Raw genomic sequence first — 117,987 nt, forward strand, 5'->3', positions numbered from 1 at the left:
AACACAGTTCACAAGGCAGGATCTGAGCTGAATCTTTCTCAGATTTTACCTCAAGATTTATATTTATCTATTCAATTTGAGAAAAATGTCCAGATTTGCTTTACTGAACCGTGCGACATTTTTTCTGTTTGAGGTCTGTCGCCTCATGGAAATATACCAGAGTATATAGTATGTTGGGCATTTTTTTTTTCATTCTGCTTTTCCATCTAATATTTTCTGAAGTCTACAGGATCACTCAAAAGGTCTGCTGTTGCATTGCATCCTCTCTAGATATTGTCTTTGTCCTTTTTTGTTGTTGTATTTCCTCTCCAATTGCGTTTCTCTAAGTTTTTTTGATGAGCCTGGTATTAAAAGTTTCATACCAGATTGCAGAAATCTTCACTTCTTAGCACGAGTTTTAAGAAAAAAAAGAAAGAAAGAAAGAAAGAAATGTGCTAAATTAAAGAAACCAGCTCCCACTGATGTGAGTTCTACTTGCCTCAGAGTTTTTATGCAAATGGAAACATCCTCTTGCTCTCTTCTCTTGCTCTTGCTCTCTTCAAAGCGTACTCATGAGTACGCTTTGAAGTTTAGGTCATATTGTGGCTGAGAGCTCTTCCCCCACATTTGTTTTTCTCTGAAGTCCTTCTGCCCCCCCTCCCCCCGGGACGCACTCACCAGAATTTACAAGGTGTGTAATTCATCCTGCATTGGTTTCTAATCTTTTGAATTGCTAAGATCAAACATTGCTGCAGTCCTGGGAGCGTCTTGTGTTATTCACGTGTTCCTCTTTGTGTCAGATAACAGCAGGTCACAGCTGTGTGTAAGAACGCCTGAAGGGGTTGTAAAGCAATACCCCAACCCCTCCAACCAATGAGAGGTTTCACCAGAAGATGGACATTTACTGCGAAGCTTAAATCCTGAAAATATCAAAGCTCACTATTTAGTAGAGGATATTTGGGGAATTAGAGAATTATTCTAGTTTTTACAAGTCAAAGGTAAAGTAGAAAGTAAGTAATTAATGTGTTTAAAAATTTTCTTACTAATGATATCCCCTCTAAGTCAATAATCCGTAGAACCATGTTTTACTGCAAAAATGCAGCGAAATGTCACGGTTTTCTAAAAATATGATTTGACTGGGCCATGAAGACAGTTTCGTCTAAACTCATCCTTTACAACCCTGGCTGTACGTTTCTTTTGCAGCTACTAACAGGATTTTCTTCTTGAACTGTATTGTATTTACATCCATCTTTACACCAGCTGAGCTCAAACATCCCCACAGCAGGATGCTGCCATCACCGTGCTTCTCAGTCACAGTGCTGTGTTTTCCACCATGCACAGTTTTTACCTAAACGTCAAAATATTAGCATGACCAGAGCAATTTCTTCCACATGTTTGTGTATGGTTTTCTATTTACAATTACAAATTTAAATTGTTGAGATTAAATTGCACACAGTTGAACTATATTTATTAAATTGGTGACTTCATGGATAAGGTGGTTAAATACAAGTTCATAGTAAAAGTTTCACAGTTTTTTGGGGCGGCTGAGGGTAAAAATGTCGAAAATCCTGCATTATACACGTTCAACACCTGCGTTCCTTTGCTTTGTTTTAATCTGCTACATCATATCAATGGAAATTTTGTCCTGTAGCTGTAACTTGACAAAACATAAAAAGTAAGAATACTAAAAGGGCATTAAACATTGTGCAGTGCAGAACACTGAAGGATCTTCCACAGACTTGTGAAATCATTTGCAGCTACCTAACAAGAAAGTATGGCTGTAAGTAAAAGAGTCAAGGGTTTTCCAGTATTTTCATTGTGCACTTTAAAACAAATAGTCTATCTTCAATTTAGATCCGAGCACTTCCGGCAGGTACGCATTCAACAATTTACAAGAATAAGACATCCTGTGCTGTTAAAAGTTGATGAGATCGGAGTCCTTTCACCGAATCTCAGTGATGCAGCCAATCACGGAGCCCGGCTGAAAGCTGAGGAGATGGGAGGAGAAAAGTCCAGTCAAGAGTCCCTGGTGGAGTTTTTCCCCCTTTGCCTCATCTGTTGCAAAGCTGCAGGAGAGAGAAAGCTGCAAACGTACATCCCGCAGCCCGAGACAGAGAGAACTCTGTTGCCACTTATTCCGCGGAGGAACGAGCTGGAAGAAACTAATGCCTTCTCTGTGTTTTCCCTGGATTACATCTACGGATTTTACGCATCTGGAAGTCGCTATTTTGTGCGTGAAAACAAACTTTACAGGCCCATGACGGAGAGACGGAACCAGCGCGTTCATGTTTTTTAGTTACATTTTGTGCTGTGGAGGTTTCTGGCTGTTTTAAGCCGTTCATTGAGCGCCGTAGGCCGAAACGAGCACTGTTACGAGGGGTAGACGCCCCGCGGTGATCGGAGTGAAAGAGAGCTGTGGAGACTGGAAACATGAGATTGATTGTCATCTCTGCGGTTCTGCTGTTGAAAGTAAGCAAAAGATCAAATATATTTGCCCGTTTTTCTTCTTTCACAAATATTTTGTGTGTATGTGTGTGTCTCTTCTATTTCGTATTGAGAATGTTATCCTAATATAAACCTCAGGGGTTTTTGTAAACCTATCCCACCGAGATTGGAGCACACTATTGTTCCCAGAGGATTTCTGTTTCACACCGCAGAGCCATATGGATGGCACAGGCTCTGTATGTTGTGTTACTGCGTTATTGTTGCCAAATGGTAATAGAAAGATGAAAGTCATATGGTGTGTTTGGTTCCCCAGGGTTCAAGTACGCAGAGCCGGTCCAAGATTCTTTAAGGCCCAAAACAAAATTTGAATTCGGCTGTTCTCCTAACTTCACCACAGCTTAGCTAAAGTCTTTATTAACATCACCCATGTTTATATGTTTATGCATTGTGCATCTTGTTTAACAATCTCTAGAAGTTGTTCTTTTCTTCTGGATTACAGGTAATGGTAGTTCTAGCATGTACAAGTATAAAAATACTGTCCAAATTTCTCCTGACCACATTCATTGGTTGGAAAACCACACTCTCTTGGCAGACTAATGTGATAATTCAAAAGTACACAATCGTGAAAGAGACAAAGTTAGCACCCACCTTTGATCTATGCTACTCCTAAAACAATTATGCCTTTGTAAAGCTGACTTTTGCTCTTGGATGCCCCCTAAAGGTTTTAAGGTATTAAGCAGCTGCTTTTATTTTCTTAATTTTTACCCTTATCTGAGAGGCTAGTTACCAAAATCATTTAGGACTGCAGGAAGAATTTGATTTTGGGCTCTTCCAGCTACCACAGCTCAACTAAAATCTCCTTTTGCATTATACATCTTTAAATGTTAATGCATAATACTTCTGCAGAAGCAATTTCTCCTCAGCAATCTAGATATATGTAGTACATTGTAGAGAGGTACAAACTGGGATACTTCTAAAATATTTATTTATTCTAAAAGAAAAAATATTTAGCAGAAAAAAATCCTTACAGGCTGGCTGCACTGTTGATTTTGCATGATAACAGCTGATGGTTGCAAGTCAGTTTTCCCTATTGTAATATCGTTCCTCTATTTTGTACCTATCATTTGTTTGCTCTTATTTGCATTTGTATTAAGCAAATCATACCAATGAATTCAAACCATTGCATATCAGTTTTATGTTTGTTTTTTTGTTGAATAATTTTATAAAAATGTGGAGATATGCATAAAATCTAATTTAATGCAATATTATTTTCTGAAAACTTTGTATTTCCTTTCATTTCTTCTCTAATTTCCTTGTGGCTCTTATAGCATGTGACAGATTATGAGTACTGATCAAACCAAACTACTGTAACCCTGAGCAACCGCCTTGCTGGTAGATGTGATTTGTGAGTCTGAAAACCACATTTCCTTTACCAGACTATGAGCAGATTATATAAAGTTACTTTAAATCGTTGGTTGTCAAAGCATGTCTGAAATGTACACTCGGTCTGTAGGAAATGACTCATGGCAGATGGCTCCATGTTGTACCCAGAAACATCTGGTTGGAAACCAAATAAAATGGGAAAAGTTCAAATTAGAGAAGGGTAGAAAGAAAAGAACCCTCTGCTGATTTTTCACTTGGGATAAAACAAAATCTAAAATTCTGCTGCTCTAGAGCTCCCTCTGTAGGTTTCCAGGCTTTACGCTCCTGCTTAGTTTGCTAATGCAACGCCTCAGAATCTGGAAAGCTCTATGATTAGAGATCGTCCTGCAAACGGGTGAAAATCGTTTTATCGATGTTGTGTGTTTGAATTGGGACAATGGTTGTCATTTCCAACTCACACTCATAGGCCACCATTATGGGCTGAGGCACTAAAAGCCAAAACACAAGGGCACTTTTCCAAGATTATCCACCACATACAAAGTAAATGATCTGTTTTATGAAGAAATTATAGTTTGGGTGTTGTTTTGATTAAAAAGCCAGGATCATGGTGAATAGAAAGCCCCTTCCTTAGCTCCAACAGACTATAGTCTGACTCTCATTTTCATCCAAGGATCACAGCGATGGAGTTCCTGTCTAGACTTGCTCTTCACAGTCACAGCACTTTTGTTAGATCTATGTATTTAGATAACACCTCACCTTTTTTAGAAGATGGATATCTCTTTGTGATGTGAGGGGAAGATGTCAACAAAGATCATGTGTGAAATCTAAGATGTTGCTTCTCATCTGGAAAATGCACATCTTGTCACATGATTCTCACTTTTCTTCTTAGACGACTTAGCGCAGATGCAGAAAGTTGTCGTATTAAATCTGTTCATTCTCAGGATTGTATTTATTGTCTCACTGCATCAGCTGAATGCAGCTATTCCCAGTGAAACTGTGAAAGAAAAAGCAGGAAATGCAAATCTTATTCTCCAGTGTCGACGTGGGCGACGTTGCAGCTGAAGGGAATCAACATAATTTTAAATCACTGATAGTCTCTCAACGATATAGTTGAAGCTAGTAATTAACAGTCATGTTTGTTATCGATGCTATCTTTGGTCATCGGTGATTTCTTTTCCCAGAAAAAAAGATTTAAATCCATGTGCTTTAGTTTGAGAGAAACCCGTGTAGATGGGTTGTGGAGCTGAAGTCTGCCTCGGCCCACGCTGTCTTGGCTCCCAAACCTTCAGTCGGATTTTAAATTCTCATGGAGCAACATTTTCACGAGGGGGAGAGCATCCTTTTGTGAGTCTATTTTTCCGCGGATCAGATTGGGTGTTGAAACTCCGGCCCTTCACACTTCAGAGAGGGGCAGAAAATGTTCAATGCGCTAAGAAGGCGTTGTGTGTGTGTGTGTGTGTGTGTGTGTGTCTGATCCGCGTTGACTGAGTGACTCGGGCAGCCGTGGAGTTGAGAGGCCCATTGAAAGCAGCTCTCCATGGTGGTCCGCCTGGTCTCACTGGGGAATCCCTTCAGATTGAAGCTCACTACCTTAATGGCAAAAGCAACTGCGGCTCCCTTTCCCTCAGACTTTAGAGCCCAGATTCAACAGATAAGAGAAAAATACTCTGAGGGGTCGTGACCAGTTAATTTATGAGGATAATGACAAAGTTTTTTAGCAATATAGTAAGCCTGTCCCCTAAAAGTAAGTTGCTTTCAGGGGACAAATCGCTTGTTGCCACCAGAGCCAACCCCAGGGCTCATGCTTGATCATAAAGCAAAAATTTTTGTCCTTGTTTATTGAGAATGACAATATTATAAAAGTGTAAATAAAATGAAAGATTTTTAGTTGTTTAAAATGCTAAATATTAAGGATTTGTTGGTTTTACATTGCAATAGTACAGAGAATAATATTTGTTTGATCGCTTGTGTTAACATAGTTACAATCGGATTCCACAAGTTTAGTATTTTCTTTGTGTCAGCTTGTTCACAAATATATCTCAGCAGAAAATTAATTGTCTGATAGCCTTTAAACTCCCCCACATCTCCACCAAATCTGCATTGAAACATTGTTAGTTAGTGGTGTGAGTGGAGGGGATATTCCTAACAGGAAGAGGGGCCCCTAATCAAATTCAGCTCAAGACTCCTTTATGCCCTGGTTGCAACACTAACTACTCAACAATCTTTTAAAGTGTTCTTGTATTCATTTTAGATTCAGTCATTGGATTTTTGTAAGTCTATTTGGCTATAATTCCCCAAATGCAGATATTAAAAATACTTTGAGAAAGAGTTCCTCTAAGAGTTTTTGCTACTTTTTCTCCATGTCATTTTTGCAAATATTTTGTGCCTGACCAGGAAGACATGTGGTTGAAAAATGATAAAGGGAACATGTGAAGAAGAGTCACAGTTAAAACAAACTGAATAGATAAACAGTATCTGCAAATCTTGTCATGAAGAAATATGACAAATAATCCACTTTTGGTACAATTTAAAATAGGTTCCTTAATTTGAAATGCCTGTTTGAAAATAACCTCATCCTCCAATACTTTTAAATATTAAGAAAAAGGATAGAATTTGAAAAATTGAGAAGACATGAAAGTTGTCTAAAACAACATAACCAGCTGATTTTGTACTTTGACAAGTGTTAACATCCATTTTTACTGATTTTCATTAAGCATCCACTGCTCTGTTTTACTAGTTAGATCTGGGAAACCTGAGAAACAAGGGAAAAAATATTCCTGTGAAAGTTTTGTTTGGATTTTGGACTGAAAATGAGTGAAAAGGCCACTGAGAGACTTTGAAAGACCTTCAGAAGCTTTGAATATTACTAGAAACTCTGATACTCTTAAAGGAAATCAGGAGTTGAAGGTTTTAGCACAATGTAGTATGACGCATGAAAAATATTTTTCTCACATATTCATATCTTTTAATTATTAAGACTACTATTTAATGTCTATATTTTTAGTTCTTTATTTGCTTGTCTGTCTGGAAATTTGCTTTGAGTTTCAAAAAATGTTACTTTTTTAGTATCTAAAACTAATATTTTCTGACAATTGCAAAAGAAACTGTAAGTTGTTCATTTGACAGGAATTATATTTGCAGCTCTGTAATAGGAGCTTTAGTCATCAGTGCCTCATTAAGTGTGAATATTGAAGCTGGAAGCTGTGATTACGTGCCAGAGAACATGACTGCATGCTCTAATATTTCATGTCACCAGTAGATCCCTTCAGACTCCTCACATGACTGACATATCCTGTTATTGCCATCATGCTCATACCCAGCAGTCCATGTTGCTGGATTCATAAATGGAGGATAATTGACTGGTGTCCAAGTGGCTTCCTGGTTTATGGTGAAATGTTGGAACTTCTCTCGGCATCCAGCGATAATTTATTAAAGAAAAACAAAACAGATAGAGCTTCATATTCCTGCAAGGACATGAATTCAGGGCTGTTTTTGTTGCCCTTTTAGGGTCATTTTGCAGGAATTTTTAAAGCAAGCCTGAACAAGGTTTTTGTGACTGCCAGTTTTAATGCAGGCCTTTCTGATAATTTCTCACATAACTTAAATGTTGTTCCTATTCAGTAATGCTTAGCCTTGTGAATATGACAGATTCTGTCACTCCCCTCCAGTGTGTCATGGATTAAATCTGCCATTGCACTCAGGGCCGCTCTTTGAGAAGTGTCAAACTTTCCTGTTTTCGGCCGAGTTGCTGTCCCATTTTCCAGCCCCAGCTGGCAGAGGTGAACCAGCTCAGGTTCACGCCGACCGTAAAATCAAAAATCCAAGCTGTAGGTAAAAATAAAACAGGGCCACCATCGTCAAATATTTATCAAGGCAAAGTTTAGCATCTAAAGAGGTTGACTAGTGTTTGGAGAAGAACCTCATCTGTCACATAAAAGAGGACCAGCTGGGATGCTTTTTTTGGCTTGCTGTAAGTCCACTCTGTGTGCTAACTCCAGACTGGTTTACTCCTGCTGGGTCCAACCGCCCTGATACCATAGTTCCTCTGATCTGGGCCCTGCGGCTGGCGTTCAGATATCATCGGCTCCACCGTAAAGCATCTCAGTCAGACTGACTGTTGTTGGAACGACTTGAGCCCAGTTTCAAAGCTGTAGTATCAGCATGGAACATTTTAGTGTTTTCTGCCTGGGAGCATAGCACTCTCTGTGTGTGTGAGTGTGTGTGTTGCTGGTGGGGTTTTAATGGAGGCCCTACAGGTCCACACATGCTCCCTTAAGCTTCTTGGCAGACTTCAGAGACAAAGAAAGAAATCATCATCGGGCTGTTTAGATGTTGCTTTTCCCCCTAGCAGGAGGTTAGTTGTTAGACATCTGTTTGCTCGGTTTGTTCTTGTCAGGCCCCTGGGCGGAGAAGGCCAGTCGCCTTGTGCATATTTAAGATGCCGTTGCATTGAGGCTGCCGAGGCGGGGGTTACTGGTGAAATACTGATCTTCACAGACACACCTGGAGGGCTTGGCGACTTCAAAGGTGCCTCTTCATCTGAACACTCTCATGCTGTGTGGCTTTGGTTAACTGACACCCTTGGCATAGGCTGGGCCCGTCCCCCACTCCCCCTTTTCACATGCGCTGGCTGTGAAAAGTGTCCTTCACTTTGGATTTGGATTGAGTGGAAACAGAATAGAAGCTCCTCTTGATTTGTTAGCTACTGTTACCTTCAGTGGCTTGCAAAGGTATTGATGTAATAGATTTTGTGAAGTTATGACCCCACACTGCAATGTATTAAGACATAACTCACTACCTAGTAATGGCCAGCACTGCAAAAGCACAAAATTCCACCAGGTATTTTGGTCTAGTTTCTGGGGCGAATATCTTAGTACATTTGAAATAAGACGAAACTCATTTACACGTAACTTTTCAGCAAGATATAGGAGCTTGTTGTAAGTCAATAATTCTGTAGTACTGATTTAAAAAGTACTACTTCCACTGGCAGATTGCTTAATTAGTTGCTTTGAAAACAGCTGCTATGCTTTATTTGTAAATAACGTGTAAGTTAGTTTTGTCTTATTTCAAGTCTATTAAGATATTTGCACTAGAAAGACAAAAGTGGTTGGTAGGATTTTGTATGAGGGGAGTATTAGAAAAGCCTGGAGGATCATAACTATGGAGGAACTGCAGAAATCCACAGCTCAGACTGCAGTGAGTGTCAATAAGAAATACCTTGTTGAAAAGAAGCATTGCGAAGTTCTGCTTAGTTTATCACAAGCCACCAGGGGACACAGGAAATGTGTGGAGGAAGGTGACCAGAGCTCTAGTAGCCTACATGCAAAAGTGGCAATTTCCATGTAGGACAATTGAATTGAATATCTGTGCCAGGAAAGGGAAAATCCTTATTGACAGATTTTTGCCATTCTGTTTGAGCTTTGGATAATTTGCAAGAGGTTTGTGAAGTTTTCAGCTGTAATTGCAGATTAATTTGGTTTGCCAAAGTATTGCCTCAGTCTGGCTGAATAGAAATGTGTAACACACTGTTTTGATTTTTGTTCACAAAACATTGTGAAAACCTTGTACTCATTTTCTTTATTTTCACAATTCACCAACTTTGCGTTGGTATGTTACATAAACACACTCAAGTAAAACACAGAAGTTTGACTTTATAACATTGAAACGTTTCAAAGTGTGACTACTTTGACAGGGCACCGTAATATCTCTGTTTGTCTCGTTTTTTTTTCTTCAATAACGCCAAAGCCAATAATCCTCTCAGATGCAATCTCCCCTGTGAAAGCTGTGAAGAACATCTAAACTGTTGTGTTTGTGTCATATCACAAGCCGGGCCTCTCCAGTACCCACTTACAGATAAGAAGTCAGAGCACTTGGAAAGTAAACCGAGTCAGATGGAAAGATTGCAAAAAAGAAAAAAGAAAAGGAAGAGGGCTTGCCGTTTTCCACGTGTCTTTGACCACAAATGGGTGGGAAGTGTGGGATCTGCTTCCAAAAAGATGATGAAATCGTGTTTTCCTGTAAAGGAAAGACTTATTCTGGGTTTCTGTGATTTGATCAAAAGTAAATAGGCAAAAACATGTAATGAAACAAGCCCTTTTTTATTTGTTGCTCTTTCCTAAAGAGCAGTGAGTTTATCTTTACACTTCATGTTTTCTCTAGGTTACTCTTGGAAAGGGTTGTGCTAGTGGGAAGTACACCGACTCGGGACATTGTTGCAATTTGTGTCCAGCTGGTTATGGAGTGGAGGAAACGTGTGGAAAGGAAAATACCAAATGTCTACCATGTCTGCCAGGTAAGCACTGACAATTTGTTTCTGTTTACAACAGGATGCTTCTTATTTATTACCTGATACTGACATTTTTTTTTCCTTCCTAAAATGTTACATATTATTAATTTGCACCAGGCAGAGATATTTTGAGATATGTGCTGGAAACATAACATTTTTGTGTAACTAAGGAGAGAAAAGAAGCTTTTTCAGGACTTCAAACAAAAAGCAAAAAATGATTAGAATCAGTAATGCTGTCCTGCTCGGATATTATCTCTCCCAAACATCTGCATGTACAGTACTTAATGAGAGTAGGCAAATTAACTTATTTTGTATTATATAATAACATTTCAGCATTTACAATTTGAATGCACTAATTATTCATTTAAACCTTTTTTTCCCAGGAACATTTTCACCATCCGAAGGCCTGGACTCTTGCCTTCCATGTAGCACCTGTCCGTCCGGTGTGCCCATGCTGGCGTCCTGTTCGGCAAGCCAGGACACGCAATGCGAGTGTGACACTGGCTTCTTCTTTCTGAGAAGCTATGGTCTATGCGCACCCTGTTCCAAGTGCAGGACAGGTCACGGGGTTGTCCAGGAGTGCGGTCCTCAAGGAGACGCGCAGTGCCAGAAGTGTGGCCCGGGAACCTTCTCAGAGGAGGATTTGAGCAGCAAACCCTGCCAGGCTTGCAGTCAGTGCTCTGATGAAGAAGTGGAGATCCAACCCTGTATGCACAACTTTGACACACTCTGCATGGGTGAGTGCTTTCACACAAATTGACTATCCTTATTGAAACACAAATCTAATTTATTTGGTATTTTTTGCAAACAGCTCTTGAAGGAGGAAGCTGGGTATAATGTTATTCTCTCAGTAAAATCACAGGTTGCATGTTTGAGAAAATCTTGAATCTTCCCTGGTAGCCATTTGGAGGTGCCTAAACGCTTGGCCATGCAAAGCGTTTTACATACAGCTCCTCCTCAGAGCTGCAGAGGGGATAGCTTTCCTTTGTGAGCCACTCCCCCTCACACTTTCCCCAAACACCTGGTGGAACTGTGAGGCTTGTGAGCTCATCATTCAAACTATTTCCAAGTCCAACGCTCCTAAGAACAATTGAAAATTCCATAATGGAGAAACATTGTTGTGATGACGTGCTGGAGGCAGAGTGTCAGAAAGAGTAGGAGCTTCTTAAAGAGACTTTCAACGTCAAATTTATTTTATGTAATGATTGATATCTGGAAGCGAATGATCAAATCACGAGATGAAATCCACTTTTTTCTATTTGACATGAAATCCCAAAAAACAGACCAGATTATGAAAGGACAAAGGGATTCAGTGGAGGCAATTTGAGCTATTGTTATGTTACCTAAAACAGAAGACTCCATCCATCCATCCATTTTCTAACACCCTTGTCCCTTAGAGTGGTAGGGAGGGTTGCTGGTGCCAATCTCCAGCTAACGTTCCGTGCGAGAGGCGGGGTAAACCCTGGACAGTCTGTCGCAGAAAACAGAAGACTCTAAACTCTATATGACTATATAGTAGTGTGAGATTATGCTACTCCATTAAAAAATTATTTACTTACTATCCATACTTAACGGGGTTACCATTAGTTGTGCAAGTTCCCTAAAATTGAATTTGCATGAACTACAACATCTTGAAAACTGGAGTTGTTTTAATGTTATTGAAATCTGCCTTGGCTATTAGCTCACCACTGTTCTACGGACTATTTTTTGTTGACTAAGATGGTTAAATAAACTATCATCTTCAACATCCCTCTAGGTTTGTGTAGTACTGGCTAAAACCTGTGGCATTGTCTTGTTTAGTTTACTTTTTATTACATCAACCTCTTTCAAAGATTTATGGTGCTGAGAAGTTCTGTAAAACCCAATACCAGCACTACGAAAGAGTGCCAGTTTCATCTTTCAACATGTGATGCTGGAAGACACAGCAATAGTAGATAAAAGATAAACAATAAATGAAATGAAGGAAGGACCGGGGTCTCTGAACATGTGGGCAGCAGCTGATTCCACAGTTTCTCAACACAAAGAACCATGAGAAGTCCAAAAGCTCACTTTAGTGTTGTCGTCCAATTGATAAAAGGTTGACAGGTCTTTAGGTTAACTGCTGCTGAAGGCAAAGAGAGGCAGCTGACCCTGACAGCTAGTGATCTTGCCCTCAAATGGCTACACTTGCTCCCTAAGACAAGGGTCATCTGTACTCACCGAGAGTCCATGTGTCATGACCCTTTTGACCCTGCACAGGTCGGTGCCGTATCTTGTGCTGTTTGATGCCAAAAAGGCAAGACTGCAGGCGGCTAAAAAATAGGGGCAGTGGGAGGTTAAAATCCCCAGGGGACCAGGGTGACAGAAGTTATCTTCACATCTGGTCTAAATATGTTCTGATGAGCATGTGTGCAGCTCTGTCTTGAGATGTCTTTATGTCTAATAGATAAGAAGCTGCACATTGGCCCTGCTGGTGCCGATGGGGCCTTGAATATTCCTAATGGGGCGGTGATGGAGGAAAATGAGGAGGAAGACGGCAGCCCCGCACCAGGATCGTCCAAGTTTACACCGCAGGATGAGGGTGGCAGCAACAACATTCTCGTCTACGTGTCTGTTCTGGCTGCTGTGGTGCTGGGCTTGTTGGTTTATGTGGCTTATAAATGGTGAGTTTGTACTGCATCCATGTCCTGTAATAACTTGAGCATATTGGGCATGTGCAAACTTAAACTGCTTTCATGGACTCTTCCCAGTTGGAGGTCGTGCAAACAGAAGAAGGCCCTCTCCAAGGCACGTGTGGCAGAGCTGGCAACATCTCCAGAAGGAGAAAAGCTCCAAAGTGACAGCGGTGTTTTTCTGGACTCTTACAGCCTGCAGGACAACCAGCCCAATAAAGGTAAGGAAGACACACAGACTTTAATTCTACAATTGAAAATGCTTAATTTTTTAATACACTTCCTTCTGAGCTCTTACTAAAAAGTCCTAGTGGGATACACTTCAAAGCTACACTTCAAAGAGCTGACAATAGCTCTTTCCTTAAAAACTTGCAGTATCAAATGCCACACGAGTCTTCTGCCCTCTGGTGGTTAATGGAGGTACGACAAGAGGCAAGTGCTAATGTGCCATATTTATTCCAAGTCCAAGATAGCTGCTCACACTAAAGTTTTCATGGAGAACGAAATTTTATTGGAACAATGTCAAACAGCAAAATATATTTTAAAAAATTAGTAAATATAATCAGAATTTCTGACCATGTAATGCCAATACATTATTTTTGATAAGTGAGTCTATGAAACTAACTTTTAAACAACATTGGTGCTTTGCTGAACAACCTGTTGTGTTAAATCCTACGAAAGCTGTGCTGAATTTGTGTATGTCAGCTGTAATCCTTTAGGTTCATGCAGGTTTATTTTATAGGTCACCACTTAAGTTGTTGTTTAGTGGAATTCCAGGTTTAATTTGCACTTTAAATACCAAATTCAAATATGTTATACATTTAAAACTTCTTTTAAATCTAAATATCGCAGATTAACTGTTAAACCATTATCTATTTAGATATTTTGTCTATGCAATAATGCCTTTGTTAAAGTATAACATTATCTATTATGTTTTCCATTAGACTAAAGAGTTATAGTTTGGTTTTTCATTGATCAGAATATATTAGATCAGTTTGAGGTCTTTTTTTCTTTGGCAAACTAAACAAAACTTTCACTCTTCTACCCTCTATAAAGTTTGTCAGTTTTATGGATGGGTCTGGACTGTAAACACCATTCCAGTAATGATTGCTGGAGTATTCAGTGGTTGACTGGGTCATGTGTTAAAGAGGATGTACTGGTGAGGAAACGATTATCAGATTTCTCTTTACGCTGTTAGCATCACATTCCTTAGCTAAGTTGGGCCATTGTCTCAGGCGTCCAACTCCCTCTGAGAGAAATGTGTCACTGTTGTCCCATGTTGAACAGGATCTACCACACATCCTGTAATTACAGCTGTAAAGTAACACATTATTGGCCTTTTTTCCCATACCAATTCTCATGTAACTATTGAAAGAAACAAATGTAATAATAGCTTAGTGGAATTTTAGTAAGATACGTTCTAATAAACACAAAGCAGAAATGACAACTGCAGACATTTTTAAGTCTAGGCTGAATTACAGTCAGAGACCATGAAGAAATGTGACCCTAGGCCTGTATGAGTCATGTTGTTCCTCTCTGCTTCTCTGCTTCTCACTTATTTAAGTGGCATGTTTTTGGGTATTTCCCATTTTGAACAGTGGAATAGAGTTTTATGGATGAGCTCTGTGAATCCATAGCTCAGATGAAAAATTTAGATCAGCTTAGAAGACTACTTAAACATAATATTTAAAAAAAAAAAAAAATTTGCTTCAATTTAAATTTTATTGATACCAATTGCTAGTTGTCACCCACAAAAAATATATATGTTTCTTCAGGTGAGACTTGTTTTTAATAGTTTGAAGTTATGGTACTTTATTAAAAGTAAAGATTATCTTTACTTTTTTGTTTGTTTTACAAGGGCTGCCAATAAATGCAGTCCTCAGGACCAAGGTCTGTCATGGTGCTGATTAAACAATGTGACCTCTCTCAAAACTCACTAAGAAGTAATGAGTTCTGGAACAAAATCCAACCAAAGTGTAGCTAAACAACCAGAAATCAGGGAAACATCAGCAGACAGACTGCCGTAAACAAGCAGGAATGACATTACTTTCTGCCCAAGAATAAACACTGGTGGGCAGGAAAAGAATACAGCCGTGGGTTAAAGCATGGCTCTCAATGATATACGTTTCAAAGTGAAATCTAAACATGAAACAAACATCATGACATCAGCCAGCTCTTGAGTCCCGCCAAGCCTTGAGCTCATTAAGCTTGTTTTTCAAACAGGTACCAAGAGAGACAGCAAGCTCGACAATCGTCTGTACGTCAACTTGCCGCCGCACAAACAGGAGGAGGTGGAGCGCCTCCTGCAGGAGGGAAGTGGCCGTGGATGGAGGCAGCTTGGTGCGGCGCTGGGCTACGACCCCGAACAGCTGGACCTGTTCGGACGCGGCGAGGCCCCGGCGCACACGCTCCTGTCTAACTGGGCCCAGAGAGAGGGCTCCGCTCTGGGACTGCTGAGCTCGGCGCTAAACCGCATCGAGAGACCCGATGTGGTGACGGCCCTTAACAGCACACAGCAGGGTGTTTCTGTGGTGTGACCAACTGGCCGGACCCTCGAGCGACAATCACAGACTCAAGTGAGGGATAAGCGAGGCGCTCAGCTTTCAGCTCTTCTGTTATGGTTGAAGGAGTCATTCTTAAATTACTTTGTTTATAGACCTTTTTTTCCACTAAAATACCATCAATACTCTAAAAATATATAACTTGTGGCTTATTTGAACTGTGTGAAAGATTATGATGCTGTATGGTAACCAATTTGTCTGTGGCAGTGCAGGGATTACTGGACTGAATATACAGAGCCTATAAAGTATTTCCCCTGGAAGATTTCTAGTGTTTTTTGTTGTTTTTTACGTCACATTTACATGTTTCAGATCAAAAAGAAAATGTTTATATCAGAGAATGGCAACCTAAGTAACTACAAGAAGCCCTTTTAAAAAGATGATTTTATTAATTAGGAGGAAATATTTTTAGTCTAACCTGACCCTTTGAGAAAATGCAATTGGCACCATAAATTTATGGTTATGGTTTTCACTATCTTGGCTGCAACAACCCCAAGTATATGCTGCAGCTTTAAGTTTTTGGGGGTTTTTTTTCAATGTGGAGGAATTTTTTGATTCTTTTGCAGAATTCAGCTACACTGGAGTGTGTTTGAGCACAACTAGCTTAGGATCGAGCAGATTTTTCGCCATTCCAACACATTTTGCTCATAGATGGGGCTACTTATTGGCTCTATTCATTTCTGCAAGTCGTCTAGGGCAAAGTAGGCCCAGACTATCACACTATCGACTCCATGTCTGACTAATGTCTGTCAGAAATGCTGAGCTAATTTACACCAGAAGTAGCAGGATACACAACTTTCAAAAATGTCCCTTTTTTTTCTCATAAGACCACAGAATATTTTTCCATTTGGTGCTGAAACTCTTCCGTTGAGGTTAGAAGGTGAAGCCTGAAGTGCTTGAGAAACTGTTTAGAGCAGAGGTGTCAAACTCCAGTCCTGGAGGGCCGCTCGTCCTGCAACTTCTAGATGTGCCTCTGCTGCGCCACACCTGAATAGAATAATTAGGTCATTAGCAGGACTCTGGAGAACTGATCTACACAAGGAGGAGGTAATGAAGCCATTTCAGTCCAGCTGCTTTGTAAGTGTGGCACATCTAAAAACTGCAGGACAGCTGTCCTTGATGACTGGAGTTTGACACCTGTGGTTTTCCGTTGGATGAGTCAGAGATGTTTTCTCTGAAGAATAATGGCCGGTCAGCCACTCCTGTGAAGGTTCATTACTGTTCAGTTTGGTTCACTCACTGAAGTTTCAATGCCTTAAAATGACTTTATGGTTTTAAATGGTTTTACGACTGAAATATGTTGCACAATATGTTCCTCATCTGTTCTTAAATGTTCTTTCAATCGACTGTTTGTGTGTTTGTTTTCGATCTTTTGGCCCACTTCATGGTGTCAGGTTCCTTTTTAGTAATCTCATGATTCTACAGGTCTGTCAGAAATCAGACCTTTGTGTTTCTACTGAAATTGACTCAAAAATGTTTCTAGTCATACTTAATTCAATTGGGAAATCATACATTTTCATAGAGTCATGTTGTGTCAGACGGATTTGTTCCCATTAATAGCTGCTTCCACCCACAGTGCAGAGTCAAAGGAATTCAATCCTTTCATATTTAAGAACAATGTCACCTCTAAACTTTATATGTTAAGAACAAAACCATTTAGAATAGACACACAAATACTGTAAATATTCATTTCACAAGCAAATTGATGTGCAGTATGTAATATTATGAGCAGAAATTTGTATTTTTGAACAAAAATCAAATCTCACCTTTTACATAAAAAGGAACATTTCTATGTAAAGTTGTTCCGTAGCTCAACATATTTCTTCTTTGGATACTTTTTTTAAATAAAGTACATTTTAAATAATCATGTCTGTACTGCTGTTGACTGCCAAAAGGTTTTGTGACAAAGAAATACTCTCTTTACCTGTTCGGATCACGTCTGCATTGTATACACTATTTATTAGACAACAAGCTCTTCTTTTTTTTTGCATATTTTGCTTTCTTCCTGCCACAGATGCATGTCTCTGAATATCTTTATTCTTTTTCCTTTGTTTTTTTTTTTTTTTTTTTTTTTTTAGCTTATTTCAAGAATATTGTGCAGCAGTAATGTAGGTTTATCAAAGCCTTTTCTTTTCTGCACTTTACTCAGAGCAAGGTTCACTTTATCCAACAATTTTAATGCCAAGCTAAACTCTTTCCACACACAACCCCCCCTTCCTCCCAAAGAAACATAGGGAACCTTTATAGTCTCTAATTTGCCTCCAAGAAACTTCTAAATGTTTATGTATTATGGGTAAATTTAGGTGTTTTTCATGGTTTTTCCAGTGTGCTGGATTTCCTGTGGTTGCTTACATTAATCCTGTGATAGACTTGCCATTTGGATTTTACCTTATAAAAGCTTTAAGATGTGATGGTTTCAGCACCACCTCCCACCACTGAGCACCAATGAAGCCAGCATAGAAAATAAATGAAGTGTAACAAAAATGTGCTACTAACATTGAATTTTTTTTCTTACAAATAATTAAGTGATAAAAAATTTTTTTGGTTTGTTGACGTTTTAGCAGATGGGTCTTTTTTATATTTTGTCGAATTAGAAGCACAGACTTCAGTGTATTTTATTTGGATTTGATCTAATTATAAAGTGGAGGGGGGCGGGGGAGAAAAATATAGATTTTTTTTCAACTTTTAGCAAACAAAGATCTGAAATATGCTGCGTGTAAAAGGGAATTTAATACATATGTATACAATTACATTTCATAATTCTAATGTTATACATTGCCCTGAATACATCATCTTCACTTTGAAACATGGTTGTGGCAGCAAATACGTAGCGTCCAAGCTACCTTAGCAGACAGTTTATCTGGTATAGTAAGCAAATTATTAAAACTGCTTCAAAATCTACTGAGTGATATAGCTTTAATTAATATTCATAGTAGTTTATTTAAAAGCCCATATCATAATCAAGAAAGGTAGTTCTTAAACCTCTCCTGAGTTACAACAATTTGCCCATGTAATGTTATTTTAGGTACTTGTTAAAGCCTTAATTACACAGGCTCGGTTTGGCGGGTTTACTGATGACATCAACCTGCTGTTGTTTGGCACCGAATACAATATTACTTTTTGTAACTTTATTTTGAACTCATGGGCCTCCCTTCTGCTTTGAACTGCGATTGTTTACCAATTCCTGTTTCCCACTTGCTGGGTTTGGCTGAGGAAGTTTGGACCTGCTTGGAACGCAATACGTCTTTATCAAAGGGATTTACAGTATTAAAACACTTCCTGTCCAAAACCCTGAGGGAAATGCTTACCTTTTTAATCATTTGAGTGTGAACTCAAAATAACAGCTTCGGTCAAACCCTCATCGAGGAGAGCCTCCCATTTCTCACCGAGGCTCAGTCTCGCTGAACTCAGATCTGTTAATGATCTCTCTGCCTTCAGTTCTAAGTGGGAGCAGGCATCTCGCGTGGCCCGAGGCAGCGTTACATGCCATCACACACTCCAGAAGGGACTGCTTAACTGCGGTCTGGAGCACACAGGCGTGCGGAATGTGCACACACTTTAAAAAAAAGATAAATAAATAAATAAAAAAAGAGGGGGATGGGATTGAGGAAGAGAAGTAAAGCACTGCAAGCAACTCTCTCCACTCATCAACAGGTCTCCATGTTTAGAGCAAGCAGATATCTCTAATGAAGGCACTTGATCACTTTGTTTCCCTTTGCAGGGGCCAAACATCTGGCTAAAGACTGTGCAAAATGTGCCAGAGTTGTATTCATGCCATGTGCACCACAGGCCTTATGGCAATTTAAAGCAGGAGTGGGTGAGCACTGAGATGTTAATCATGCAGCAAGTTAAGGTACTAAAAAAAAAAAAAGTAACTTTTATGCAACTTGATACTTAGCGGAAATACCTTGTAAAAATATTTATAGCTGCTGAAGCCTTAAACAAAAACAACCACAAACGTGTTTTTGTTTTACTGGGATTTTGTGCAACAGAGCAACACAAAATAGCAGAAGATTGTGTCAACATCCAGCGCGAACAAATTACTTCAGGGCTCACCTAGCGCTACCATCCTGCAACTTTTAGACGCATCCTTACTCCAACCGGATCAAATGGCTGAATTTCCTCACCAGCGGTCATTCATCTCTAAACAGGCCAGGTAACCAGCCATCCAGGTATGTTGGAGAAGGAATGCTTCTCAAAGTTGCAGGACGGTGGCGGGCTTGACTTCAGCACTCCTGCTCTCCACAGTTTGCAGCAAACCATGTAAGGCAGTGTGGGCGATGGCGGTAGGGGTTCATCGGTGTGATTCTCGGTCCGCCCACCATCGCTGTTTGTCTCCTTGGGCAAGTCACTTCACCCACCTTGCTTGCTGGTGTTGGTCAGAAGGGCTGATGGCACAAGACTGCAATCTCACTGTAGCTACAATCCTGTAGCTTGCCATCATCAGTGTGTGAATGTACAATTTGATATTTAAATGGCATAATAAACAAAATTATCATTTGTTCCCAACCCTTTTCCTTGGGTACCCCTGCCCTGCATGTCTCCATTCCAGCACACCTGATTCAAATGATTGCATTGCCTTTTCTGTATCCAACAAGTGCTACAGAAACCTGTTAATCACCCATTTAAGCCAGGTGTTCAGGAGTCACCTAAAACATACAGAGCACATGTACCTGAGGATTTTTGACAAGAGCAGGGAACCACTAATGATATGGAATGAGGTCATTTGGCCAGACCATGCTAAAACGCTACAGATTGTGGGAAACAAACATTGTTAATACTCTGTATCTTTAATACACTGTGTATCATTAATACGCAACAAAGCGGTGTCAGAATCAGGGTTTGGGGACAATTTTCTTTAAGAAAATGGAAACTTGTTAGTTACTAAGATGACTGGTTATCCAAAGATTAGCGTCTGAGGCAGAGGTTGACCGTACTGGGTGGACCATGGCCCTAAGCATTCAGTCAGATGTTTACAGATCCTCTCCATCCGTTATTATGGAACTATATTTTTACCTCTGCATGTGTAGATCTGGTAAATATGCTTAAAAATAAAAATACAGGCATCTCTACCTCCAGCAAAGAATGTTCCGTGCATTCTGAATACAATTTGCATGCCACACTTTTCAGATTTTAAATCATAAAAACTAAAGATTTTACCATTTGCAAGCTACAATTTTTTACAACGCAAAAAATAGGCCTTATCTTACAAAAAAAAAAGGTTTATTATCTTTTAAAATGTTTGTACACTCGGTATGACAATGTGCTTACACAATACTTACAGTAGAGTAGGGTGGAACTTACTTTTGTACATAGAAAAATAATGAAAAAAAAAAAAAAACGGCACCAACAATGAACAGAAAGAAAACATGTTTACCTCCCTGGCCAGTGAAAAAATAAAAAATGAAGAAAAACTGAGTTAGACGGGCTGAAGTGGGAACTGCATCAGGAGGACTGAGCTGGTGAGGATGGGTGGGCTCACTGTGCTGGTGGGCCCTTCACTCCTGCTTACAGCTTTGGTAATTATTTTTACACATTATTTACACTTTATTCAAGAAATGATAGTCCTTTTACAAAGTGTTTGCTCATTTAAACATTCCCAAAAACTATTATTCAATATATTCACATATAAAGCAATGTACATATGTTGGAACTTTGTTTAATGCAATTTAATGGGCTGTGAGGAAATCGTGATCTAATGCTAAGAGAACAAACTTTTACTGTCAACAGTAAAAAAAAAAAAAAAAAAGAACATGGGAAATTAATGAGTTCATGGAGCAAAGTTGACCAAACCAAGGGTCTTCAGTATGAGAACTATCTATTAAAAATACCCAAAGCACACAACATTTTTAGCAAATGTTAAAACTGCAATGCTACAAACTTCATTTTTTAGTATTCCTGTAAGAAGACGGTTGGGGAAGGAGCTGGATGAAGAAGAGGGGGGAATAAAAACTGTTCCTCAGTTTAAACAGCACACCAATCAACGACTTTCAACCCTGTTTCAGGTTTCAAATTGATAAAAGATCAAGTAACTCCCGAGCTCCAACCCCTTCCCCAACCTGCTCGTCCTTGTCTGATCCCTCAGTGGACTGTAAGTAAAAGTTCATTTCCCAGTGAGGGCACATTGCTTGGAATTTCCATTAGGATGCCACTCTGACCTCGGCCTATTGGTGCATTCTTAAAACAAAAAGGAGGCTGCAGGCTTTTCTGGTGAAGTGAGCAGGGTTCGGACAGTGAGAGCTTGGACCTCGGCAGCCCAGATAAAAGCAGCACCAGATATTTAGTCAGTGGAAATGGGGCTGGCGAGAAAAGAGTCAGGACTGCTCTGTCACCGATCCATTTTCAAACAGCGGAAAGCTCCACTGACTCTTTTTATCTCACTAAATACTTCGGAATCGAGGGCTGAAAGATTTTAAAAAGAGAGGGATCATCTCAGGAACATTTAATAGTGGGGGAGTGGGGAACAAAACTAAAAAACAAAAAAAAAAACAACAAAAAACTAAAAGTGAGGCAGTCAGTGAACACAGTCTCTGTAGCACCCCTCTGTCTCATCGCGTTCAAGCGAGCCACCTGAAAAGGCTTGAATCGTGGAGCCTTCTGTGCGTTTCTCGAAGCCAGGAGAGATTCGTGGGCAGCAGTGCAAATTCTTTGACATAAATACAAAAAAAAAAAAGAAAAAGAAAAAAAATAAACTACTTCACTGTCCAGGACATACACAACGGAGTGAAAGGGAAGGCAAAACTGTGCTTCTCCAGTGTGAGCGAGCGCAGAGGCAAACGGGAAGATCCCCGCGGCTCGGTCCGGTCAGTACACGTCCGTGTCCTCTTTGGGCCTGTACACGGAGCCGAACCTCTGCATGTACTTTTTGATGTACTCCTTAGTCTTGTGCTTCACATTCTCATTGCATTCGAGGTCCTCGGGGTTCTTGCAAGCTTTCAGCTCCTTGTTCATGACTCCGTGAGTTAGCTGCGACGTAAAGCAGAGGTAGAACCGTTACGAATGTCTTCTGAACCCGGAATGCAGTGAATCGCGCAATTATGACACGTAATTATAATGCGGCGTGGTAAAGCGGTTCGATCGTTAATCTCCTTGTAGATGGTTTGCTCTTTATAATTTGAGAAGACCAAATTCCTTTTGGATAAGCCAAACTTATCCATGTACTGCAGGCGTTTCCTCAGATTGCTGGTATGTGTGAGTGAGCGATCCTTGCGACCACAAGGAGCCACGCAACTATTTGAGGACATGAGTGATAAGAGCCCATTGAGAGAGTTCAAAGATACAGGATGGCAACATGTTTTGCGTGTGGAATGGCTTCTCTCAAGGATGTGACATCGAGGGAGGTCAGCTATTAAACTGTGAATCAGAGAAGACTTGGGAAATGTTACTAGAAGCTTAACTTTAATCACGGTGTGACTAAACGGAGGCTGCTGAAAGGAAGACACTGAAACACATTACTTTGAAAGATTAAACCGTTCTTAAGCGTTTTGAGACAGCTTATGCAAGTACTAATTATTGCTAGACGATATGGAAAATAAAGGACAATGTTTTTCCCAATTTCAATCTTTTTTCTTTTTTTAATGCTAGTTTCTTTTCTTAAAAAAATAAATAAAAATTTCCAAAAGTGGCTTATTTCAGTCATCCATCCCTTCTTTGAGATGTACCGGGGAGTGTTAGGGCCAGGCTGTGAGAATTTTTGTTTAATTCTATATTATACAGTCATATTGGCACAAAAAGATGCATTTTTACCAGAAAAAAAATGCCTTAAAATTAGACGAGAAAACGTTGTTTTAATGAGTAAAAAAAGATTAGTTATCTGATATGAACAACCTCAGGTCATGTGAAATACACACAGCTGTTTGCGGGATTGTTTCAAAGTGCTGTTACTGATAATAATATGATGCTGATGCATGTAATTATATGTCAAACGTATACCAAAGTATAACTTCACAAGTTGCTCAATACTCCTCATTTGAATTTCTCATAAAATAATTACTTCATTCTCCTAATATTATTACTTTATTCTCATATTTTAAAATAACATCTTAGATAATACTTAATCTTACAGATGACCCGAACTCAAAGTTTACGCTTGTCAAACAAAGATGGCGGCCCTAGGCGTGCTGACATCATCACCCTGAACGATGAAAACCCAGCGAATGAATTGGTGAAAAACAAACAAACAAACAAACAAAAAAACATAAATCCAGATTTTCCGAAAATGTAATCTTCAAAAACAAAAACTGTATCATTCAGCCCTAGTATGAATAAAGAAAAAGAAAAAATCATAAAAATCCTAATGGATGGATGCAACTTTTAGACAACAGATCTGGTTTGTTTACTGTATTTTTCCCGTACCTACACAGACCTAGGAAACATTTCAGACTTTCCCAGACTGCAGTAGAACCCTGCCAAAACACTGGTTTGCCTCTACTTACCTTTCTAGCCAGGTGTTTGAAATCCTCTGTGTTGCTGATGCGTCCAGATTTGCAGTCCGGCTTCCGGTACGGATTCAGGCATTGCACAATGAACTGGGACATCTGGTTAACACACAATAGGAATATAAGAATATCTGACGGACCCTCTGTAGCGGTCATGACGAGAATGTTAGCAAGGAAACTGAGACTTGGACTCACATCTTTGCGAAATGTCTCTTTACTTTTCTTAGCCAATTCACTGGAAGTGTCTGCTTCGGCCGTCTTCGTGGAGAACTGAGACAATCATAGTCAACGAGGTTGGTGAAATAACAAAACTGGAGTTTATCATATTTCATTGCATAACTATAACTATATATATATATTACTAGAATATATTTACAGTGTTTAATACGCCAAACCAAACTGTTGTTTAGCACCATTTATAAATCAAGGTTCTTTCAGCAGCTATTTTAGATGAGGGATATCCTTTCACAATGAACCATCTGTGGCTCCAGCCTTTAAAAACAATAGCTTATTGAAATCACTCTGAACAAAACACAATCTACCAGGAGATTGAAACAGATTCAATCCCCAGTAGATTCTACAGTCTACTTTAGATTTTATAAACAAGAGTTAATGATGAAGCTTACAAGGGGACATGCTTTATTAACAGAATCAGCAAAAATCAAAGGAGATAAACAACGGGACAAAAGAATAAATAGAAAGATGGACGGATGACTAAGGAAAGAGAGAGAGAGAGTAGATCCGAAAATAAAGATATCACATATTCTGTCATTTTTCCACATGTTTTCAGATCCAAAAATATATTTAAATAAATTTTGAGTCTACATGCGAGCCCTGGCAGCCTTCGAGTCCCGAATCTCCACAGCAACGCCGTCTGACTGTATCGTGAGACACTGTTCATGCTTTCATTATGCTCTGCTGTTTTCCTCAATTTCTTACTGTGGCAATTCAGATGAGACAAAAAAAAAAAAAGGACATGGCGGCAGCGTGCTTCCTCCAAACTATAAAGCAAGAGGCCGCAAATAAATGAGAGCGAGACCTTCCAGATGGTTTCCACTACTGCCGGAGACGGGATGAAAACAAAGGGGGAAAACAAACTGTGTAGCGGAAGAGGAGATAAGCTCAGCCGCCCCCTCCTCTCCCCGGTCGGCCTTCAGGCTAAGGGAGGGGGTGGAGTGAGTGGGCACACTTGGAATTTGAGTCTCCATGTTGGTTCTGATGTGAGGGGAATCTCATCAGCAAGTTTATAACAGTGGGAATGATGTGGTGCAGAAGGATTTTTTATTTTTTTCCTCTTCCTGGAGAGAAACAGCTGAAAGTAATCGTTGGTGCTGCATTTTTAATCACAAACACTGTGATCACGCTCTGTGGCACTTGAGCAGAAAGTTCCAGGGACCCAAACGGAAAAGTGAAGCAGCGTTGTCACAAGAAATTTACTCTGAAGCCCACAAAATACCTTAGAGGGGTTCTCATCGTAGGTCGGTGTTCCCAGGTCCATCTCAGATTCATGGTCAACACTTGTGCTGTCACTGCTGCCTTCCCAGGTGGGGGGATCCCACTGCGTTTGCCTGAAGGCAAAATAACATCAAGATCAAGATGTGTGACGGGACTTTTCTCAAGGGACACAGATGTGATACACACGCCGCTACACCTACCTTGTGACAATGTGGTAGTAGTAGATCTTGCCTTCAGGGTCCCGGGCTGCTTTCCAGTTGGGAGGTAGGACGATGGTTTTGGGTTTCGGGGGTGAGGGGGGAGGCAGGTCTATCACATTGTTGGGTACAATCATCTCCTGGTGAACAGAAAAAGAGAATACACATGAGGAGAAATGAATCGCCAAAATCTCTTTAAAGGCTCAATAAACGGATGTCGTTTTTTTCCCTACATCTATTGTTTATTTACAAATAAACTAAAAAGAGCAGCTTTGTCCTTTAATAAATTCTTCTAATATATAAAGATCAAGCCATCAGTTTAGTGGGATTTCTACGTAACGTTCAGAACGTGAGAATGTTTCTCATACGGACAAGATTTAAAACCTTATTTATATTGTTAAGAGTCTTTCAACCTGCCAGCATTGACAAGCAAATTACTGCCTGGAGGTGGTCTCTCCTAGTTTTTACAAAGCAGACAACCGTTTTCATTCTTCTCTCCTCACACAGATCTTTGTCTTTCTCCTTCTTCTGTTTACTGAAAGGTCATAACAACTAAATGACCGGGTCAGATGTCGGCCACAGATCTAGTCTCACAGCTGTATTTCTACGTTCGGAGGCTTTAACAATAATGTTCCAACATATATTTTATTCGTTTGAGATTAATTAATTATTAATATAACCATGTTTCCACGCAATGGAAGCATAAAAAATATACGACAGATATTAAAATAATTCAAATAAAATAAAAAGCTTAATATTTGCATGATCTCTTCGAAAAGGAATGGTTGGTTATATACTGCCACCATGTGGTTATACTAAATATAGGACTTTTAAATGTTTAATACTAACAAGAGAAACTGATCAATTTAATTCAAAGTAATAAGTAGTTTGTTTTATTTTTACAATTGAGAATGTAACATTAATTGATTTATTACATTCATTCTATGGGAATGAAACAAATAAAGCACACATTTGGCAATAATTTTTAGACTAAATGGGACATGAACTAAGTTGGCCTAAAATATATACTTGCTCTTAAAAGCCACACTTATCTTCAAATGGTCTTATGATCACAGAATAACACACTGAAAGTATGAAGAATTTACATTTCTAAAAATGTGAATGTTTAGTTTTATAACTGAGTAATGTTGCAGGATTTCCCCCAGAAAACTTGCTAAGCCTGGTGGTTGTGTCCATAAATTCAAAACTAAGCTGAGTCGTCGTGGTTACCTGCTGTACAGTTTGGGACGTGACGATGGTGGTGACTGTGCCTCCTTGCTGTACCACCACGCCCTGCTGATGACCCGGATACACCGGCTGGCCGTGCAGGTAGCTGGCTGTGGGCTCAGTGTACGCCTGGAAACACACAGCAGTCTGACTGGACTGACACTCGCAACGTACTAAAACTAGGTGGACTGAGCTGGTGCATTCAACTAAAACTGAGCTGTGCAACATATTCAGTGCTTAAACGATTATTCAGATTAACTGATCATTGAAATATTGGTCAAATAATTTTGTAATCTATTAATCGTTATAGTATACAAATTCAGAAAAGGATCATTTTCTAAATGACACATTCAGAGCAGTACTTACTTCAAAAACGTACAAAAAATGTATACATATCGCATTAAAGCTGAAAAACCTCTGCGAATGTTTTACCCAGAACTCCTCAAGTGTCATAGTTTGAGCTTCACCTGGTTCCAATTGTGTAAACTTAAATCTCCAAAGTAACTTTTGCTATCCAATTAGTTGGTTAATCTAATAATTATTCAAGGGATTAGCCTGATCGTCTTGATGCTAAGTCAAGCACAGCATTATAAGCTTTTCACATGTTGATGTTAGAAGTTTATTCTATCTGCAGAATGCGTCCTTTCCTACAAATTTACACATTTTGGAATAAGAAAATATGTTTTTATGAAGGCAAATCAGAAAATCTCAGTGAAGTCCTGATGGGAACAGGCTCAGCATTGGGAGTTGTACCTGTATGACTGGAGCGTTGGCCTGAGGGTAGGCGGTGGGGATGCTGTAGATGGTCTGGCACGGCTGGCCCTGGTAATAGATGGCCGTCTGCGTCTGCGGCGGCCCCGGAGCCGCGGCGTACTGCTGTGCCGGCTGCGTCTGCACCGTCACCGCCTGCTGGGTGGCGGGGTCCCACAGAGTGGCGTAGCTCTGCTGACTCTGCGCCTGAGGGGCCTGTGGGGCCGGCACAGAAAGCACAGCGACCCCTCCCTCCTGGGTTGCTACGGCTGGCTGCGCGTACGGCTGTGGGTTAGCTGTGGTGAGGTTGGTGGTGGTGATGTGCTGGGAGACGTTGGAGACCGGAGGGGCCTGGGATGTGGAGGACGGAGATGGAAGGCTGAGGTCTGAGGCAGGAGTCTGTTCGTAGCTGAGGCCTGGGTCAACAGCAGGGGTGGGCAGGAGGACTTTGCCAGCGTTGGGGTTGGTGGGATCCACAAAGGTCTGTATGGGGTACCCGGGGGGGTAAGTGATGAAGCCGGGGCTGGAGGCATAGACTAGAGGGTCATAAGTCAGAGTCTGGAGCTGCTGCTGCTGTTGTTGTTGCTGTTGCTGAAGTTGCTGTTGCTTCTGGGCTTCCTGCTGAGCAACTTCCTGTTCAAACAGCTTTCTGCGCTCCTCTGTGGACAGTTTGTTGCGCTCTTTTCCTCCAGCCCCTCTCTGTGTCTTGCCGCTCGGCGTGTCAAACCTTAAATAATTCAAGGAAAACAGATGCTGTAAAGGTGCATCGCAATAAAACAGAATACCGTTGCAAAATTATTTTATGTAAAGTGCAACTTCTACAGAAGTTTACACACAAGGTGATATAGTTCAAGCATTTCTTGAAATCCTGATGACTATGGCTCACAGCTAATGGAAACCCTACATTCTGCTTCTCATACTTCAGAGTATTACTAAGTATTAATGGAGAAAGATCTTTGATATTTTTAGCAGAACACTGCCAAGTCACCGGCCCATTGAGGACAAAATAAAAATGAGTTTGACATCCTTGATCTACACCGTCACAAACGTGATTTTTGCATACGGCAGCTATTTTCTCTGATTATAGTGTTCGGAAGTTGTTGTGCTTAAGTTTTATTTGATATTGTGACATGCACGCTATTGTGTAATAAGTAGGAAGCTAGGTATTATTTCCATATTCAAAATAATTATAAAAAAAAAAAAATGATCATAAAAGGTTTACCACTCTTCATTGCGCCGGCTGCTCCTCTCATACGGTAAGGTGGGCGGAGATGGCGAGCGTCTTCTCCGTCGCTCAGAGTTGCGAGGGGTTTTGTCTGCGGTTCGGTCCCGGTCTCGGTCTCGGTCTCGGTCTCGGTCCCGGTCCCGGTCCCGGCTCCGCTCTCGGTCCCGGTCCCTGTCTCTGTCTCTGTCTCTGTCTCTGTCTCTGTCATAGTCTCTCTCTCTGTCGCGCTCCCTTTCCTTCTCTCGCTCTCTTTCCCGATCTCGACTGCCGGAGTTGGCGCGTGGCGTCAAAGCCAAGTCACGATCACGGCTGCGATCTGCAAGGACATTTTTATGTTTTAAATCAACCTCAAAAATTCAGTGCCAACAAACCAGAAACATATTGCAATATCTCCTACCTCTTGCTTCCTTTTCCACTTGAGTCTTCTTTGGTATCCTGTAGACCTCCTGAACAGACAAGTTTATTTGATCTCTCAGGATGCAACATTTAAACATTTACACAAAGTTTCCCAGCTCGACTTTTGAAAGGGATTCGGTCTTCACTAACCTTCAGATCTTTCCAGCTCTCCAGAAGTCTGGCCGCCATGCCACTGATGTCCAAAACACTGAGGTGGGGCTCCTGACTCCTCTCGCTCTCCACGTCCGACACGCCTTCCTCTTCATCCTGAGATGGCGTTCCTATCACCGACGGTTCCACCTGCACCAACGTCCCCTCGGCGGGGACGGGAGCCTCTGGGGTCTCGGAGTTCTGTGGGGCTTCTGCGGCAGATTCACCAAGCTGGGGCTCGGTGCTCACCTCCTCCTCCGCTTCCTTTTGCGTCTCCTCTGTCTCTGGCGGCTGTTCGGTTGGAACATCTACAGGAACCGCTTGGTTGGACTGACTCTCTGGCTCCTCCACTTTAACAGAGGACAGGTCTCCTTCTGATTCCACCTTTTCAGGTACTTTTTCGCTTTCTTGGTTTTCTGCACTCGCCTGCGCCTCACATGGAACGTTTGGAGTCTCAGCTTCATTTGTAGGGCCCTCTTTTGTCTCCTTAATCTTCGAATCTAACTCGGTTTCATCTTTCATGTCCACATCCTGGGGCTGCTGCTGCTGACTGCTTGAGCTCGTTTCGGACTCGTCCTGTCTTGACAACTCTTTCCCAAACCCCTCCACGGATTCTTTTGTCGGCTCCACACCTTCGCTCAGGTGTTCTTCCTTCAAGCTAACTCCGTCGGGAGGGTCGGCGTTGAGGTTTTCAGCTTCCTCCTCCTCCTCTTCGTCCTCCTTCCCGTCGGATGCCTTGCTGGCGTCAGACAGAGCGCTGTCCAGACTGTTCTCGCTGATGATCTTGAGGCGCCTGTAAACGGCAGGTTTGGACGTGTCGCCGTCCAGCTCCGGAGCCATTTTGGCAGAGGAGCCATCGGGAGTGTTGAGAGGGGTTTGGGCGCGGGACGTGTTCTCGCTGGAGTAGCCATCCATCTCAGCCTGTTGAGGGAGGGTTTTGATCTGAGCCCACCGCTGGATGAGGGTCAGGACTTTGCTCTCTTCAAGCATATTCTTCGTCGAGATGGGGAGCACCGCCAGGGTCTTCATGATCTGCAAGACGAGATTATAGGCATGCAGTTTAGATTCAGCAAGGGCTTCATGACTGGTCACCACTTAAGACGAATTGCAAAAGCATTTATGCTATTTTGTGACAATATAAAGCTTTCATGCGTCTCACTGAGAATTTTTTTTGTCGTAGAAAAATCAAACGTAGTGCTTAGTACGGTACTGGGAGGAACATGGCTTTTAATTGTTTTTACAAAAAATGTGATGGGTGGTTTCAATCCCTCTGAGTCCATACTATAAAGAAAGTCTTGCTGCAGTTACACCAAGAAGCTTTGTACACGTAGGGATTGAAATTTTTACACAATCTTCGATAAAAAGTAGCTCAAGCTCAGTCAAGCTGGACGGACAGCATCTGTGAATTTTCGGATTCAGCTTCAATTGGACGTAAATCTACATTAATATGCTTTGATTCAACCTTGTGGGTCAACCTTAGGCCAAATTGGGGATGGTGTGTTATTGAATATATGCAAAATATTCCAAATGTTTATTAGAGCTGGCCTGAAGGTGGGCAAAACATGCAGAGCAAATACTACAAATCCCAGAATGCAACTGGTCCATTGCTGCCTTAATCTTAAACTTAACAAAAATGTATAATAAATCTCACCTCTAACTGCAGTTTGTTGTTATTAGCGCTGTTGCCTTTAGCTTCAGAGAGCTCCACCATAAAGATCCACAACAAGGACAAGCCGTGATGATCCAGGAACTGCTTCAGGCACGATGGATTCTGGGTGTCCTGTGCAGCAACAAAACACATGAAACACACTGGAAGGATTTCAGGGATGGGCGCAAATGAAGCAGCATTGATGGTTCGTACTTGTATGAGCTTAAGGCAGAGGAGCTTCTGCTCCATGGTTTCCACTCGGACCATCAGTCTGCACAGAGACACCACCTGCTTCTCGTCATACAGGCCTTCTCCATTCTCCAGTAACGCCTCCAGCTCCTCATCCACCTGTGAAAAAAACAAACAAACATGTGGTTCCACTGAACTATTGCTAAAATATTTTTCTTGGAGTGAACGCACATATCTCCAAAAAGTACTAATAAAGTATAATTGGAGAAATGCCGCTGTTGCCTGCAAAAATAGTCGTCGCGCTCTAAGACTGACCGTGGTGAGAGCGTTCTTTCGGCTGCGGTCTTTCTTCATCTTCCCTCCAGCCGCTCGAACACTAACTCTGTTCTCACCACCGAGGAAGCCTCTGCAGCTGGGGGCCCCACAGAAGCATTTCTGTGCTTCTTTCCTGCACAGCAAGAAAAAGCAACGGTGAAGTCCTCTTAAATACTCTCTCTATAAGGATGACTTAAAATCTGCCACAAAATGCAATTCGGGATAAAAGACAACTGGAGGAAAATCTTACCCATATCTCTGAAACTGGTAATCGAACGTCAGTTCAGTTCCCGCAGTGACAGCCGTGGTGGTGAAGAACCCAACTCTGAGTTGGCCATTGACAGTCCACTAGAGAAACGTTTTTAAAATGAATACATTTCAGACAGCAGAACTTTTAGAAATAAATTGCTTAAGAGTTGTTTTTGCTTTTGCTTCAGTACCTTTTGGGTCTCACAGTTCGGCTCACAGCTGTGGTTCATGAATCGCGAGCAGTTACCCTTCAATGTTGCATCAATGATCTGCAGAGATGCAACAGGAAGGTTACCATTTCATTCAAGTGGTCATTTAAAATCTATTACAGCCTAACTCACCTCATTATTCTTTAGTGCCATGAAGTAGTAGTGGATGTTCTTGTTGCGAGCATATTCTTTCACCCTTGATTTGAACCCTTTGTGGTCCAACACCTCGCCACAGTACTCCAGGACAAATGTGTTTCTGAGATTACAAAAAAAACCAGAAGGTTATAGTTCTGATCTCAACTACGACCTTAACAACCAACAGCAAAGCATCTCATTAAATTATGACTCAACAAGGAAATTCTATAATTTTTGATGCTATGCAAAATGAGACAGAGCTAAAAAAAAAAAAAAAAAAAAAAAAAAAAAGAACAACAACAAAAAAACTAAATCTTGCACAGAATAATAATATCAAAAAAGACAACAGCTAAAAGTCTTACGGAGCCAAGTCTCTAGCGGCACGTAGTCCCCAGCCTTTGTCTTCGGTGAGGATGACCTCGAAGTCCGCGTGCTGTTTCATCTGAAAGCGGCGGTTAGAGCAATATGCTCCATTCAAGCACCGTGACGAGCTGTGAAGAAAGAAAACAGTCAAAGCGATGTGAAAATATGCATATTACATACTTTGGGTTGTTGCTTATGCATTAGGCAGCCGCTTTTATCCAAAATGACGTACAAATGCTAATTTAACTACAATTCAGTGCAAAGGCCTTCAGTCGCCAGATTTACTTTTTTCTTTTCGAGGAAGATAAAAACCACATATATTTAATAAAAGAATGATTTGATTTAGTATGATTTCAACTAGCTTAGCAGTAGTAGCATCCACAACACTATGTAGCTTAACAATTACAATAAAAACAAATTACCTAAAAATATTGAGGCACAACATCTGGTCTGAAACTAATACAAACATAATTCAATGCACCAAAATTGAGAGATTTTCAGAAATCCTTAAAATCTTTTCCTCAAGATATTTAAAAATATATATATATATACTACTCACTTTGACTCACTGGAAGCAAAACAGAGATTAGAAATGGTTTAAGGATGTTAAATATGAGACCTCCTGTGCTTAAACGGAACTGACCTATTTCCTCAGCGACTCGCTTCTTTCTGAGGATTTCGAGGTTTACAAAATGTTCACTTCTAAAGTAAAGTTCTTTTAACTGCTAAACAGTTTCTTTATGACCCACCATTCAATCATAAGGAGCCGATTTAAACAATCTTCTCCACATGCCATCACTCCTTTTGCGCGGTCCTCTCGCGACAACACTGGACACTCACATTGCATTCTCTTGATATCTCGATGAGATTTGCTTTTCTTTCTACAAGAGATGTTTAAAAAAAAGTCCCATCAGTCAAACTCTAAAGAATCAAATTTTAAAACAATTATACTTTGACAATATAAAAGCTTGCTGGACAACTGTTTACCTCTCTGTTAGGTACTTGTTCTCCTCAATTAAATCAAAGTAAGGGGGCATCTTTTTAACCTTGGCCAAGTCTTTCCATCTGCTGCTGTCTTGAAAGCTGCGTAGAGTGTGCGATGGTCGGTCCACCTCGGCTTTTACTTCCTTAGAAACTGCAACATCTTCTTGACGCTCCCTTTTTCCAGATGGTCCAGCTTCTGCCTCGTTGTCCGAATCCGACTCAATTTCTGGACGCCTTTTCTTGGGAGGTCCTCTGCTTCTGTGGGGTCTATGATTGTCCTCTCTGGGTGGCTCAGGTAAAGCAGGGCCCCTGCTGTTGCTGCTAATTTCAGGACCTTGCACTGAGCTCGCAGACCCTGGAGTGATTAGTGCTTTATTATGACTCGATGACTTTTCCGCTCTGTAGTCATCATGGTCATTCGTGAGTGAGTCCGGGTGGATTTCACTCGAAGGTTCCTGATAATGTTCATGTGTATGGAGGTAAGGTCTTTTGATAGTTTGCATGTTTGGCGATTGGTGCGTACCGGAGTGAATACTTTGCTCTGACTCCTTGGAATTTGATGCTTTAGTGTTTAACTGTGGTCCGTGGCTGCTATCGGGCTGCTGGCAGGTGCTGGTAGGCTGCTCTGGTTGAGATAAATCCCAACCCAAGCTGAAACTCATCTTGTTGTTGATGTTGTCAGAGAGAGTATTAGGTTGGAACTGCATGTGCACCTGCTCGCCTTGACTGCTTATCTCATGTGGCTTGAAACTTTGCTCACATTGTCTGGAATTATCAAGCAAAGGGGTTGAATCTGTTGCACTTCCTTGGGCACCGGTATGATCGGCTCCAAAAGCCTGACCGCTGATGGCATTGGAACCTTCTGAGTGACTGGTGCTATCAATCATGTTGCTCTGGGACTGACAAAGCACGCCGATATGAGGCGACTCAACAAAACTAGTTGTTGTAGTTTGAGTTTGGCGTGCGTTAACTTGGTTCGTTTTTCCCGATTGGGTGCTGGGCTGTTCTGAAATATGTAAAGGGGTGCACAAAGAGGCTTGTCCATCCTCCATATGTTTTGTCAGGGAGGAATGCTTGGGGACTACTACCACAGAGTGAAACTGCTTTATGGCATTGTCGCAATCCGAGTCATACGCGGAGTTGTCGCTGTCACTGGCATCACTGGGCGTTGCTAGCATATCCTGATTGATGGCTGTTCCTTTACTAGATTTATTTCTGTGTGTGCTCTCCTTTAATTTACTCTCACAGGCATCAGTACCCTGGATGTTTCCTAACATGGCTAAGTGAATCTGGGATAACTGATCGTTCATGTGTGAAGGCTCATCTGTGTATGGTTTATGGGTAAGACGACTGAAATCACAGCGGTCAATGCTGGTGCTTGCTTGTGAAGGCTCACTTTGGTCTTCTTGTTTAAAGGTCACTGAAGAGACGTCCTGCTCCATGTTGGAATGTTTAGCATCTCTGGACTGAATGTTACCTTTACTGTCCACGTCATGTTGAGTACCGTCGTTAAAGAATTCAATTCTTTTGACAGATACCACTTTTGTAGGGCTGAGATTACTTTCTGCACAAACAGCCCTGTTTGAATTATCATTTCCACAGGAGTCTTGCCCAACAATATCCCAGCGAGACTTTCTGGTAGTGCAGGTACTCTTTATGGTGGCATCTTTACTTTGCTGTCCTTCCAAAAGCTGACTTTCAGCTTCTAGACAGGACATATCAGATTTTTGTGGGTCATATTGATTTTCGGCTACCAAAACGTCATTTGGTTCAACAATCTCCATATTAGTGTTTTGCTGGAGCTCATCTGTGATGTTTGCTTCTGTAGCATCGAGAGAGGGTTTTGGCACTTTGCCATCTTTTTCACCAATAAAATCTTTGCTTTCACCTGAATTTAAAACAGCTGGAGTTAAGCTCACATCTGGCTCACTAGCCTTCACATTGCACACATTTTCCAGAGTAATGTCTACAAGCTTTAGGTTTCTGATCAAGGTTGTAGATGAGGCATTTTCAGGTTCTAGTTCAAGTACTGGTTTTGTTGCTTGCTCGGTCTTTCCTGAACAATCTTGCAAAGTCTTTTCAGTAGATAAAACCATGTCCGTATCACCCTGACTGCCCTGTGCATCCTCACCTGGTTCTGAATCCGATTTTTCTCTTTCCATCTGAGGACTACATTCTGCTGTGGTTTCACATGATGGCGCTTTGGCAGGACTATGAAACATGTCACCTGACTGTCTGTGATGTCTAGGGGATTTTATGGAGGACCTAGAGGGAGTTACTTGCTTTGAATCTGGTCTACTGGTTTTCTCTTGAGAGTCTTTACTATTCTCCAACAAACTTGTATTTATTTCAGAAGACTGAGTTTTTGTTTTGTGTTCTCCCTCAGAATCACCAGAGCTGTTTTTTCTGTTCTTCTCATGTGATTGGGACTTGCTACGAGTACTGGAAGAAGATGATTTGGTACTGGTGTCAGACCTGTGATGACTGATAGATTTGCGGGAACTGGAGTCCAAATCAGGAGAGCACCTATGTTGAGAATCAGAGTCTGAGGAACGCTTTGAAGTCCTTTCAGACTTTGATGACTGTGTCCTTTTGTCAGTCTCTGAAGGGTGGGGAGACTCTAAAGATTTTGAAGATTTCTCAGATCTCGAGTAGGAAGATGATTGTGATGCTTTATGCGAGCTTGAATAGTTAGAAGACCTGCTGGACCCAGATGTTCTCGTCCTCGTTTTCCTGTGGTCGTCTTCAGAGTCAGAACTGTACCGAGTTCTTTCAGTCCGAGAGCGGGAGCGTCGTTTCTCCCTGCGTGGAGAACTCCTGTGAGATCGCCGATCAGATTCGTGATAGTACGATCTTTCCGAGCGAGAAGCTCTGTCACACCTGGACCTCTCGGATCTGGAGTGAGACGAACTTGTCCGAGAACCTCTTGATCTAGAACGTGATCTAGTCCTGGATCTCCTGCGATCCTTGTCCGAACGAGATGAGCGAGAGGAAGGCATCCTAGAATCACGATCAGATTTGGAGTAACTAGAAGACCGTTCTTGAGTCTCTGTGCGCTTGGAGGAATTCTTCTCCTTTTCCCCTGCATGTGAATTAGAGGAAGACCTTTTTGTCTCTTTGATCAGGCTGTCAGAGCTTGTTTTGCTTTTTGAATCTTCTGATTTGCGGCTGGAAGACGCGTGGGTCAAGTCTCCATCAGATTCACAGCAAGGAGGAGCATTGTCTGACTGTGACCTGGTTTTCCTTTTATTCACATTAGAATCACGATCCGTACAACTGGAACTATCACCATCTATTCCGGACGAGGAAGCTGATTTCTTGAGGTTAGAATCTTCTTTTGTCTCAGAGGATTCAGTGGTTATATTTTTAGGGGAGCTGTCATTAATGATGTTCTCAGGAGGGGGAGCTGGAACTTCAGCGTCACTCTGAGAGTTAACCTCTGATTCAGAGACATGCACCTCCTCAGATGTAACAGGCGTCGGATTCTCTTCAGTAACAGAAGCGCTAATAATTTGCTTCTTAAAATGCATCTTTCCTAAGTTTTTTTGGAGTCGAGTTGAGGGCGAGGTTGACGTTTGAGAACGTTTCTCTGGTGTAGGTGACGGCACCAAGACTGTCTGCTTTTGCTCCGTTTTGTTTTCTGCATTCTTTCCCACTTTGTCCAAGATAGACTGAGATGAGGCATTGTGAGGTTCAGTGACAGTCGTATCAGGATTGGCAGATATGAAGAATGAACTTGGCAGCGGCTTTTTAGTCTGCGAGAAGCTGAAGGACACTTTCTGACGACCCTGATCTTCCAGGTTGACCCTCATCTTGGTTCCTTTTGGTAAAAGATGATTGGACAGCATGACTCGGGGAGACAAGCTTTTAATCAGAGCTGACGTGGATAGACCTTCCACCTTCACCTATAGGGAAAAGAATGCACAAAAATAATAAAAAAAATCAATAATCAAGTCGCTGAAATTCTCAGAACTGTAGAGTATTACCAGATTAACTTACAGAAGCAGCACTCCCTTCCTGTCTGTGTTTCATTGAGAACATAAAGAAATAAGAGAAAAGGCAAAAGGGGTTTTACAGATTCCTTGTTAAACCTTATGCATAAAAATGTTATCCGGTCCACAGTGATTGTACCATTTTACAAGATAACCCAACTAATGGCAATATGCATCTGAACAAATTTTAGCATAAATTCCTTTTTTCGCAAAAACACTTTAAATTTCAAACATCATACCACTTCCTTAATTATAAGTATATTACATTAATAATTAACTTCGCAGATCAGGTTTCAAAAATATACATAAAAACCCATTTTTGAACCCGATCTCTACTAAATTTCCATTCACAAAGAAAAGGAGAAGTGACAGCCAACCAGCACATATAGAGCAGCTTTCAGCCCAGTGCAGCCACATAGTTTGGGCTTCATGCTTTAGTTAACTTCAAGTCAACACATTTAATTCCTCTTTCAACACTGTAGTAAGGATATCAGACCAGAAGAGAAACTGAAGCACTTCCATGGTGAAAGTTTAACAGCAATTTCAGGTGTCCGATATATATTTTAATAACAAAAGGCCACATTTCCAGACACATTTTTGTAAGTTCATCAAGTCAATTATTACAGAATAAATGTATAAATTTATCAGGTTTTAAACATGAAAACTGGATGTACGGCTGGCTTTGCAATGAAGTCTGGAAGATCAAATACTGTTCTCTGCTTTCCCAGGGCTGCATGGCACATAAATTCCAGATTGCGAAGGAACAATGAAATTTGCTTTGCAAGCTTTCACCAACGTTGACTGCCTTTAATGAAGTGTTAGTGCGTTTTTCTGTGTGTGATTGTTGCCTTCAGAAAGTTAATTTCTACTTGGTCAGATCTGATTATTAAGAAAGCCAATGCAGGACATCTCAGCTCTTTACCTTCAAAAACTCCAAGGCTGCTTTTTCAGTTAGGCCATTGTTCATCTGCAGTGAAGCACTGTCTTCAATTTCGCTGAATTTGGATTAATCTGAGCAGACAGTATATAATAATACACTTTAAAATTCATTCATGAAGAACAAAGACCTAATAATGAAATGAAACAAAACTAGGAGCTCCCAGGTTAATTGTTTAAATTAATTGTCCAAATCCTTTTCCACCAAATGGACTGAAAGAATGTAAATCCTGAACTTCCTTTCATTCATACTCTAATAAGTCCAAATGAAGCTTGGGCATGTGACTCAATGCATTTGTAAGGTTTTATGTAAATAAAAACACCAACCTAACATATTACCACAGCTAATTGTGAAATGGTGAGAGTAGCAACTGATATTCCTAAGCAGCCAGTGTGAATATATGATTTTTGTTCTATGAAGTGCATTCTTTTCTTAGACCGGGCTTATGAATACTGAGTAATATTTGGGTCGTTTATTCCCTTGAGTTTTCTTTTTCCTTTTTTTTTCCCCTCTCTCTGACCTTTAAAATGGGATGTTTCTGCAGAGACAATCTGTTACAATAGAAGAGTTATAACAAGAAGGATTCAGTCAAACAGCCGATTGAATCTTATAAAGTTACAACATTATCTTCGACATAAACTATTTTTGCTTCAAGTAAGCAAATAGCTAAAACTGTTTGCTGACGGTTTTCAACTCCCACTGATTGAGGATAGAGGGAGGACCTGCAGAATGTGCTTCCTTCAAGAACAAGCTATAGCCCAATGGCTTTATTCATGACTTGCAAACTCCTTTGTTGTTTTGCGTACAGGGAGAGAAATGTGTTTGACCAATCAGTAGCCTGCAGTGCTTTCGCCTCGGCTTATTTGGGAGCCAAACCGAAATACAGAGTACCACCTGCAATGCAAAATATCACATTTGAGCAAAGACATGATGAACTGCCCGCAGTATTTGAAAAAAAAAAAGCCTAGAAAATATAGCAAATTCCTTCACAGACTTTGAGGTGAACATTTTACCAGAACAGAGTGCAACAGGGAACATGCATAAACTATAGCACAAAAATACACTGAAAGAACAGTTGCTGCTGTGTAATACCTGAGCTCTGACTTCAGAAGAGCGTCCATGGAGAAACACGCCTATGGTTAGGAGGCCTGAGGAGGCTGCTGGCTGACAATAATCCAAATCAGAGCACCTCCAAAGTGACGCCACATCTGACAAGAAGAAACGTAATTTTGAAATGAAATAAGCTTCACTGGTCATAACAGCCAGAAGCTATTTTCTGGGAAAAATAAATAAATAAATAAATAAATAAATATTTCTGTTGAAATTACATCAGATTAACTTTTTGTGCAAGACAGATTTCACACTGCCTACACAATATTTAGACACATTAGAGATGGACAACAAAACAATTACTATACTGCAATGGATCAATATCAACAGAAGATATGATGATAGAATTTTCAATAATTTCACTGAACCCCCAGAAACACATCCTGGAGGATGTAGACAGAGGAAAGGCTTTAGCTGCTAAACCTCTCGTAGCCAGCGAAGCAAGATGGGTGGCATCAACTAACTCACTTACTCTTTGGTTACCTAGCAACAACCTGTTGAGTAACTTGCACAGTTTTAGCTTTTGCCGCTATACCTCATAGCCACTTGAAAATAAAAACATAAGTAATAAAAACAGAGGGGAGTGAAAACTGTGACTGAAACAGGAAAGGTCACATCAGTAGTTGAAACGGTTACAAAGTCAGCCCTAAGACAAGTATCGTATTACTCTTGCAATATTATGCAATAAAATGTTCTAACTCACCCTTGAATGTTGAGGTACAATCTGGTTCTGAGAAATGTACATCAATACTGAACGATTAAGCAAATCTCCAAGAAATGTTCTTACTTCATGTGTCCCCTCTATTTTTGGTAATGATAAGAAACACAAAATGACATACAACATTTGTAAATCTCAGAAAAATAGTCAACAATTCAAGCTGCTCTTCTCACTAATTACCATACGATTTCTACCTAATGGGTCTGTTGACATTACAAAGATCCTCACAGGGGTGGATTCTCTTCTTTCACTTTCTTCTACATATGATTCAAATAAAGAGAAGACTATCAGGCTGTTGCTCTCTCATTGCTGAAGCTTTTACTAGGCAGGTAAGCACTTTCTATGAATTCATATGATGCAGCTTCTTAAACAGCTGCTTAAAGAAATTACCCAAGAGCTACTCCACAGGATAATGCATTTTTCCAAAAACTGGAATGGAAACGAGTTTCAGGGGAGTTTAAACGGGTTCCAGAGTGAAAATTAAAAAAACAACAAAAAAAAACGCTGACGAATTAGCCCAACCTCTAACCTGACCTATAACCCAATACTGCAGCAGCTGGAAACGTTCTACAAAAGACTCCACACTTGTTTTATTGTTCGCCATTCTTGTTTTCTTTATTTACTAATCTGATGTGGAGGGTTTTTGCACATGTCTAGTATTTTATCCCTTACAGGTCTAGAAGAGTAAAAACAGAGCTTTAGCCAGTTCTGTGTACAGATATAATTATTTTTAAAAACGCTTCAGTGCGGATCCAGGTGTTTTTGAAAATGACAACCAGCTATAAAAAAAAATGTTCCAGTAGAGCTGAAAGAATCTTTTTGGATCTGCAGATGTATCCTAACTGCAGGATTTACTCTGCTAGGTCGGAATCAGTGCATAGGACTTCAAAAAAAAACAAAAAAAAACAGGAAGAACCAGACTGTTCCTGCAATGGAACATCAATGGAACATCGTTAATATTGTTCCAATTGAGGAGTCCCTTTAAAAAGAAACCCTTCTTTCACAATATGCTGGCCATCAATTAATGTTGTTCAGAGGTACTAATGTCTTTAAGCAACAAATCATACTATGCAGTTTTGGAACATAAAAGTCTCTTCTTTATAATATGAAGATTTAATAACTTTTTGACCCAATTGTTAGAATATAAATCTTACTTGAAAATTATGCAATGTTCGAATATTTAAATATGTGCAATGAAATTTTAAAAGTATGCACTCCACTTTCTGCCATCTCTCTACATATGTGGAAGCATGTGTTAGGTTTATCAGGAAGTGCTCCCCTTTTCAGCATGCTGGGCCAATAGTCTCCGATGCCGTAGGAGTGTATAACACGAATCAGATAAGGGGCTGCATGCACGTTTATCTTTAAAAATAGTGACGATACACAAAAACGTTGGTTGATAAACGTGCATTTTATTACCAAAACTCTCGAAAACAAGCAAGTGGCTTTATACGGTTAAACTTATTCCTTATAAAATGTATTTCGACATTAATATCCTAGTCGACAAAAAATGTTTTAAAACAAAACTTGAAATCCAATGGCAGCATGGCCTGGACAGGAGGAGTGGATCCAGTCAAAACATGGCCTTTAAAAGGAGCGACGTTTCCGATGAGATAACGAGCTGCTAAATAATTAGTTATGTCAGAAGCAAGTTTCTAGCCTTCCTAAATGCTACACATAGTAGTTATAGTATAGACAGATAATTAAGTTAGCTATTAACTTCTGATTGTATTTAAATAAATTCATCTAAACAAGCTTGGCTAGCTTAAGTAAAATAGCATAGCAGCCTCACGGGAGCCATGTTTGAAGAATTTGTTAGCCCATGTTGTGACCCCTTTATTATCATGCATTATGATAATACTTCCATTTAAACGATTGTGTAGATGTAAACAAATTGTGTGGGAGGTTCACTTACTCAGATCTGCTGAATCTATAAACATTCACCAAAAGCTAAACTCGACGACATCTCCTCGCATCAGAGGCTAACACTAGCAATGCTGGCTAGATCCAGCACTGCAAATAGCATTAGCACTCAGTGTGCTAACAGACCGTTTTGTGTCGTTTTCGTCAATATTTGAAATTAAATTGTCATATTACGAACCAGCTGACATGTTGTTCTCACTCACTGCAAATCATAGCATACACAATGTGAAGTTGCATTTGGACTTTTTAATATAAAGGTATAACCGACACTTATCTGAATGTTCACCCGGCTTAGCTCACATGCTAGCCACGGATGTTTTGTTGTGTATCCACAGTTTGATCAAAATGAACCTAACTAAACTTAACAGGGTTCACAAGATACTCACTTCTCGAAGTTTGTACGGTCACAAGGTTCCCCCATCCTCAAAATAATTGGTGATCACCCCCTTGTGAACCATCAAGCAGCAACGCATGCAGGCGTTAAATCCATACGGAGTTGTCGGAAATGATCGTCGGATCAGAGGCTCCTACGCTGCTGCTGCTGCTGCGCCCCAGCTTCAGCAAAGCAGAATGTTGGGTCAATCGAGCTAGCATGTGCTCGGATGGCTACACAGTTGTCTAAGTTGAATGAGGAAATATATAAGCACAAAGGTTTCATTTGGTTATTCATGTTTTCACACAGATTCATTAGGGTAACCTTAAATGCGTTTCTGTCGCTTTTATTAAGAAAACCGTTCCTCATAGATGTTCGCAGACTCTGGCTGATGCCTTTAATGTCACATGATTAGAAGCGGGGCGCGAATCTAGGAGAAAAACAGAGACCGAAGATGGTACCAAACATTTTTAGTCTTTTCTGGAACCAACCATAGTAACGTCCTTTTGACAGATTGCAAGTTAGTGGGCATCTTGCCCGCTCTTACTCTCTTCAAAAAGCAGCTAAAATGAGGCAGATTTTTACCACAAACTAGATGAATATTAAGTCGGCACTATTCACACACTGACGTACTCCAGCGATGAACCGAATGGGTGGAGTTTATTCATCAAATAAAGACAGAGGGTGTCTGACTCTAAAAATGCCAAATGACCCGTCATAATAGCGCACAGATAAAAAAAAAAAAAAAGCTTGTTTTGATTAAATGCAATTGATGATACATCATTGATATTCAGTCAGTAAGATTAGAATTTGTCTAAAATAATTTGCCCTAATTAAAAATTATTCTGTCGGTGCATAGAAAATCAGTCCAGTGAGCCACAGTTAGGACACCCTTGACTGAGGATAAGGAGCTCCGCTATCCAGGGTTGTTTTGAATAGGGCCACCAGTCTATATCATTAAAATGAATTAAGGTGATTTAGGCAACTGGATGAATCCTCACTTTGAAGGATTTCCAGGCTTTCCCCACTGGAGATCTGCTAGGAAGACGAGAACATGCTATTTATCCTCTGGTGCCTGGGAACACCTATAGGAACCCCCTGAATGAATGGGAGAGAATGAATTGGGGGAGGGTCTAGATTTCCTGGACCTGAAACATCTCAATGGATGGATTTACTAGCAGGACTTGGCACCTGCCACATTGCCAAAAGTTCCCATGGCATTTTCAAATGATTCTTAATGGTTGATTGGTTGGAAAACACACTTGAAATAAAGCCCACAGAGAATCTGGTATGAGGTACTTTTAAGAACAGGGTGAGAGAGACCACCTTGCTTTAATGAGCAACAAAAAATATCCACTAAATATTAGTGGATATTTTTTTGCATTACACAGACATAATTTTCAGTGAGAATGGATTTCTGTATTAGAAGCTATTTCTGTTGGTTTGATTTAATATTCACATTTTTGAGAGACTAAATTTGGAGTTTTTGTTAGCAGTAAATCTCATATATCAGTAAAGAGCAGAAAGAAACTTTTGAAATATATCACTGTGTTTGTGGTGGACCATTGTAACTTATGAGTTTTACGTTTTCAAAACAAACTACTGAAATAAATTACCTTTGTAACTCAAAACAATTAGATGTATTTAGAAGTAAAATGAGCCAATAACATTCACTAGTCATAAATCTGTAAGGGAAGGAAGAAATCCTCTTCAAGTTATAGAAACATTGCAAGAAACGTCAAGTGTTTTCAAATCAAATTTAATCCATTTATGAGGCATTCTTTAAACCATATGATCTTTCATATGGAAAATAATTATCCAGTGTAAGAGTCTTCTGATAAAATCTGCCCAGGCAGCCCTCAAATGGAAAAAAGCCATCAAACAAAATATGCCTCCAAAATCAAATCACTTGAAAAGAACTCTAAAGTTTATTTTTGGAACATTGTGTATTACTATGCTTGCAAACACGTACTAATGGTAGATTAATCATTCTACAGCCAATTCAAACATTTCCTGTTTTTAAATAATTTGCTCAGAGACATGTTTGGACAACTCCAAATAAAATCCTGTTTCTTTACTTTCATGTTAAATTAAGGTGAGTTGATCAAAAATTATGAAATGGTGAGTAAATGGTCTATAAATCATTGCTTTGTTAGTAGTAAAAATATGTGATTTTTATTCAATTCTTGAAGGTCAAAAGAAGGAAAAAAGGTGAACCTTTAAAGAACGATCATAGACAACAACAGTAATATTTTTCTACTGTCCAGAATTTTTCAAAATTTTGCTTTTATTTAATCAGGTGAATTAATAAAAACAAATTCTTATTTACAATACCGACCTGTCCTAGAGGAAGTTCAAGCAGCACAAACATTAATAAACACAAACACTGATGAAATCATAAATCAAAACAAGACAGAGACAAGGGCAAATCAACAATTATATATTTTAGATGGAGCATGTGTAGGTTTCAGACAGCATTTTCTTTAAAGTACCTTTGAAAGTTTCTAATTGTGCGAAAGTGCTCAGCTGTAATAATTTAACTGAACCTAAGGTCGTGACACTTTGCATGCCGGTACAGCAGGTGGCGGTGTGTCATTTTCAATGCTGTTACATTCGCCTCCCTCTTTGTCCACGACAAAAGAGAACGCTTCCAGATTTCTCGGAGCAAGGCGAGGGACTTTAGATCGACGATCTACCTTGACATATCTACCATATTCCTCTTGACTCTCGATTTTGTGAGGGCTGTGGTTGTTATTTGTGTAAGTTTAACCGCTGTTTCGTCATTGGTATGGCGCAGTGATGACAATCAGAGGAACTGAAGCTGCAGGCGGTCAGGCCTAGCTGAGAAGCGAGCTAACGTTAGCGTACTTTCATATTTTCCTCAACTTTAAGTTCCTCCTCGGGTTTTTTAGAGTGTGAAACTGCTCTCGGATTGTTTTTATCGTCATCTTGTTCTGATATGTCCTGCTACGGCGTGCATTTACGTTTCTATCTTGTTCTGCGGACTTCAGCTTTGACTTTATGACTGATAGCCAGCATATGGAGATGTAATATTATCTGGTTTCGTGTGCTGGTATTGGTTGATGAGTTCGGTGCATTTTTCCACACTACAGGGTGAAATGTGCCATTTTCGAGTTTTCCTGTAATATTGGACTATGAACTGGCTGTATACGCCCATCCGCAGAACGTGCACATTGTTAGATGAATGATGACGCGGTGGCTCGGTAACTGTAGCTTCTTTGTTGATGTGGCTTTTCTGATATCTGAGTTTTAAACCATTAACCTGAATCTTTCATATTTGGAACTTTATTGAATAACCATTTTCAGACGATGCACCTGCTCTTCTAAGTAAAATTGATGTAACTTGCTTTAATATGATACACGCACAATGGTTCAGTTAGTGGCGAGTTTCATAAAAGAAATACAATGGATACAAGGACTATTCTGGGAATCCAGCAAAGTTTATTGTTGGTGAATGGAGAACTTTGATACCACCGGTGATAAATCCAAAGGAAGGGAATGGAGGAGCCTGGAAAATGGATAGATTATTCTTTTATTGACTTGAAAGAAATCTCTGGTAAATGAAATTGGAAACGGAATGTACACCATGGAAATGCCAGAAATGTCAACTGTAAAACTTTAATTACCTGCTTTATAAACCAGCAATTATCTGATTAAAAAAGAATTGGATGGCTAAGTTATTTAGCCTGTGGCATGGGATATTACTTGATAAGCTATGCAATAATGTAACTTACTGGAGGTCCAGTAAGTTGTATAAACATGCACCAATTATTCGACTATTGCTAGAATTGGCATGTCTCCGATGGATGCGAGTTCTTATTTTTAGTAACTGCTACTTCTACTTCTACTCAGTTTAATTTTTCTTTTCCATTTTTCTAATTTTTTTTTTTTCACCAATATGTGATCTTGTCACCAGGTCTATCATGTTTCTATTTTTTTGTGGCACAGTTTCACTTGATCTCTATCAAGCGATTCATAAATTAAAGAGGTTTAATGATCATGAAATTTGTCATCTAGCTAAATGACGTGTGCTACATGTAAATGTAAATCTAATGGACATTTTAGATGGTTAATCTCACCATAATTTAATGAGTTATCAATTTAATTTTGAGCTGAAATTAACTTTCAATTAATGATTGACTTGGTTCTCACAAGGGGAATTATTAAAGATCCACTTACAAGCTGGTTTAGTTTAATCAGTCAATAAATGCCTTACAATTATCTTACTTGTTACTCAATTATCTGCATTATCTTACAATACGAACCCCAAAATTTGTTAAAGCACTTGTGCTTAATTTTCTCTCTAATTGTAAATTTTGGCCATGAGGCAGTATTAAAATGACTCAACCTGTGATGAGATTATCAACTTTTTAATACAGCATGCATAATATTTTCTGGATGCTATTCGCATTTTGTGTGAAACAACCAGGATGCCTTAGACACACTGTTTTTATGCCTATTTAGATCCTGAACATAAAAGGCTGACATAATGACCTTCCTAATCACTGTAATAGCACGTGTTCTCTCTGAATGGACCTTTTTTGTTGTGTCAAACCTGCTTAGACAAAGAGAGACTGGCCTGTTGAACCTGCATTGTACTACACCTCTGGGAAAATAACACTGCTCAGAGCTCACGTGGAATCTATACAGTAATGTCTCTGCAGTCTGAGATAAAGTAGGTAAAGCTAAAAATACATTTTCAGTCATTGTGATTGTAGTCATTTTAAGACATGAAGCAGCAAAGTTTTTTTTTTTTCATTTCTGTAGATTTGTTTTAGAAAGTAAGGATTTAGTCAACTTTTAAGATTTTATATATTTGTAAGAGGAAATTCTGTCATGATGCAGTTTAAAATGTGGAAGAAAAAAGTATTGGGTTAAATGTTACTTTACCAAAAACAATTGGTTTGGGGAAAAAAGGCCTGGTCGACCAAATTGGTGCATGTTTAATGTTTTGGTTTGGAGTTTTGGGTATGTTTTTGTTAACCTGAATGAAGAGAGGCTAGTTTTCAGATTGACCAGTGTTACAAAAGCCATTTTTCTGAGCTACAATGGTACTGTTAAAGGCTGGCATAACGCGTTTGTTTGGTTTGGTAGAGATGGCGTCTTTGAGTGCCTAAAGGACTAGATGAAGCGTTTCCTCTGGAGCTCTTGTGGATAACCAACTAGTCTAATAACTGATGAAATACAATGTATTTGAAACCCATGCAGAATTTTGGGCCTGGACCTATAATGGAACAAATAGTCTCATTGTGGAAGTCCCCTCTGTTGAGTCAAGTTTTTGGTCATGTAAGGAAAAGTGTAAAATATTTCATATGGATCTCTTCAACCCTTCATTTTTCAGCCGTGTTTGTTTTTCACGTGGCTTTTGTGGGCATAAGGAAAAATGTTTTTTCAACTCGTGCATTTCTTTCCATACTTATTTAGCCTTTATGATCAACTGAATGTGGGAATATTTTTACAGAGTTGGTGAGGCTCTGAAGGCAGTAATGATATTCTGTACCCCTTTGTCTACAGGTGCCGTTGTTTGTTCTTCATCATGGCGGTCGTCATCCGTTTACAGGGACTGAGTGTCACGGCAGGTTCTGTGGATATTCGCAGGTTCTTCACTGGCCTTCATATTCCAGATGGAGGCGTGCATATAATTGGTGGAGATCTAGATGAAGCTTTCATTATCTTTGCTTCAGATGAAGATGCCAGAAGAGCCATGGCACGGTCAGGTGGATTCATAAATGGGTCACCTGTAAGATTGCTACTAAGCAGCAAGCAAGAGATGCAGAATGTACTTGAAAGAACAACGCAAAAGGTGGAGCTGGATGAGACTAGGCGGTCTGAGGGTGATGGAAGAACTGCTCAAAGATCCATGGACTCGGAGGTGGGCAGAAGATCAAGTAGCCGATCTGGTTATAGCCCTCCTCCCCATCACCAACAACTGGCAGACACCGATGACCCCTATGTTGTGTTTCTCAACGGTTTGCCTTTCTCTGTGACTGAGAGAGAAATACGTGAATTTTTTCATGATTTACTCATTGATGAAATTGTTGTGTGTAAAAAAGACACAGGGCAAAACAATGGAAAAGGCTTTGCTAGATTTGCAACAAAGGAGGATGCATTGGAAGCCTTGAAGAGGGATGGGAAATATATTGGGTCAAGGTATATCGATGTTCGCACAACAACAGCCGACTATTGGATACGAGCTGGTGGTAGCATGCCAGCAGCTGTCAAGATGACTGAGAACTTTGAAAGGGGAAGAGCACCTGTTCGCAATCAGAGAAACCCCCAGTATGAAGCAAGGTCTCGATCGCCTGTGTCCCAGAGACCTGTTGCTCCTACAGAAGAAGAATACTGTGTGCTGTTGGACAATCTGTCTTTTTCAGTGGAAAAAGGTGACTTGAAGTACCTTTTTCAGAACTCAAAGCTTGAGAATGACCAGATTCTGTTTCTAACTGATGATTATGGCAGAAGAACCAGGTCGGCCTTTGTACTCTTCAAGAACATACGTGACTATTGTGATGCTATAAGTCAGGAGAAAAGACATTTTCACAACCGATGGATTCATATCCGGCCTGTCTCAAGAGAGAACATGCTCAGGCTTCTGGAATCTCAGAATGACCCTACTGGGCCTCCAGGAAACTCTGAAAGGCATCAAGAAAGATCCTCGTCTTTCTCAACAGATCCTTATGACTCTGAGAAAATCTGTGCGTTTGTGAGAAATCTGCCATTTGATGTGAGAAAGGTTGAGATAATTGACTTTTTTCATGGGTTTAATGTCACAGAGGACAGGGTACGGGTTCTGCATGATCATAAAGGTAATGGGGTTGGACAGGCTCTGGTTCTGTTTGGGTCTGAGGCAGAGGCCATGGAGGCACTTTCTCTAAATGGACGACGGTTTCTGGGATCTGAAGTTGGAGTGAAGTGTGTCACACGTGCTCAGATGGATCAGTTGACTGCTGAGCCACCATCAATGCAAGAGGTCTTGCCAAAAGAGGGGCACTTCTCAGGCAGGAACAATGAGCCTTTCTCTGGACCTAGTGGTGACACTTCATTCCTTGATACAAGGAAACCCAGGGATGGTAATTTGTCTATTAAAGAGGAACGCATCCATGGAGGTCAGGACTATGGATATCGTGGGGTAAGACCTCGTTCTCCACGGGATAGGGGCAGTGGAGGACATGGGAGGTTTGGTTCACCTGGTCAACGCTATGATGGTCCCACCTGTGTGCAGTTGATTAACTTACCATTCCAAATTAGAAGTGAGGAAGTCTATGATTTCTGTTATGGCTATCGCATCATACCTGGATCTGTCTCACTTCAGTATGAGCCCAGCGGAAAACCGAAAGGCTCTGCCACTTTGGTGTTCGAGTCTCGTCAGGAAGCTTTAACTGCAATTGAGGAACTGAATGGGAGGCCGATTGGTCCAAGAAAAATACAGCTTTTACTTGTTTGAAATACATTTGTGGGTTCACATTTAAAGTAACAGGCATAACGTTTAGTTTGTTTATTTGGAAAGCTGGCAATGTGGTATATAGCTCTTGTATGATTTCCTTTTCTTAAGTGCATTTTTATGTTTACAAGGAAGTATTTGTTGAGTTTATTTTGGGTTTTCTATTGAATGGTTGGTGGTTTTCTTTTCAAAAAGTACTTCAGTAAGTTTTAAAACACAATTTGGAACATGTACATGTCATGCATTGTTTTTAAAATTAAAAACAATTGATTCAGTCATTTGTCATTTTCTTCCTAATCTGTTTACTTGAAGGTAAAAATCTAAATAAATGTTATCTAGAGGTAGCTCAATGACAAATTTAAAATCGCTTTTGTCTAGCTTGCTAGTTGACCAATTAGATCAGGTTAGGATATCTATTTTGGTGTTAGTTGAATGAGGGCATTGTCTTCTGCAGTCTCCTTTACATCACTTGAATGTATCTTTTTGGATAGTACTAAGAGTCACTTATTTCTAGCCAAGTTGGTCTCAAACTGCCTGAGTTGAGTAAATGTATTGCATAAGTGCATTTTTCTCAAGGTAAAAAAAAAGCATGGATAAATAGAAAAACTATTACGGTTAGAATTGCATGGCTGGAAAAGTGTAATGTGAAAATATCATTTATGATCCAAATAAAAATTAAAGGAGTTGGACATATTTTCTTTTTAACAAAATAATTCAATAAACATTTTTTTTTTCCAAAATCTGAATATTCTTTCGTTTTTTTTAAGCAACCTGTAGGGGCCCAAATGTTTAAAATAACTGAAATGGGTTTAAGGATGTCTTTGAGTAGCTGCTTGGTTTTCTCCTTTTAAAATATGCTCTTGATCTTAAACTGGGAAAAGTAAAGTTGTGAAGGTAAATATTTACATTCTATGAACAAATAGAAACACGTTTGTTGTAGTGTTCTTTAGAGAGGAAAGATTTCTAACATCTGAGCTAGTGAATGTTAAAAATATTCTCGAGAGCTGCCGATTAAAGATGAATTGAAGGCTTGCATTTAAGTAAACATGGGGTTATTGTCACCAAAACATACATGCTAATTATTTAGTGACATTAAAAACGTCAGAAAAACAAATCGGTTTCACCTACTTTCACGACTTAAACTAAAACATCAGTGACTATGTTTCAACTCGGAGCCCAGGTCAGCGCCTTCTGTCATATTTTTGCTTCTCGGCTGTATGAAATTTCGATTTTAAGACACCTCGAACGCACCAGACGTTAAGCTTTTATTGCGAAAGTCAGAAACCGGAAGCGCAATTTGTCCCTGAGTAGCATGGAGGCATGACGCCGGTGAGCTGAGTAGGCACTTTAAGCAGAAGAGGGAAAAAGAGGAAAACCACACCAGGAACGGATCCACAACGCTAGAGGTAAATGTTTGAAACGAGTTATCTTGTTTACAGTGCAAAATAACCCTTTCTTATTTTAGGTCTATTCCAGTGCAGTCCGGTTTGTCAATTTTAAAAACATTCTACGAAACTAATTCAAAATCCTAAAATTATTTAACAAGAACTGAGTTACAAACTTTCCAGGCTATGAAACATAATTTGTTTTTCTCCATTTGAAACAATCCCGAGTTTGACCGTTAAATTCGCATCGATGCCCAAACGTTGAAGTCAACTGCTAGCAGGGACGTTTTGCCGTTATTTTGGTGTCGCTGATTCAGTTTTTAAGCGTGTTTCTGTCATGCAAAACTGTGATAATAGTTGTTTTTAGAAATTATTTTACTTCGATATCCATTGTTTCGCCCTTATTTCCAACACATGGTTTTATCGTTTGGCCGTGTATGCAGAGATTTGCAGTAACTATGTTGCATTTAAGTACACGTTGCAAACTGGATGATATATACTAAAATAGCTGGAAAAATGCACATTACTCATGATGACCATCACAACAGCCTTGTCCAGAAGAGGATTTGTGAAAGCTTACAACAGATTCTAAATATTTTAAAACACACCTGTGTTCTCTCCTTGCCGATGTTAAAATGTTTTAAAATAAGGAAATAAAATTGTTACAACAGTTTTAATTCACAAATCTTATGCATGTTTTGACATTTTTCAAGTGGTTATGCAACAAAAAAAATCTAAAATAATACTAGATATTTGGATTGTTTCGATTATTTTATCATAACCATTAAAATGCACCATGCAGTGAAAAAATTTTTGTTTTTGTTTTTGTTTTGTGATATTTGCATATTTTTGATCAGCAGATAATTAGAATAAATAAGTTAATCAGGGGCAAATTGCTATGCAGACCTGTGTGGAAAATCCAACTGGCCCCTTGTGAAATCATGAATTGGCTGTTATTAACCTCATTTTAATAACAGGTCAAAGTAAAATTTACTAGTCACTGCCTATTCATGTAAAATGAAGAAAACTGAAAAACTAACACATCATGCTGCGATTTAAAGATATTATAGGAAAAAAAAAGAAACCAGGAAACACAAATGTCCATTTCACAGCTGCCACAAAAACATTTCTTATGGTCCCTAAAATGTTTAAGAAAACTTTCTAGCCAACTTGGCCTGGATAGCTTTTTTTCTCTTATTTGCAAAAGGTGAATGGTCTTCAGTAGATTTGTTAACCTATTTTTGCACTCCTCAGTGCAGTAATTAGAAACAAGTTGTTTTTAACGTAGACATTTTTAAATATCTGAAACTTACTGACACCAGAATGGAGGTATCAAGTCGAAGAGTCCTACTGAGGCACCTGGAGCCAGCGAGGCCCCTGCGCCGCTGCGTCCATGTTAATGTTGGTGAGTTTTAAGGTATCGAACTGAAAATCAGAGTGTTTGCCTTAATTTACGGGCTGTCACTTTATTTATAGAGCCAGAAATAAATGCTGCAGCAGGTGAACAGCCCTTGATGGAGCAGGAGGTGAGACAATCATTGTGTAATGTTGCAATTATGTCAGGATTGATGTAAAACTAGAATGTGTTAACATGCTTATAAAAGTTGTTCCCTTTTTTTTTCTTCCTATTTTTGTCACTTACCTATGGTCTACTTGACATTTCAAAGGTATTCCTAATAGATACCCTGTTTAGTCATTAAAATGTAAAATTCTCCTGACTCCCTAACCTTTGTACTTGACAGAGTACTGTTGGCATAGAGCAGTTCTTGAAGATTTTCAATCTTCATAAACAGAAAAAAGGTAAGAATCAAAGTGTGTCAATGCATTCCAGCTCTCACACAGTGCTCCCTTCTGTGACATGTATTTGGTTCAAAGAGAAGATGTCTGAATGTTAGATTTTGTTTTTATTTGTCTTAGTAGAAAGAATAAGTTACACAAGAGACTTTTTAATTGGTTTGGCCGGCTGCCCCGAAGCCAAGAAGAGGCCAGAATACCTACCAGACCACCCCATTGTGTTACCCGAGGCAGTAAGTTGACGAGCTCGAGTTTAAAGCTTGATGCTTGTCCTGTCGTTAATCGCAAGTTTTAGATCTTTTATACATTATTTTGACAGAGGGACCCAGGCCAGCAAGAGCTGGGAGTAACACAGTGGAATGGAGTAAAAGAAGATGTATGAGTAAGTAAGAGTTTGAGGATTAGAATATGGATAATGTTTAGATGAATTTTGATGGCAAATTTTCACTTAATGTAAATTGGTCTGACACAAAACCGTTTCATGGAATTGCAGGGTGCAACATTAAATTATAAAAATATTCATACCTCTTTAATGTTTAAATACTTTATCACCTTATCACCTGAAGTTGCAAGGTATTTATTTGGATTTTGTTTGATGCACAAAGTAGTGTATCATTATTACGAAAACAAGTAACCACTAAGTTGATTGTTTTAGCTTTTTACTTTCAACTCTTACTTAAAAGTAAAAAGTAACCAGATTAATAAATGGTGTCCTCGTATGTGTAATATGACTTCAACATAAATTTAGCTGTTCTGGGAAGGCCTCTGAGGTTTACTAGGGAACATTAGTAAACAAACATCAACATGAAGACCAAGGAAGAGAACAGTGATAATGTTGTGGAGACATGTAAAGAAAAGCTAGGTTGTAAATCAATTTCGCAAGTTTCACACATCTAACAAAGCAATGTTAAATCCATTATCTTTACATCTAAAGAGGATGGCACAACTCTAACCCTACGAGGACATGGCTGTTCTTATAAGCTAACCGGTTTGGCAAAGAGAGCATTAATCAGAGAAGTAGTGAAAAGATACCTTGTCATCCTGCTTGCGATTTTGCTGTGGAGATTCACATCTCGGGTGGGGGAATCTGAAGTCTCAATAAATTAAAAACAAAATCTCCCTCCAATCCGATCAATCTCTCAGTTATGTACTTCTTTGTGCAGCTATGTCACATCAAATGTGATTCAGGCTACCAATGTATTGATAAGCCATTGTTATATAATCAGCATGGGCAACATTAGTATTGGAATGTTTGTTGGCTGTTATTTATTGGATTTATTGCAATGCCTGTCATTTTGGAAATTGCATGGTTTTCTAAAGTAGTGCAATATTCTGGGCACAGTCTGGAATATTGTCAACATGCTGTGTGCCTGGTTATGACTTGAGGCCTTTCTGTTTTGAATCCAGTGTAGAAATGTTAAGAGATTCTCATCCAGAAAAGCACATAGTTGCTCATTTAAATATGAAGTTAAAGCCCTAATCAAACTTGGATCATGTGCTCAGTCAGTGTTTTTCAATTGCATTAACATGTACCTTATCAGCATTCTATATGTCCCATTTATTTGGAATAGAGTAGAGATGTAATTCTTATCAACTCCAGAAGGGACACTATTTGCTTTCATCTAAAAGTACAGCAAGATAATTGCTCCATTAATTTTATATGATAAGCCACACCACACTCAAATCTCTGAGTCCTCCTAGAATTTTTTTTTTCATGACACTATTGAAGTGTCATGAAAGCAGCAATGCTACACATTGAAGTAGGAACATTTAAAGGGGCAGTGGATAATTTGGACAAAATGTATCTAAATTCAGAGAAAGAACAGAAGCTTTGGCAGATGTCTGAAAGACAAGGGGTTAAATAAATGTGCTCTCTCCATTAGGCTTAGATTCTGTGAGGAACCAATTGGGTTTGCAGATAATTATTGTAACACTGTTTTAGAGTTTGGCCTGCACTTTTTTTTCGTTATCATTTTACTGTCCAGTGATTAAAAAAAAACTTTTCAAATTTCTCTTTTGTTAGGATGCCAGCAAGGCCTCCCACGTCTTGAGAAACTTGCACAAGTGATGTTTACAGCAAATAGGTTTTGCACCGTGTTGATTGCTTCTCTGCTTTAATTTATTTTAACCTATAACATTACTGTTTGCATGTTACTTTCACGTTTTTTTGACGCCTTTTTGCTGTGTGAAATGTTTGTTTTATCTTGTCTGTTTACAAAAAAGCCTCTAAACAGCAAGGCAAATTTGCCAATATTTCTTTCTGACCTGATGTAAAGTGTAGCTTTTGAACTTCATGTAATTCAGCAGAAAATATTGGATTAAGTCATTTGTTGATATTGTCTTTATGTATGACACATGCAAAAATACTGTTGTTTGCATTAAAGAACAAAAAAAAAAACATCCCCTAAAGCGTGCAGAATCAATTATTTGTCCTATCTTTGTTGTATACACTTGTATCACTGTAGTTATGTATATCAATAATTTTGCATGCATCAAAGTTTTTCCCTTTCGCTTTTGAAATTATAATAGACTGTTCTCTGAAGTTTTTGTGTATTATGAAAACAAACGACTAGGTTGATTGTTTTAACTAGGGCCAAAAACAATCATGAGGCAAGTTCTTCAAGGATGGCTGTTGGTGAATATGAAGAGTATTTTGTTTAGGGACATTATTACAAAGTCTAATCAAAATGTATTGGAATCCCTTTGTTTGTGGGATGTTTATTCAGGTGTTTCCTCTTGGAGCAAAAAAAAAAAAAAAACCAAAAACTTTCTGAACTGAAAGAAATCTAAAGCTGAACTATCTGGTTTAACCAAGTTACTCCTATGTTTGTATTTTCATCATTTTTAACTGTATTTGACCACCTTTTATTATTCAATGTCATAATTTCTCATAGAAATAATTTTTCCATAACAGAAAACACGTTTTTCATCGTGTTATTCAGTTTTATTTCTCAAAAACACAATTAACACCACGAATGATGTTTGGTAATTGTAAACAAATTCACATACTCATTAGAAGTCTTACTGCCTTGTTTGGGGCTTTTCCACTTTGCAGATTCCTGTAATAGAGGGATATTGCGCATCTGTAGTTACTCACTTCTGTACGTGACAGAGCCAGTACTTCCCAGCCAATGAAAGAACTAATGTTTAAGGTGACGTGTCTCGTACGTCATCACCGGTATTTCATGTCAACTGCGGCGGCGTCAGATGTTCGAGAGAAATTAATTTCTGAATATCGGAGGAAACCGCTGTGAAGATAAATCGTTCAAGGTGCAATACCTATTAGTTGATTACTTGTCATCGTCCAACCGTTCAGTTAGTTCACCCTGAAGGTAAATATGGAGTTTATTCATTTCACCCTCTGCGATGAATTGCTGTGTGTGCGGGCTGTCTAATCTTTACTACAAGGATATTTGTGTTCTTAAAAAATACAACCTTTCGCAAACAACCTTCTGTGACTTCCGCCGCACTCCGGCGATGTTTTTAATTTAAAACAAGCAGCTGGTTCGAACTTATAACACGTTCCTGACATGTGTTGTTGAAGTAAGGTGTCTTCTGATTTTTATTTTCCCTACCGGTAGCTGAACTCAGCTGTTTTTCAATGGACATGGATAAGAAGGAAAAGCAAAACGAGAAGTGCAGCAGGTGAGAATTTACCCTTAATATTTGCTAACAGTTATTTTTTGATTTTGGTTTAAGCAGAAGCTCACTAACAATTCATGATGTAAGTTAGGAAACTGCTGGGTGTGACAGGATATAAGGACTATGACCTTTTCCCACAAAGTAAGGACGGTTTTTTCTTTTCTTTTTTTTTCTTTTTCTTTTTAGGTGAGTGCTGCTGTAATAAACAGTAGTTTAACTACACCTTAAGCACATTCACACAGATTATCTCCTCAGTTTATTTTGATTCTAATGTTGCTCTTCTAACAATAAAGGTAGAGACTATTTTACATTTTCACCTTCATGGTCCTTTGCTTAGGAATTATAATTTACTATTGTGTAACATTAGTTCTGAAACTGGTACATTCAGTTCCTTTTGTGCTATCAGTAATTTTGGTCTGAACTATAAATGGGAAAACAAATGTGCTCAGACATGTTTGAGCACATTTACCTTTCCTTCAGATAGAACTCAAAAGAGAGGTGCAGTGGTGAATATTTCAAGATTACCACGTGCAGATCCTGAAGCAGAAGGCTTTGAACCAAGAACGAGTAATACTTACAGACTAACCCTGATCAGGCATGGTATTAAAATACAATACTGTGCTGGTGTTGTGGCTGCCATTGTGACTTGCAGAGAAGTGTTAGCCACAGATCTTCTTTAGTAACAATAAATGGAAAAAGACAAACTGCTGTGCCCTTTTAAAATGCTTTGATGACTGAATGTTTAATATCTGCCCTCTCTCCCTTTTATAGTCCCGTTTATGTGCACAACCCACATCTGGATGCTCTGAAAGATGACATCCTCTATCACTTCAGTCTAGGAACTGGAAGTCATAACCTAGCAGCCATGTTTGGTGATGTCAAAGTAAAGAATTTTAATACCTTTTTTACAGGAAAAAGTGTTACTCACATGACTTAATTTTATGGTTGCAGTGGTTTGAACTTTTCCTCTACACTGAAATAAAGTTGGTTTCATTGACATGGTCAGTGTTGTAATTATGATTCACTGTGATCCTTGACGTGTAAATCAATGTTTTTGGTAAATGAGCTTTTTCTTAAAATCACAATATTATGTTATGTCTCAACATTATCTGATGGTAATTTTTGATTTTTGCCAAAAATCTTCTGTGTGAAAATGAATTCCTTTAGTTTGTGTGTGTCGGAGGGAGTCCATGGAGGATGAAGTCATTCACTGAGTTTATTGCAGCTGAGCTCGCAATGGAGGACCCCAAATCTGAGTATCCCAACATCTGCGCTGGGACAGATCGTTACGCCATGTACAAAGTCGGCCCTGTTCTCTCTGTCAGTGTATGTACAAACACGGCTCAGCCTAACTTGTTTCCTTTAAGGTTTCCGTCGCCTGTCTAGTTTATGTTTAACTAACTTTTGTGTGACATGTTTGTGCTTGACTTTCACAGCATGGTATGGGCATTCCATCTATTGCGATAATGTTGCACGAACTCATAAAGCTTCTTCATCATGCCCATTGCACTGATGTTACAATCATACGCATAGGGACATCAGGAGGAATAGGTACATTAGTTGTTTTTTTTTTTTGTTTGTTTGTTTTTTTTAAATGTGACCTCTTGGGAACTTTATCAACTACACAAGAATGTTTAGCATAGAAGTGGCATGATAAAAATCATATTTTTGTTTGGTTTCTTAAAAAAATGTGTTTTAAGTAAAATTGAGTAAAATTAGTAACTGAAATCTTTTTCTTTCTATTAGTGATGCAACTGGGTAGAATGTGGAGCTGGTGGGAGTGGCTTGTTTAAAATAAGGCAACAGTTGGTGATGAGAAAAACAGGAAAGGGGAAAAAAGAAGGGAAAAATTTTCATTTTTAAACTTCAGTCTCACCATTTCAACCTTTTTTGTGTTCTGATTGTCTTCAGAGCTGACAATATGAAAAACTTTTGTAATAATTACCTACAATATTGAATATAAGATAATTAGGTTTTGACACATTTGCTGACAAATTATTTTAAGGGTACAGTAAGTATTTAAAAAGGGAGATATTTGTTTTGTTTTGAGGAAGATCAACACATTTGACAAAGGAGGTCAGAATGAGTTGAACTTTAGTGCAGTGTCAGGCTGCTTAATCCACTGTTTATATTTTTGTAGTTAGGGGATTATGAACTTTTAATTATTTAAAAATTAAACAAGGTATTACTAATTTTTATGTGTTTATGTTCTTAATTATTTTTATGACACAGTCAGCATGGAAACCTAAAAATTTAAAAGTAGCATTTTTCCCTAGATATTTAGAAAAACACAAAATGGGATTGTCAAATCAGGGTTTTGTGTAGTGTAGCCCGGAATCCTGGAATCAAAACCATAAAATCACTCAAAATATATTCCACATTTTAGACCACTGGATGTTAAAGCTCAGCAGACAGACAGATTAAGTAACATTTTTTTTTTTTTCTCACTTGCATATTTGTTTTGTTTTTCAGGACTTGAGCCTGGCACGGTTGTTGTTACCAAACAGTCAGTGGATGCCACATTCCTGCCTAAGTTTGAGCAGGTGATCCTGGGAAAGACGGTGGTGCGCAGCACTGATCTGGACCAAAGCCTGGCCAAGGAGCTCTTGCAGTGCAGCAAAGGGCTTAACCAGTTTGAGACAGTCATCGGTAACACCATGTGCACGCTGGATTTTTATGAAGGTGTGTGCTCTAATGTACTGATGGTTTAACATACTCTTTCTCTTGCTGTACACTTGCAGTGTTTACATTTCTTTATTTTCCCCTTGTCTCTGTCACGTAAAATCCAAAGGTCAAGCCCGCCTGGATGGCGCCTTCTGCTCCTATACAGAGGCAGATAAACAGGAATACCTCCTAAAGGCCAAAGAGGCGGGAGTCTGCAACATCGAGATGGAATCATCAGTTTTTGCTGCTATGTGCAAACTGAGTGGTCTGCGAGGTAAAAACACACGACGATACTATCATAACATAACTGCCAAAAGTGTCACCGGCTCAAAGCAACATTTTATGTGACCCACTGTTAACTGTCTTGCATGTTCTCGTATTTTTTTGTGCAGCGGCTGTTGTCTGCGTCACACTGTTGGATCGGCTGAAAGGAGATCAGCTAAGCAGCTCTCACGAAGTTCTTAACAATTATCAGCTTCGTCCTCAAATACTGGTTGGCTCTTACATTAAGAAGCAGCTAAAGGACAAAGCGGGCAACAGATGAATGTTAAGAGTGAACATTTTCTCTGAGTATCATATAGATTATAAATGACCAAGCACTGAAAATGATCTAAAACTGTAGATTTAAGCTGCTGTTGTAGTTGATATATCTTGACGTATATCAGTTTTTCAAGTGGCAATATTATGTGTTTTCCACTATGTGCCATTTTATATCACCAGCAACCCTTAGTTATAAATTATGTATATGTCAAGCCTGGCTTAAAAGAAATTTGACTTCACAAATTAACACTTCGAAATTGTCTCTTTTAAGAGAAGTTTCTACTCTCTTCGGCACTCTGCCTTCAGCACATCATGATAACAATTTCTCCCCATTAAGGCTTTAACGTTTTTACTAGCGTTTCACTCAGTAGTAGTTTTTCTGATGAGCTCAGCATCTTCCAAAGACCTGGCGCTTAGGCAACCCAAAATGGCTGCCATTCAAGGATTTCTCAAACATGTATGAAAGAATCAAACCAACATTATTTTTGATGATATCATTATGGCATGAAATAAAGCTCAAAGTTGATTATACAGCTTCTTTTAAATTATGCCTTGTATTCATACATTCTTGGTGGTTTAGTGTTAAGGGACAAACATGCACTCTTTTACTTTTTAACCTTTGCCTTACTTTTGAATTTAATTTAACTGAACATTAAATGGATTTAGATGGAAAAGTTTTAATTATCTTTGATTTAAGGCAATTTTGTGTATTTAAGTTACTGATCCTTTAAGCTTGAACTTAACCTGTGCTTTAACAAAATATCTTTTAATGATTTTACCTAAATACTCCTTCCTTAAGTGTCAAAGTAATGATGCAGATATCAAATAGTTTGTCTCATCTCATGTTGTTTCATTTAAATGAACCAAATCCCTTGTACGCCATTTAGACTGTTTATTGTTCATAATCTCTGGCTGTGATATTTTCTTATATTTACTTATATAAACTTTACACTCATGTAACTTTTCATGACTTGAAATAACAACTGGTGCTAAAAACTGCATGCAATATATAGTTTTTTTATACGTATACATGTGTATATAAATCAAAGCAGTTGTCCTTGCAGTGTGTCAGTACTTGTGTGTTCTTGATGGGCTGCATCTTTCCATTTAAGATTAATTGGGTAGTCTTATACACATTAAATGCAGTTTCCAACAGTAGAAATGATGTGATCACTGCTGAGGAACTATACTGCACCAGTAAGTCTATGCTCTTAATTTACTTCCAATTAGTGTCTTGAATTTTTTTTTAGCTGTTATAAAAAATATGCATATATCAAGCTTGACTTTAAAGAAAAGTGTAAGTCGTTCTTCATTTACTTCCATTTAAAGTGCTGTGGAAAAATCTTAATTTTTTAACTTCTTTTTCTCATGTTATAAAACTCAAATTTCATTGCATCTTGACTTCATGTGATAAATCAATATTAAGAAAGCTGATCAATCCATCGTCTAAAAATGAAGAGACTTTCGCACCTGTAAACTCACCAAGACGTGTCTAACCTACACATGTAGGTCCAACGAGGAGAACATTCATCAAAGAAGCAACCAACAAAGTTACCCGTGGCACTCATTGTTACTTTAGAAGAAGTACAGGTTCACAGGTCAGATGGGACAACATGGTGGGATGCAAATCTTTGTAAACTATTCCGATTTGGATCGGGTTTTGAATCACCTCATTCTTGATTCATTGACTCAAGCTCGTTAGGATGAAGGCTGCAGCTCGTGGTGGATGCTGGTACCCGCCGTGCGCGTCATAGGCAAGAGGAGGGTCTGAATGCGCGTTCCTTTGCGCGTTCCTCTTGCTCCCCGCTTCCCAGTCCAAGCCTGGTCTATTCGCTGACTCAGTGCCTTAAGCAGCATCACGGTTCATCGGAACAGAGCTTCAGCATCCTCTGCGGAGAAATACATCAGCCATGGCTAAAACTGTAACCGGTAAGTGTGTTAAGACTGGTCCTTTCTGAAAAGACGGGAAGATGGCTGGATAGATGGGTGGGTGGATGGATAGATTCATGACCGGTGCATCCTTTCCGTTACCAGAAAGGTGCAGCATACCGTCTGGCGTTATATTGTGAAGGATTAAAGAAAAAGAAAAAATAAACATATTAAGCACTGGTCTCTTCTACTGAACGCGAGTATGTTGTCTCAGTTGAAATCTGCAAAGTGCAAGAATGGGCTTACAAGGCCAGAATCCTGCTTCTTTGTCTGAAACGTTTATTTGATTGTTGTATTGTTAATATTTTCATTTCACATAATGGAGCTTAATGGATATAGCCTAATATGATCGGAATTGTTAAAACAGCTTCATTCGCAGTGCTGCTCCTGCGCCGCTTCATTCCACAGCGGCACCCCAACATGCAGCATAATGCAGACGGACCCCACCCAAGATGCTAAGCGGCCGATCATTGAGCCGACAGCCATACAGTCATATTTATCCCACATTGGCTTCTTTCCATGTGACTTTTACTATGACCAAGCTTGCATAGAGATGCTAATCTTCAAGTGTTGTGTTTATGTAGTTATTATTATTGTTATTTATTTATTTATTTATTTTTAAACGTAATGAAAACTGAGCCTTTTCATTCTTTAGCTTGTCTTATTACCTCAAAGTCCAGGATGGATCTCCAGTTGTGGCATGTATTGCAATTTATCTAGCAAGAAAAGAACTGTTTATATATTCATCAATGATAATAGTTGGGGATTTAAAGTAATACACTAAAACAGCTATTATTATTGGGTATATATTTCCCACGACATTAGTTTTCCATATAGACAAATTGCTCAGCAGTTTTTGTTTTACATCATTACATTAAACAATACCCTGGTTTAATCGTTCCATTTTGATTGTTTTGTGTGTGTTTGCATGCCTTGTTATGGAGAGCATCCTAAAGCAGATAAGTGTATTGTAAGGTGGGAGGCAGGCCAGCCCTGCAGCAAAAGAGCTGCTTCACACACCGGCCTTTGGAACAGAAGGCTCAGCAGCCCTGTTGTCCTCTCTGAGGACCTATGTGGGCACTTTCACAAAAATGTTAAGAAGGAAAACAAATGGAGTGCAGATGATTAATCAGCCGATTCTTGCTGACAACAAAATAAGCTTGCGGGTGGCTTTGGCACAAAGATTTAACAAGAAAACTGGATGAACTTACATGCAGGCCCGTTTTGCTAGATTCAAATGTGATTTTGTGGTTATGCCTAGTTTCTTTTTAAAAAGAAATGTATGGTGACCACATCAGAATGGATAAATCAATTACTCTTCAATTATTAATGGAGGAACCTAATGCTTCCATACCTTTAAGACTTAAAATGCATTATTGATTCTGTAATAGTGAAATGATAAAATACCTCGCAAAATTATTCATACCCCTTGAACTTTCACCTATTCTTTTATATTATGAACACATTTTTTAATTTGCTTATTCCGGTTTTACATTACAGAGGAACATGAAGTATTATGAAGTAGAAGGAAAAGAATACACTCATTTTATGACAAATAAAAATGTTAAGAGTGTGTTGTGAAATTGTGTTCAATGCCTTTTGATTTGATAGCCCCAAATTATAATAACAGTAAAGAAAAGAAAATCACTATATTAGGAGATGGTGTCCACCTTTTAAGTTATTTAATATCAATATGAATTCAGCTGTTTTGTGAAGAATTCAGAGATTGTGTTAGAGAACATTAGTAAACAACGACATCATGTGATGAAGGAATACAGCAGACATGACATAAATAATACTGTGGTGAAGTTTAAAGTAGAGTCAGGTTAGAAAACAATAACCCAAACCTTAAACTTCAACAGGTTCAATTTCTCCTCAAGAGAATAGAAAAGGAATGTTACAAATGCAAATCTGCCAAGATATGACTGTCCATCTAAACTGAGGTCAGGTAAAGATTAATTGAAAAAACTTAGAGGAGATGCTGAAATCCTTAGCTCAGGTGGAAGAATCCATTGACAGTACAACTGCACTGCACTCAATAAATCTAGCCTATAATCAAAAGTAGTAATAGCCATAAAATCCCATTTTCAGTTTACCACAAAACCATCCAAAGCACAGTCAGCATCTAGAGGAAGGTCAAATCATGTGATGTTTTTCTTTCACTTCATGATTATATTGCATTGAATCCCAATAAAATGCACTAAGATTACTTTTAGCCAACAGGTATGACAGAAAACAATGCAGACCACCCTAAATACTGTAGACCAATGCTGAAACATAGTGGCGTTGACATCATGCCGTGGGGATTTTTGTCTTTGGAAAGAAAAGATAAGCTGGTCAGAGTTGGTATGAAGATGGATGGAGCTAAATACATTCTTCCTATCCTTGAATGAAATCTGTGAGAGACTGCTAAAATGTTGTGACTTAGTCAGAGACTTACCTTGCCAGTAGGATAGCAACCTTAAATGAACAACCAGAGCAACAGTGAAACAGCTTATTTCAGACTCTTGGGGACTAAGCACAAGGGTGCATTTGTTGGTATACTGCATGACTACATGTTGGGACTCTACCATGACAAAATGTGGGAAAATCCAAGGGCTATAAATGCTTTATTAACATTATATGGTTTATTGAACAGCCTCCATTTGCCAACTATTTGTTTTAATTTCAGGACTTAATTATTGAGTAAGCACCTTTGTTGTATATTGTTTGACCTGATTAGATTTTTTTTTAAATTTCCCAACAGCATACAAAGAGAAGATGAAGGAGTTGTCCGTCCTCTCCCTTATCTGTTCCTGCTTCTACCCAGAGACTCGCAACAAGCTTGTTTGTGAGTTTGAAGGTATGAGGGATCTGAAAAATTTATTTTCTTTACAACCAAACAAATGGTCCCTAATGGATGTTTTCTCTTCCCTGGAAGAAGAGGCATTAATCAACTGGTATGTTAATGGATTTTTTTAGCACTCTCATTGTATTTGTCTGATTTACAGACATGGAAGTTAAACCTATAGACAAGCGGGCCTCAGGGCAAGCCTTTGAGGTAATTCTCAAGCCCCAGTCTCCGGTGTCAGACATTGCCCACAACCTTCCCTCTCCCCCAAAGAGGGATCTCTCTCTGGAGGAGATTGAGAAGAAACTGGAGGCAGCTGAAGAGCGAAGGAAGGTATTTTCTTTCTGACCAACAGCTTTATGTTCTAAATAGCAGAGGCTTTTCAAAATGACATGTTGTTATTTCAGTACCAAGAGTCTCAGGTGCTGAAGGTTTTGGCGGAAAAGCGGGAGCATGAAAGGGACGTGTTGCTAAAGGCCATGGAGGAGAACAGCAACTTTAGCAAGATGGCCGAGGAAAAGCTCCAGATGAAGATGGAACAGATTAAGGAAAATCGCGAGGCCCAGCTGGCAGCCATGATGGAGCGCCTACAGGAGAAGGTCAGAGTTGCAAAATATCAGGCATTTATCAGTGGGAATCAGTGTTGCAGTCTGAGTTTTAGAATTTTCAAACTAATCATTGTCACTTGATATGTCACTGTGTTCAGGAGAAGCATGCCGCAGCTGTGCGCAGGAACAAAGAGCTGCTGAGGGAAGAGCAGCTAGCATGAGCTTCACACAATTCCTGTAGTCCGTCTGTCGAACCATCCATCTATCCTTGCTCCGCCCTCAACCTCTCCAAAACAGACACTCTGCCCTGAAGGCTGAGAGGCTCAAGAAACTCACCACCACAGCACTGCACACCTTATCACAACTATCCACAACCATCAGTATTATCAGTGATACAGACATCTATGACACTCCTTTTACAACTGAATAGATTTGTTGATTTAGCTAAAGTGCAACCATATGACTTTCATTTTGTACTATCTATCTATCTATCTATCTATCTATCTATCTATCTATCTATCTATCTATCTATCTATCTATCTATCTATCTATCTATCTATCTATCTATCTATCTATCTATCTATCTATCTATCTATCTATCTATCTATCTATCTATCTATCTATCTATCTATCTATCTATCTATCTATCTATCTATCTATCTATCTATCTATCTATCTATCTATCTAGCTAGCTAGCTAGCTAGCTAGCTAGATAGATAGATAGATAGATAGATAGATAGATAGATAGATAGATAGATAGATAGAAACTAGATAGAAACTAGATAGAAACTAGATGAATAGATAACGGGTTAGCTATCTGTTTAGCTAGCTAGCCAGATAGCTTCCTGTCTCTCTGTATCTCCCTCTCTCTGTGTCTAGTTGTCTTGCTAGCTGGCTAGATAAAAAGACTGAAAGCGACTTAGCTAAATTTCTTGATAGCCAACATTTTATATGTTTATCTAGCTAGCTAGCTCTCTATCTTTTTGTTAGTGACTGTTTATGTTCTTCAAGTTTTACACCACAACTCTTATCATTTGAAAGGCCTCAGTGTTGGGAGTTGGCAGAAGATGAAGGATTGTCAATGTTTTCTGATGATGTCATGAAGATGACGACGATGATGTTGATTAAATACTTGTATGTTTCGTGAAGAGTGACAGTCGATATGTACAAATCTGGTTTGGGTATATCGCATCAGTTATCTCCCCCATGCTGCCTACTCATGCTCAGCACCCATAGATTCAGACCACTTCCTTTGAGATGAATTGTATTGTTGTTAGGAATGTATTTGCCTAAAGGAGTAAACTATACATCTGCATATTCACACCTTTTTTCAAATAGTCATTTGCCAAATAAATAGCTCTCCTAGGATCTCTGGAGATGAGCCTCACAAAATGAATGAATGTTATGAGACCAAACTGGTATCATACACAGTGTCTTGGACAGTGGAATGTGCTGTTGCTCCCATCTTGATATTTGATAATGTGAACCTAAAGTATGTCTGTGTGGGCGACTAGGCATCATTAGCATCTTTTCTCCTTAGAGGTGTAGGTAGATAATGGATGCAAGAAGCTTTACATACAGCACACTGAAGTAGTCTCTTTTTAACCTTCAGAATACCACTGATATCTGCCTGCGTAGTCTGCTGCTTGTGTTTTTTTCCTCTTCATATTTTTCTCTGTGAAAGCTTTGCTGAATAAAGGTTTGGGAGTTCTGTGAACATGGCATGCACCATCTATTACGTTTCTGTAATAAAACACAAGGGGAATTGTAAACTGCCAAATAAAAGAACCAGTTATCTACACACCTGGAGAAAAACAAAAACCCATTTTTCATTTCATTACATTCAGTCTAAGTAATAGATCTCAAGTAAACCATATGAATGTTTTCAATGGTAAGACGAATATAAACAGAGAGGACAAACCAATGTTGCTGTACATTATGCTTGGAATTTGGGTTTTCTATTTATAGAAACCAAGTTTTTATTTCTAAAGGTTTTACAAGCAAAGACACTGATAAACTCCATTAATCTGATTGGTTTTATGATCAGCCAAAAACAATTCAAAATAGATCTGAATGATGAGTTCCTAACATTCCTATTGAACACATTTCATCACAAACATAAAGAAAATAGCAAATTAATTATAAGAAAAACTTAACATTGTCTATATAGTACAGAAAAACAACCCTTGAAAGATTATTATTATTATTATTATTATTATTATTATTATTATTATTATTATTATTATTATTATTATTATTATTATTATTAACATAATATTTATAACATGATAATTATTATGTTATAGTAATGTTAATAAATAATAATAATAATAATAATAATAATAATAATAATAATAATAATAATAATAATAATAATAATAATAATAATAATAATGTTTCCACAAAAAGTGTCACCTGTTCAAAATCTATTAGTGTAAGAGTGATCTTCTACCAACAGGTGGCAGCATCCGACTTAAGTCTCAATTTGCAAAGCAGGTCACTGTTTTTCTAATAATAGATAATAACAAATAAACACTTAATAACCTAATAGATTTGCCTAATAATAATAATAATAATAATAATAATAATAATAATAATAATAATAATAATAATAATAATAATAATAATAATAATAATAATAATAATAATAATCAGAAGATGCTAAATTAAACCAGCTTAATATATTTTAGTTGAGTGTGTGGCTTTAGTCTGCAGACAACAAATTGAGAACACATTTTACCCCTTGGGTGCTCTAGAAGGATAAAACTGCCTCACTAAAACAATGAACCTCTAAAAATCTTAAATTATAGAAACCAAACAAGAAACAACCCATTTGAGTCAAGATGTGATTTATGAGACCATCTGCTTCTGCGTTGGTGATACTTAATAACTCTTTCTCCACCAATGTCCCCATCCTGTTCACACTATTGTCTCCATTCCAGACCAGCCCAGGCTGGTGAGGTCAGGGTAACATTGTAAAGGATTTCCTCTGGCTCTTAATGATTTCCTGGGTATTCATAAGGGCAACAATGCCTTTGGATTCTGTTACACAAACCTGGCACATGGCAAAGGACCTATTTTCCAGTTAATAACCTGGATCTTATCAACTTATAATGAACTTCCATGGTGCTGCTGCTATAATGCGCCTGCAGCATAAATACTGATTAGAGAAGAAACCTATAATCAGATAATCAGAATTTGTCAAAGGAATAAGTTTATTCAAACATGTCGAGGATTAAATAAAACAGAAAAATGCCAGAAATGTGTTTTGGACCCACTTTATTTGTAAAAAAAAAAAAGAAAAAAAAAGAAAAAGGAAAAAAAAAGAAATTATAAACGATACATAAACAATCATTTTTAAGTTTCAAGACACGTGTTTTCCAAATGTAGTCCATACAATATTAAATTCATGTTTTTGCACATAGTTGCAATGTTGCTAAATAAAACAGGACAAATTAAACAACTTTAAAATGTAGACATCTGTTGCCAACTGGGCCAGACTAACTAGGGCAGTATCTTAAGTTGCTGTTCACCTCAAATTTTTATTTTTCAATGAATGGCGAGTTGGCAAGCACATGTTTTGCAGGCATTCAAAGGAAAATTATAAGCCAAGATTTTCATGTTAACCATCACTATACAACTATTTGTTGATGTCATAGGCCCATTTTTAATCGAGCTAACCCCAAACACTTCAGGTGCTACAATAGCAAACCTTAAGCACATCTTCCAGGCCTCTTTTGTTTTTGGTGTATTTCAGTGGCTTGGTTAAAAAGCCACAGAGAGGACTGGCATAGTTATAATGTTTTTGTCTCATTGTTACCAGTAGATGACAAAGTTATTATTTGTTCGAAAGAAACTTTAGTTTCTTTTTATTTAGTGGCTTGGACAAACAGCTTTCGTAATATTTACTTATAACTTGCATAGGTAAAAGAAAATTGAGTGGGCACCAAAATTCTTGCCCAGGGGCCCATATCCTCCTATTTTCCAGCCTTGGCGGTCGCCAGTTTACACAGTTTTTTATTTGTATCTGTACTTTTCCACTACAATCATTCTATCATGGCTCATTCATATGTTTACTTCAGTCCTCAACCTGGAGGTGAAAAGACTATCTAAATTAAGCCTTTTATTAATCAAATAGTGAATAAAAACACGTTCACCTTTTAAGTAAATACAGTTCTAAAAGGGCATTACGTCCACCTGCGACTTCTCAAACTTATTTCTAAGCAAAATAAAATTCTTTTGATTCATTTTCCTTTAGTTTATTGCCATATGGACAGTTGAAGCAGGGTTTGTCGGTGATGGTGGGCACAGCTCAGCTGTTGCCTTGAGTCCAGTGCTCAGCGTCAGAACGCCCCAATCTCCATGCCCCACGGCCTGTAAGGCTTTGACATGGCGGAGGTGGGACTCACTGTACCAATGGCCGTTGGGGAGATGAGAGGAAAGGCCCCAAAGGAGAGGGGAAAGGCCGAAAGCGAGGAGAGAGACGAGACGAGAGGTGGGGACAACTTAGATGTCGGCACAGGTAGACTGAGGGGTAAGGAGCCATTTGGAGGCACCCTGAGAGACTCTGTGGGGGATAGCATACTGAGTCTGGATGTTCCAGAAACCTCACCGGATGAGGAGGATGAAGAAGTAGACGAGCAGGTAGAGGGTGGGCTGCTGTTTGTTCTGGGCGCAGGTGTCCTGCCCTGAGGGTGCTGTAGAAGAAGATGGTGGGGGAGAGGGGACGGGGCTGTTCCATACCCTGAGCCCCAAGCAAAGTGTTCCAGTCCAGTGTGCACCTCCCTCTGAGAGGCGTAGTTGCTGAGGTGGGACACCAAGCGGACCCGCAGGGAGTCTGTACTGTCCCGGCCCTCGATGATGCTCAGGTAACGGGCCGTCTCTGCCAGACACTCCCTGAAGCCCAAACTGCGGTAATCCTTAGCAAGAGCATGAGCCTCAAAGTAACCTGTGAGGCAAGACAACAGGAACCTGTCAGGTAAGACAACAGGAATATCCGACCTGACGCAGAAAGTTCTGGTTTGCCTTATAACGTCAGAGGGTTATTCACCTTTTCCTCCAGATGCATGAAGCATCTTCAGGTGGTCCACTGTCATCTGCAAAATTTCTGCTTTTTCCAATTTAGCTGATCCCTGAAAAGCAGGAAAATGAATATTGTTACTTTACACAAATTTCAATTGAATTTGGCCATAATCTGCATTAAAAAAAAAGCAAAACCATCAGTTTGGGTTCAGGATGTAATGAGGGGAAGAGTAATTCACCTGCTTCTCAAAAGCACTTGGTACCAGTCTTCTCAGTTCTGACAGGCTATTATTGATCCGGTCACGTCTCCTTTTCTCTATTATCTATTTATAAACATTTCAATAGAAAGACATATAAATATTTAATCAGAAAACAGATTGAAAATATAAATATATAAGATGAATTAAAAACAGATACAATAATAATTGAAAATAGAGGAAGGAAGAAAAGAACTGAGGTTTCAAAAATTCAGTGCTAGATGTTTGCATACCCCTCTGCGCCTCTTTCTTGCTTGAACTTGTGTAGTGGTGGTGGAGGGTGACATCGACCCTGGAGAGTCAGCTTGACTGAAAGGAAAATATGTCTCAATTTTTTCATGATTGTAAAACATGACATGACTTGTAGGCACAGTATATCTTTAACCTAGAAAGGACATAAAATATAATATATAAAATGTAAATTCTAAGATATAACATGTAATCTGTCATGTAGTTATTGAAAAAAATCCCCCCAAAAACCTACGCATTTTCGTCGCCACTGTCCTTCTCCACCTCCACATTGTCATCCAACTCGCTGTCTGATGAGCTATAATTGAGGCTCCGCTTCATTCTGATGTCCAGGCTCACACGGATGAAGGTGCTTTTAGTTTCACAGAGAGCTCCAGCCGCGCAGGGTCCGAACCACAGTTTGAACATCAGATCTGCTTCTGCTGGGATTACTTTCACACCGCGGGAAGGGGGCGGGGCCTAATGGTTGAGGTGGGAGTGGTCCGAACTGGACTCGTTGGCGAGCTCGAACCAAGCTGACACCTAAATGACGCGTTCATTTAAGAAATACATGCTATGTATGACTGGAAAGGTTTGAAGAAAGTAGCAGTTATTTTTTACTTTTCTTTTAGTAGCAAACAGATGAGCCTCAGTGACAGACTCCTTGTTAAAGTTTCTTTTTCAGCTTTTTTTCTTTTTTTCTTTTTTAGATTTTCAAAACTCTGAAGCTGAATCTTTTCTTTGTTCTTTTCTTTGTGACAACTGTTTTTTTTTAAAGCAAGCACATTTATTTCTTTAAATTATTCTGTTCAGTTGCATATATACCTATACCTGAGTATATTTTAGTAACTGTCTTATTTTTTTCATTGTGAATTTGTCCTTACTGCAGTCACTTATTTTCCTTATCTCTCTTTGTTTCTTTCTTTGTTTCTTTCTTTGTTTCTTTCTTTGTTTCTTTCTTTCATTCTTTCGTTCTTTTTTTCATTCTTTCATTCTTTCATTCTTTCTTTCTTTCTTTCTTCCTTTCCTTCTTTCTTTCTTTCTTTCTTTCTTTCTTTCTTTCTTTCTTTCTTTCTTTCTTTCTTTCTTTCTTTCTTTCTTTCTTTCTTTCTTTCTTTCTTTCTTTCTTTCTTCCTTTCTTTCTTTCTTTCTTTATTTATTTATTTATTTGTTTATTTATTACTTTTGTGTGCTCTCACTTACTTTAACTTGCTGCTCCATTCTATTCTATTCTATTCTATTCTATTCTATTCTATTCTATTCTATTCTATTCCAAAGCAGTAATCCATCAGTGGAAATCCCACCCCCTCTCCCAACCCTCCACCCCGGCTGCTGTCTCATAGAGCACTACCTTGTTGAGCCACACAGCTGTTTCTGCTCCATCAGGTCAGTTGTTAAGTTCATGCACTGGGGCGAGACAAGTGCAGATGAGATCTTGATTCCCGTGAACAACTGCTGCAAGAGCAACAATTCCTGCTCTTAGCAGGTCGTAGATATTTCCAAAGCGTCAGGTACAACATGAAGTGAGGGTGATGATGAGCATCGCACATCTCTCATATCATTTGAAGATAACATAATACAAAGACAGTCATTATTTAAAAAAAAAATAAAAACTTTGTCAGAGTACACATCCGAAAACTACATTTTGTAATGTACAGAACCACTATAATATTCTTTTAGCTTTAAGCTGCTTTAGTTTTAAGTCATGCGCTGATCAGAAAGGTTTGTTAGACTCAGTTACTCTGTATATATTGCAAATGGAAGATCGGTACCGTGCACCACAACATAGGCTTCCTCCTTCCCTTCACTTTTTCTCTTTCTGAGTTTCTGAACTCAGGCATGAACCTGCAAAAACCACAGACTGCAATGAAAGGTGGATATTGATTATTCCTTATTATTTGTCAGTGTGATCTTTTCATTTGAATATGGAAAATCAAGGCTTGCAAAGATAATAGAATTCAAATGGTATTAAAATGAGGAAACAAATAAGGAACAATGAATGAACTGTAACAAGGGCGAGTGTATATTTGGATTGCTTATGTCTATTAACATGCTCTACACATTTTGATGTAACAAATGTCATTACTATGATTACTATAATAATGTTTTTTCCCCAGTCTTAATTTTTGTTGCCCACTGGTTAGATGGGTGGATTCATAGGTGGATGGACACATTAAAAAGGTTGGTGCTACTCAATCATTTGCCACATTGACAAGCAACTTAAAAAAGCAGATCTGGAAATAATAAAAAAATTCACACTGACCCTAACTGGAATATACTTCAAAATTATATATTTGATACTCATAATAATAATATATAAAGTAGCATTCAGCTATCTCAAACATCAAAGATCTTGTTGAGTTTGAGAAAGCAAGTGAGACAAAATATCCCTTTTTATCAGATCTTTTATCATCTCCCATACATGACATTTGTTGACTGACAGATAATAACTTGGAGATGTTTTGAATCACTTTAATATTGTTTATCATCTTATTATAGTAATGGGTCTCCACTGTGACAGGATTTTTCAGGTGGTTTCCATTATGCGTACTCAAACTGTTCACACCTCATTGTCAAGGTCCTCTGCATTAGCGCCAGCATTCCTTTGGCTCCTTAAGGTTACTAATTATGATTTAGCTTCGCCAAAACCTTGACCTTTCAGGTCTGGCATCAAAACCTTTTTCTTTAGTACGGTGGGGATAAACATTATAAATGGTCCAATTCTGTTTGAACCTGTTCATTTTCAGCTCATTTGTGTATGACTGCCACATTTCTCTAGATTATTTTTAAGTTGAACAACCTCAGCAGCATGCCAGCGCGGCCGGTGACCGCTGCACTTTGTTTAGCACCAGCTCCTAGCTGAAACTGCTCTCAAACCAACCATGTGCCAGGAAGCTAAAAGGTATAAGCAAGCATTTGTTTGAAACTGGCGTGTGCCCAGCTGCCTTCCTCAATCTTCCCTCAGGTTTCCCTGGGTGACTCTTTTTTTTTTTGTGTGTGGGAGAGTGCGGCCCGAGTGTGCGCCTGGGTGTGTTTGCGTGAATGAGAGTGTGTGGGCGTGTTCAGGAGGTGCTGTTTCCCACAACCCCGATCTAATTCCGTGGTAACTCAATCTCCGTGTGAGCTCTTCCCGGCGAGTGTTCTCCCACCCGTCGACAGTCTCTCCCTGGCTGGCTGAGTGTGTCTGACGGAGGTCTAGCCCTCACTTCCCCCACCTCTTTCCCTGCCCTCCCCCTTGTCCTACACACCCTCCCATCAGGATTGATTTACTATGTCAACCGTCGTGGCAGTCGGCAGCAGCGACGCTCACAGCCGGGCCTGCATCCTGTGTGCACACCATCTTGACATCTTATACCTGCCACTCAACAACTGCTGCAGTGGAGTTTGTGTTTTGTGGGTGCTGTGGGGAGGGAGGCCGTCAGGAAGGCACTTGAGCATGTGAGATAATTTCCTTGTTCATGTTTTATTCAACTGGGGAATGGTGCAGGGGAGTTGGCGAAGGAAAAAGCCTGAACTTTGTTGCACGCAAGAGGTATGATATTATGTAAGGAAGGGAAAATGCCACCCAAGTTGGACCTAAATAAGCCGTCTGACTTGGGGAAATGTCTCCAAGACAGCCTCTGTACAACAATGTTATCCTATGGGCCACAGCTTCCTGCCTGTCCCCTCTTATTCCAGTCAGCACCCAGGTTCTATATCGGGCAGAAAACAGACCAGGCCTGAGATCCATTCCCACTGTTCAACCACAATACACCCGCCTTCTCATTCTTTACTTTCCTGCCTTTGTTGGCATCCTTTCTATTTGTGCTTTTTGGATAGGTAAAGCCAAGAAGGATATGTTGACTTCCTTGTTTCTTTGTTTAGCACGGGGTTTTGTTTCTTGTTTCATTCAGTTTTTTTTCTTATGGTTAGAACACTGCCACTAATCTCTCTGCTTAAGTCACAAGATGAAAAATCTTATTTTTTTTTGACAAACAAGAATAGCTGAATGGAATATATGCCAGTCTTTTTACCCCACAAAGGTACACTGGCCTTATAATTAGCTACTTGGTGCCATTCAGTTTTTTGCTAGCTCACAATGGTGGGAAGGCAGATCACAAGACTGATTTCTAAATAAGCGCAGCAGGAGACAGCGCATGATGTCTGTCCAGAGAAAGGAGCGCAGAGAAGACAGCTCACGTTTAACGCCATGCATTGTGTTCCCACTGGAAGGACATAGTTTGCATATCAATAGAGTATCAATAAGGTATATGTGTATTTATAAAGCTTTACTCATGTAGAAGTTGCAATTTTTAAACACTTTTTTTCTCCAAAATAGATCAAGCTCCTTTTGACTCGTTAGAGTGTATGAATGGTCTCAGTCATTTCACTGTAAGTATTTGTATGTTTCTTGCTGGGAGATGAAGGCATTTAGATAGCATGATGCTGCCACCGCCACATTTCACTACAGGGATGTTATGTTCAGAGTAATGTGCAGTGTTAGTTTTTTTTTTTAATCACTCATAGTGTTCTACCAAAACATTCAATGCCAGACTCATTTAACGGGAGCGCCTTCTTCTGCTTGCTTTGTGAGTTCTCTATGAGAACTAGTGGCAAACTTTCAATGGCACTTTTTATGACCTTTTTTCAACAATGTCTTTTTGCCACTTCCAGAAAGGCCAGATTCATGGAAAGCATGACTAATAGCTATCCTGCTGATGTACACTCTGTGGAATAATGACAAAAAAAATATTATATTTAAGGAATTTTGGGCATAAGAGACAGAATGCAAATATATTCCAAGATATTCTGAATCAAATTTTTGTTTGTAATATATATATATATATATTAAAAAAAGAAGACATAAATCCTTTTTTCTCCGCCTCAAAACCTCACTTTGTTTTGATCTACCACCTAAAATGCCAATCCAATATATTGACATTTGTGGTTGTTGTGGGACAAAATGCGAAAGCATTCAAAATTTGCAAGTCACTGCAGTGTAGGCAGAATAAATAAAGAAAAAAGGGTCAGTTTGCTGTGCGATGAGTTTATTATTATGCATACATAAAAAGCTTTCTCTTTTTAAAAGAGAGCCGGCTCCTTTCCCAGTGGATGCTCTCTGCCAGCTGTCTGCTCTGCAGTGAAGTAGTGCTTTCCCAAGCTCTGACCTGTGGGAAAATCTGTTGTGGCCAGTAATTGATTCCGCCCTGCCAGCCCCATTACTCTCCACTGCAGTCAAACTGCCAGTGATCTGCTGAAAACCCCTGTTAGCACAGCCCCCTTTACTTTTTCCTCTTCACTCTTACACAAACATGAAGCAGAATCCAAGCAAATCCTACTGTTAGATCTATTAAGTTGATTTCTTAACATTTCTAAGAGTAAAGTTTATAAGAAGCCTATTAATAAAATTATCCTCTCTATATTTATTGTTAAAATAAAACTCCAAGTGTTGTATGTCATTTTTGTAAAGTGTTTTTCTTGAGATTCATTCCTAAAACAAAATGTATCATCACTATATCGTCTGTTTCATTTAAAGGGACTAATTTGATTATTTCTTTAGCTGGATAGCTGCATGACAGACACAAACACAGCCTCTGAGTTTGTCATAAAATATTCAGTGCAGTCAGCTGCAGAGATGGTTGACTTGCTTTTCTCTGCCCAACACTTACCACATGTCTAAAAAAAGATAAGTGCACTCCCCTCCTTCCAATTAGTGTTCAATTATGGGGGCTGTGCTCCACGCATATGCACCTGTGCTTCCCAGTCTGCTACCAGCAGGTGTGTGTGAGTGTGTGCATGCAAGGTTACACCAGGATTACCAGGCCATGGGAGGAGGATAAAAGCATGCATCCTAACACACTGTATATTCACATGATGATCCTCTAACTTCTTGCCATACCGATTAGGTAGTGTCACTTTGAACTGGGCCTATTTAGGACCTGTGGAAAATAATCACTCCTTGTGAGCTGTAGAAAGACACGAGTGGCCTCAAGCCGAGTGATTTATCAAGGGTTCTCATGACTCTGGTGGGCTTTATATAACTACCAGCTGAGGGGTGCACTTTCCCATATTGTAAGGGGTCAGGAGGCCACCCTCTGAGCACTGCGCCAGAGGAATTCCATCCCACTGTTTGGAGATCTGAGAATGGATAAAAGACGAGAGAACTGTACTTTGTGCATCAGTTTAGCTCCTGGTGACCCCCACCCACTCACCCACTGACTGAACCCCATGAACAGCTCTCTCCCTACACAGCTTACTTCATTGACAGAACAAGCAGCTTCACTGTGAAAGGGACCCCCCCGGCCCCCTTTCACCCTCTTTCCTTCAACTCTCCCTTCGCAGCCCCACTGTCGGTGTGCTGCAAACCAGCAGCCCGAGGCTCAGGGAGCGTGTGGGATAAAGGGATGAGAGGGAAGATCAAAGCAGGAAGCATGAAAAAGCTCAAAGCACACAAGCAAGAGGCACCTCCCTGACCTCGGCACAAACACACGCACATATGCACGCGTACACGCGCGCACACACTCTTCACCCCGGCTACGCAGCATGGCCTGGCGCCTGCCCCTATGCTTCTCCCTGCAGCTGCAGAAAAAGGCAAAGAGGAGAGGTCGTGTGGTCGTGTGAGCCTCTCTGATGGTAGGTTGGAACTGCTGGGAACCTGACCTGAACTGATGCCCCCTGCTGGTGCCAGACTTGCAAGCACACACCTGTTCAATGCCACTCATCAAACTTGAAGTCACATTTTTCTTCACTTAAAGGGGCAGTAATATGTGTTTTCCAGCCACATAGCATCATCTAATAGCACAATCAACTATCTTACTTTCAGTTGTGATAAAAATATTGTATATATCATTAAAAAAATGACTTTGCAATTTAATGCCCTGAAATTACTTAGGGCATCACACAAAAAGTTTTTTCATTTATTTATTTATTTATTTTCTTTAATATATATAATTTTAGGCTATTTCCCTTTAAAATCTGAAATTCATATCATACACAGTAACCTTTTCTAAGCACTTATTTCAGTTTTTTGATTATCCTAGAAACTGACTTTTAGTTTTTTATGAGCTGCAAGCCATTATCATCAGAATTAACAGAAAGAAACACTTGAAGCATGTCACTCTGTGTATAATATATTTATATAATTTCTGCCCGGGTCCCTCTTGAAAATGAGATCTAGATCTCAATGCTGTTTTACCTGATTACCATATACGTAAGTAATACTATTCAGAATTGAACTGCAGACATGAACTAAGTTTTTTTTAACGATAATCTAACTGATTAAAATGCATATGTATTTGAACTTTGATGTCTTGTGTTCTCTTTAGTTTTTTTTTTATTCTGATGCACAACCTCCCCAACCAGATTCACACCATGTCACACCAAGTTCAGTACCAAGCATAATCAGCCATGACCCAGTTTTACCTGCTGGCACATTAAGTTGCAGTTTACAAAAAGCTCAGTCAGACACTAGAAGCTCCTCCTTGGCCCTGAGGATCCTCTCTCCATTATTCATGAGTGCTCAGGTTGGACCCTGGGAACAAGCTAAACGAGGCCCTGTGTCAATACGCAACACTGGCCGCCACAATGAGCTCTGCCTCCAACTACACTGTTGACAGACACCGACACAAAGGGGCAGAAAGGGGTCCCCCTCCGTTCTCACACACACTGAAGAATGAGTCAGTGTGCGTCTGCTCAGAGCTGTGTTTGTACAGTATACGCAGCTTTTGTTCCTGCCCACTGTTCTTCCATCAATGGGGTCTGAAAGTGTTGATGAAAACCACAAGGAAGGGACTCCTCTGTGGATGCCAGCAAGAGTTCATGTTCATTAGACAGGCTCTGGGGCTGCTGGATGGCACCTGTATGTACAGAGAAACCCCGGCTGACAGAACAAGTAATCAGCTTATTGGATTGGTAAACAGTCTCCCAAGACACATTGCAGCCTCCTTTACATCATGACTGTCATTGAAGGTAATATATGGGAAACACTAAATTAAGTTCTTAAGTTGTGTGACATTGTTCATATTCATTCTTTTTCTTTGGTTTAATGTTGTTGGAAATTTTTTAAAATGCTGAAAGTGTTTGAAAAATTCCAGTGTTGACACCATTGTTCTTTAGCATGAGAGCTTAGAATGAAATCTTTTTGTTTTCTTTTTTTTAAAAACTATTTCCATAGTTATTCCAAGCCAAATAATCCATTAAAATATAAGAAACAGCCCCTCCATAGAACAATGACCTTAATGTGATGGAGATGTTGAGTGTCTAATTATTGGGCCTATGTTTTCCAAGGCTCTAAAATTGTCAGGTGAGGGATTAACGTAAAAGTGATTTGGTACTCTGCATAGTTACAAATCACTGAGCTTGATTAGCCTCAATCAGTTTGGGAAGACTCTGGCAGCAACCATAAACCCAGCCTGTTTGGAAGTAAAAGCACAAAGTTCTTAAAGATTCTTCTTCAGGGAATTGCTTGGACTCCAGGAAGCTCCCTCCATGTAAATTTTGTACATACAGGGAGGAATATTGAGGTTAGTTGGGGTGCAAACAGAGGCAAGCAATAACAATATTTGATTGAACAGCAATTTAACATAACCCCAATGTTAGGAAGAGCATTAAAATGTTGTGTTTTTTTTTTTTCAAATAGAATGAAGGTTTCATATCTTTGGAAATGCATGAAAGATTCTCTGTGCAGCACAGAAGAATTCGTTTTAAGTTGATCATTCAGTAATTATACTTTCCCCCCCAACGATGATCAAATTTAGTTACAAATTCCTCATTAAGAGGAGACAGACTTACAAGCTAATGATTAGGTACTTAGTGGCTGTAGCATATTTTGGTTGGATGAAATTACCCACCTCATAATTGTATTTTTTCCTTTTTGATTTGTTGGGTGTCTATGTAGTCCTTGGTAAATTCCTTCCTTGCATGATCTTATCAACCTAGAAATCCTGTATAATTTCCCCATAGAGATCTGTTATTATATGTCAATATGCTTTATTTACTTATTATTTATTTAATACATTTAGGTTTTTTTTTCCAACAGTGCATTGTAGGACCTTGATGATTCTAAAATATATTAATCAACAACAAAAAAGGGAAAAGACTTTAAAGTTATGGCAGTGTATCCATAAAATCTGTGATAATAGAAGTTTCCCCTGTCTAACGTACTAAAACATAAAACATATATTAGACATAAATGTTTCTCCGTGTCAGTGAATTGAGGGCACATGAGCTACTTCTATCCAAGTGCAAATAATTTGAAGTCGCTTGGGCTCTTCACACTCGAATTGCTTTACAAATGCCGCCATCTGCTGGTTCACATCTAAATTACCATAAGTTTCAAAGATTTAAGTGTTCAACATTTTTCAATGCATTTATCTTTACGAGCATTCTAATTTAAAATGGATATAAGAACAAATGGATTGATTGTTCAAATACGTCTGAGTTTGGCAGTTTTATAGTGTGTGTTTGCCTGAATGGCCTTTTGAAACAGAGGAACTGATTTTCAAGGATAAGGACAAACAAGACAGAATGCAAATAATAATAAAAAAAAACCTTAATATGTTATTTTATGATGAAAAGAATAGGTTTGCATAGACAAAAAGCACTAAATCTGTGTTTACAAACAAATTATTTTCAAAAAAATGTCTACTGGGAAAGCACAGAAAGCATGCATATTGTTCACTTTATGCAGTCAGGCAGACATCAGGTGATCCTATTACACGATTATCTGCTCGCTTTAAACAATGCTGAAGTCAGTAAACCCGGAGCCAAAACCAAAAGCGATCATCACATGATTCAATTATTATTATTATTTTTTTAATCATTCGAGACCACGCCCCCTAATCTGACCATATCCAAAGCACCGGGGCACCTGCTGATGATTGGTGGTTGGGAGTTGACCACCGGCTTGAAATAGGGAAGTTTGTCACATCGCCTGTGTCGGCTTTTGGTTTGTGAAGTGTTTCGTGGTCCTGATTGAGCGCTTTCTCTGGCATCATGGTCGAGCAGTTTGTAGGAAAGTGGACTCTAGTTTCCAGCGACAACTTCGATGAATATATGAAGGCAGTCGGTAAGAGTCTTTTCTTTTTTAAAAAATTATTCTTTAAATGGGTCCGAGTTTTACTTGCATACAAATTAATAATCGTTTTTTGTTTTGTTTTAAATATGTCTATAGGTATGAGCTTTGCCACTCGCCAGATGGGGAACCTGGCAAAGCCCAACCTGATCATCAGCGTGGAGGATGACGGGGTTATTTCAATGAAGGCTGAGAGCACTTTGAAGACGACCGCGATCCAGTTCAAGCTGAATGAAGAGTTTGATGAGACGACGGCAGACGGTCGCAACGCAAAGGTGGGCCATTCTGTCGTTAAAGTGTTTTTATCTTACTATCCAAACTCCTCCACGTTTACCTATTTTTTTTTTTCCTTTTCTTATCCCTCAGTCCATCTTCACCGTTGAGAATGGAAAACTTGTGCAGAAACAATCCTGGGAAGGAAAGACTACAACCCTGGAGAGGGAGGTTCAAGATGGAAAACTTACGGCTGTGAGTAAAATGTTTGACAAACGTTAATAGCTGGAACATCACATTTGTCCTTTTAAAATCTAGTCCACTACTTCTAATGAAACTTAAAGAGGGGGGAAAAAGTGTGTTTAAGTTGCAGCAAAACAAATCACAGCTACTCTATTTTTAGTAATCCTTTAAATTAACAATTTTAAAATGACAAATGCTTGGTCTTTTTGTCTCAACAGAAATGTATCATGGATGATGTTGTTGCAGTTAGGACCTATGAAAAGGCATCATAACCTCCCTGTGATGAACCAGATGCCAATGGATTGAGGTTTTTGAAGCTCTAAATAAAACCTGTGATGCTACTTTCTGTGTGGTTGTGGTTAATGAAAACCAGCTCTATACTTTTTTTTCTTTTTTCTTTTTTATGCTTTTCTATGGCTTCAAATGTAATGGTCTCTAACTCTGCAGTACAATTGTGGGTGGAGCTTATGTTCTGCCCCCCTTGTACACGTTTTTAATTCAGAGCTTTCAAAGCTACTTATCAGCACAAGACTGATTGAACTGGGATGATTTCCAAGACTAATCATGGCTTTGAGACACTAATGCCTCTTATTGCTTCATGGACTTGGTACCATGCCTGTTAACTGTTTTTAAATTAATGAAAGCAATTCAACTGGATGAAACTATTTAATACAAAAAGCATTAGTTTGCTGGGATGCCTGAAGGATGAGCAACATGACATGGCTTTGAGAGGCCAAATCCCTGCTTCGGTTGGTACTGGGGTCCCGCTAGGTGTGCAGGAGGCCTTTTATCTTTCCCAGATGGGGGCGGGGGGTTGAAACGAGCACCCAAATGGTTTAATATGGGGGGGGGGGTTATTCTCTGAAACTGGGTCGACTCATGAAGCCACAAAAGCTGCAGCTGACTGCTTGAATTGGCTTTGGTCCAACAACAACACTGAACATGAGCATATTTGTCAAGTGCATTTCCATTGAAAATTTCACTAAAACCTTTTTTTTTTTTTTTTTTTTTCTCTTAACCCTATTAGTCTGGATTAAGCTTTGTGTGGATGGGGGATGGACAATTTAGGAAGCAGACTACTTTAAATTGGCTTTACCCTCTTAAACACAATCATACTATTGGCTGCTGAATACATGTATTGTTCTAAATCTACTTATCTCCTCCTTCTGGTTATAAAGAGTCTAGCCAAGACTGTCCTAGTAAATGTTAACTCTTCAGAATAGGTTAAGCCATAGTAATTTGTGGCTCATAATGGATATCAAAGTGTCCCAGGCAAATCTTTTAAAGTTGTAAAGTCCAGTTTTCAGCAAATGGCTTGAAGAAATTAGTTTGGGTACAAATGCATACACCAAGCAAAGGCTAAAGAATGTGTAGTAAATTTTGTAGTTAGGTTTAGACTTTGACTGGGCCTTTCTTGCACATAATGAAACTGTTCATTTACTCAATCTTTAGTCATTGTTGTGGTAGGAAGTTTTTTAACCGGTGTTTTTTCTAAGTGTGCCTTGAGTGTAGCTCCATCCATCTTCCCATAAACTGCAGCCCCAGTGATTTTTGTTAAATTAAGATAAACATTTTTTAAAGTGGACAGGTGAAGGAACTTGTATTAAAGGTTAAATTATCTAACCAATTCTGTGTGAGCATACATTAATACTATAGATTATTTTAAGGGTCTTTACCAGAGGGGTAAAGATGCTTTAATAGTCTATTATAGATGAAAATTCTCATTAAGTTTCTATCTTGCAGAAAACCTGACATCTTGTGACTGATTCTTGTAATAGCAGGTAAATATTGAACGGTACTACCGCATTGAGAAGGGGGGCACATTCTGCTTATAATTCGAAATTAGTTTGTGAATACATAATGTAGCTGATGGCAAAACTATTATGCAACACTAGTTTCTCAGTTAGCAGTAATGTTCAAAAATGTCACCATAATTATTTGACTTCTTCCGGATGAACTAATCCAACCTTACGTCCGTACGTCATGGTTCGCCTGTAAACATGGCAGACCAAGAAAACAGTGTCATGGAAGTGGACAAGAGAAAGAATGAGCCTTTAGTTGAACAAGTTAAGGCGCTGCTTGACGACGTTACCCACAGAACGGACAAGCAGAAGAGTCCAGAGGCTACAAACAAGTCCGTCGAAAGCTGTTCGACTGTGGAGTACTGTGAGAAGCTACAGGCATGGATGTGGCAGTACTACACTGGATATGTGAACTGGCAAAGCTGGCTGCTAGCTTCAACTATGACCGTCCCACCCTGTTTACAGCCACCCAGCGGAACGTCCACTGCTCTTGTTTTTGATCCTCAGAACTGGCAAAATGCTTCCTTTGGCCTCCCGTTGTTGCCTTATCCACCTACGGTCCATTCCCCGAGCAGCCGAGCGGGGGAAGCGGATGTCGGGGCCCCAGCGGCCGCTCAGCAGCAGCAGCCGCAGCGGGATCATGGAAATGCTCCGAGACAGGGTAAAGGCTGCCGACCTGACCGATTTTGTTTACACTCGACCGATTTTGCTATACAAATGAAATCATGGCCTGCTGTGTGATTTGTACGGAGACAGTCTGGTGACATGGGAGGGAAAAAAAATCGTGGCCACGACTTTTTTAATTATTGGGTACGACTTAATAATTATAATTAACACTGGACAAATCCGATCTCATTTCGTTTTATTTCAATCTCTGAATGAATTATAAGCACATTCTTCAGATACTTGCTAATTAGGCAGGAAGAGATTCTTTCGGCTGCTTAAAAAGCTCCAGCTTCTACCTTAAGCAATAAGCTGACCTCGGGGAAGTTGTACATTTAATCACCCATCACGTTTAATTCGTGGGCTCGAGTTATTCAGTCATGCCCACGAATTAATCAAGTCGTGGCCATGAGTTCTTTTCTCTTCCATGTCACCTGACGGGCTCCATAGATTTACGATTTTAATGATTATTTCTGTAACACAACTTTAAAAGAACTCTTGATCAAAATGCTACAGAAATACAGAATCCCCATTATTTTGTCAGCATAGTTAAAAACGTATTTTAGGCTTCAAAATAAAACAATTTTTTTCGCAACTACAGCTAAAACTAATAAAATATGTATGTGTGTGTTTTAAAGTTTTAAATATGATTGCTGGTCTGTGCAACTTTTGTGTGCTAAGCAGGTTGTGCTATTTAAAATTTGCTATTTTAAAATTTGCTTGAGTTTCTGTATAATTTACCCAACATATTTGGTCACAGTTCAGCATTTACTGTAAATTTTAAAAGCGATATGTATCTGGTGCCATTATTGTGTTCTATACTTCCAAATATGACAAAACATTAATTAGGGAATGTTTTTTTGCTACTGACATTATTGCATTATTAGAGTTGCAGAGTGTGCATAGTCTTTGGTTAGAGATTTTGTTGGAAAGTTTCTCTAAGCCTTTAGTAATCCTTTAAAACTCAACAACTTTCTAGAAAATTCAAACATTTGTTGAGATCTTCAATTTCTCAGGTACAGAAGGAAGTAGTAAAACTTTCATTCCAGATTGCAAATTAATTTCTCGTTTCATTTGAATACCGTGGATTTTAAAGGTCTGTGACAGACTGGCGACCTGTCCAGGGTGAACCCCGCCTCTCGCCCGGAACATTAGCTCGGGATAGGCACCAGCAACCCTCCTGACCCCATTAGGGATAAAGGGTGTATAGAAAATGGATGGATTTTAAAGGTTATGTTTTTTGAAATACAGCTGCAAACCTTTAATTGTCATACTTCTTCTCACCAGGTCGAGAGTACAGCATTCCTTCACCTCTCCAAAGACTTATGGCAGAGATGGTGGATTTCTTTATACTGTTTTTCATCAAAGCAACCATAATCATCAGTATCATGCACTTAAGTGGAATTAAGTGAGTTGATTTTTTGATAACCTGGGAGTAAGGTGACAGATTTTTTTGATTATCCTATTTGGAAAGTTAAATGTATACACTGCCTTGCAAAACTATTTGTGATTTTATGTGTCAGACCAGCACAAAGTAGTTTATAATTATGTGGTAAAAGGAACTTAATACTTAACTTTTATTTATTTTATTGTTTTATAAATAAAACTGAAATGCGTTGGGTGTTTTTTTAATTTAACTCTTCTGGTCTTATACCCATTAAAAAAATAGACCTATTCCTACCATCATGCTGTGGGGACTTTTTGAGGGATAATGAATCGGATTAGAGTTGATGAGAAGTTGGATGAAGCTAAATAAAGGGCAACTCTTGAAGAAAACCTATCCAAAAAACGTAAAACTGGGGCAGAGTTTCACCTTCCAGGAAGTTAGTTTGTATTAGTTTATTACATAAACTATGCTAAAGTTTGTTGCTGTGCTCCAACAAATGACATGAAAAAAGACACTCTCAAGTGGAAAAACCTCATGTGTTTGCATCTGGATCTGTTTTGCTTCTCAGAGATGTTTCCAAGTTTGCCATGCAATTCATAGTGGAGGAAATCGATGAAGACACATCGATGGAGGAGTTGCAGAAAATGATGCTCGTTGCCCTCGTGTATCGGATTTTAGTTTGTTTTTATGAGGTGAGAAGCTTTAAAAGTACTTCGTAGTTTCCAAAGCGCCAGCTGCATGTAGCTGCAACAAGCAGACATGAAGTGACGAAGGCGCATTTCTCCCTTCTGCATTCAGATTGCATGCATTTGGGGAGCTGGCGGGGCCACTCCAGGGAAGTTTCTCATCGGACTCAGAGTTGTTACGTGCGATTCGTCAGTTCTGATTCAGCCCAATAGGGTACTTGTAGTGCCGGCAACAAATGTTTCCCTGTCCGCGTAAGCAACTTACTATCTATAACTTTTTATATATATTTTTTTCTTTTTAAATCCTAACTCCTCCTCAAATCTTGACCCTTGTCCTCATGTCTTTCTCTGCAGGTCAACGGTCCGAGCCCTGAACAAGAACTTCTCCATTGCCTTCTTTTTCCCAGCATTCATCACTCTCCTCTTCTTTCAGCACAACAGGACTGTCTATGACATGGTTGCTGGTACGATAGTTGTCAAGCGCTCCAGAATCAGATGACACTGAAGCTGACAGAAAAAGTTATATATAAATGATGAGAGTGCAGGAGTGAAATAACTGAACAGGAACAAGATTACTTCTTTAAAAAAGAAAGAAAAAACCTGACACTGCTGTGAAGAGAAGAGATTTAGGACTGGTGCTGAGTCTGAAACACTTCAGTATGAACTATTTAGGTTCACTGTTTGGTGTATTTCTGCATTCAGTGTCTGTTTGCTGCTTTATACACAGGAGGGACGAAAGGTAAATGCATTATTTTCTTGTTGACACAAGCTTGCCTTGTTTGTAATTGTCCCCCTATTAAGGGTAAATGCCATATATGGATCAGTGTTTGAATTGTGAATTATGCATTTATGTCATAATGACATTGTCATTGTACTCCTCAGTATCTCTTTGTAACACAGCTCTGTTTCCAAAAGCAGGTAGTCAGACTTCTTAAAATGTAAATAAAAAAACTAATTTAAAATCTTTAATTAATTGAAAAAGTATTGGTATAAATGTACATTTTTGCTTTGAAAAATGTCTGCTGATTGTATTTTTCATGCCAGGGACATTTAAAAATGGAGCAGGCAGGATTTTTATTTCTGCATCTCACTGTTCTGGTATTTTATTGCATTTAAGAGTGTTTCTGAACAGGACTAAACACTCAGTATTGTCATTTATGATTTATTTAGAAGTTGCATTTCCCTGATGATGAGTTTGAGCTTTAACAGTTTCCTACATGGCCACTTTTTTTTTTCCTGTTTACTTATTAGTTTACACCAGAAAAGGTGTAAACTGATAAGTACTGATAAATTGATAAATAAGTAAGTTTACTTCAAGTTGATGAAGTAATTTCTGCTGAAGTATCACATGTGTAATTCAGTGCCTCCTTGGGGCTTCTCAGTTTGAATTTTCAGCTTTCTTTCTTTTGCATATTCAGATTATTTTTTAAGTTGGAATGCGTCATTGAAATCTAATCTGTAAATTTCAGACAGAAACTGGCTATTAAATGTATAAATGCTCTGGGTTGTATTTGCTTTTAGAGAATGGTCAGACAGGAAAGTGCGAAATGTGTGGCAGAAGTCCTCAGGCTGGGACGGCTGCGTCGAGGACTAAGAAATCCATACGTGGGTTGTGCTTTACAACTCATCATTCATTTTGGGTTGTATTTCAATGTGTTAAATATTATATATGTTATATATGTTATATATTATTCATATATTACATAATGTCTCGTTGGAAACTGGATTCCACAGCTATACTTCAGCAGCTCTGTGGTCAGACTGTTCAAACGATGATTCACACTGTGGGAGAGACGCGCTGTGCTTACTCCACAGTTGCAAAAGCTCTGGTTTAACGTCACAAGATGTATTGAATGAAAATGTAAACCTTCACCTTAGATCATCTGAGCAATCTTTGCTTTAGCAGCATGTACACAGTGAAGAAGCTGAGGTGTGACTCCTTTGGTGCGATTTCGATCTTTTTTGCATTTATGAAAATAAATCACCCAAAGCTCATTGTGTTTCTGTGAAGCCTTTGTTTTGCTTTTTGTTTGCTAATTAACTGCAGATGAAAGATTTACAACATCCTGCATCCTGATTTTTGAAATCGTCTTGCAAAGTTGTGCAAAAAAAAAAAAAAAAAGCCTTACCTTAATTCATCTTTTATTGCAGTGGCTCACACAGATGAATCAAATATTTTTTTATTTAAGGGGGAGAAAAAAGGTTAGGGTTTCAAGAATTTATTTTTTATTTAGTTGCAGAATCACTGGCAAAAATACTAGCGTTCTTAACACTAAACTAAACACAACTTAAGCCTTGTTTTATTTTTACGGTCAGTCTAGAACTTGCTTGTAAGGTTTTCCAGGTCTAGATCAGTATGGAAAAAAAAGCATTTGTTTTTCAAAAATATTTTCATTTCCAGAATTCCTTGCCTATTTTAAACAAAAGAAAGAGAAAAAATTATTTCTGAAAAGCAAATTTTACATCTAAACTCAAATTTTATTCAAACTTGTTAAATGTTTTCCATGGGTTTCCAAGACTCTACATATAAACAGTTCAAAAATCAAACGGGGTGTTCTTTTCTTTTCTTTTCTTTCCTTTTTTTTTTACAGTTTTTTTTGGCCTCTAATTACTCTTAACTCATTCTTTTAAACCAAACTTCCCAGAATTGGCTTACTTTACATTGCCAAGCACAACATTACAACATTTTTTTATTTTTATTTTACAAGCCAAATAAACTTCTCAAAAGTGACATCTTTTGAAGAACATACTTAAATGTGTACAGCAGTAAAGTAAATCAGGACTTACTCAGGGAAATGAGAAAAAGCACTTCAGCAAAACTTAGAGAAGACATGAGCAATAGTCTGTTGTTCAGTTGATTTATGCATATGGCAACAAGTCTTATTGGGCAATAAATTGTAGTTTGACTTTCAGAGAGATTTTTGTCCCTTGTGGCTTCTATTCACAGCTTGCAGACAGAAAATGAGCAGAGTGGAAGTCATGTAGCAATGGTTTTGATTCAGGTAGAGAACTTGTATGTCAAAACTACAAACCTCAGGGCGCCCACCTGCACAAATAGCTGCAAATTAGAATCTTTTTAAGATGGAAAATATCATGTAAAATACATAGTAATAATCTTTCATTGATGAAATTTCTTAGCTAATACATAGAATGAGAAACATCCACCAACTTTTACTCAAGAGGCATTTGGCTGCATCCAGTTAATTAACCTCAGCAAAACACAACAAACACTTTAGAAGAAAAAGTGACCCATATCCTTTTGTTGTTGCTGGGAATAGACAGAAATTTTTTTTTGAAACAGTAGAAATAAAACAACTGATTCAAAAAACACTTCTGGAAATTCAATAAGTTTCTTTAAATAAAGCAAATGTGGGAGTAATTTTTATTTATTTTTTGTTATACAGCTACAAGAATTTACAGATGGTTTATCTTGTTGGATTTTTCTGGGAAAATTTCTAGTAAAATAGTTTTCCATTTTTAAAGTTTTGTGGCCCATGGTCACGTTTACCTTGGTGATTTTGGTGTATTCTCTGTTTTCTTTAAATCAGAGAATTTAAAGAAAAATTCTTTAACTTCAATCATCCAATGCGTTGCTACTGGATGATTTACTGCATAATTTCACATCATTAGCACTCATACGTGTATTTCTTTCTACATCGAGATTAAAGAAAGAACTGCTAGTTATTAATTTCATTGTCCTGGCGTTTGGCTCCATCTAGTGTACATTTACCATTTACACGGACATCATCTTGAGTATTTCAGGGAAAAAGTTAAGTACTCTGCAGCATCTGTGTTCCATTTTAGGCTGAAATATGTACAAGATTTCACTTTTCATCTTGGTGAAAAAAACAAATATGATGACATGACATCAGTTTTCTTAAACCACATTTCAACACAGCTAATAATTTCCCTTATATTTCAGAGTTTTCTGAGGTGTTGCATATCCTACTGGAGGGAGACGAGGGAAGGTTGAGCTGGTGGCGAGTGATGACATGGGGACTGTGTTAGGTTCTCTAAGTGGCAGCTTCAGATGACAGCCACAGATGGTGCTGCCAGATTACAGTGACCCCCTCCCTGGCAGCCATCATGCCACAGGAACTGGTGCAATATAACCCAAAGACAAGCAGCTCCTTCCTGAGGACAGAGAAATGTGGTTAAACCACAACTGGGAATGGATGAAGAATTTAATCGGAAACAGACTTGCAAACTGTCTTTGTTAATAATCTGTTCTGCATCCAGATGAGGTATTCGGGGTTCATTATTTAAAACAATCTAGAGTCAAATAAATAAAATTCCTTTGCCATGAGTTATTAGAAGGTCACAAAGAAGAAAAGGTGGGGAGCTGCAACTTCATGCAAGCAATGGTATAATTCACCAACATCTTCTATATGTCATTTGGTGTCTGGCGCTTTGCTTGAAAATCCCACTAGCTTGCTGCCACATGGCCTGCCATACGGTGTGGAGCTGATGCGGTGTCCAGCTTGAGCTCCTGCCATGCTTTCTGCCTCTTTTTTAACAAGCGGAGTCATCCACCAGCAGCATGGAGGGCTCACAACTTCCTCTGACAGCCATGTGTGGGACTCGGAGTGGGGATGAGGGAAACAGTCTGGCCCCGAAATATTCTCTGTGACAGATGATGATTTCCCCATCAGAGATGTTATTTTTTTGATCAGGTTTTTCCAGAATTAACAGGTAGGCGCTGCTTTTCCTCCCAGCAGCAGCGGCATCCAGGTGTTTTTGAAGTGGTGGAAAGGTGACATGGGCGGAAACACTGCCTGTGGTTGTTGTTGTTGCTGCTTGTTGCTCACTCGGTGTGTCTGTGCCTGTTGGTATTCCTCTCAAGTGGAGCTGCTAATGACAGGCTGGCTGAGTCCTGCCAGAGAGGAAAGAGCTGTTGATAAAGAGGAGACCTGCTTGCCTGGACATTTGGTCATGAAATGACCAGCAAACATGGTTTAATTTTGGGAGTTTATACCCACTAGGTGAGATCAGGAGGGGCATGGCCATTCCACCATCATCCACCCCTGATAATCCTGTTCAATCAAGAGATAAATGTAAAAGCCAAATAAATGAACAAATGTACATGTATATTTGCTTGAATATCTCACAAGGCAGTGTATAATCCATCATCCAAAAGTGTAAATATTATACATATATACACACACACACACACACACACACACACACACACACACACACACACAAGGCACCCAGCATCCATACCGTTGTGGTTTGTGAGCAAAGGAAAGTAACAAGTAGTGGTTTTCAAAGAACATGTATGTGTTAGCTTTTATCTGTAGAAATTTATGGCTCAGTAAATCTGTCATCCTGATACTTTTTTAACAAAGTAGAAAGTAAAACCTGTTAGGTTTAAACTAACAGGTTGCTGTGTGGTGATAGAAGACTAATATCGCTGGCTCACAAATTTCTGCCAGTCTGCTTGAAATTGAATTGCTCATCCGGCTGTGTGTAATCAAATATCTCTGTGGCTATTGTCATGAGGTTTTGGTGGTGGGAGCATTGTGCTGTGGAGAAGGTTTTCTTCAATTCCAATTAGATACATTGAGGTGTGTGGGTATGATGAGGCAAAATGTGGAAAACAGAAGAAGGGATGTGAAGACCTTTGCAATGCAAATCACATTTTTTATTTTGTCATTTGTTCTTAATCAAAGGATTTCATAATTATTAAATTCTTGAGGAAACTTCTAAGTACTTGCTAAAAATATAGACAATCCCCAAATTTTCCACCCCCTTACATGGCAATACATAATGAATAAAATAGGTTTCACTTCACTGTGGCAAAAGAAGAGCCATTAAATTCTTATTATATAGAACAACATTGCCTGCACCCCTGTTCATTTTGTTGTTACAAAAATAGATGTGAATTTGAGGTGAGTGCAAACTCTAGATGAATGGTGTAAAGGCACAAAGAGAGACTGAGTGAAGGCGTTGAAGTGTGGCTGCACATTTATACCATTTCCCATGCCATAACAATGGGTTTCTGGCTGGTTTTATTAGTAGAGGTTTTAGTAGATTTTCTCTTTGAGGCCGTGACTAGTGTGAGTTGTCAAGACAACCATGGATGCTGCATTAGCAGTGGAGATATCCAACAATTACTCTTTATATGGTATTATTTTAGTTTCATGAGGCACAGCCAAAAGCAGACGTTGGTGTATGTTTGATCCAAATTGCGATTTATAGAGGACAAAAAAATGCACTTGGCTACATTTAAGAGATAAATGTTACCTCTCCTCATCGAGACCACACAGACGTGTTTCCACTTAAACACTTAAATATTCTCAGCAAAAAACAGCAGAGAGTACAAGAGAAATCTAAAAAGACTGATGTAACCAGAGTGCTCTTTGGTTCTGTTTTTCCTATTGCTCTAAAATGTCATTTTAAATCAAAATTTAAGGGAAAATTAAAGTACTCACTTCAGAAGTGTTTTTATTCTTTTGTAGCTAAAAACAAAGTTAGTTTTTGGGGAATGTGTTGATCAAATTTTTTTATGCATGGCAGTGCTCTCGGCAAAAAATTTAAGAAGTTTAATGTCTTTTGCATGCTGACAGGATGCTACTCTCTTGAGAATATTCACTGTTTCCCCTCCAAATTATTTTCCAGATGTTCAAAGTAATCGAAAGGAGGATCCATCAGTAAAAATAACTCTGCATCAATCTCCTGTGATTCCTCCACTGTACTTCCTGCAGGATCACTTTGTAGTCCATCTGTGTTTTTCTTGGACAGAAAAGACTTCTTTGTTGCCAACCTTGTTACGAGGCATTCTTCCACAAATATTCGCATCACCTCCTGCAACTACTGGAGAAGCTCTGCAGTGGTGGTTTCACAAAACTACATCTCATTCACCAAGCTGGAATCAGTTTTAGGGCTTCCTGTGTAATTATGATCCAGGAAAACTTTTATGTTAAATGTTCACAGCTTAATTTCTTTTTATGTGAGGTTGTGATGATAGGAGTACACTTTTCTTTTTGATGTAATTATTCCCCACACAAATGGTAAACAGGTTGGATTCATACTGATCACTGTGCTTTTCACTATAGTTCAATTCATTCAGTTGCACTCACAAAAGTGCATATTTTCTTTGGCAACTAACCCAAGTTGTTAAAAAATATGCCTCTACCATTTTTATATATATATATTTTTTAAGATTAATTGATGTAATAGTTCTTTCTCACATGATGAAACACAATTTAGAGAAACATGATTTGTGTTGAAGACCTTCTTTCAGTTTGCCAAAAGCCATTTCAGGATGATGTTATGTTTGAATTACATCACCATAATTTAGTTTTTTTACGTACAAATTGAGTGTGCCCAAACCTTGCACAGTGTGAAACATGGTGCTGGTTAGAGTCGATGGCAACCCTTGGAGAAAACGTGCAAAAGTATCATTATTTCTGCAACAAAATTAAGGACATTAAATATAAAGCAATCAGGCAGAGGCAACGTTAAAATCTGTAAATTACAGCATATTTATGTTTAAGAAAACCAATAAGATAAATTTGACAATATTTAGCTCTCTTCAATTCCACTAAAACATGCATTAATTGAGCCCAAAGAAAAATTAAATGTTCCTGTTACCAATATCATCCAAATGTCTGCAAAGAATCATTGTGGATAGTGACGCTGTGGGCAGAAAGGATCTCCAGTAGCAGTCAGTCAGTCTTGCAATAAATTTGTTGAGGCCTCTAACCAAAGACTATTGTTGTATAACAGTCTCATCACAGTCAAGATGTACAAGCAACTTAATATCCAAGAAGCAGAAAGAGTTTTATGTTACCTGGATGTGTTGTGTCCTGAATGACACCATCAGTTATTGGTAGGCACTGCTAATTCACCTCATCTTAGCATGTCAAGGTTCTGCACAGGCCTGCTAATGAACCATGATTAGTTCAGGTGGTTCACCACACCTGAATCAATCATGATTGATTCTGGTTCACCACACCTGAATCAATCATGATTCAGGTGTGGTGAACCAGAATAAAAATTGAAACATGCACGGTACCTGCCCTTGAGGTCTGACTTTGGACACCACTGGTATATAATGATATATTGTTCTTATCTGATTGTCTTTGGAGGGACAAATGGGGGCTGCTGCCCATTTCCAGCGGTCATTGGGAAGGAGGTGTGATACACACTGGACAGGTCAATGGCCTACCACAAGGCAACACACAGACCAATTAACCTCACAGTCATATTTCTGGAAGTGAGATGCAGCCTAGGTTTTCAAAGACAAATGGGCAAAAACTTAAATCTCTAGATGAAGTTTATGCAACTGAAATTGTAGAAAAATGTCACTTAGAAAACTATTACCTCAGGCTTACTGAGTACAAATGCACACCACACTTTTCTGATTTAAGTAAAAAAATAAAAATAAAAAAAATAAAAATTGATGTAGTGAAATTTGTAATGCAACATTTTTTTTCATTGTTTACAATTGTATTTATTTTTGTAGTGGTTGTGCAATGATAAATAATGCCAAAACATGTTCCCATTTATTCTGTATAACACATCTGAGAAACTGAGCAGTACTATTCTGAAAAATATTTTGACTCAGTTTCAGCATTCACCCTTCTAGTTATAGTGAATCTGATTAACTGTAAATAAAATTTAACTTGTAGTTTGACTATTTAGGAATAATCCCATGTGCACCCCAGCATATGGGGTGTTTTGGTGGCACTGGGGTTAAGCACATTTCCCCTTCTCTCATTAACCACTTTCCTGTCAATTCACTATCAAATAAGGGCCACTTAAGGCCTTTTAAAAAAAGAGGAATAACACTCATATTACTAAGCATGTAGTAGCTGTGGTCTAACTGTAACAGGAGAGAGAAAAGTAGCCTCTGCTGAGACCATATGGAAGCTGCTGGGTGAGAGAAGGAAAATAGGGTTGGGCCGAGGTTGCAGAGGCCATTTCAGTCAGTCATGGTTAAACTCAGCTCCTAACTCTAAACGTGGCATTTGTAACAACGGATACAACACATAACCTCAACACAAGCTGTGTGCTCTGTCATGACATAATGTTACCGAATAAAAACAGCATGTGTTTACTGAAAATGTTTTCCTATAACCCATCTTCCAAATCTCCTGTGAACTTCTCTGAGAACTATGATTAAAAGCCAACAATAACTTTGCTTCCTGGCTCCTCATTTTGCTCTTTTTTTTTCCTCTTGCACAATCTGGTGCGTGTCTGATTCATTTGGTTCATGTGCTCAAACCAACCGTACTGAGTTCCTTCAGCGGCTGTGTTCCTCCTCCACAAATCACTCCCACCCGATCCTTTAGTTGCCTAAACTATGTTCTGGAGATGTGCGTAAGCAGTGGCTTGCTATTTTCAGCTGAATGAAAAGAGTCTTGGCACTCAGGATGAAATCTGTTTTGTTCTGCTGAATTTGGCTCTTGCCACTTGGAAAGTACATAAAACAGAGTTAAAGAAGCCAGTCTAATGGTATCCTAGTGTAAAACCACAGCTAGTATTTGACTGAAAATCACTGCTTAAAAAAAAAAAAAAATTACAATGTCAAAATGTCAAGGTTTGTGGTTTGCTGGCGTTTGTCTGTAGGGTATTTGCAAAAAACAATAAAAAGACTAATAATCATTCTCCTGTTAAAGGTTCATTAGAATACTGCAGATCCACTCCTCCACATCAGGCTTTATTTGCTCAACTACAGAATGAATCATTTTTGCACTAATACATATTTTTGCAAGATTCAGTCCCTGAGGTAAGAAATGCATCATTATGTGAAGATTACATCATTTTTGAGGCCTTAGTAAGTGCTGCAACTTCTTGAAATCAACAGAGAATACTGACAAAACTACTGCTTATTGATATAAAAAAAAAGAAGCTACACCCTCTCAAACATGTGTTAGTTTGCTTCTTGACATCACAAGTTTTCACAACAGCACACTAAAACTAAAGTTTACAAACAAACTTTCTATTTGTTTGAAACTGTTAAAAGTAGATTCAATTTTCATGAATATAATTGGAGCACAATTTTACAAAGGAAGGTGATTTCTGTATCACCTGCCTACAGGATTTGCTGTCCCTTTGCTCTTTTCATTAACTACTGAATTCACTGGCTTTCAATAGGTTCTTTCAGAGTGTCATGCTACACCACCATTGAGCTGCAGCCACGTTGCCGCCCATCCTTCCTAATGGGGACTGGAGGCTGTGGAGCTGCCTCTTGTTTCCATGGCAGTAACTGCTTTCACATTCTCCCCACATAGTGTGGAGTATGCAGTGGCAGAGATGGACCTGCACTCAGACAGGAGTGAGCTGAGGTTATTTATCCCTCAGATCCTCGACCACAAGCCCCCCCTAAGCCCACAACACACACCAAACTCTCTATTATCATTTTTATTAATGTGTGTCTCTCCCTTGGTGCTCTTTTGTCTTGAAGTTTGTCCTAAAGTGCCATTTTCACACATCAGAAGTAGTTCTTTTTTCTCTCTCACAATCCATACATAGCTTTCAAGTTTACTAGGTAGCTAATTATTTAGGTGGGTAAATACATAGGTATAAATATAGACACCACATTTGGACCAAAAAGAGCAATATGCCACGATGGTCACAAGACGCACTCAGCTAATTTTGATCAAACTTGTTTATTTACTATAACATGTTATTTTATTGTTATCATTACTAAATAAGGAAATACAAAAAAAAGTATGCTTAAAAAGCACCTAAATTTACTTTAATCTGCCTCTGAAAATATGTCAACCCACTATAATTTCAGAATATAGAAGAAGTATCCTATTGTCCCACAGTGGGGAAACAGTAGCAAGTTAAGATAAGTGGGAGCATGCATGTTTATAACAAAAATAAAACAAAAATAAGAATAAAAACTGTGCACCAGGGGAAAATTCCCAACATATGAAAAAAAATAGCAGGTTACCGTTACTAAAAATAGCAAAGAAATGTGGAGTTGTGTAGGACTGGAAAAAAAACAGAAACATTTACAAAATGAGCATGTGTGCATATATGCATAAAAAACCAACAGGAGTGTGCAAACAACAGCATAAATATAAATACTTATTAAACCTATTGGGGCAGCAATGGTTATAAAGTCTGACAGGTGCTGGGAGGAAGGATCTGCAGGAATGATTCTTTGTGCACTTAGGATACAGCAGTCTGTTATGCTAGCTTAGTTAAACTAAGGAATATTTACATTAGCTGGTGTTTTCTGATATCTGAGGAGTGGATGACAAACTAAAATTGCATTATTCGGATATAACTGTTCATTGTTATTTATATTTTTTCATTTTTACAATATCAGTTATGTTTTATTACAATAACATAATTATACACACATATACAGACAGTTCAGCCCCAAAATATTTATAACATATATTTTGTAATATTTCTGAAGGTTTATGTGGATGTGGTTAATACAGACAAGTATGAGGTGTATGCTGCCCTGTGAAACCTTCTGTAAACAAGGCTCTAGCTTTCTTGAAAAAAAACGCCAAAAAACTAAATGGCTTATTTGGTTCTAAATAAATGAGTGATTTACATAACCTTCTGTCAGAAATAGTAAAAAAAAAAATCCTAGCTAAAATCATTTGAAATATAGTAAGCCTTATCATATTTCAAGTACTGTTTAGCACAAGTACACATCTGTGTTTGTTTATCTAAAATACATCAGCTGAGTCATTCTTAATATGACACTTCAGCCAAAATCGATGCAAAGACATCGCAAAGACTGATTTTGAAAAACATTTTTTGTTTTGTTCCTGCAAAAGAAGCATATCTATGAAACAATTTTTCTGAAACAGCCATTGCACATGCTCTCCTGTCCTATGTGCACGGGGATCAGTGTTTCATGTCTGGACATGTCTCCTGCAGTGTTGGTGGCCCAATTTATTGAGTGTAAGTGGTGGTAAGGAAGCAGTGCACAGAGCCAGAAAACATGGTTGGATAACTGTCGGTGTGACTCACAGTGATTTCAAGGTAATATTCTCCATATCTTTGGATTTATATTAGGTTTTGGGAAAGCTTTTCTGCGACTCTTTACAACTATTACAACTTGTGTTTATGGTTGCAGTGCAGTTAACAATCTTGTAGTGACATAAACCGCTGCTGCTAGCAGCTATTTTAGTTTTTATATAGATGATTTTTTTTTAGACAGCAACTTTCCAAAAACATAAAAATGTGAAAGGATAAAGATTACACTTACACAGCCATTTTTGTTTTTTAAATGGCAGCATAACTAGACATTTAATTTCCACTTCTTCTTCCCTCTTACTCCTAGTAGCACAGTGCAATTAAGGATTGTTTTTGTCTAGTATTTGTAAGATGTCACAAATCTTGTTATGGATTTTCATGGCCCTCTCATTTTGTTTGCACCACAATGTGGAATGTAACACTTGCTGGAAAGTCTGCAGTTGACTGTGCTAAATATAAAAAGGATACATTCAGCTGGGCGAACGAAACTCCTCAGTCTGGTTGGACGACAGTAAACACTATAAGTAAAGATGTAGTCTTTGATCGCGCTTCAAACAGCAAGAGAGTTCTGTCCTCCATTCAGCTTCACTGCTCATCTTCTTCACAGAGTCAACTCTTTGCTGCCTTAAACTCAAACTAGGTTTTTTGGCTCTCCAAATGACATTCATGTCCACCTAAAATGTGTTATTTGAGACATTTGAGATTGACCACATATTTATGCAGCAGGGTGATATGGAGGTGCTTTCAATTCTCTAAATATTGGGTACAGCTCTGTACAGTCTTTTCGTTTTAAAGTGACTTGGCAGCTTTTTTTTTTTTCTTGAAGAAACATGAGTCACAGGAGAAAATGAAGCTGCAGCTGCTTGGCAGTGAAAACACCCTGGACATTTTTTGTCAAGTTGAACAGCTGAGGAAACACAGTATGAGCAATTATTATGAGGGTCTACATCTGTGTGCCAGTACTATGGACATTTGTGTTTTTCACCTCTGAGCAGCTCCTACAAAACAGTTGTTTTACACGTTTGCAACACAGAAACTTAGAATATCTTACAAAACTTAATTTATTTAAGTAATTCAGTTTACAATGTCAAACTCGTATAGTATGTAGATTAATTGCTTCAAATATTTATGTCTGCTTATTTTGTTATTAATTATGGCTTAAAGTGCATAAAAAACCAGTTTTTTTGAAAAATTGAATATTTCATAAGACCAATTAATTTAGGAATTATAATACAGAAATATTATGTTATGGCCATGTTATGACATGCAATCATGGGGGAAACTGTTGATATGGTCACTGACCACAAAAGGTAATTAAAATAAGAAGCTGGCTACTGGCAGAGTGCTGTATCCAGTCATATGAATAAAAAGTTAAGTGGAAGAACAAAATTGGTAGCACAAGCAATGTGGATAACAACACCATTTAGAGGATTGTAAAACAGGTTTGGAGGCTTGAACTGCAGCTGGAGGCAGAGCCACATTCCTAAGATGGCAACTCAAACTTTAACTCTGACTCGAGTCACAAAAGTAAAAGACATCAGATTATACTTAGAATGGTCCCCTTCAGATTTTATTATTGACCCTTGGTTGGAGACTTGAGTCCTATTAACAGATTTTATTTTGTGTAATGAAGAGTGAAAGCAAACCGGTATGTGAGCTACAGACTGAAGCTTCCAACCATATTTTATCATGAAAGGAAGCTCTGGATAGCTGCTTTCTAATAATAACCATATGATTTTTCTCTCCAAATTAACACTGTATTAACTGACGTTGGATCATTTAGGAAAGAAATAAAACTTTGGATATTATCTCACTGCTAAGCTAGCTGCAACAATACAATTTCCAGCTGAAAATATAAAAAATATTAAGTATTTTTATAGCTATTAAAACATGAAAGCTATTCAACGTGTATGATGAAGTGCTCTGTGAATGTCTCAGACAGTGAAAAATGGAAGAGAGGCAGCTGAAAGAACCATCATTGGAGGATAAGCCCATCCATGGGATGTGCCACCAATAGATAGCTGAAGTTTCAGACGAGTCTACATTCAACCAATGGCTACAACTTTCAATACTGAAGTAAAGCACAGAAGTGCTGTTCGTGACTGTGCAGCAGCAGGCCTTGAGAAGCAGAGCTATAGAGGCACTATTCACCGCACTATGCAGTATCCAAGATTTTGGCAGGAAATTAAATACATAGAATGCCACACACAAGGAGCTGGTATGTAATACAGAGACATCTGTGTACAATACCAACTAGAGAATCCTAGGCAAAGTAGAAATTACGACCAAAGTAGTGAAAAATGACTGAGCTAAGACGCCATGTGGCTTCTAGAGACAAACTAACAAAATGGTAGTGGCCATCCAACTGGACATTGTAACCACTGATGATAAGCAGCAGAGTACAGTCGTTGGGATCAACATAGCTATACCAAACAAAGAAACATAAGGAGAAAGGAATACGAGACCATGGGGAAATACCAAGGATCCAGTGAGTAGCCAGAGAAAGCATGCTAGGTGAACACTAGAACAGGGAGGTGGCTGAAAGAAGAGATCTATTTGCAGTTGGTTCTTCTGTCAATGTTTTCTTTCAGGAGTAGGAGACAGCTGTGGATGTCAGGGTAGTAGGATGACAATTGGTGAGAGGTGCCCATCCAAGACCTTGTTGTATGAGTAGCTTGAGATAATCAAGGAGAAAGGCCTTGGATTGGGAGGGGAGAGGTGCAACCACCCTTTTCTCCATACGGTGAAGGAAATACTTTTGGGGGAAAGATTCCTGTAGCTTTAAGATATTGGGTGGTTTTTTAAACCCTCCGTAGCTGAGAAAAAAGCTTTGGTAGGGCACACTTGTACATGGAAGATTACAGAGAGATTTGCCTCAGTGGGAAAAATCTATCTGAAAAAGGACAAGAGTGAGCATTACACTTAGAACATTTTAATCCTATGCTGGTTTGCATGCATGCATGCATGTGTACTGTCTGGGCTTGCACATGTCAATGCGAATCTCCCACAGTAACTCACATTCACGCAGCCCGTCTGTCTGAGCAAAGCATTTCAGTCTCCAGCTCTCAGTCTCTCCCTCCTCTCGCAGTCTGTTGCTCCCTCCGCCCCTTCCTTCTCAGTGTGAGCGTAGTCTGGGCGCCGAGCCAAGTGGAGTGTGTTTTTTTGAATGAATACCTGATGCGGCTGATGAGGCTGGCTGGGGGAGGAGCTGTGTCAGTAGAGTACTGAGAGAGAAAGAAACAGGAGGAGGGAGGGAAATGGGGAGGGAAAGGAAGGGAGGCAGAAACACTCACTCACACAGCGAGCAGGAGACAGAAAAGCAACCAGGCAGAGAGAGGGAGAGAGGGAGCTGGCGGACTGGTGGCCTTGCATAACGCTCAGTGGAGCAAGCTTGCACGCAGGTCTTGGTGGGGTCTGCAGCACTGGGGATCTTCCTTTTACCACTGGCCCTCGTTGCAAAGGGCAGGTAAGCCTGCGAACCGGAATCAACAGAGACAGGCTGCACAAAGGACAGAATCAGGAAGAAGAATCCTGGGATACTTAGACACAAACTGACACTGACAGGAAGAATCATTGGACATGATCTGCAGGCAGTGGCTGTGGACAGACTGGTGAGCTATTCTTAGTACTATTACTCAGGGAGGGGGAGGTGGAGACTAGGGGTGGGGGGGTGTTTTTTCTTCCTGATTTGTGGCATAGTAGTAATTCTGTCCTGCTACTCCACTCATGCGCTCTCACTGTTAAGCCCCCAGAGACCGGAGTCCCAGCATCTGTCCTCTGATCTGTCCAAAGTCCCTGGTGGTGGATTTGACCCTGTTTACGTTTGCTGCCTGCATGCATGCGTGTGTGTGCGCACGTCCTTTGCTTGTTGCACGGTGCGATTGGAGTGTGCCAAGCAGTGATGCAGAACTCTGGAGTCATTGTGAAGACAAAACAGCCTGAACCCCACTGCCTGTTCTTACTGTCGCTGCCACACGGACGGTCCGCCTCTTAAAGGTGCAGGCGGCACTGTTGCACAGCCAGACAGGAACATGTCTGTTTGAAATATTAGAGAAAAAAAACATTACACTTTACAGATCTGCTTCGTGGCATTGAAAGCTGATTTGTTTGTACTCCAGAGACGGTGACGTCTTGTCTATATGCAGCAATTGACTGTTAAAACACTTGTACAAATTGTCCTGCACAGTACCTCCCCTCTCTGTTTCATGCCAGAGCTCAGATTGATAATGATGTTTTTGTTTTCTATATATAGCCTTTCGCTGGTCAGGGTAATCACTGTGTTTCTATGACTGGTGGCAAATATTGTATAGATAGCATGTCCCTCCCAGGGACCTTTGGTCTGCTCTCCCTTTTCCAAAATCTCAGTACACTGTCAAGAAAGATGTGGTTTTCTTTCATGATGCACCACTGCATAATCCCTCCTGCAGAGAAATGTTATTCCTATGAAGCAACGGATCAATGTAAGGAGTAAACACTCAGTGGGAGCATGAGAGAAGAAAGAGGTGGGGGTGGGTGGGTGGGTGGTATTGGAGGAACTGGCAACTGCAGCATAAGTGAAGAGATACAACCCTGCTAGGGAGACTCTCACCTGGAGACAACACAGAGAAAGGGTTCAGCCACACAAACCCATTACGGAGGTTTATGCGCCATTCTGGTGTGGAGAAAAGGGACCACACATTGGGGATGGTGGTCCACTTCTCTCTGTCTGATTGATGAACTGAACAGAGCACGTCCTGTCCCCTCCACTCCACTGTGTTGTCATCCCTCTGTACACTCATCTCAGAGGTGTCAGTCCTGAGTCAAGGTTCCCATGCTGCGTGGCTCTCAGTCTTGAAGGCTCGCCTTTGTTCTCCATAGTAACATCTAAGCCTTATGTGTGTTGGTGTCACCGCTCTAATTATAGGCTGACACAGGAAAATCTGGAGAGGCTTTTTGACTGCTGAGCTTTGTGTGCGCCGATCAGTCCGTTCAAACTGTTGGTGTGTCAGCTGGCTTTGTCTGCCAGTACTGCTTTGAAGACAGGAGATGCTTGTGCTTCAGAAGTGATGTCATTACAGTGTTGACACGGTGTTGCTGAGGTGGGGTTGTTGCCAAAGTGCAGAGCGGTGCTGCACAGTGTAGCTCAGACAGACTGTAGTGGCGGCTGCGTTGCTGATCGGGAATCTCTCGGCAAGGAGGAGGGGTGGGAGGGGGGCAATGGCGCTCTTGCTGCTGCAGGCGCTCCTCAATGTGGGTCAGGGAAAAGCAGAACTCATATCTTCTCCTCTATGTCCTCCCCATTTCTTATCACCTTTCTCTCATTCTCCCCCCCACCTTTCCACAGAGCTCTGCATCTTTTGCCTCTTTTCCCCTCTTCTTTCTATTTGCTCTCCTCTTTTGTCGCTGTTTTGCTCCATCTCTGCTGCTCCCCTCCTTTGTTACATCTGCTGAATCTTCTCCGCTGTAAACTGTGCTGAGGTTCTCGCTGCTTGTGGATACAGTGACCTTGTCGAAACCAACACTAGAGGTAGATGCTTCCAAATAAAACATGACCAAAGTTGCCTTCTGTCTTCGTTTTTTCCTCCCCACCCTCCGTCTTTATGTAACATGTCTGTGGTTGCCTTTTGTAGTGAACCACTGACATAAAAACACTCTGGTGTGGTTGAATGGTAAAGTGAAGGTCCTCTAAATTGAATGCACAGGAAGAAAAATGAATGTGTATTTCTGTGCTATATAAGGAGAGTTCATTTCAGTGGAGTTCCTGGCTAATGAACAACTTTGAGTCCAGTGGGTTTACCCACAGATAAGCCTGCCGGAAGGAACTGAAACTCTGGTGAAAGAAAAGCTAATGAAAAATTGAAAATAAATGTTTGAATTTAATTAAAAAAGGAAGACAGGTGTGGATGAGAATAATTATGTTGTACAGGGGAAGTTCAGGATTTTTTAAGTGCGGATCTGTTGAAATGTTATAAGCTGTTAATATATCACCTGCAGTAGATAACTCTTTGGTGTCTTTTTTTTTTTTTTTTTTTTTTTTAATCCAAGGTACTTGGTCTTTTTCTACTGGCTAGTCCAAGGCGCCAAGACCAAAGCAGGTTGTCTTAGCTCTAATCTGAAAAACATCACAGTGGTTTATGCAAAGGGCTTTGTTTTAAACATTTCAGCTGCTGTATTTGCATTCAGGAGTTTTGCAAGGAGGTTGATGATTATTTACAGGGAAAATAGATGTAGGACACTTGAAACTTGTACATGAGAACATGAAAACAGAACATGTAAAGTTTTTCCAGTCAGATCAGCTGACTACTAGTGGAATAAAGCAGAGTAAAACTTAACAAAACAGCATCAACTCGACGTTTTTACTTCTTACACCTGTTAATGTGCATCACAGAATTGCCCTTGCCTGAAACACTTAGGCATACATGTTTCATCCATCCATCCATCCATCCATCCATCCATCCATCCATCCATCCATCCATCCATCCATCCATCCATCCATCCATCCATCCATCCATCCATCCATCCATCCATCCATCCATCCATCCATCCATCCATCCATCCATCCATCCATCCATCCATCCATCCATCCATCCATCCATCATTTTCCGTTCACCCTTGTCCCTTAGAGGGTCGGGAGGGTTGCTGGTGTCAATCTCCAGCTACGTTCCAGCCGAGAGGCGGGGTTCACCCTGGACATGTTGCCAGTCTGCCGCCAGTCTGTTTCATGCTGGAGGATAATTGGTGGTCCAAAACCTGCTATCTTAATTCATTTTCTAAATATTTTATGTTTACATTTCCACCTAATGCAAACATAATTGTTAGTTCATAAAATACTCTTGGCATAAAGGGCAGTGATGTTTTCAAGATCAGAGTTGTTTAAGATGGTAGGCTACATTGATCTTGGTTCCTTTTGAGCTAGCTGTTTGTTTCAGCCTCTTGAACCAACTACTGTGGCTCTACACTAAACAAAACACCTAGAGAGTTATCTTCTACAGATATTAAATGCTCTCAAAGTTTTAACAGAATATCATTTTGTAACAATTGTAAACTAGTGCTTTAATATGTCCTCTGTGTGTTGGTGAACTTAATTCCCCAGATGTGCCAAGAACTTGTTTCGCTTTTCATTTAGTCTTCTTGTTATTAAACTAAACTCCAAAAATGCTCTTATTCATTGTTTGCTGTAAATTGTGTGTTCCTTTCTACTTCGAAGAGCTGCTCAGAGATTTTACAGCAGAATAGAATATATTTGCAGAAAAAATACCCATTTATGGATCTGGCTGGATTCTTTCAAATTAAATTTCATACACCTTTAAGTTGTTTTTCCAGTACATACTAACCCAGAGTCCCTTCATGGGGATGGGTGGGATGCTTACATATTTCAAGCAAGACTCAACACATGTTTTGAGACCGCAAAAGACAAATGTTACAAGAAGGGGATTCTACAAATATCTGAAGAAAACTGTGGCATTTTAGAAAATAAGACCCTGGAAAATGACCAAGGCTATGTACTATCAAGGCCACTGGACTCAAAAATCACAGTCGAGAACTGCTTAAGTAAGCCACTGAATGTAACTTTTTCAGCAAAGTGCAGCTAGGTATGCACAAAACTGTTCTTTACTGTTTGTTCCTTATGCATTAACACCTTAAGGAATATATGTTGTTGTAGTACAAGTTCTTGTAGATCCTGGTGGTAGAATCTCTATAGGGTCCTCTTGGATAACAACAGCTTTATTCTGATGCAAAAAATTGAGTCAAATGAATTCTTTATGCTTGGTGCCACCAAGTGGCAGAGTAAAGAATTAACTGGGTAAAGAACTAACTGGAAAACAAATTTTCACATTTGTAATATTTTGAGGTACCACACACACACACACACACACACACACACACACACACACACACACACACACCCACACATATATATATGGTGAAAAGCGTCTACTGTTTTTGACTTTAATCATAAAAAAGTATTGTGTAAATAATGTACGTATTGATGCATGTACGTATTAATTTAAGTCTATTTTGCTTTCAGATTTTTCTCAACATTGTGGAAGAGGCAGATTGGTCAAATATGATTCCTCATGAAGTTTGTGGAGCTCATTTTCTGAGCTGGAATGACTCCATCTTCTCTGGTGAGGCAGCTGGAGTTCTCCATCAGTGAACACAACAAGTCAAAGCCAAAGAGAGCGCACGGAGGGCCCTGAACAATACCACAGAGAAAATATTCTCATAGGTGCAGAGAAGTAGTACAAAGGAGCATTAAGACAGCTTGGGCACCATGAAAGCTAATCAAGAGCGGAGTAATGGATGCCTGCCTCCGAAGAAGCGTGAGATCCTGGCTCTGGAGCAGAGGCCAGTTGTAGTAGCTGCAACTACACCTCCTGTTGCAGTACCTACTGATAGTCCCCACACAGAAAACCTGGCCTGGCTTGCAAGTGTGGCCAGTGAACGCTGTAAGTCCAGAGAGACAGAAAGTCCAAGATGTCCTATTCCCTCAACATCTTCTTCTCCTACTACGTCTATCCCTTCCCCAGCAACTACCCTTTCTGCAGTGCCCTTGGCCTCTCTGCCTGCAGTTTATCCAGCAGCCCTTCCCCAACAGGCTGGAACAATCCAGTTTACCCAGCTGGGACCCAATGTGCAATTCATCAGTTCTGGGCCCTATGCTGGGTACATATCCTCCCATATCATTCCAACAAATGCTACTTCTGCACCTAATAGCTCTGCATTAGTAGGACAGCGCACCCAGATAGATGGTTACACCACTGCACTTATATCACCCAGCACCAAAGGGGAGCAGCAGTTTCAAATTGGACTCTCCTCTTCAGAGTTGGCTCCTGTCACTCTTCCAAGTTCTCCCCAAGTAACCAATCAGTACATCCATCTGGACAATAGAACACCTCTGACTGTGAGCGGAAATGCTGTAGCATCACCTGCAGCTCACCTTCAGCTCCACCCTCATGCAGCTGTTCTCCCACAAACTCTTACACTTGCCCCATCACAGCTTGTGGTTCAGTATGCAGATGGTTCAGCTGGAAAGAAACCTGAAGGTCATGCTAAGAGTGTTCTGAATGGGGAAGTGGAAGTGGTCAAACAAGCCAAAGTCTCTGGGGCCAACCATCAGCCTGTCCAGAGCTATGAGGCCAGGCATATTCTCCTACCTGCTGACTATGGCCAAAACCCTGCAGGTTTGCAGACCTCTTTGGTGCTTGTTGCCCAGCCAAACCATGGAGTGGAACATGATGCTGGCTCAAATAAAATTTCCCTGGTCCAGACTGAGAAAGGAAGCATTTGTTTAGGAAAGCCTGTATCCAGAACCTCTTCATTCTCTTCGCTTTCTTCCTCAGAAGTGGTCAAGTCTGTTCCTCATACTGTCATCCAAACTAGTCTGCCTCCTGAAGAACTGCCAGTCAGTCTCTACTCCTCCACACAGCCTCCCATCATTGGCTACATCACCAGTGCAAACCAGCATACTGTCAGCTACCATGCAGCACTGCCACAGCACCTGGTGATCCCAAGTGGCCAGTCCCTTCTCATACCAGTCAGCAGTGCCAACAATGGCACAGAAATAGAGGTCAGTCGCACTGTCAGTGCCATTACTGCCACTACCCCTCAAATATCCACCGCCATGCCACATGCCTACCTGGCCACAGCTCTATCTAAATGTGAAGCTCTTGGCCCAGATGGAAATCAACCGCCCTGTGCGCCACCACAGGCTGCAGCCTTGCCTGCATTGCCCTCAAACCCAGTTCCCGCAGTGGTGGCTGCTCCATCCCAAGCTCCTACTCCTGTGCCCACTCCTTCTCCCTCCTCTGTCCAAGTCTCTCCCTCTGTCTCTTCCCCATCTTCTCCTGTAGCCCTCCCTCCTTTCTTTATGCGAGGCTCTATCATCCAGCTGGCTGATGGAGAGCTAAAGCGTGTGGAGGACCTCAAAACAGAAGACTTCATCCAGAGTGCTGAGATCAGCAGTGAGCTGAAGATTGACTCCAGCACTGTGGAGCGCATAGACTGTGGGCAAAGTCCCAATGCAGTGCTCATTCAGTTTTCTGTGGGGGAGCTCAAAGCCCAGGTAAATCATTTCTGAATAATATCTTTAAGATATTCCATGTTGTTTCTAGAAACATTATTTAAAAATTTGAAGAACTCAAGTCTTTGTGTGTAACAGGAAGATTTCACACTCAAAGACAAGATAAAAAGTCTCAATAATATGTGTCTCTTGTGTTTATACTCCCATCTAGGTGTGTGTAGAGGTGCTGGTGGAGTATCCGTTCTTTGTTTTTGGCCAAGGCTGGTCATCTTGCTGTCCTGACCGGACCACGCAACTGTTTGAGTTGTCATGTGCCAAGCTTTGTGTCGGTGATGTGTGTGTGTCACTGACTCTCCGCAGTTTGAGGAATGGTTCCCTGACAGATAGTCAAGCATTGGGGACCAAGCTGAAGATGGGTTCACTCTCTGACCTGTCCCACTGCGTGGATCCTAATGGGACGAACAGTATCAATCCCAACCCTCCTGGCAGTAACGGTAGTCTCCTCATGAAGGCTTCCGCTGCCAACAGGATGGAGAAACTTCATGTTTCTGGACTTGGAGCAGGACAAATTGGTGGGCTCGTAACATCACCATCTCCAGAACAGGCAGAAAGGATGTTCAGAGGTGGACCAATGCTGGCAGGCTCTGGGGGGACAGAAGTAAGACAGGAACCACTGAAAACAGACATATCTACCCTCTGTTCTGATCCAGAGAGACCTTTTGTTCGCAAGAGACGCTGGTCAGCTCCAGAGCGAGACCAGACTGAGAAAGCTGAAGAAGAGCCACCCGTGACTCTGCCTAAGCCCTCCTTTCTACCCCAGGAAGTCAAAATCAGCATAGAGGGCCACTCAAGGGCTGGGGGCGAAAGATTCTTAAAGAAAAGAATTGACTGTTAAGAGAATTTTAAAATACCTATTGTCAGCTTTGTGTTTAGCTTCGCTCTCTTTTCACTCAATCATGACTACTGTAATATAGCCTGAGATTCTGCAGGATATACATGTTTTCTTTCACACAAGGAAGAAGTAACGTAGAGCACCTTGACAAGTGGTAACACAAAAGATCAGTGCAATCAATGCTGAAAGCAACAATGAATGCAAAGTGAATGTTGATCATGAATGGTGGACGTCTGTTATAAGAGGGATTTATTTGGGACTGGAATGATTTTTCTATTAAGACAATGAAGCACAGACACTGTTGACATGTTTGAAGAAGTGTGTGAGTGGAAGGTTGAGTAAGAGACATTTGGTGTTTTAAGGACGATGATTAATTGGGTTGACTGACCAGCTTTTCTGTCTCATTGGTCTGATTTGACTTTTGTCCTATCGTCTATAACTTTCACACCATCATGACTGCCTGAGCTGTAGAGAGAGGCCTTGTTCCTCTGTGCGAATGTTTGTGTTTGGTTGTTGGTGTGTATTTTTTTTTTGCCGTGGCTGAGAAACGGAGCAAAGGATATGAGGCGATACTGTTAGCTGCGAACTCGGTCCAAGTTGTGGAAATGATGACTAAGAAGGCTTGAATGTAATAATTCCCTGGGTAGTAACTCGTCAAGTCACGCATGTGCTGTTTGTTACCAGCCTGATGTGTAAAATGAGAATGTGGCTCAGAGTCTGATGCAATGATGTTGCAACAGGCTAGTCTCAACAGTTTTGTGCAGACGAACTCCCATGGTGATATTTCTTGGTTCACTACTCTGAAACTTTCCTTAAAGGAATGCGTGGTTCAGGCTACTTTATTCACGGCTTCTGCTTATTACATTTTTAACGCAGAGATTATGAAAAGTTAACATTTCAACAAAATGTTAATAACTGAGCTCTGTCATAGCTATAGAAAGCACTGTCATATCTAGCCCTTCTACGATATTAAATACGGCTACTAACTCAACTTATTTTTGTTGGACACACACAAACTGTCTCAGTGCATTTGTATTAGTGTATTATTGAGAGCAAAAACTAATAAACTGCAACTGTATAACAAGAGAATAAAACAGGACTGAAGTAATATATGTGAGGACTGGTTGCTTCACCAATATTTCTGCCCTGACATTTTTCACAACTGGAGCGTTTTGATTCTTTCATGCATATTTGAGAACTCCTTAGAATCTCCCATAGTCCAGCTTAAGGGTGTCTAAGCGTTGCTCATACAATGCGCCGTCTCTTTTCACAAATTTCTTCTTTGGTGCTTCGGTCCACAGCTGAGCTCTGCGCCTTCCTCGCTCAGCTCCACCAGAATAGCGGCAGCAGCATTTAGCAAACACCTGGTGGAAATGCGAATTTGCTGAGCTTATCATACAAACTATTTTGCAGCTCAGTGCTCCTACAAATAGTTGTAAACAGCACAATGGAGGAGCATTGTTGTGATGACATGCTGAAATGGGAGGGTTGGAAAGAGCAGGCACTTTTTAAAGAGACAGAGGCCTAATTTCAAGGCATCGAATTGCAAAAACAAATTAATTTCAAATTATGTTCTACATATGCAGCATTTTTATAACAACTAAAGGTAACATAGTTACTTGAATGAGCTATAAAATGGCGCTATGTGCCTGCAAAATTCACACTTTACCACCCCTTAATTCAGGGGTGTCAAACTCCAGTCCTCAAGGGCCGCTGTCCTGCAACTTTTAGATGTGCCTCTGCTGCACCACCTGAATAGAATAATTAGTTCATTAGCAAGGCTGTGGAGAACTTATCTACATAAGAAGGAGGTAATTAAGCCATTTTGTTCCAGCGGTTTGTACATGTAGCACATCTAAAAACTGCAGGACAGCGGCCCTTGAGGACTGGAGTTTGACACCTGTGCCTTAAATAGATGATGTCCCATGAATCTTAACCTTTGTACACAGACTAATCTAGCACTAAAAAGTCTCAAGATTCAGATAACACAGCAGGCTTTGATAAAGTCACTCCTCTAATAAAACAAAAGAGACTGACAATACATAAGCTCTTTAAAACAAAACATTTGCCTTTAGAATAGGCAGTCATACGTCCACTAAAGATAGAAACTCTTTTCAAAGAAAAACATAAAACCAACTTGAGCATTTAAACTGTGGACAATAATCAATCTTGTTCTAGTCCTTACTCGACTATTTACTTCCTGACCCCTAAGCTTCCCATAGCTGCTCAGGGAAACAGCAGTTTAGGTCAACAGAAGATTTACTCCTAAAAAATAAAGCAACTGCAAAAATATTGTATTATTTATAAATACCCATACTCACAAATTGTTTGTATTAGTATACATGAGCTCAGAGAAACACACAACTTGCTTGACTCTTTACCTCCTGTTTACATGCTAGAAAGCATTAACCTCTAGAACCCGACGGACCCACCAGTGGGTCCGTCTAGAGGTTAAAGCCCATGTGATCCATCAGTGCAGAAAGGGTTAAGCTGCAAACTTGGATCTGAGGATACAAGTGCACCAACATCACCACATCCTACCTGCAAGCTTAAATATTTTTGTAATTTTTCCAACATGCAACTAGAAAAATCTGACTGAAGTGCCAAGCTACTATAGAAATTTAGAAAAGGCAGGTGTGAAACTTCCAAAAGTTATTACATCAAAGATATGGACTCCAGCAAAAAAAATAAGGCTATTTTATTTTTGTATATGTGCTGGGATCTTGCTAGTCGGGTCTGCAAAAGTCACTCCTAACATTTTGTTACTAGTCGGAAAACTTGTGCAGATCGATGAACAACCTAATTACCAAAAGGAGCACAACTCAGACAAAGTATTTTCATCGACTTTTGTTTTATTTAGTCACTGTAGCTACCGGTTTAATAGCAGAGGTTGTAACGTAACTTGTGAGTAACTAATATCTGCAAAGTTTTACTAAAGACATGTAAGTGGCAGCTATATTGAAATGTTGGAGAGGTTTGGTAGTAAACTTCACTTCTCAAGTCATTATTTTGGCTTTTAGATGTTGCTCAAGCAGTTTTTTCCGGCTTTTGATTTCAAAAAAGTAAAAAAACAACAAAAAAAACCCAACAACATTGACATTAAGCCTAATTAGCTACAACTGAAATTCAATTCAAAACTCCGAATGGGAATTAAGGTGAGTTCCTATTTCTTTATTTGCATGTCATGTGGAAACTAGATAACCAGATGAATATTTTATTAAGTGAGTTGAGGATATTGCTTTATTAGTAGTGGTTAGCATCCCTCTTGAGCTATGAAAACGTAAAATGTACATCTTTTGCTGATTTTAATTGCATACAAAATGCTGCTGCCACAATTTGTTTCATAAGATTTCCCACCAGAACTGACCTAAAGACCCTGCCAAGAAAAGTTGTCTTTCTGTCTATAAATAATGGCGAAGGGTTCAGGTTTATGGGCGACTGGTCTCATTGTTGCTACTTTGCATATTTTACAAACACCAAGGCCTTGATATTTAGGATGTATCAAGTTTACAGCAGTACATTGGGTTTTACATTGAAACCTTATTATTGGTTTGTCTCTCTCAGGTCAGTTCCTGATATATTAAGAGTGGTGGTGTTAAGATTAAAACACCAAAATCTTTGTGTTTCTGTTCTAGAAAAAGGAGACCTTCTACAGTTCATACTCAGGAAGAAAGTTTAGGGAACAGATGTTTTTTTTTTTTTTTTGTGGTGTGAGTGTGTATGTGGGAAGACCTGAGATAGCATTCCCATGTCATTAGTCAAGTGTGTGTTGAAAAGCAGCACTTTGATGGAGCGTCCAGTTGGAGCTTGTTAGCAATGTTGAACCTCTCTTGCAGTTTTTAGATATAACAATAAAAGTGAGTTTTTCTTATCACTTTACATGTTTTGCAGGTTTGTCAATGAGAGATACCAATATAGAATGTAAATGGACATGAAGCAAATTTTATTTTTCTGAGGATTTATAAAGCTACTATTCAGAGAAAGAAAGAGATGCAGAGCTAACTAGCCACCTAGTGCTGATCATGTACAGTGAAATTGTATCTTAGAGAGAGTGTACAGAGTGTAATCTAACCTTTTAATGTACTGTATGTGCCACAAAGCCTCCTTCTTCAATCATTCCATTGACTCACCAATACCTACAAGTTCTGCTATTGTTAGTTTCGACTCTGGTATTGATCAAATGTTCATGAATGTGCTAGGTCTCTTTTGGGAACACCAGCGTTGCTGAGGCTCCTCAAAGTTTAGTTTGTGTGAAAAATGGACTGCAGTTTATTCTAATAGCCATTAAACTCCTAAGAGGTGTTTATTGTATACCCAGAAATCAGACTGTTCTGTTTGTGTGCGACTGCTCAGGCTATTTAAAAAAAAAAAAAAAAGCAACAAAAAAACACTGCCCTCTGACTGTTCTCCTCCGATGATGTGGTCTTATATCCTTCACTGTTACAAACTAGAACTACTGTTTGTCTTACTAGGTATTTTCTTTCTCCTCACTTGGCTCATGTTTGTAGTTTTCCAAAGTGAATTGTTTTCCAACTAATGAAATGTGGAGTTTATTTCTGACTGAAATGTTACGGTCATAGACTGATGTAAAGGAAGTGGATGTAGCATCATAGAAATTAATGTTCTGTTGTTTTCTTTTCTGCGTCTTTGAATTTGGCACCAGGGTCATTTTTGAATATTTATTTTCTGGCTTGATGTGAATACCAGAGTGAACACCAAGCTATGGACTGGTGCTGTGATTCTGGTTATGAGATGCAATGGTTCCCGTTATTTCCTGGACATAAGATCAAATAAAACTTAAAGTAATTTTGTTACAATAGGTGAAAACCCCTAAATGACTTGGCTAGTTAATTAAGTCAAAACAAATTATATCAAAACTAATAATATAAAATAAACAATAACATGAATTATAAGTCTATAATTCATATAAAACAATGATAAAATAATAATAAAAATATATCTATATAATGTATTTACAGACAAGTTAAAACACACTGATGTCTGTCAAATATACATTTTAAACATTTGTTTTGTTCAGAGCAGAAACTCTAAGTTTGAAAACTGATTTATTTTCATCTAAAAACAAAAAAATCAATTTTAATTATTGGATGTCATATTCAAATTTCAAAATAAATAAATAAAATAAAATTAAAAACGCTATCCGGCCACTACAGAAGTTCACCGGTTTGTTCACTAGCTATTTAAATTACCAATACTTCAACGTCAAAGGAAACTGAGCCTGTTGCTTGTTTAGGAAATCTGTACTAGAACTGAAAGATGCTCTTTAGCATCATTACACAGAGGTACATTGAAGCAAATACTGTCTAATATTTCACACTGAAAACAAAAAGCAGTTTTAGTCTTTCTTTATTCATTATGAAAACGCAAAGATGTTTCCGCCTTAATTCTCATTCAAGAAACTTTATAGTATTATGAATTAATTACACTAATAATAAGGGTTTGACATAGCCAGTACACTCATAATAACCTAAGTGAAAAATCTTCTGTATTTTATATATAGAAAACAATGGGTTACATTAAAATGCCTCAGTTGTCAGAGCTTTTTAGCCATCCCTTTCTGTTTTTTAATTGGTTTGTAGATCAAGATGCTACGTTCACCTTTTACATGGTCTGTGGCAACTGAAAGTTTTCTTATGGCCAACAAATCCATACGTTATGCTGTCGCCTGCATTAAACTGTAATACAAATCTTTATAAACTGTTTACAGATGGTTTTTATTTTATTGTTTTGAAAAAAAAAATACAAAAACTCTACAGTAAGCTCTACACTTTGCTTAAAGTTGAAATATTTTGGTTTTCAGACACATTCCTGATTTTATTGTGGTTTAATCTTCACTGTTACATGTTCTGAACAGATTGATCAATAAAATCTGGAGAGGACATACACAGTCTGTCAAGAATAAATCAATCTGTCACTACTGTTTGAAAGAAAATGTAAAGAAAACATATTATTCTAACTATTTGGGCATCAGAGTGTGGACAATTAAGCCCATAATAATATCTCTGGCAGATTTAGATTTGAATAAAAAGTTTATTTTCACCAAGAAGATTTTTTTTCTGATGGAAAATTAGAAAGGTATATCTCAAAACATGATAAAACAATGTAAAAGCAGTGGCCCTAACAATTATGAAAAAACACTAAAAATATGTTGTGTTAAAAAAAAAAGCTATCCTCTAAATAAGCAATATAAAAAATCTTTACAGCAACCAAACCCTTTTAATATTTACTAACTTTTTTTTTTTGGTATTTAGAGATTTTATCTTTGTAGTATTTAAGGTTTGAAAGCCTCTTTGTCACCACTTAAACCTTTAGCCACCTTCACAGAGTCTTTATGAGGTTAAAGACAGAACCCCTGTCTATTTCAACAGGCTAAATTAAAAGATATCTTAAGGTAAAATCTGCCAGAGGTATGATTAATTTTGGCCTCAACTGTACACTGTATTTAAAATTGCTTAATCATTAGAGACCTACAAAACCCTCCACAATTATTGGCTCCCCTGATTAAGATGTGTGGAAAAGCCTGAAATGGTTCTTTTAGACACTTGGTAAACCCAAGTGTCAATTATTAATGGAGAGATTTTATTTTACCTCCCATCACATTCTCCTCACTGTGTTTGGTGATGAGCTAAATTTGTGTCATCATTCATTCTTGTTTGTAACATTTCCCGTTGCTTAAAACTTAATTGTTGCTTTTACTGTTGAAATAAGCTGATTTTAATAAGACATAACTTTCACTAAGAAAACAACTTACTAATGAAGATAAACACATCTGATTTGCTGTAAGGGCACATTCTCTCATCTATGCTATTTTGAAGATCGGTTAGAAGATATGTGCATCTTTATCATGACGTGTAATCGATGAAAACTTAATTATATGTCAAAAGTTTCAGGACGCACTCGTCAAATTAAAAATAGAGAAATACTAATTCTGCTTATATAGTTAGTGGCTCTAATAAATGTGTCATTGGTAAGTTCATTAAAATGTTTTTTTTATTATTATTAATTTGGATGTTTTTTTTTCCCCCACTGAACAAAATAGAATTAAAAGTTGGACTTATTTATGTTTCGGTGTGAGACTATGTTGCTGGAATCAAAATATGCATTTATTTCGGGCTTTTTTAACTCATCTGTACCGGGGCGGGAAGGTGCGGGGGTCCATCGGCTTTTTACAGCTACTAACAGGAACAGATACTCACATAAGAGAAATGCTTGCTGTCTTCTAATGTGATGTGTTGTCAGTAAGAGAACCTTATCTCCAGGTTGATACGTAAGAACCTTGCTGATGCAGACAATTTCACATATGCTGAGCTGTGAGTTAAACAGAGCAGTAAAAATGAGCAGACGGAACAAAATCACTTCAGAAGTTGGAGTACAGGTGCCACAGATGTGAAGAGGCTTTAAAACAGACACCAGCATTAATTTGAAGGTTTAATATAAATAAGGAACCATTTTGGCTAAAGATGGCTCCTGTAAATAAGTAATTTCGCAGTTTGTCTGTGCAATGTTAAGAATGGCATAAAAGTGCCACATGGTGGTGATCTTTGAAACTGCACTTTTGACATATCGGTGTACTAGAGTGAGGATGTCGGTGTGACAAATGCATAGAAGCAACAAACAATCTCTCTTAGAAAAATACGAGTTTATCTGTTAGACATCTTAACAATATGTAAATAGCCAAAGTCTTCCATTACAATGTTGGTCTGTCCTTATTCCCACTGAAGAGAAGTAACTCTCATCACCTTGTACAGACCTATAAAACAATTTAAATTGTCACTGCTCAGTTGAATGACACACAAGACGTTGCTTCACCTAAGATGTTTTCTTTTGCACCAGCTTAAACAACCCAGGAAACAGTGGGAGTCAAAGACTTTAAAAAGTATTTTGTAATTGGAGTCTGTTTGGATGAATTTCTGTATAAGATGCAGTGTGTCCTATCAATACAGTATGTAGTAAGTACCAATGTTTCTTTATTTTGATGGTGTTGAGATTTGTTGTTAAAATTCTTACTTCAAATGTTTGATTTGAATTTTTATCACATATATTCAAGGAAATAAAGAGTCTGAAGAAAAATGCAGAATGTGGTTTTCCTCAATGATAATTCGTACTAAGGTTCAAATGATGTCATGCAAAGTATTCACACCACTTAAACATTTACACAATTTGTCCAATTACACCGGCAACTAGTAATGCTTTTTAATTGCAGGACTTGAACATTATACTTCATAAAGTTCAATAGGTATAAAAACTTTTGCCAGGAGCTAAATTTACGCCAACATTGAAGTCTGGCGTAGAGAGCTTATGATTTTGGAAAGGAGAAAGATACAATGTGCCTTGGCAATAATTTGAATGTACTTTGTGGTTTGCCAGCAGTGAGATTGACAAAGGTTTTAATTCAGCTGGACCTGAAAATATCTTCACTTTTTCTCTCGTGTGTTGATATTTTCAAGAGCAAGCTTTCCCGTTCCAGAGCACAGACAGTAACACACACTAGACGTCCATTTGCAGAACCAGTGCCATGTTGCTAAGTCATTCTGACAAACATCTTACATAAATTTAGAGTTTCAGATCATGCAAATTTTAATTTGAAGGTTTTGTTTTAGCAAATAAAACAAATTATGCTAATTTGCGGAAGCTAAAACTAAACTAAAATACAAAAAGAAACTATTGCTCCAATGGTGAATTCAAAAGTCATTTGATTCCTAATGCATATGTTTCATAAGATTTATGACCTTAAATCTCCTTAATAGCTGACTTAGCAAATGGACAGTAATCATGTTTTTGTTTTTCTTACAACCTAATAAATACCACTTTGTGTTTTGACTCAAACTCAGATATACATCAGTTACAATGAAGATTATACAAAATATAATAGGTTGATTAGTTTCCATTGAAATAAAACATAAACACATTTAACAGATGCATTCTCTTTCAAAGAGTAACCGGCTTGTATTGTTTTTGATGCTGCTGCTGTACGGAAAATGTTCTGAATGAAAAAAAAAAGCAAATGAGCAGCTACCTCTATCCACTCAGTCCTGACATGAATGATAAATCAGGATGAAACTGGTTTATCCTGCGCAGAGAAAACTTTATTCCATTAATGTTTCTTTAGGACAACGGCTTCATGGCAATTAACAGTTCAACTAATCAGACAGAGTCTAATTTGAAACGGAAAACGTTCACAGATATATGAAAAGTGTTTAAATGACTTTGAAACTGGAGAAACACTTCATCACTTAACTATTTTTGTTAGCAGAAACCACCATAAAAGGTTATACAGCTAAAAGCCACATGGTGGCACTGTTCTGCTTTTGTTGTCATTTGTTTTCTGCCCGGCCAGAATGAATGTTAGCATTTCAACGCACCGTTTGGGGGAGCAAGAGTCCTTCCTCTGAGTTAAAGAAACCCAGCAGTAACACTGTGATAATTACCTGCGCATTTAAAGCAAACCACCAAAATCCTTTAATAGCCAAAGTTTTATTCTG

The 117,987-nt window shown here is 39.1% G+C and overlaps 10 protein-coding genes and 1 long non-coding RNA gene across 20 annotated transcripts; 8 read left to right on the top strand and 3 right to left on the bottom strand.

The window, feature by feature from the left end:
• Positions 1 to 2,015: 2,015 nt before the first annotated feature.
• nradd (neurotrophin receptor associated death domain) lies at positions 2,016 to 17,166 on the top strand. Its single transcript, XM_044117685.1, has 6 exons — positions 2,016 to 2,448; positions 9,967 to 10,099; positions 10,477 to 10,830; positions 12,519 to 12,735; positions 12,823 to 12,965; positions 14,968 to 17,166. Exons 1-6 carry the CDS (start codon positions 2,410 to 2,412, stop codon positions 15,279 to 15,281), a joined length of 1,200 nt encoding a protein of 399 aa, XP_043973620.1. The 5' UTR covers positions 2,016 to 2,409; the 3' UTR covers positions 15,282 to 17,166.
• A 3,347-nt stretch (positions 17,167 to 20,513) lies between these two features.
• Positions 20,514 to 42,670, bottom strand: setd2 (SET domain containing 2, histone lysine methyltransferase). 5 transcript variants are annotated; one of them, XM_044117684.1, is made up of 25 exons: positions 42,299 to 42,669; positions 40,184 to 40,246; positions 39,975 to 40,072; positions 39,254 to 39,369; positions 38,147 to 38,235; positions 37,232 to 37,253; positions 33,236 to 37,137; positions 32,998 to 33,129; positions 32,248 to 32,376; positions 31,883 to 32,006; positions 31,733 to 31,810; positions 31,543 to 31,640; positions 31,293 to 31,425; positions 31,002 to 31,136; positions 30,792 to 30,920; positions 29,141 to 30,172; positions 28,992 to 29,040; positions 28,592 to 28,910; positions 27,373 to 28,096; positions 26,623 to 26,748; positions 25,396 to 25,532; positions 25,197 to 25,308; positions 23,936 to 24,010; positions 23,738 to 23,839; positions 20,514 to 22,268 (listed from the first exon to the last, which is right to left on the bottom strand). In XM_044117684.1, exons 7-25 carry the CDS (start codon positions 37,078 to 37,080, stop codon positions 22,107 to 22,109), a joined length of 7,641 nt encoding a protein of 2,546 aa, XP_043973619.1. In that variant the 5' UTR covers positions 37,081 to 37,137; positions 37,232 to 37,253; positions 38,147 to 38,235; positions 39,254 to 39,369; positions 39,975 to 40,072; positions 40,184 to 40,246; positions 42,299 to 42,669; the 3' UTR covers positions 20,514 to 22,106. The 5 variants fall into 5 exon arrangements, with proteins under 5 accessions (XP_043973619.1, XP_043973616.1, XP_043973617.1 ...); XM_044117681.1 differs by lacking the exon at positions 38,147 to 38,235 and having other exon boundaries at positions 42,299 to 42,670; XM_044117682.1 differs by lacking the exons at positions 38,147 to 38,235; positions 40,184 to 40,246 and having other exon boundaries at positions 42,299 to 42,670.
• Positions 42,671 to 44,880: 2,210 nt separating this feature from the next.
• On the top strand, positions 44,881 to 50,436 carry rbm12bb (RNA binding motif protein 12Bb). Of its 2 annotated transcripts, none has more exons than XM_044117686.1 (2): positions 44,881 to 46,981; positions 47,821 to 50,436. In XM_044117686.1, exons 1-2 carry the CDS (start codon positions 46,959 to 46,961, stop codon positions 49,748 to 49,750), a joined length of 1,953 nt encoding a protein of 650 aa, XP_043973621.1. In that variant the 5' UTR covers positions 44,881 to 46,958; the 3' UTR covers positions 49,751 to 50,436. The 2 variants fall into 2 exon arrangements, with proteins under 2 accessions (XP_043973621.1, XP_043973622.1); XM_044117687.1 differs by having other exon boundaries at positions 44,882 to 45,044.
• Positions 50,437 to 50,582: 146 nt separating this feature from the next.
• gra (granulito) lies at positions 50,583 to 55,326 on the top strand. 2 transcript variants are annotated; one of them, XM_044117691.1, is made up of 7 exons: positions 50,583 to 51,153; positions 52,455 to 52,537; positions 52,609 to 52,658; positions 52,875 to 52,932; positions 53,050 to 53,159; positions 53,246 to 53,308; positions 54,950 to 55,326. In XM_044117691.1, the coding sequence occupies exons 2-6, from the start codon at positions 52,456 to 52,458 to the stop codon at positions 53,306 to 53,308; spliced, it is 363 nt and encodes a 120-aa protein (XP_043973626.1). In that variant the 5' UTR covers positions 50,583 to 51,153; position 52,455; the 3' UTR covers positions 54,950 to 55,326. The 2 variants fall into 2 exon arrangements, with proteins under 2 accessions (XP_043973626.1, XP_043973627.1); XM_044117692.1 differs by having other exon boundaries at positions 53,053 to 53,159.
• A 593-nt stretch (positions 55,327 to 55,919) lies between these two features.
• Positions 55,920 to 60,869, top strand: upp1 (uridine phosphorylase 1). Of its 2 annotated transcripts, XM_044117689.1 has the most exons (8): positions 55,920 to 56,258; positions 56,508 to 56,571; positions 57,340 to 57,451; positions 57,736 to 57,894; positions 58,005 to 58,119; positions 59,041 to 59,250; positions 59,360 to 59,506; positions 59,625 to 60,869. In XM_044117689.1, exons 2-8 carry the CDS (start codon positions 56,528 to 56,530, stop codon positions 59,774 to 59,776), a joined length of 939 nt encoding a protein of 312 aa, XP_043973624.1. In that variant the 5' UTR covers positions 55,920 to 56,258; positions 56,508 to 56,527; the 3' UTR covers positions 59,777 to 60,869. The 2 variants fall into 2 exon arrangements, with proteins under 2 accessions (XP_043973624.1, XP_043973625.1); XM_044117690.1 differs by lacking the exons at positions 55,920 to 56,258; positions 56,508 to 56,571 and adding an exon at positions 56,658 to 56,709 and having other exon boundaries at positions 59,625 to 60,866.
• Positions 60,870 to 61,522: 653 nt separating this feature from the next.
• stmn2a (stathmin 2a) lies at positions 61,523 to 66,796 on the top strand. The gene is made up of 5 exons (XM_044117693.1): positions 61,523 to 61,701; positions 64,448 to 64,543; positions 64,692 to 64,864; positions 64,939 to 65,130; positions 65,238 to 66,796. Exons 1-5 carry the CDS (start codon positions 61,683 to 61,685, stop codon positions 65,298 to 65,300), a joined length of 543 nt encoding a protein of 180 aa, XP_043973628.1. The 5' UTR covers positions 61,523 to 61,682; the 3' UTR covers positions 65,301 to 66,796.
• A 1,584-nt stretch (positions 66,797 to 68,380) lies between these two features.
• LOC122831480 (hairy/enhancer-of-split related with YRPW motif protein 1-like) lies at positions 68,381 to 71,016 on the bottom strand. The gene is made up of 5 exons (XM_044117694.1): positions 70,843 to 71,016; positions 70,592 to 70,667; positions 70,341 to 70,424; positions 70,130 to 70,211; positions 68,381 to 70,027 (listed from the first exon to the last, which is right to left on the bottom strand). Exons 1-5 carry the CDS (start codon positions 71,013 to 71,015, stop codon positions 69,423 to 69,425), a joined length of 1,020 nt encoding a protein of 339 aa, XP_043973629.1. The 5' UTR covers position 71,016; the 3' UTR covers positions 68,381 to 69,422.
• Positions 71,017 to 80,481: 9,465 nt separating this feature from the next.
• Positions 80,482 to 81,434, top strand: fabp4b (fatty acid binding protein 4b). The gene is made up of 4 exons (XM_044117695.1): positions 80,482 to 80,631; positions 80,737 to 80,912; positions 81,004 to 81,105; positions 81,312 to 81,434. The coding sequence occupies exons 1-4, from the start codon at positions 80,559 to 80,561 to the stop codon at positions 81,363 to 81,365; spliced, it is 405 nt and encodes a 134-aa protein (XP_043973630.1). The 5' UTR covers positions 80,482 to 80,558; the 3' UTR covers positions 81,366 to 81,434.
• Positions 81,435 to 82,921: 1,487 nt separating this feature from the next.
• LOC122831482 (protein FAM8A1-like) lies at positions 82,922 to 87,626 on the top strand. The gene is made up of 5 exons (XM_044117697.1): positions 82,922 to 83,556; positions 84,846 to 84,966; positions 85,514 to 85,637; positions 85,744 to 85,883; positions 85,986 to 87,626. The coding sequence occupies exons 1-5, from the start codon at positions 83,094 to 83,096 to the stop codon at positions 86,128 to 86,130; spliced, it is 993 nt and encodes a 330-aa protein (XP_043973632.1). The 5' UTR covers positions 82,922 to 83,093; the 3' UTR covers positions 86,131 to 87,626.
• Positions 87,627 to 88,826: 1,200 nt separating this feature from the next.
• Positions 88,827 to 93,501, bottom strand: LOC122831483. The gene is made up of 3 exons (XR_006370699.1): positions 93,427 to 93,501; positions 90,611 to 90,664; positions 88,827 to 90,504 (listed from the first exon to the last, which is right to left on the bottom strand). It is a non-coding gene; the product is annotated as an uncharacterized LOC122831483 (long non-coding RNA).
• A 4,027-nt stretch (positions 93,502 to 97,528) lies between these two features.
• Positions 97,529 to 117,086, top strand: LOC122831484 (ataxin-1-like). Of its 3 annotated transcripts, none has more exons than XM_044117700.1 (3): positions 97,529 to 97,595; positions 105,598 to 107,634; positions 107,804 to 117,086. In XM_044117700.1, the coding sequence occupies exons 2-3, from the start codon at positions 105,844 to 105,846 to the stop codon at positions 108,485 to 108,487; spliced, it is 2,475 nt and encodes an 824-aa protein (XP_043973635.1). In that variant the 5' UTR covers positions 97,529 to 97,595; positions 105,598 to 105,843; the 3' UTR covers positions 108,488 to 117,086. The 3 variants fall into 3 exon arrangements, with proteins under 3 accessions (XP_043973635.1, XP_043973633.1, XP_043973634.1); XM_044117698.1 differs by lacking the exon at positions 97,529 to 97,595 and adding an exon at positions 100,819 to 101,200; XM_044117699.1 differs by lacking the exon at positions 97,529 to 97,595 and adding an exon at positions 100,819 to 101,055.
• Positions 117,087 to 117,987: the final 901 nt, after the last annotated feature.

The sequence above is a fragment of the Gambusia affinis genome, linkage group LG05 (genome assembly GCF_019740435.1).
Source record: "Gambusia affinis linkage group LG05, SWU_Gaff_1.0, whole genome shotgun sequence".
Classification (NCBI taxonomy): Eukaryota; Metazoa; Chordata; class Actinopteri; order Cyprinodontiformes; family Poeciliidae; genus Gambusia; species Gambusia affinis.

Excerpts from the sequence above, each read along its gene's own strand:
- setd2 (XM_044117680.1), bottom strand. The coding sequence starts at position 39,282 with ATGGACGCTCTTCTGAAGTCAGAGCTCAG. Across the intron at positions 31,426-31,542 it reads TACCAGTTTCAGAGATATGG|GAAAGAAGCACAGAAATGCT; the intron begins GTAAGATTTTCC and ends CTTGCTGTGCAG. Across the intron at positions 28,097-28,591 it reads AGCCGGCGCAATGAAGAGTG|GTTTGACACGCCGAGCGGCA; the intron begins GTAAACCTTTTA and ends GAATTATTTAAG.
- rbm12bb (XM_044117686.1), top strand. The coding sequence starts at position 46,959 with ATGTCTCTGCAGTCTGAGATAAA. Across the intron at positions 46,982-47,820 it reads TCTCTGCAGTCTGAGATAAA|GTGCCGTTGTTTGTTCTTCA; the intron begins GTAGGTAAAGCT and ends CTTTGTCTACAG.
- gra (XM_044117691.1), top strand. The coding sequence starts at position 52,456 with ATGGAGGTATCAAGTCGAAGAGTCCTACTGAGGCACCTGGAGCCAGCG. Across the intron at positions 52,538-52,608 it reads CTGCGTCCATGTTAATGTTG|AGCCAGAAATAAATGCTGCA; the intron begins GTGAGTTTTAAG and ends CTTTATTTATAG. Across the intron at positions 53,160-53,245 it reads CCATTGTGTTACCCGAGGCA|AGGGACCCAGGCCAGCAAGA; the intron begins GTAAGTTGACGA and ends TTATTTTGACAG.
- stmn2a (XM_044117693.1), top strand. Across the intron at positions 64,544-64,691 it reads GCTTGTTTGTGAGTTTGAAG|ACATGGAAGTTAAACCTATA; the intron begins GTATGAGGGATC and ends TCTGATTTACAG. Across the intron at positions 64,865-64,938 it reads CAGCTGAAGAGCGAAGGAAG|TACCAAGAGTCTCAGGTGCT; the intron begins GTATTTTCTTTC and ends TTGTTATTTCAG.
- LOC122831482 (XM_044117697.1), top strand. The coding sequence starts at position 83,094 with ATGGCAGACCAAGAAAACAGTGTCATGGAAGTGGACAAGAGAAAGAAT. Across the intron at positions 85,638-85,743 it reads TTTTAGTTTGTTTTTATGAG|ATTGCATGCATTTGGGGAGC; the intron begins GTGAGAAGCTTT and ends TTCTGCATTCAG. Across the intron at positions 85,884-85,985 it reads ACAAATGTTTCCCTGTCCGC|GTCAACGGTCCGAGCCCTGA; the intron begins GTAAGCAACTTA and ends CTTTCTCTGCAG.
- LOC122831484 (XM_044117700.1), top strand. The coding sequence starts at position 105,844 with ATGAAAGCTAATCAAGAGCGGAGTAATGGATGCCTGCCTCCGAAGAAG. Across the intron at positions 107,635-107,803 it reads TGGGGGAGCTCAAAGCCCAG|GTGTGTGTAGAGGTGCTGGT; the intron begins GTAAATCATTTC and ends ACTCCCATCTAG.
- LOC122831480 (XM_044117694.1), bottom strand. The coding sequence starts at position 71,015 with ATGTTCAAACTGTGGTTCGGACCCTGCGCGGCTGGAGCTCTCTGTGAA. Across the intron at positions 70,425-70,591 it reads CAAGAAAGAGGCGCAGAGGG|ATAATAGAGAAAAGGAGACG; the intron begins GTATGCAAACAT and ends GTTTATAAATAG. Across the intron at positions 70,212-70,340 it reads CAAGTGCTTTTGAGAAGCAG|GGATCAGCTAAATTGGAAAA; the intron begins GTGAATTACTCT and ends CCTGCTTTTCAG.
- fabp4b (XM_044117695.1), top strand. The coding sequence starts at position 80,559 with ATGGTCGAGCAGTTTGTAGGAAAGTGGACTCTAGTTTCCAGCGACAAC. Across the intron at positions 80,632-80,736 it reads TGAATATATGAAGGCAGTCG|GTATGAGCTTTGCCACTCGC; the intron begins GTAAGAGTCTTT and ends ATATGTCTATAG. Across the intron at positions 81,106-81,311 it reads AAGATGGAAAACTTACGGCT|AAATGTATCATGGATGATGT; the intron begins GTGAGTAAAATG and ends TTGTCTCAACAG.
- upp1 (XM_044117689.1), top strand. The coding sequence starts at position 56,528 with ATGGACATGGATAAGAAGGAAAAGCAAAACGAGAAGTGCAGCAG. Across the intron at positions 57,452-57,735 it reads CCATGTTTGGTGATGTCAAA|TTTGTGTGTGTCGGAGGGAG; the intron begins GTAAAGAATTTT and ends GAATTCCTTTAG. Across the intron at positions 59,507-59,624 it reads CAAACTGAGTGGTCTGCGAG|CGGCTGTTGTCTGCGTCACA; the intron begins GTAAAAACACAC and ends TTTTTTGTGCAG.
- nradd (XM_044117685.1), top strand. The coding sequence starts at position 2,410 with ATGAGATTGATTGTCATCTCTGCGGTTCTGCTGTTGAAA. Across the intron at positions 2,449-9,966 it reads CTGCGGTTCTGCTGTTGAAA|GTTACTCTTGGAAAGGGTTG; the intron begins GTAAGCAAAAGA and ends TGTTTTCTCTAG. Across the intron at positions 10,831-12,518 it reads CTTTGACACACTCTGCATGG|ATAAGAAGCTGCACATTGGC; the intron begins GTGAGTGCTTTC and ends TATGTCTAATAG.